The sequence below is a fragment of the Pantherophis guttatus genome, chromosome 3, assembly GCF_059756535.1.
Source record: "Pantherophis guttatus breed Tessera chromosome 3, ASM5975653v1, whole genome shotgun sequence".
Classification (NCBI taxonomy): domain Eukaryota; kingdom Metazoa; phylum Chordata; class Lepidosauria; order Squamata; family Colubridae; genus Pantherophis; species Pantherophis guttatus.
Window position 1 is genome coordinate 213,175,979 of NC_142065.1, and position 121,909 is coordinate 213,297,887.

Consider the following 121,909-nt stretch of genomic DNA (forward strand, 5'->3'; position numbering starts at 1 on the left):
AGTACGACTATAGGCAGATCCGAAATTGGATTGCACAGAGATTTAAGGACATAAGTGCCCAAGCAGATATTGCACAAGTGACAGCAGTAAAAGTTTGCCCCTGGTTATCAGCCAATAAACAAATTTTCAAAATAGAAAAATATTTAGCTGTGCCCTTGTTTCCCGTCCTGAGAAGATTCTTTACAAAATTGAGGTTGGACCAACTTGGAACAAATATGCTCTGGGGTAGATATAAGGGTATTCCTGTAAGGGAAAGGGTCTGTCTATGTAGGACGGGGGAAGTTGAAACAACGTCCCATGTAATTTTTGATTGCCCCCTATATTCAGACCTGAGGAAACACCAACTGGGCAGGATCTTTTATACCAGCACCCCTAAGTCTAAAGAGCACTTTTTGCAATATTGTTTGTTAGGTTCCAACTTGCAATTGGTAAAATGGATTGCTAAATTTGTGGTAAAGTTGTTGGGAAGGAGGACAAAGTTGGTGCAGCAAAATGCAATAGATTGTAAGAATGACCACTTGATCTAACAATGTAATTTTAATAGCAGTTAACACTGATTGGGTAGACAGAGGGGCGACATTATAATATAATTTTAATTATATGTAAACGGTATTTTAAACGATTGTATTTTATCCCGTATTTTATCCCGATTTTATTTTAGATCGTATTTTATTCTAATTGTATTTTAATTGCGAGTTATTCCAATCTCACTTAATTTGTTTTTACCAAACCTTTGTAATGATTTGTCTTTGGAATTCTGCACTTGATATGGCCCAATGGGCTAATCAATAAATAAAATTGAATTGAAATAAGCTTTGCATGAACTGAATAGGGCAATCACCACTACTAAGGAAACCTCAGGTATTTTTAGAGAAGCTGCAATCACAATAAGCTATGTTTCTTCAATAAGTGCAAATTTTCTTTGAATCAATAGATTGGCCTGTTTCCACTCCCAGGAGGCTGCAGGGAGGCCTACTAAACCCAAAACGGGGAACGGGGGGGCTGCGTGTCTCCCCCGCAGTGTGTGTGTGTGTGTGTGTGTGTGTGTGTGTGAATGTGACTACTTGAGGGCTCCTGGATTGGAGCTGAAAGGCGAAAGGGATGCAGTACACTCCCTCCCACATGCTGGGGTAGACCAGGTGTCTCGATAGGAAAACACTTAATTTCTCCCCTGGCTCAAGCTGATGAAGGGAGAAGAACTTGTGGCTCAGAGGTTAATACAACTGCCTAACATGCAGGCAGCCCAAGTTTGAATCCAAGTAAGGGTATGGCTAGCTGATGAGAGCTAAATAGCTTGAAATAGATATATACTAGTCTCCCTTTATTTCTTTATCAGCGAAATATAAATTTGATACCTTCATTCATTCATTTGTCATGCTTATGTAGTGTACATTGGAGGTGGTGACCCTTTAAAGCTGTATGCCATGAAATTTCATTTTAATGTATGCCGATTAGTATACATTTAAAGTGACAGTAATGTTATTCTAAAGTTCTAATCCAAAAACCTCTAAAAAACATGGTTGTGTTGCAACTGTGAATGTTTTTTTAACGAGGAACCAAATGAGAGAATGCCACGTCCCTGTTCACGGCTTATGCCTGGAGACACGCTAATGGGGACAATACGGACAGTACAATAATTTTGCATCGTGTGCAATGTTTGCCTTGCATAAGCAAAGCCAGGTGCACATCTCTCTTAAGCCCTGTTGTATTTGGAGGTACACGAAGACTTTTGGGGCAAGGGTTATTAGCTCAATCAGTCAACCCAAAGCATCAACATATGCATAGGGAGTTGGCAAGGAGCGAAACTGTGAGATCGGGGATACAATGGAATATTAGTTGGGGCAGAGATCATACAACTCTGTGCATGTCATCCTCATTTTGGGCACAACGAAAACCGTCAAAAATTGTTGTCTAAGAAGTGCAAAGTTTGCCTTCAATCAACAGCCGAAGCTCCTGTTTTAAGCTCCATTGAACTTGGTAGCAGAGAAAGTCTGAGAATTTTGTGGGTGACAAGAGCATTCTGTCCTGAACCCCACAGAGGCGTGAGCAGTTTGTGGTTTTAATGTCTTGAGTAAAAGATGTTTTCTTTTCACTGATTTTTTTTTTTAATTTGATTTATATGCTGCCCTTCTCCGGAGACTCAGGGCAGCTTACAGTGCGTTAAGCAATAACCTTCATACTTTTGTATATTTTATACAAAGTCAGCTTATTGCCCCCACAAACTGGGTCCTCAATTTACCTACCTTAGAAAGGATGGAAGGCTGAGTCAACCCTGAGCCTAGTGAGATTTGAACTTGCAGTAATTGCAGGCAGCTGATGTTAATAACAGTGCTTTAGTCTGCTGCGCCACCAGGGCTCCTGATGTATGTTTTTAGGCATCTCTCAACATTCTCTGTCCCGCTGTTCCTGATGGTCGTTTTGTTTCGGAAAACCTCCTGCCATATCTCACCAACCCTGCTGCCTCTTTTCTGTCCTCCTTATCCTGACTTTTGGATCGTGGGAATCCTTTAGTCCAGGGATCCACAGCCCCTGGTCCACAACCCAATGCCGGGCTGCAGCCTGTTTGAAACCAAGCCACAGAAGTGTGGGTGAGCATCTGTGTGCATGTGTGAGCAGCTGCACTGGTTGCCTTTTTTTTTGGAAAAGTTTTTCAGTTTTATTTCTTGTAAACATAATATAAAATGTACGTTTTCTTATATGTAATTAATCATACATATACATGTTTTCCTTAAAGAAAGCATTAAAATAAGGCATTTTATTTTATTTTTTTTAATAATTTTTATTAAACATTTTTTAATACGAACAAACAACAACAAAACACACAAACAAACAAAAATCCATCTTTACATCTTCTTTTCATCTTTTTTTCGCATCAGTAATCTATATTTATACATTTTCTCTTTCTTATCTTAATCTATCTCTTATACATATAATCCTAGTACATCATATGTACGCATTCTCTTAATCTAAATTATTTTATTTACATTTAACATAAACAGGTACCTAGTTTCCTTTCCACAATTTATATCTTCTCATTTGCTTCCATATCTTTTTTCCTTTTTCTCCTCCAACCATTTATACCATTTATCCCAAACTAAGTAATAATCTGTTTCATCTTTTTCTTGTATCTCCTTTGTGAGTTATCCGTTTCCGCACATTCCATAATTTTTCTAATCACCTTGTCTTCTGATGGTATGTCATTGTTTTTCCAGTTTTGAGTGAAAACTATTTGTGCTGCTGTCAATATGTGAATAATTAAATATCTTATTTCTTTTTCATACGGCCCGGTAATTATTCCCAGTAAGAACTTTTCTAGCCTCATTTGTATTTGTTGATTTATAATTTCTTCTATTTGTATTTTAATTGTTTGCCAAAATTGTTTTGCCTTCTGGCAGGACCACCACATGTGGTAATAATGCCAACTGTCCAGGTGCCCAAGCTTTGCACACGGAACGGTAGTGTTTGCCTTGAAGACAGGAACCAGTTGGTTCTTCACGTGGTGTGATCCAGTTTCCGTTTTGGTGTCGGGAGGGGGAAGCCAATACCCTCCCCCTGACCTTCCCCTTTCTCCCGAATCTCCCCTTTCTTCTCTCTTAATCCTAGATATCCAGCCCCCCAAGTACGATATCTCAGAGGGGTATAAATAAGTGTCTGCTTCCATCCTGGGCTACACTTTGCAGGCTGAAGATCGCAAGATGAAAACTCTGCTGCTGTCCTTGGTGGTAATGGTGGGATTTGTGTACCTGGTCTCAGGTAGGGCCACCAAGCTTTGATCTTAGGTGAAAATCAAACAAAAAAAGGGGGTGGAGGCAGTGGGAGGTATGGTATTTGAGACAGTTGTGCTCCGTTCTGGTGGTGGGACTTTCTCCCTGTTCTGCACTCCATAAGGAGGGTCCACAGGAGCCTTTGGCAGAGAAGAGGGGGGTCTCCATTTGGAGAGAAGCCCATAGCTGTGACAGCGGCTTGTTCCAGGCTGGCATTCTGGGGTAGACTGCCTCTGAAAGTGGATGTTCCTTTTGATGGTGGATTCTGTTATGGAATTACTCCTGGGAATAAAATAAAAAATGTTTCCTTTTCTTAGCCCTCCATCTGCCTCTGTCTGGTTTGTTGTTGTTGCTCGGTATTTTTTTTTTTTTTTAATTGAAAAAGTTTTCAAATACAAATTTTCCCCCCCTTTTTTTTCCCCTCTCCCTCCCCCTCCCTAACCCCCCCTCCCCACCCATCCCCCCCTGTGACTTCTTCATAACAAAAAAAAACCTAATTCATAACAGATTACTTACTCCCTCCTCTAGATATTGACCTTTACTTACTAAAAATATTATTAATATTATAACATCCCCCTTTATCCATACATATCAAAAAAGAGAAAAGAAAGGGGAAAAAAAAAGACATTATACTATATTGCTCGGTATTTTTGATTGTACGGCCAAAAGGGATGAATGAGCCTCCTTCAAGTCAAGCCTGCACATTCCTCAACACCAACCTTAGATTGTTTGTCACAGCTGAAGTTTCTGATATTTCAGAGTCTAGCCGACAGCCCCGGGTGTCTCCCATCCTAGAATTAACCAGCCCCAACCTGCTTAGCTTCCAAAAAGAGACCAGCTTCTGAGGTTGCCGTTTGCTTATATTTTATGGCTTGTTTCAAAACAGATGATTTTTTTCTATCCCAACTTTTTTAGTTTTATAATGACCCCAGGAAGCAAAGGAACATAATCCTCCTTCCTCCTAATTTCCCAGAGCAACAACCCTGTGAGGTAGGTTGGGCAGAGAGACATCACCCAGCTGGCTTGATGTCTAACTTGGGACTAGAACTCACCATATCTCCTGGTGATTGGACCAAAGTCACCCAACTAACTTTCACAGCCAAAGTGGGACTAGAATTCACCATCGTTGGGTGATTGGCCCAAGATCACCCAACTGCCTTTGTTGTCTAAATTGGGGCTAGAATTCAGAGTTTCCTGTTTCTAGACCATTCGATCTTTCTAGGGAAATTGTCACAGCTGACCTTACTACCGAAAGATCTACCATCTAATTTATTTATTTTTATTTATTTATTATCAAATTTATATACCGCCCTTCTCCCGAAGGACTCAGGGCGGTGTACAGCCAAAGTAAAAAACATAGATACAAACATTAAAATACAGTTTAAAAGATATATATACGTTTGGCCCCATAATTAAAAGAACAATAACAAACCTATTAAAAACATTTTAAAAAGTGTTAAGCCAGCCCGGCTTGCTGAAAAAGAAAGGTCTTCAGGGCACGGTGGAAGGCACCGAGGTCATGAATTCTTCGTATCACTGGGGGCAGCTGATTCCAGAGGGTAGGTGCCCCCACAGAGAAGGCCCTCCCCCTGGGGGCCACCAGCCTACATTGCTTGGCCGATGGCACCCTGAGGAGGCCCTCTCTGTGGGAGCACACAGGTCGGTGGGAGGCCATTGGTAGCAGCAGGCGGTCTCGAAGATAGCTAGGCCCTATGCCATGGAGCACTTTAAAGGTGATAACCAACACCTTGAAGCGCACCCGGAAGACCACTGGGAGCCAGTGCAGCTCACACAGGAGGGGTGTTATGTGGGAACGCCATGCAGCTCCCGTAATTACCTGCGCGGCCGCATTCTGGACCAGTTGGAGCCTCCGGGTGCTCTTCAAGGGGAGCCCCATGTAGAGAGCGTTGCAGTAGTCCAGGCGCGAGGTGAGGAGGGCATGAGTGATTGTGCACAAGGAATCCCAATCTAGGAAGGGCCGCAACTGGCGAATCAGGTGAACCTGACAAAAGGTCCCCCTGGTTACAGCTGTCAGATGTTCCTCCAAGGACAGCTGCATATCCAGGAGGAGTCCCAGATTGCGAGCCCTCTCTGTGGGGGCCAAAGACTCGCCCCCAATAGTCAGAGATGGAGTCAGCTGACTATATCGGGATGCCGAAACCACAGCCACTCAGTCTTGGATGGGTTGAGCCTGAGCCTGTTCCTCCCCATCCAGATCCACACAGCCTCCAGGCACCGGGACATCAGAGTGCAAGATCATAAAAATAAATACCAAACCAAGATTTCTGTTTTGTTTCTTTCATTCAGGATATGTTTTGAAGTGTCACAAATGCAATGAAACAGTTTGTGATCTCAAGGAGGCCTGTGAAGTAGGGAAGAACCTATGCTTCATATTGCAGAATAATAATGATACAATGGGTAAGCATAGTTCTTATCATTTATCGCAGCTTTTCTTCCTGAATCTAGATCTCCCAAATGCTGCCAAGAGTTGGTGGACATGTAGGGCCTGCCTGTGCTCCGTCTGGTTTCCCCCTGTTGCTGGACAGTTGAAGGACTCAAGGAAAGGGGGGCTTGGAATGGGGAGGCCCATCTGACCCAGAAGTAGCTCAGATTGGAGCGGGAAACCTTATTTAGAGAAAGGGGGAGAAAAAATCTGGGAGAGCTGCTGGTTTCTTCTGGAATTGACCGACTTTGGACTTGGCACATTAAGCCATGTAATTAATATCCAAAGGAGAAGGAATTGTCCCAAATCATGTCAAAACAAAGGATTTTCTCCAGAAATATCTCGTTTATTCATTTACTCCTGTGTATTTCCTAGAGGAGGAAAGAGGTCTGCCTTCCTACTGGGAGGGAACGCACAAATATGTTTACCATTTTGTTTAGCACCAGCCACAGATCTGTTCTTTGGTGTTTTTAAATTTTGGTCTGTGTTTCTTTCCCAGGAATGCAGGCTATCCAAGGATGTGCTGAAACCTGCCCTATCGCAGGACCAGATCAAGAAGTGAAGTGTTGCAACACAGACTATTGCAATAGTTACTTCTAAAACCGACGAATCCGTTTCATTTTTCTTTCATCCAACATGGAAAATCCTTGATGATTGATGCTTCTGGCCTTTACCACAAGGGGGTCCATAGTCCCCCTTCTGCTTTCTTGGACACCTCACCATCTTTCCTTTTTCTCTTGTTCTACAACTTCATTCTGCCAATTCTGTCGTGTGGTGATTGAATAAACCTTTGCATTCTATTCAGCTGTGTTGATTTTTTGAGTTTCCCCCCCCCTCCTCAAAACTGAACCTTCCTTTCACAAGTTAGAAAGTTTTCCTCCATGATCCAGCAGGCAGAGATGCTGGAATGAGGAAGATTAGGCCCAATCTGAAATTCAATGAACAAAGCGAGAATCCCCGACCTGAACAAGAAGACCACATCAAAATTAACACAATAAGGAGCAAACCGCTTCTTTAAAAAATGACCCCATATATGGCCCTAAAGAAGAAAACCAATACACCCAAATTAAACACAATAGGGAACAAACACCTTCCGTAAATATAACCCTATATATGACCCTAAAGAGAAATATGTCCCTATATATGAACCAGTGGAAACATGACACTTTTAGAAGAAAACAACAACCAAGAGCAAAGTCCCTACTATCTCCCCTAGCCCACTCTAATAAAACCTCTCTGGAACTCAAGAATCTCTTTCATAGCCTCTCCCAGAAGAATAGGAGCCTGGATAGCTCAACAGACTAAAAGCACTGTTATTAACATCAGTTGCCCGCAATTACTGCAAGTTCGAATCTCCCAGGCTCAAGGTTGACTCAGCCCTCCATCCTTTCTAAGGTAGGTGAAATGAGGACCCAGTTTGTGGGGGCAATAAGCTGACTTTGTATAAATATACAAAAAAGGATGAAGGCTATTGCTTAACGCATTGTAAGCCGCCCTGAGTCTTCGGAGAAGGGCGGCATATAAATCAAATTAAAAATTATATATACCTCTAAAAAAAGCAATCGTCAATTGTCAATCGTCACCTTCTTTTTAAAAAGGTGGCACAACCCAGCATTCCTGTGATAGGAAGAAAAGTATCCCAGATCTCCTTCAGGGGGGGAAAGGTGAATATTGGTGATAGGACATTCAGTACTCAAGGGAATAGAAACTATAGTCCGTAGACCGGACATCTAATCTAGGGAGGGAGGTTGTCCCCCTGGAGCAAAAATCAAAGATGTGGCTGAGAACCTTACTAAAATAATCAACTCCATGGATTACTAACCCTTTCTTCTCCTACATTTGGGGATCAATGACACTAAAAACAATAACAACAGATTATAAACAGCTAGGGAAGAAAGTTAAAGAATTAGGAGCATAAGTGGTCTTTTCATCTGTACTTCAAAAAATAAACCAACACCCACCACCACCAAGGCCAGCAGCAGAGTTTTCTTCTTGCAATCTTCTCTGCAGCATGCAAAGTGTAGCCCAGGATTGGAACAGGCACTTATTTATACCCCTCTGAGATATTGTTCTTGGGGGGTTGGGTGGATATCAAGGATTGAGAGAGAAGAATAGGGAGACCCAGAGAAGGAAGAAAGAATGGGAGGGGGGATTTGTGGTGTCTTTTTCCCTCTGCCACAAAACTGTTTGAGACCAAATGAAAAATCAACTGGCATTCAAGGCAAACATTACCATTCCATGAACAAAACTTGGGCACCTGGGAGTTGGCATCTATTCCTGAATGTCTAGAAGGTAGCACAATCTTTGCCTAATTCAAAATTAAATAAGATAATTTAATTATCTTATTTAAGATAATTAAGTAAGAGCCTGTAGTACAGTGGACTAAGCCCTGTTATTAACAACTGCTGCCTGCAATTACTGCAAGTTTGAATCTCACCAAGGCTCAAGGCTGACTCAGCCTTCCATCCTTTCTAAGGTAGGTAAAATGAGGACTCAGATTGTGGGGGCAATAAACTGACTTTGTATAAATATACAAAAGTATGAAGGCTATTGCTTAACGCATTGTAAGCCGCCCTGAGTCTCCGGAGAAGGGCGGCATATAAATTAAAGCAAAAAAAAAATAAATAGAACATACCTCTACAAATTTCAGCCCACCAGCCCACCGCTCTCACAAGTTGAGCTGCACATGTGCACACGATCTGGCCAGCCACTCGCATGGCCCAATTCCGAATTAGGCCAGAAATAGGCCACGACCACACATGAAGTGGGCTGCAGCCCAGGAGTTGGGGACCCCTGTGCTATGTTATTTGAGAGACCACTTCTTCCCAATTAAATCTGTTCCTTCCATCAGATCCCGCAAAAGGAGGCATGTGGTGGGTCCTGACTGCTTAGGAACGACTTCTGGTGGGACCCAGTTCAGGCCTGCCTTAAGGAACATCAGTTCCACTGAAGTAATGTCGGCTCCATCCCTGTTTTTAATATCACTTCTTTATAGGGTTTTTGCCACTCAGAGATGTATTTTGTGAGATGACGGGAACAGCTTTTAGTTGTGAAGCTAAGACTGAGACAACAAAGAGTAATTCAGATAGGGTTCAGTTGTGTATTTGCTTACACACAATACAGAGAACCTTGTCAGAATGAACCCTTCCTTCTCTCATCTTAACAGATATATCTTGGGAGATTCCAGAGAGGTGCTATCCTAAATCTCGTCCTCTGTCTTGTATTTTGTTGGGATGCCTCTTGTCTGCCTCTTGTGTGTCACACACACACACACACACACACACACACACACACACACATGAACATGTTGTGGAATGTCCTCTCTCCTTCCTGGGAAAGGAAGGACTACGTCATTGTGGTCCAACACACTAGCCCTACAGTCTCCATCCCTCACAGGTCACTCACCTCTGGCCAGTAGTGGGATTTAGCCAGTTTTCACCAGTTCAGTAGAATCAGTAGTTAATTTTTTGTGGAGTTTGGCAAACCGGCTGAATAGCGTGCCTCACCACGCCCGACCCCGCTTCACCCCTCCCTCCAAGATAGAGAGTGCTAGGGAAGCAAGGCAAGCAGTCGGGTGAGGCGAGGCATCCCTTGACATGAGTGATGTCAAGTTGGCCATGCTCACCCAGTCACATGATGACCCAGCCATGCCTACCCAGTTGGTCATTAGTGCAGAGAACTGGTTGAATCCTACCACTGCCTCTGGCACATCAATCCAAATTGGGGTGTCTATGTGTATTTTAGCATCATTATTGGGAAGGGGGCTTTATTGCATTCCTGAGATTGCTTTTTCTTTCTCCCACCCAACCTCATCCTGGCAGATGAACTTTCCCAGTGGTTTCATTGAGCTCATCAAAAAGAGGGAAGAGACTTGGCATTCATGGCATGAGACACTGGACATCCAGGTGGTTCTTACTCTGATGGTGATCTAGAAGTCCTTCAAGTCCTACCCTTCTCCCAAGCGTTGGGCAAGGGTGGCTGGAGCCCCTATACAAGAAAGACATTTGTGTGGTTGACCAAATTTGCCATTTCTAACTGTTATTCTTACCTTTTCTTTTTTCTCTCTCTCTAATGTGTATTTGTTGTTTTCTTTCTTATGCTATGTGGTGCTCCTAAATCAAATTAAATTATTATTTTTTAGAAAAATTCCCATTCAGCCCCAATGCCCAGCTAGGTGGTCTCTGTTGTCCCTTTTAACAGTCATACTCCAGGATTGAGGGAAGCTTGAGAGCAACCTTCAAGGCCAACTGTGGGAATCAAAATCCAGATTGTCTCAAGAAAGAATGATGGAGAAGAGGCCTGACATTCTTCACCCCAAATCCCTCCCTCTATTTCAAGGCATCTTCCTCTTCCTCTCAACTTGCCCCAGAGAGTAGAAAGGAAGGGGAAGAGCAGTGTAGGAGTCTGAGGTTTCACTGAGGAAGGACACAGTTGTGGGTTTCTCCAGATATCTGCAACACAGTCCTTTCAGCAATTCCAAGAAGGTTCCGCACCCATTTGCACCACTCAGGTTGCAACTGTGGATTTGCCTTCACTCAACAAATGGGCCCTCCTCTGAACAGGTCTCAGCAAGAGAGATTCCCTCTAAATCTAGCCTGTAGACTAAAGGAGTTCCAAGGTCCAAAAATATGGATGAAAAAGACAAAGGACAGTGAGAACAGAACGGAGGTGTTCAGACATGGCATGGTGGATGTGGTTGGTTGGTTGGTTGGTTGGTTGGTTGGTTGGTTGGTTGGTTGGTTAGTTGGTTGGTTTATTAAAGCCTTTGATGAAAAGAAGCAAAGAAAGTTGTTTGTTCAAAGAAAAAAGCAAAAAAGTCCAGTTGCTTTTTGGAAAAGCATCTTTGAGATAGATAGATAGATAGATAGATAGATAGATAGATAGATAGATAGATAGATAGATAGATACAGACAGACAGACAGACAGACAGACAGACAGACAGACGGGTGGGTGGATGGGTGGGTGTGTAAGTGGGTAGGTAGATAGATAGACAGATAGACAGATAGACAGACAGATAGATAGACAGATGATAAATAAAGGATAGATAGATAGATAGATAGATAGATAGATAGATAGATAGACAGATAGATAGATAATAGAGAGATAGAGAGATAGAGAGATAGAGAGATAGAGAGATACATACATACATACATACATACATGATAGATAGATAGATTATTGATAGATTGATTGATTGATGATAGATAGATAGATAGATAGATAGATAGATAGATAGATAGAGATAGATGATAGATAGATAGATAGATAGATTGATTGATTGATGATAGATAGATAGAGATAGATGATAGAGATAGATAGATAGATAGATAGATAGATTATTGATTGATTGATTGATTGATTGATGATAGAGATAGATAGATAGATAGATAGATAGATAGATATAGATAGATAGATAGATAGATAGATAGATAGATAGATAGATAGATAGATAAATTGATGATAGATAGATATAGATGACAGAGATAGATAGATAGCTTATTGATTGATTGATTGATGATAGAGATAGATAAATAGATAGATAGATAGATTGATTGATGATAGATAGATAGAGATAGATGATAGAGATAGATAGATAGATAGATAGATAGATAGATAGATAGATAGATTATTGATTCATTGATTGATTGATGATAGAGATAGATAGATAGATAGATAGATAGATTATTGATTCATTGATTGATTGATGATAGAGATAGATAGATAGATAGATAGATAGATAGATAGATAGATAGATAGATTATTGATTCATTGATAGATAGATAGATAGATAGATAGATAGATAGATAGATAGATAGGAGAACATCCCTTTGTAAATTGGGGTCTCTCTCAATATTCTTTGGAAGGAGTCCCTCCTGCATGTGCCATCTAACAAACATGGTTTCCTGCTTTGGATTCCACATTGCTCTTCCATAATCTTCCACTTGTAGAATTGAGCATAGAATTGAACACAGGTTCCTAAATTTCATCAGGGGACCAACTATCCCCTCTGAGTGGTGTGACATCCCAAGGGGATCAGGAAAGAGTTAGCCCATAACCCGTGGCTGCTTGTCAACTCACCGCTTGAAGATCAGGTACCACTTATGATTGCAAAAGTCTTTGCATGGTTTTAGCATGTCACAGCTTTTCCTGGGCCCAGAGGTCCTGCTTATGATCACTCATGTTTCACTCACCTTTTTCTGGACTACTGCAATGCACTTAATGTCTATTTCCACCTGAGAGGGCAGAGAGGACCTTCTCATTGGAGAAGGGCAGGGACAAATATAGCAGGAGGTCAAGGGGCAGGCTGGTCACAGGACACTGGTCCCACCAACAGAAAGCTGTCCCAATGTCTAGCTCTTGGCTTCTATCCTCAATCCTGGTTATCAGATCTTCGGTTGTCTTACCTGCTGCACTGCTCTTGATTGTCAAGTTTGTGCGTGATAAAACTTCCCCCACCTATGGTTTTAACAAGGACGAAGCTGCCAACTTGGCATGTCTTATGGAAACCTGGTTGTTAAGGGAACAGGCAGAGTTTGGCTCTCCTCATCACAGCCCCCCATCTTCATTTTGATGTGCCACATGCAAAATTTTGAATGACACCATTAAAGCCATCACCTTCACTCTTGAACCATATGCTGCAGATACCTCTGTTACCAGGAGTCAACATCAGTGGTGGGATTCAACATTTTTTACTACCAGTTTTGTGGGTGTGTTTTGGTGGGCGTGGCTGGGGAAGGATACTGTAAAATCTCCATTCCCACCCCACTCTAGGAGAAGGTTACTGCAAAATCCCCATTTCCTCCCGATCAGCTGGGACTCAAGAGGCAGAGAATAGATGGGGGTGGGGCCAGTCAGGATTTTTACTACCGGTTCTCCAAACTACTCAAAATTTCCGCTACCGGTTCTCTAGAACTGGTCAGAACCTGCTGAAACCCACCTCTGGTCAACATCAATGGTTAAATTAAAGCTAATGAAGAGGAGAACTGAGTTTTCCCCTGCTTGCACTGTGGATATGAGTTTGCAAACTGGGATATTAATGAACATCGACACAAAACTTTATTAATATACAGCCCAGATCACAGGACTGTAGCACCAAGATGAAGTTTCAAATTTCGATACCAGCTGCAAAACAGGGTGGATAAAAATCAATGATTTTTTTAAAAAAATCAAAAAAATCAGATTTTTTTTTATTTAAATTGGATTTTTTTGATTTAAATCGGATTTTTTTGATTTTTATCAAATTTATTTTAATAAAAAACTTTTGGGGTAAAAATCTATCGTAAGATAGTTTTCTATTTAAGATACATAAATAATTTACTTTATTCAGCATGAAATGGAGCTTAGTTATGTAGCATGAGGCTGTATATTCTGCAACACTGGGACTATCAGTGAGTCAACAGTGGGTCAAAGGAGTAGAGATGACAGTTGCTCTTTAAAAAATATGATTTAAATCGAGTTGATTTAAATCAAGCCTTTTTACTAGTGATTTAAATCATGATTTAAATTGTGATTTAAATCAACTCGATTTAAATCAAATCCACCCTGCTTCAAAATCATGGTCGCTGAAAAAAGAAATTGTCAGAAGAATAATTTGGGGGTCCCACTCGAATCAGTGTTGTGCAAGAAGAAATCAAAATAAAATCCAGACATCTGTGAGGAAAGGAGATTTATTGATTCCCCAAAGCAAAGAGGTTCATCTCTGAGGTTCATCTACAGAGAAAATGAGGCACAAAAGACTGATTTATAGGGGAGCTTGTCCTTGGTTTTAATTCAAATTAAACTAAATTAATAGTTTGATTTTAATCTATTTGTGTTTACAGACCTTCTTCTTTGATGTGTGGATTAGGTCTGGGTAACTTATTTGTGGGGTTTGTGGAAGTTTGAATCAAAGATTTTCCCCCATGTGCTATTTTTACTTTGTTAACTTAATTTCAGCTTGACTGTCAATTATCTAGCTGAGATGCCGATTCCATAGTCGATTGTGGATTCTGTTAATATTTAAGGGAAGATGGAGACAGTATAAGGAATAAAATATCGTTTGACTCAAACTTCCCACAACATCACAGCACACGGTAGCCTGTTAGACCCAGAGCCAACAAGACCCTGTTGTTCCGCCAGGCCGGGCTATCAATGTAATGATTTTTAAATTGGGTGTTTTAAATTTTGGGGGTTTTAAATTTGAGCCGAAATTATTTAATAATTTTAATTATTTTTAACTGATGTCTGTCTTTGTGCTTTTAATAGGCTGTACACCGCCCTGAGACCTTCGGGAGAAGAGCGGTATAGAAATAAAATTATTTATTTATTTATTTATTTTATTCTAGGTAGCCACAACCACATCCTCTCACATCCAAGCTTGCAATCCTGTTGCCGCTCACCTAGGGGTACCTTTTCCCTAATCTCTTGCAGTTGTGCCCTTTCCACATCGGGTGAATAGAATCATCATTAACTCATCTCAGAAAGTGTGGGGGAAGAAAACATTACCAAGAAGAAAATGAATGAAGGTTAATGATGTCCTTTGGGTGCGCCAAAATAGGAAGTTATTTTTAATTAAACCAGTTTTGCAAAATAATGTTATTGTGTGTCAAGAGGAAGAAGGATACTTAGGTAAGCCCACTGCCTGAGGGTTTGGCAATCTTTAATAAATGCTCTCACTATAAAGCTTCCCAGGATTATTATGATGAGGCAAAAAAAGGTTTGTGTTAGACTAGACTTAGATACAAGTGCATACTAAATAATAACAATACTTAAGACGAGGGTCTTCTCTATGTACAAAGGGAAATTTATATTCTGCAATATGCAAATAGAGACCAATTTTCCCGTAGGAGAACCAAGAATCTATTTTGTTGTTTTGATCTTAGGTTCAGGAGGAGAGCCTCCGAGATGCTTCAGGAGTCTGGATGAAATTTTCTCGTCTCTCTTTCTTGTAAGAATTATGAGCAATCCCTTATCTAGACTGGAAGATGTAGAAGAAACTGCCCAGGATTCCTAAAACCAGCACCATATTGCTCAGTTTCACACTGGCCGCCCCACTGAAGTTACAGAAGGTAAACTGGCAACAGTTCGTAGTGGTAGATGATAATCCTGTGGTCATGTAGCTTTCGTCACAAGTTGGAGTGCATCGCTTGCTGATCCGGTAGTCATCGGGCTCACCTTACGTGGCAAAATAAAAACAAGTAATTATATAAAATGCAAGAAATTAAAAGCCACCAAAAAAATGGGGATTTTAGCCCTATCTAGACTCAGCTTCCCTTTCAGGCTGGACCTTCTAATTGGGCGACTTGAAGATGGGTGGACTTCAACTCCCAGAATTCCCCAGCCAGCAGAGGTTGAAGTCCACCCAGTTTCAAATTGCTGGACCTGAGAAACTTTTCCTGGGTCCCAACTCTCTTGGCAGATATTTCCTCTACTTTCCAAGTGTCCCACTTTACAGCATATGGGAAGTACATTAAACACTCTTCATTTCCCTGGTACGTCCTTTCTTCCTCCAACTTTCTTAACAATGGTTGAACTTCTCTGGTCTAAAACATTGGGGTCAAGTCTATCTGAACCCACCATCCTCATGCCAGCTAACCCTTCCACTCAAACCTCTGGAGAACCAGTAACTTGGAAATTAGGTAAGTTCAAAAGAAACTTTCTTCTGTTCATTGTATAATTCAAGTCTGGGTCCAAATTTTTGAATATCTACATCATATGGCATCCCTGTTCCCAGAATTTAAGAGCAACGTTCAATATTTTTAAGATGAAAATAGTTTCAGTATTAGATCATCCCCATAAACCACTTTCTGGTTCATTCCAAATTATTAATTACAGAAATACAGTAATTATTTCTGCTTCCATGAACTAAAGGTGCTTTTTTTTTTTCAAGAGGCAACTGGACTTTCTGGTTTTTTCTTTGAAGACGTTTTGCTTCTCATCCAAGAAGCTTCTTCAGCTCTGACTGGATGGTGGGGAATGGAAGGATTGATATTCTTTGCAGACAGCTGGTCATTTGTGCTCTTTTAGAGAGTCATTGAAGCCACTTGAAGGTTTATTTGTGTCGTCAGGGTCACCTGAGTGGTGCAAATGAGTATAGAGCCTTCTTGGAACTGTTGACTGTGTTGTACACTGGAGATGGTCTTCAAAGAAAAACCAGTGTTGTGGTCCACCAGCCGCCTGTGGAGCTGGCAGCAGAGTCGGACAGTGAGGAGGTTGGGGAGGAACATGGGCCAGTCCTGGAGTTTGGGGAAGGCTCAGATGAGGGCCCTGCATCGGAGGCAGAGAAAGAGCCATCTGGGAGGTATGTGCTGCCTCCGAAGCCTCCAGAGTCAGACCTCAGCGAGGCAGAGGAACAGGGGGAGCCTGTTCCCAGTGCACGCATGCGCAGAGCTGCCAGAAGGCAAGAACAATTAAAACAAAAGGGACAACTCAGGAGTAAGGCTTGGAGATGATTGGCCCCTCCCATAAGACTTAAAAGAGGAGCAAAGGCACATGGGCCTTTGCAGGAAGCAACTTTGTTAATTCTGTGCAGTTTAAAGTCTGAAGCTCTGTTTGATTCTGGACTCCGTGTAGCTTTGCAAATTTGGTCCTTGGCAGTGTGTCAAGGGAGATAAAGGTGGGTGATTATTAGGCTTATCCCGAAGGACTCTTTACAATGATTTGGGACTCAGCTGTGAATGAACAGAATTCACAGCTGTTAAAATAAAATAGGCTTTTGGGACTACTCGTGTGTTTTACTGACTCAGGAAGCCTAGGTCAGAAGAACCAGAAAGTCCAGTTGCCTTTTGAAAAAGCACCTTTGGGACAACCATGACCTGGATGATGGAGAATTTCCATAGCGATTCTGCTTCAATAATACATACCGAGTCTGCCGCGGCTAACCGTTTTAACGGTAGTGCAGTATTTGTCTGTTTCCGCGCACTTCTTCATTGATATACAGTTCCAGTTGGAAGGTTCATTTTCACAGTAATAGCAGGAGAGGGAATGCACTGAATAAAAGACAGAAAAACACATTTTATACAAGAGTAGCCCGGCTAAACAACTCTCGTCCGTTGAGAAACTTTCCATGCTAAGGACCCAGTATTCCTGAACTTTGTAGTCCAACCTAGGAACGGCTGGGCATTTTAAATCCAAATACAGGTAGTCCTCACCTTACGACCACAGTTGAGCCAAAACTTTCTGTTGCTAAGCAAGGCAGTGTTTAAGTGACTTTCGCTCCATTTTAAGACCTTTCATGGCACAGTTGTTCAGCGAGTCACTGCAGTTGTTAAGTTAGCAACATGGTTGTTGAGTAAATCTGGCTTCCCTGTTGACTTTGGCTGTGCAAAAGGTGATCATGTGACCCCCTCCCCCTCCTGGGACACCGTCATAAATATGAGCAGTTGGCAAGGGTCTGAATTTTGATCATGTGACTGTGGGGATGCAGCAATGGCTGTGAATGTGGAAAACGGCTATAAATCACATTTTTTCAGTGCCGTTGTAAATTCAAACAGTCACTAAATGAACTGTTGTAAGGCGAGGACTACCTGTACAGGTTGAACCAAAATATATCAGCACCCTTTTTTTTTCAGACTTTGCTATAATTACAAGGAAGAGCAATTATTAAGTTATTAGACAGAATAATTGGACACTTTGAAAAGCATTTCAGGTTGATCCCAAATTCGGAACATTGCAATACAATTTTTTTTTGAAAAAAAAACAAGCTCTTTGGATTTTACAAAATCATCAATTCTTGGTCGATGGTAAATGAAAACTGTACAGGTAATCTTTATTTAGCAACTGCTTCATTTAGCAACCATTTGCAGTTATGATGGTAATGAAATAGTAGCTTTATAACCAGTTTATGACATTTGCCCGTCTATAAAGCAAAGAAAAGTTGAAGCTAGAACATAAGCACAGATGCGGTTTCACTTAGTGACTGCTTTAATTAACAACTGAGTTGCTATTCCCAGTCATGCTTGCTAAGCAGTTTATACCTGTAGCCCCATATATTATGTTCATGGAATTAAATTCCAATAAATACTATTTCCCGGTAGTCCTCAAATTATGACCACAATTGAGCCCAAAATTTCTGTTGCTAAGTGAAACTATTGTTAAATGAGTTTTGCCCCATTTTATGATCTTTTTGTCACAGTTGTTAAGTGAATCACTGCAGTTGCTAAATTAGTAACAAGGTTGTTAAGTGAATCGGGCTTCCCTATTGACTTGGCTTGTCGTTTGGTCATAAAAGGGGATCATGTGACCCAAGTGCATGGCATCCGTCATAAATATGAGTCAGTTGCCAAGTGCCAGAATTTTGATCACATGACGCTGGGGATACTACAAAAATCATAAGTGTGAAAAATGGTCATAAGTCACTTTTCTCAGTGCCATTGTAACTGGACCAAAATCCATAATATCCCTTTCTCATTCCAAGGTTCTCATCTCTAGGCAAAATTCCCAGTTTAATTAAAGGATATCTTTATAAACAGTCAGCTCAGCTCCATTTTCAATATAGATTCTGCTACAACCTAGCTGACCACCAGGTGGCAGCAGTAGGACAGATTTTTCTTCCTGAATCTCTGATGCCATCTAGTGTTGATCTGAATATTGGAAACTTAGATGTGTGAGAACCCTAGTAATTTAATACAGATATTATGATGCTCAGTTTTATGGGAAACACATAAGTAGTCCTTGGTTTACAATTAGTCCCTTAGTGAATTTCCTGCATCTCTCTGGGGATACTTACGACCCAATTCCAAAGTTCTGATAAATGGGCTCCCCGCAGTCACATGACCACATTTGGCAATTTGTCCGCATTTACAGCTATTTGCAATGTCCCACAGTCATGTAACTGCATTTCACAACAGTTTCGCTGAAAACCAGCATTCAGTTGCAATTTTCAGCAAAATTGACCCATATTGGTTTAACAACTGCAGCATTCACTTAATACAAGGCAAAACAGGTCATAAAATCAAGTCAGTCATGTGGGTGACTCAGTTTACGAGCATCAGTAATGACTGAGGGTCTCCTCAGGGTGCCATCGGCCAAGTTATGTCGGCTGGCGACACCCAGGGGGAGGGCCTTCTCTGTGGGAGCCCCAGCCCTGTGGAATGAACTGCCCCCGGAAATACGTAAGATCTCCGACCTCCGGGTGTTTCGTTGCGCATTGAAGACCCTGTTGTTCCGCCAGGCCGGGCTATCAACATAATGATTTTAAATTGGGGTATTTTAAATTTTGGGGGTTTTAAACCGGCCAAATCTATTTAATTATTTTAATTTTTAATCATTGTTGTGTCTTGTGTTTTTAAATTGGCTGTACACCGCCCTGAGTCCTTTGGGAGAAGGGTGGTATAGAAATAAAATTATTATTATTATTATTATTATTATTATTATTATTATTATTATTATTATTATTATTATTATTAATGACCATTACGGTCATAAATCAAGGACTATCTATAAATGGTTTTCCTTCTTTTTCTTTTTCTAGGCAACTTGAGATCTGTTCTCAATAGCCATGGAATCCTGCTTCTAAAAGATCACTATATATGGAGGGGAAAGGCCTAGATTAGATAAGATAAGATAATTTTATTTCTGTACCGCCCCTCTCCCAAAGGACTTGGGGCAGTGCACAGCCAAGTAAAAACACATTACAAACATCATCATTAAATTTAACAATTATTAAAATTCTTACATTTGTGGCCGAAATTTGTTAAAAACCCAAAAATTTAAAAACTCCAAATTTAAAACTCCATTACAAAGATAGCCCTGTCTGTCGGAAGAGCAGGATCTTGAGGACACAGCGAAAAACTCGGAGGTCAGAGATTGTGCGTATTTCCGGGGGCAGTTCGTTCCAAAGGGCAGGGGCTCCCACAAAGAAGGCCCTCCCCCTGGGTGTCGCCAGCCGACATAGTTTGGCCGACAGCACCCTGAGGAGTCCCTCTCTGTGGGAGCGAACTGGTCGGTGGGAGGCTATCGGTGGCAGAAGGCGGTCTCGTAGGTACTCAGGTCCTGAGCCATGGAGCGCTTTAAAGGTGGTGACCAACACCTTGAATCGCACCCGGAAGACCACTGGGAGCCAGTGCAGCTCGCGCAGGAGAGGTGTTACATGAGTGCAACGGGTTGCACCCATAATCACCCGCGCGGCCTCTGGCTAGGTGATCCTCTGGTCCACTTCAGCAACTCTTTTCTTGTATCTTCAAGTTACAGAATAATACTGTTGAAAGGGACCTTGAAGGTCATCTAATCCAACCCCTGCCCAAGCAGGAGATCCTATTCCATTCCACACAAATCACTGTCCAATCTCTTCTTAAAAACCTCCAGTGCCGGATGTCTATGGAGATTCTCAATCCTCCCGGTCATGGTTGTCCTAAAGATGCTTTTTCAAGGGGCAACTGAACTTTCTGGGTTTTTTTGAAGACATTTTGCTTTTCATCCAAGAAGTTTCTTCAGCTTGGATGAGAAGTGAAACGACTTCAAAGAAAAACCAGAAAGTCCAGTTGCCTCTTGAAAAAGCACTTTTGGGACTCCAGTGTTGGAGCACCCACAACTTCTGGAGACAAGTCATTCCACTGATTAATTGTTCTCACTGTGAAGAAATTTTCCTTAGGCCTAGATTGGTTCTTTCCTTGATTAGTTTCCATCCTTCCTTTCCTTCTTGTTCTTGTTCTTCAGGTACTTTGGAGAATAGCTTGACCCCCTCCTCTTTGTGGCAACCCCTCAAATATTGGAAGACTTCTATCATGTCACCCTAGTCCAGTGATGGCTAACCTTTTTGCCATCGCATGCCAGGAGAGGGGGGGCGGGGGAGGGTCACGCATGCACGTGCCCACGTGCATGTATGCGCAACCCCCTCCCCCCCCGCTCCTGGCACATGATGGCCTGGTAGGCCCGTTTTTCTTTCTTACCTGGTTCCAGATCCTCTCTGTGTATCTGGAACGGTGAAAACAGCCTTTCCCACTCCCTTGGAGGCCCTACGAGGCTGAAAGGGCCCATTTCCCAACTCTCACTGGGACAGGAAGTGACATTTTTTGCTGTCCCCAGCCTCCAGAACCTCTCTAGGAGTCTGTAGGAGCCTTTCTAGGAGTCTCTGGAGGCTGGGGACAGGAAAAAATGTCACTTCCTGTCCCACCGGGAGTCGGGAAATGGGCCCTTTCAGCCCCCGTAGGGCCTCCAAGGGGGTGGGAAAGGCTGTTTTCACCCTTCCCAGATAAATAGAGAGGATCTGGAGCCAGGTAAGAAAGAAAAACGGGCCTTCCCCACCCCGACCCCAGGCCCTCCAGAGGCAGGAAACAGCCTGTTTCCCTACTTCTGGTGGGCCCAGAAGGCCCGAAAATCAGCTGGCCGGTGTGCCCATGCACCCCAGAGCTGACCTGGCGTGCCCACTAATATGGCTCCACGTGCCACCTGTGGCATGCGTGCCATAGGTTCGCCATCACGGCCCTAGTCCTTCCTTTCATTAAACATTTCCAAGTTGATCAACTTCTTCTACTACATTCAGTCCCAAAGCATCAAGAGCCAACCAAGCTATTCTGGTTACGATCTTGAAGTCCACATCTAATTGCCAGTTTACCCTTAGATCTGCAGGCGGGACCTGATGAAATTCTAATGGAGATTTAGACATGTAAGATCCACTTGTTTGTTTTTCTGCCCTGCCTAGGTTGAAATAACTCATTAGACCCAAATAGCTGGGTGGAATTGCCACACCTTCTGGAAGGGGAATGACATCCAACGAAGAAGAATTCCCTGGGGTGGTTTCATTATAAGGTTGTAGTGATGGGACCGGCAACTGACATGTGGATGAAACCTGTTTGCATTACATCATTTCATCAAGCACCAGAGTTGGGAAGCATGGAAGACACAACGAGAAAGATTGGCACTCGTTCAAATCAGCCTCATGATTTTCCCAGGGCAGAAATTGGGTCATTAATAATGCTTCTCAAACTTTCCCAGCCAGTCTCTGAGAATCAGACACGACTGAACAAAAGAAACAAAAAATAAATATGAGATCAAACTTAGTGTAGCAGTTCAAAACTGAGAAGTCATAAATTCTAGTCCTGTCTTAGACTGGTTGACCTTGTGGGCCAGCCAGTCACTTTCTCTCAGCCCTGGGGAAGGAGGCAATGGCAAACCACTTCTGAAAAATTTCATCACGAACGTTGCAGGCAGTTGTCAAGGCAGCCTCCAAGAATCGGACACGAGTGAACAGAAGAAGAAAAAAGTTTTAATATTGGATCCTTGATATTTATGACTAAATTTGTTTGCAAGAGGAAAGGTTGGGTGTTGAAAGATCTCTGTGAAGAAGCTCTTCCCTTAACTTTGGAAGTTTTTAAGGAGAGTTTGGACAACCATTTGTCTGAAATGGTATAGGGTTTCCTGAACAGAAGATTTCCTGAGCAGAGAGTTGGACTAGAAGTCTTCCAAGGTCGCCTCCAACTCTGTTATTCTGTTAACTTGAAGATCTCAGCTGAATAGAGACTTTCTTTCTTTCTTTATTCATTTGTTTATTTATTTATTGAATTTATATTGCCGCCTATTCACACATGGCGACTCAAAGAGGCTTATAGAATATAAAACCTCATTTAAAACCATAAAACTAATAAAAAAGAATCAAATAAATTAATATAATAAAATAAAATAAAATAACCCCCCATCCCGATGACAACAGATCACATGAGAAGGGGAGGGAGAGAAGAAAGAGAAGGAGAAGGAGAAGGAGAAGGAGAAGGAGAAGGAGAAGGAGAAGGAGAAAGAGAAGGAGAAGGAGAAAACAAGAGTAGAAGTACACATTGATACCCAGGATAGTCAGGTTAAATCAATCAATCAGAGTAGAGCAGGAAGGGACCTTGGAGGTCTTCTAGTCCAGCCCCCTGCTCAAGCAAGAGACCCTATACCATTTGAGACAAGTGACTGTCCAGTCTCTTCTTAGAAGCCTCCAGTGATGGAGGCACCCACAACTTCTGCAATCATGCCATTCCACTGATTAATTAACAAAATAACAGAGTTAGAAGAGACCTTGGAGGTCTTCTAGTCCAACCCCCTGCTCAAGTAGGAGACCCTATACCACTTCAGACAAGTGACTGTCCAGTCTCTTCTTAGAAGCCTCCAGTGATGAAGCACCCACAACTTCTGAAGGCAAACTGTTAGAAAGCAGATGAACTCCTATCAGTGTTTTTCACACACGGTAAAGTTAAGATATATGGACTTCAACTGTGTGGCACATGCCACCAAGATCCACCTTCTTGGGTTTTCTCTTTTTTAACCTTCCTTGAGAATGTCCCTTCTTGAAAAGTAGCGAATGGCACTTGTAACCGTAATGCAGTTGGTTACAAGCAGGGGTGAAATGCTCCCGGTTCAGACCGGTTCTGCCGAACTGGTAGCGATTGCAGCCGGTGGTTCAGCAAACTGGTAGCAATGGTGGCACGAAGAACCGCCCACCTACCCGGTCATCGTTACTTCCTTTTTTAACCAGGAAGTAACCTGTTTTTTAACCCTCTGCACATGAGCAGAAGGGTTTGCGCATGAGCAGAGGGTCCAAGCGTGTATGTGACGCACACACGCGAGCAAAGTGAGTGCACACGGGCGGCGTGTGCACTTCCGAACCGGTTGGGAAGGTAAATAGATTTCACCCCTGGTTACAAGGCGTTGACCTTTTGCCTGTATCATCAGCGTGATTCCATCGTATCATTTATCATGTCTTTAATATGCAATCTGCATCAGCTTCCCCCACAGAAGAGGCTGGTTGGGAGAGATTCTTTCCTATCAGATCATAAATAATTGAGCAGAAGATCTAATTGGAAATTGTAGGCCAGGTCATCCACTCCCATAACTCTTGATTTCCTGTTTGGGTTGAGAGGTGACCTCCTCAGCAAATGTGTCATCCATCCAAAGCCACAAAGCACACTGAAAAGCATCCTCCTTTTGAGACAGGCCTGTACCAAACCTTCCAAGGGTATTTCAATTTGGCAATCATTTGGATAAAAATGATTTTCATCGATAGCCAAGGGAGTGTGTATATACTGTAGAAAGTTAGCACCTACCCACCCCTCTCCTAGAAGAATGAAATATTTGGGGGAATATTTAAAAAGGCAGAATATTATATTTCCCCTAAAAGAGAAATAAAAAAATTGTAAGGGAGACAGAAACTCAGAGCCCCAGCTCTCTGCCCCCAGCAGATATTTTGTCCCCATTGAGAAAGATTGGGCCAGCCTATCTAACAAAACAAAAGTCCTTCATCTGGATGATGGGATTAAGGCATGACCCTTCAAGAAATAAAAGGATTAACCCACTACCATCTAGCAGCAGAGCTCACTACATTGCGCAATCTCTTAAGGACATTGCATCACCCACCAAACTTAGCTCAGACAGCCTATAGAGCCAGCTATCATCCCTACAACAGCCAATAGAATATGTGTTCTTGCACAGGAACAGGAAGCTCAAGTGCAAAGCCCAAGAGAAAGTATAAAGACCCCTCACTCTCAACTCCATGTAATCAGCTACACCAGAACCACGTGCTTAGTGGTTCCGTTCATCATTAAACCATCTTTCCAATCAGCCTCCATGTTTCCAGTGTCTTTCTTCCGGCTTGGAACTGAACCAGGTGAATATTTCTTCCAACAATACTGTATATATTTATGTATGTATTTATCTAATTTCTTCCATGTCCAGATCATACTCAAGACTGCCAAAATGAAGCCACCTTCTTGACTTTGCTGTTAGCCAAAAATAAGTCATTGTCGGTACATGTTTCTGGTAGTAGCCAACATACCAACAGATGGGACAGGTTCTGCATCTCTCCGCATTCACACAGCCTGTTGTCATCTGCTAAAAGCTTCCACTTAGGCACTCCAACCGTCAGCCTATTCAGGATCCTCCAAGTAATATAAGGAAGGTTGGATCCTAGTCAGCCATATTTATCTGTATCCTAGCTTTATTTTTTTTTACAAATAACTCAACGCAGCTAACGTATCCAACACCCCTTTGTCTTCTATTTTCCCCGCAACAGCAACCCGGTGAAGTGAATAGGCTGAGAGAAGGTTACTAGTTCAAGGTCATCCAGCCAGCATTCATATCTAAAGCGGGACTAGAACTCACTGTCCCCTGGTGATTGGCCCAAAGTCATCGAGACAGCTTTCATGCCTAAGATAGGACTAGAATTCACCGTCTCTTGGTGATTGGCCCAAAGTCACTCAGCTGGCTTTCATTCCATATATATATATATATATATATATTCAGTATAGCACTGAAGGTGTTAAACCACGGGCGTCAAAATCACCGTGTCACATTGCCGTCATGTGACGTTTTGTGATGTTTTTCCCATTCGCAGAGCTGGGGTGGGTGTGACCTGTGCATGACACATGAAGTCCACAGGCCACCAGTTTGATAACCATGTGTTAAACCATGACTGGGGGCACCCAGGTTGAAGTCCACCTCACCTATGGAAGTTCACAGGGTGACTTTGAAATATTATATTATATATCCTTAAATAAATAAATAAATAAATAAATAAATAAATAAATAAATAAATAAATGTATGTATGTATGTATGTATGTATGTATGTATGTATGTATGTATGTATTAGCCTAGAGGCCAGTGATGGCGAACCTTTTTGGCCGGCACCGTGCCAAAAAGATTGCATGGAAACATCGTGTACACACGCACATATGCACGCTCGTTGGGATCGCACTCCGGAAAAGCTGAACATCCAGGTTCTAGTGAGCATGTGTGCCTGACAATCAGCTAGCCAGCATGCATGCACACTGGTTTTCGGCACTGCCACACACACGAAGGACAGCTGATTGTCGTGCACACATGCACGCCAGAAACCCAGAAGGCAAACAGACAAGGCCGCGCTTGCCGGGCAACATGGCTTCATGTGCCACTTTGGGCACGTGTGCCATAGGTTCGCCATCACGGCTGTAGGCCATATCAACGTACCGGTTCAAACACATATTACCAATAAAATTCCAAACAAACAATTTAAAATGAGAGCAGGGTAAAATACAATAGTTGTAGGATAAAATACAATAATTTAATACATCAATATGTAAAACAGAATAAAATGACATAAAATTATATTTCTGTATCTGTCCTTTGTCTTTCCTTTCTGTTCAATCGTGTCCGATTCTCAAAAGTTGTCTGGAAAAGCCCTTGCACTTTTCTTGCCAAGGGTTTTCCAAAGTGGTTCGCCATTGCCTCCTTCTTAGGGCTGAGAGGAAGTGACTGGCCCAAGGACACCCAGCTGACTTTGTGTCTAAGATGGCCACTAGAACTCCTGAGCTCCTGCTTTCTAACTTGATGCCTTCACCGTGACACCAAACTAGCTCTCACTTTACCTATCCTTTTGCCTATTTTTATTCTTAGATGGTAATTGCAGTTCCTACCTACAGTTACACTTTAGATCCATCCTCCTTACATAGCTGATACACCTACATGCAATTCAACGCCTACACATGCATTGCTGGGGCTTAATTCGACAGGGGACTTTCTTGACTACAAATGATGACAGGGTAGATGGACCGAGTGGGTGGATTGTGCATACAAACATTGTGGTACACAAGCACATCCGATGACAGAGCCCTACGTAGGGTGCGGTCCAAAATACTCAAGATGGTGACTACAAGTTTCTCCTCTTTGTTTATGTACAACACAAAGAAAAATGCAGGCGAAGCTTCAATTACACCTATGGTTGATTTAGATGCTAAGGATGGCCCCCACTTGCTGGCTTTATGGTTAACTGGCCAAGTATCTCAGCTGCTATGCATATTTATTTTGGATAAATACTTTATTTCATTCATTTTTATTGTTGCTTTAAAATAAAAACTATTTAAAATAAAATAAAATGGGGTTTTTTTTGTTTTAAATATAGCATGTGTATTTTGAATGAATGACTGTTGTATTGTGACTTTATTATGGAATGGGCAGTGGAAGGAAGGAAGGAAGGAAGGAAGGAAGGAAGGAAGGAAGGAAGGAAGGAAGGAAGGAAGGAAGGAGGAATTGTGATCCATTCTGGAATGGGCAGCACCCTGTTTAAAAAGATAAATGATAGATAGATAGATAGATAGATAGATAGATAGATAGATAGATAGATAGATAGATAGATAGATAGGTCGGTCAACCGCCTTACCTACCGACTAACTGACAGACAGACAGACAGACAGACAGACAGACAGACAGACAGACAGACAGACCATTCTGGAATAGAGAGCACCCCACTGAATGAATGAATGAATGAATGAATGAATGAATGAATGAATGAATACATGAATAAATACATAAATATATAAATACATAAATATGTGCATAAATAAATAAATACATGGATAAACACATGGATAGAGGAAGGAAGGAAGGAAGGAAGGAAGGAAGGAAGGAAGGAAGGAAGGAAGGAAGGAAGAAAGAAAGAAAGAAAGAAAGAAAGAAAGAAAGAAAGAAAGAAAGAAAGAAAGAAAGAAAGAAAGAAAGAATTGTGATCTATTCTGGAATGGGCAGCATCCTGTTGAAATAGATAGATAGAAAACAGAAACAGAATAACAGAGCTGGAAAGGACCTTGGAGGTCTTCTAGTCCAACCACTCCACAAATCCAACATCTTCTTAAAAATTTCCAGTGTTGGAACATTCACAACTTCTGAAGCAGTGGTGGGTTTCAACGAAGTTCACTTCGCGCACGCACTTCCAATCAAGACATGAAGTTGTGGTTGCCCCAACACTGGAGGTCTTTAAGAAGAAATTGGACAACCGTTTGTCTCAAATGGTATACATTCTCCTGCTTGAGCGACCATCAGAATTTCAGATCTGGATTGCAACTCCCCTTTTCCAAGTAGGTCTCTAATGTTGCAAGTGATCAGTCATAAGTTGAGGGCCACCTATACAGAGGTCTTCATTTAGGCTTTATGTCGATTTGTACTTTAAAAATTTATCCATCCCGCCCCCCAAAAAAGTTCCAATCATTCCATTTTTTAATGTCAACATAGTGCTATTTCTTAATAGCAAACCCCACAAAGAGAGGGAGGAAGGTTCAACCTTCTGTCTGGTAAAACTAAGAGATATTTTCTAAGAAAACCATCCTAACAGCTCACCAAAATCTCATGTTTTGCTATCTTGCACCCCTGTTTCATCAATACCGTGTCCAGTTCTGGTTAGCACACTACAAAAAAGATCTTGAGACTCTGGAAAGAGTGCAGAGAAGAGCAACCGAGAGGATTAGAAGACTGGAGGCTAAAACATATGAAGAACAGTTGCAGGAACCAGGCATGGCTAGTCTAGGGAAGAGAAGGACCTGGGGAGACAAGATAGCAGTCTTCCAAAAATGATTAGGAGACTAGAGGCTAAAATATATGACGAATGAGGGTGAGGTCATTGATGTTCTCTGAGCTTGATTGTTTTCTTGTAGATGACCCAAATTAGGCAACATCCAGGGGTGAAATGCTCTCGGATCGGACTGGATCGCCACCCAGGTATCATTACTTCCTGGTTTTAACTAGGAAGTAATGTTTCTTTTACCTTCTGCGCATGTATTCAGAGCGTGCACTTCCGAACCGGTAAGGAAGGTAAGTAGATTTCACCCCTGGTAACATCATCAGAGCTAGAAGGGAGTGGGGTGTGTGGAGAGGAGGAGGAGGAGGAGGAGGAGGAGGAGGAGGAGGAGGAGGAGGAGGAGGAGGAGGAGGAGGAGGAAGAGGAGGAGGAAGAGGAGGACTGTGGGGTCCTTGGTGCCTTCTGAGCTTGGCTGTTTTCTTGCAGACATTTCATTACCCGACTAAGTAACATTATCAGTGCTAGAAGGGAGTGGGGATTGCAGAATAGAGGAGGAGGAGGGAGGAGGACTGTGTGGTCCTTGGTGCTCTTGGTGGTTTTCTTGCAGACATTTCATTACTCGACTAGGTAACATCATCAGTGCTAGAAGAGAAGGGGGGTTGCAGAGTGGAGGAGGAGGACTGTAGAGTCCTTGGTGGTCTCTGAGCTTGGTGGTTTTCTTGCAGATGTTTCATTACCCTACTAACTAAACTAGGTAACATCATGAGTGCTACTGATGATCACTAGTTTAGGTTTCTGCAAGGAAACCACCAAGCTCAGAGACCACCAAGGACCCCACAGTCATTATCTCCCCCTCCTCCTCTTCCTCCTCCTCTCCACTAATCCCCTCCCTTCTAGCACTCATGATGTTCCTTAGTTAGGTCATGAAATGTCTCCAAGAAAACCAAGCTCAGAGAGCACCAAGGACCCCACAGTTTTTTTTTAATTTATTTTTTATTTTATTTCAAATTTATATACCGCACCTTCTCCCGAGGGACTCAGGGCGGTGTACAGCCAGATAAAAAACATGCAATACAAACATTAAAAACAATTAAAAAGATATATATTAATTTGGCCCCAATTTAAAATAACAAACCAATTAAAAATATTTTAAAAATATATTAAGCCAGCCCGGCTTGCTGAAAAAAGCAAGTTTTAAGGGCACGGCAGAAGGCACCGAGGTCTTGGATTCTCCTTATCTCAGGGGATAGCTGGTTCCAGAGGGTGGGTGCCCCCAGAATGAAGGCCCTCCCCCTGGGGGTCACCAGCCTGCGTTGTTTGGCTGATGGCACCCCGAGGAGGCCCTCTCTGTGGGAGCGCACAGGTCGGTGGGAGGTCATTGGTAGCAGCAGGCGGTCTCGAAAATAACTAGATCCTATGCCATGGAGTTTTTGTCCTCCTCCTCCTCCTCCTCTTCCTCCTCCTCCTCCTCCTCCTCCTCCAAGCCCCTCCCTTCTAGCACTGATGATATTATCTAATTAGGTCATGAAACATCTGCAAGAAAACCACCAAGCTCAGAGAGCACCAAGAATCCTGCATTTCAATCCTGAGCTACAAATATTCTCCTTTATTGATATCATGAACAGTTGCAGGAACTGGATATGTCCAGTCCCATGATGGCTAACCTATGACACGCATGCCCGAAGTTGCACGCGGAGCCATGTTGCCTGGCACACGTGGCATTGCCTGTTCCTCTTCCGGGTTTCTGGCGTGCATGTGCACACGATGATCAGCTGGCCTTTTCGTATGCGGCAGTGCTGGAAACTAGAAGAGCTGGTCTTCCGTTTTCGTGCATTAGCATGAGCACCAGCCAGCTGATTGTCATGTGCACATGTGCACCAAAAACCCGGAATTGTAGCTGGCTCAAACTGGAAGTTCAGTAGCTGAAACTGGGAGTTCATTTTTGGACGCGCACATGTGCCCTGGGCAGCTCCTCTTCTAGGTTGTGGCCCAGACGCGCGCATGCTCCCTTTTCGGCACTCGATGTCGAAAAGGTTCACCATCACTGGTCTAGTCTAACGAAGAGAAGTACTAGGGCTGACATGATAGCAGTTTGTTTTATGTTGTTGTTTTATTAAATTTATATACCGCCCTGCTCCCGAAGGACTCAGGGCGGTGAACAGGCACAGAATAAAATACATAAATACAAAAGTTAGAAACATAATTAAAAACAAATTAAATAATTTAGCCCAAGACAATTAAAAATCCCAATAATTTAAAACAAATTAAAATTCCAATTTAAAAATTTGAAAGAAAGGGGAGAAAATTAGGCCAGACCGGCTTGCTGGAATAGGAGGGTCTTAAGAGCACGGCGGAAAGTGTGCAGATCCGGGATCTTCCGTATCTCCGGGGGGAACTCATTCCAGATAGTGGATGCCCCCACAGAAAAGGCCCTCCCCCTGGGGGCCACCAGTCGACACTGTTTGGCTGACGGCACCCGGAGGAGCCCCTCTCTATGGGAGCGTACTGGCCGTACGTGAAACACCAGCAGTCTTCCAATATCTCAGGTGCTTCCACAAGGAAGAGGGAGTCAAGCTAGTCTCCAAAGCACCAGAAGGCAGGACAAGAAGCAACGGATGGAAACTAATCAAGGAGAGAAGCAACCTAGAACTAAGGAGAAATTTCCTGACAGTGAGAACAATCTATCAGTGGAACAACTTGCCTCCAGAAGTTGTGGATGCTCCATCACTGGAGGTTTTCAAGAAGAGATTGGACAGCCATTTATCTGGAATAGTATAAGGTCTCCTGCTTGAGCAGAGGGTTAGACTAGAAGACCTCCAAGATCCCTTCCAACCTATTGTCCTATGTTCTGTATTATAAACATAACCCAAAGAAACCCCTTCTTTGGCCTCCTGCATCTCACCCAGCCATGCATCCTGCACAGGGGTACCTTCTGTCTTGCTGGCCGCGATTCTAACCGTTTGGAGCTAGCACAATCCCCAAACTGATTTAAAATATCTGTCTAACCAAAAGCAAGAAAGAGAGAAGACAGAAAGGGGTTTGACTTCATTTTTCCTCCAGTGTTTTAATTTTAGTTTTTAAGGATTTCAGGAATGAGAATTCAGAAATATTCATGTCTCTTTGCATCATAATAGATTACAGTAGAAATTATTATTATTATTGGTTAATCTTTAGTGAGATTCACAGCCTTTGAGGCTGGTTAATAGCTCAGCAGCTCAAGTCCTAACCAAGGACCTAGGAACTGTTAAGGTATCGTCGGAGGATGTAAGCTGTTCCGAGCAAGGTGGTTTTTTGTAGAGTCAAAATGTTTAGAATTTCTAAATAGCGGGGTAGCCCTTTGGGTATTGCTCCGAGGGCTCCAATTACAATCGGGACAACACACGATTTCTTTTTCCACAGTCGCTCAACTTCAATTTGTAAGTCCCGGTACTTTGTGATTTTTTCTTGCTGCTTATCTTCAATCCGTGCATCACCAGGTATTGCAATGTCAATGAACCATCCTTTTTTCTTTTCAACTATTGTTATGTCAGGTGTGTTGTGGACCAAGTGCCTGTCAGTCTGAATCCTAAAGTCCCACAAGATCTTGAGTTTCTCATTCTCTAAAACTTTCTCAACCTGATGTTCCCAGTGGTTTTTGCTGTACTCAAATCCAAACTTCTGGCACAATTTCCAGTGAATGATCTTAGCAACACGGTCATGGCGTTGTAGGTAGTCAGTTTGTGAAAGTATTATTATTATTATTATTATTATTATTATTATTATTATTATTATTATTATTATTATTACTATTACCAGCCAGATGTTTAGACTGGATATTCATCTATCAAGTTCTTCTCAAAGACCTGGGATAGACAGATGTTGTCTGATGATCTAAGTATCATCACAGAATATAAGCTGCTGCTGCTGTTGTTATTATTTTCCTGATACTATCTGAATATTTCTTTTTTCTTTTTGTATTTATATCCTTTGACATTGCATCTTATTCACCTTCCGGCTATTGAACAGAATGTAAATAATACATATGTGATTTGTCATATGTATTTTAAGCGTGCTCAATTGTTTTTAATGTAAGCTGCCTCGAGACATTTGGAGCTGGGCAGCCTAAAAGAGTATTAAATAAACACATGAGTAAATTACCATAAATCCTACATCACCGTAGCCAAGATCAACAACAGAACGTACATTTTCTCACAGAAAAGTATAGTTGTGTGATAGAATTCACTATCTCGCTGGAGCTTCCAGTCTCAGGTGAAGTCTATCTCACAAGGTTACATGCAAGAGGGATGGATAAACAGTCAGACAAGAGCTACTCAGTTTGTTCCACAATGGAACAGTGGTGCAAACCTAGAAGAAGAAACTTTGATGTCTTATTAATTTGATTATTAATTTATTTTTATTTAGTTATTTGATTATGTGGCTACCCATCTGAAATAGATGACTCTGGGCATTTCTTATGTTGTTTTCCTTTTAGGTCACCCAGCTGGGATGCCTTCCTACACCCCAAAGGCCTTTAAGAACTGCCCCATCATTTTTTTTTAATTAATAAAAGCCATCAACACTTAATGAATAACATTCTGTTCATTTTGTAATGGGATAAAAAAAAAAATGCCATACCTTTCTCTGTGCAAACGATAGCCACCAAGAAGGCGACGAGCAGAGTTTTCATGTTTGCAAAGTTCTCCGGAGCTTCACCAGAAGTTCCTGCTAAGGGAAGGTTCCATTTATACCTTGGAGGTGTTGCCTTTTGTTGTTGTTGTTATGGTGTGGGTTGACTGAATTGCCATCACTACAAACTGCAGGGCAGAGCAATGCAAATCATCAAGGGAGGATCCCAAATCCAGTGAAGAACGCCTAATCTCCTAGCAAGATGACCCAGGCATTTAAATTCTTGCTCTGCCTACAGCCCAGGCAAGTGTCTAATTGTCGAGAGACAGCTAACACTGAGTTGGATGGAGAAACAGCCTGAGATGTCCCTTCGCTCCATTCCAAAGGAAATACTTGGCCAGGAGATGAGAAATTATGGCTGAAATTTGCCTGAGAAGTTTGGAAGTTTGGAAGGAAGGAAGGAAGGAATTGTGATCGATTCTGGAATGGGCAGCACCCTGTCTAAAAAGATAGATGATAGATAGATAGATAGATAGATAGATAGATAGATAGATAGATAGATAGATAGATAGATCAGTTGGTAGGGTGGGTTGGACTAGACCAGGGATGGGCAAATGTGACTCTTTTACAATCTGTGGACTTCAACTCCCAGAATTCCTGAGACTGGCTCAGGAATTCTGGGAGTTGAAGTCCACAGGTTGTAAAAGAGCCACATTTGCCCACCTCTGGACTAGACGATCTCCAAGGTTCCTTTCACCACTATTATTCCACGTTCTATCTTTAGGACACATGGTGGAAGGCAAGAGTCCTTTGAGAAGACCTTAACGCTTGGAGAAATTGAAGACCATCCATGGGTCTGGATGGCTACAAGAAGGAACATAACAAGAACTCAGAAAAACGAGAACAAAAAAACCCACACCTCTATTTCTCAGTTCAGTTACAGACAGACAATCCTGGTGAAATGTATTCACTGCATCTCAAAGAGTCAGAAGTCACTGTCCATGTCCAGAAGAAACCCAACAAGAAAAGCATCCTTCCCAGTGGTGGGTTCCTCCCGGTTCAGTCCAGTTCGGCCGAGCCGGTAGCGGTGACGATATGACGTCACTGAACCGGTTCTCCCCCCCCCCGCCCACCCACCCACGTTATTCTTACCTTTTATTTATTTATTTATTTATTTATTTATTTATTTATTATATTTCTATACCGCCTTTCCCCCGTAGGACTCAAGGCGGTGTACAGTCAAGAAAAATATAGATACACAAACATCATAAAATTGCTAATTAAAATTATTACTTAGTTTGGTCAATTAAATAAAACCCAGAATTAGATAACATTTAAAAAATCATTCACTTGTTCATATGTTTAGCCCATATGGTCTAAATATGAATAAATAAATAAATATTTATTTGGTCCCACCCCCAATCTATTGCTGCCTCCTGAGTCCCAGTTTAAAAAACTGTTTAAACTCTTGCTGCGGGGCTTCAAAGGGCCGCCCTACAGCTGATCAGTGTTAAAAGTAAACAAATGAGTCGGGTCGTAAGTGCGAGGACTGGTCGTAAGTGTGAGGACCTTCCAGAAATGACTCTAACCAGCTAGCCACGCCCACCTAGTCACATGACCTCCAAGCCACACCCACAAAATAAGCCACGCCCACAGAACTGGTAGTAAAAAAAATTAGAACCCACCCCTGATCCTTCCCCAAGAGTGCTCAGTAGGGATCGTATATTTGAAAAGCAGTCGTAAGCCACTGTTGTAACTTCAAACAGTCATATTGACCAGGCTGTAGAAAAATAGCATCCACCCCTCTTCTAGAAGAATGAAATATTTTAGGAGATATTAAAAAGGCAGAATATTATATTTCCCCTAAAAGAAAAATAAAAACATCTTAAGGGAGAAAGAAACTCAGAGCTCCATCTCCCTGCCCCCAGCAGATATTTTGTGCCCATTAAGAGAGATGGAGCCAGCCTATCTACAAAACAGAAGACCTTCAGCTTCAGGGTGATGGGATTAAGCCAGGAAGGGAGGGGCGGGGGGTCATGCGCACGCATGTCAATACCCATAATTCTATGCGACCCACCCACCCCCCGCTCACCCCGCTCCTGGCACACAATGGCCCGGAAGGCCCATTTTTCTTTCTCACCTAGCTCCAGGACCTCTCTAGGCATCTGGGGAGGGTGAAAACAACCTTCCCCACCCCTCCGGAGGCCCTCCGGAGGCCAAAAATGGCCCGTTTGACAACTTACAGTCCCATTGGAAGCTGAGCTCATGTGCCCACTGATATGGTTACGTTTGCAACCTGTGGCACGCATGCCATAGGTTCGCCATCACGGCCCTATACCATCGTGGTCTAAAGCAGTGTTTCTCAACCTTGAAGATGGGTGGACTTCAACTCCCAGAATCCCCCAGCCAGCAGCCAGCAGCCAGCAGCAGCTGGGGGATTCTGGAGTTGAAGTCCACCCATCTTCAAGCTTCTAAGGTTGAGAAACACTGCTCTAAAGGGTTCTCCAGATTCTTCTTGAAAACCTTCCGTGGTGGAGCATTGGAGCACCCACAATTTCCAGAGGTGGCTTTGATTTCGGCTTTAAATCACAGATTTCAGCTTTAGCTTTATTATTTCTCCTTCCTGTGAGCAATCTTCTGGTTTGGCTTTATCTAGAGTGGAATGAAGTTAAATTAGCAATTACCTCGTCTTTGTGGACAACTAATGATAATTTTGGTTTATCCCATACTTCTACGTTTATGATTTGACCCAGATCAACATCCAGAGCTGAAATTTAGACTTTGGCAAAGCTCCTTGTAAGAACCAACTAATTTTGACTTCTTCGTTCATTGTTCCCAGTATATTTTTTTAATTTTTTTTTTTTAATTTTTAATGAAATTGTTCAGCACAGAACATCAAGGTGTTCTAATGTACAATGCATTGTCAATGTGCAAACCATGTGTAGTATTGTTTGTTAAGGAGTTGTGACTTGTCATATACATGAAGAATATGATTGATGATTTTAAGGATACACATATACTCACCCAAAACCCACCTCTAACCCTGGGCATCGTTGCACTTGCAAATACCTCTTTGAATTTTTTTTTTTACACTTAAAAATCACTCCTTTTTTTTTTAATGGGAAGCTGTAAGCTTCAGCCTTGTTTTATATCCACGAATGCCTCTAGGATGCCAAGTAAAATTTTTCAGATGTTTTTCTTAGAAGAGTTAGAGTATGGTAAACTCCTCTTCTGATTAGAAGGAGGTTCAGTTCTCAGGAAAAGGCAAAGATAAGCAGAAGTGAGAGGAATGAGGATGATGATATTATCCATTCGGTCATGTCCAGTGGGATTCAGCTGGTTCGGGCTAGTTTGGGTGAACCAGTTGTTAAATTGCCGGCTGGCCGTATCCCTCCCTGCCCTGCCCCTTCCAGGAGTCCCCACTTGCCCCATTTTTGCTTCCAGGAGGCTGCAGAGAGGCCTACTAGGTCCAAAATGGGGTGCAGGAGGGCCGTGCGTTTCCCCCCACCCCCCCGCAACCTGTTTTTGCTCCCAGGCTGGTGCAGGAGGCCAAGTGCTGCCTGTCACACCCCCTGGCCACGCCCATTATGGCCACACCCTCCCAGCCAGTCATTGGGGCAAAGAACTGTGTCAGCGTCTCAGCACTGACGTAGAAAAGGGAGGAGAAGCCTGAACTTTTGCCTGCTAAATCCCTTTGAAGATTCTGTCCCCTCGGAGATGGGAGAGGGGGGAGACATTCCTGTGATCTGACGAAAAAGGAATCAGGCGAGTGACTTGGAAGATAGCCAATGAGAAGCAGAGAATTGGGGATCGGAAAGGGAGGGATTGGGGGGCAAAGGTCAGTACTGACCGCAAAGAGTCAGGATCAGATTGCTGTGCTCGAATAAAGAGAAAATTTCCTTAAAGATCGGCAGTTTGGAAGTTCATTTATTTTGAGATAGCATCAAAACCTGACAAACCGGTTGTTAAATTATTTAAATCCCATCACTTGCCTCCAGAAGTTGTGGCTGCTCCGATTCTGGAAGTTTTAAAGAAGAGATTGGATAACCATTTGTCTAAAATGGTATAGGGCAGGGGTCGGCAACCTTAAATACTCAAAGAGCCACAAAGGTCCTAATCGGAAGCCCCCCATTCAATTCTGGAGCCGACTGGAAGTCCTGTTCCCCCACCATAGAGTCTCCTCCTAGCACGGCGTCCTTTTTCCTCTACTTGTCCTAACCGAAAGCCCTATCAATTGTGGAGCCAACCTGCGACAAGGAGCCACAGCAGAGGGATGAAAGAGCCACATGCAGCTCCAGAGCTGCAGGTTGCTGACCCCCCGGTATAGGGTTTCCTGCTTGAGCAGGGGGTTGGATTAGAAGACCTCCAAGATGGCTTTCAATTCGGTTAATTCTGTTGTTCTTGGCAATTCTATGACCCAGATAGTCTGTCCAACATCTTCCAATCTTACACCACTTTATTTATTTATTTATTTATTGGTTCAATTTATATGCCACCCTTTTTTCCAGAGACTCAGGGCGGCTTCCAATGCGTTAAGCAATAGCCTTCATACTTTTGTATATACCTGCTTAGTAGGGCTTTCGGGCCCCCCCCAAGCGGTGTTCTTTTTTATACAAAGTCAGCTTATTGCCCCCACAAATCGGGTCCTCATTTTACCTACCTTGAAAGGATGGAAGGCTGAGTCAACCCTGAGCCTGGTGAGATTTGAACTTGCAGTAATTGCAGGCAGCTGGTGTTACTTAACAGTGCTTTAGTCTGCTGCGCCACCAAGGCTCTTTGAGTTGTTCCTCCAGAGAGAGGAAACTGGGATTCAGTACTCTTCAACTTGCAACAATTCATATGGTGACTCTTCAAGATTACAACAGCACTGAAAAAAGTTAGTTATGACCATTTTTCACCCTTACGTCCGTTGCAGTATCTCCATAGTGACGTAATGATAATTCAGACGCTTGGCAACTGGCTCATATTTATGACGGTGGCATGTTCTGGGGTTGTGAGATCCCAAGCAAAGTCAACGGGGAAGCCAGATTCACTTAACAACCATGTTACTAACTTCACAACTGCAGAGATTCGCTTAACAACGATGGCCAGAAAGGTTATAAAATGTGGCAAAACTCACTTAACCCTGTCTCACTTAGCAACTGACATTTTGGGCTCAATCATGGTCGTAAGTCAAGGACTATCCGTAACCACACTGAGAGAGGAAATTGGGGTTCAGTACTTTCTTTCTGTGCAGAAGGAAAGATGGACGCTTGAGAGGCCAATCCAAATTAAATCTCCCTGCTGATAATCAGAAAGCTGTTTTTTATACCGTGAAACCAGATAAACCCATCAGAATTTCCTGATATTTCGTCACTCGTTCCTGATTTATTGAAGATGTGCACAGTTTAGGCCCGTGATGGCGAACCTATGGCACGCGTGCCACAGGTGGCACACGGAGCCATATCAATGGGCACATGAGGGTTGTCCTAGTTCAACTCCGGTGTACATGTGTGCACCAGTCAGCTGATTTTCAGGTCTTCCAGACCCACAAGAGCCTTTCTAGGAGCTTGGGAAAGGCAAAAACGGCCTTCCCTACCACCCGGAGGCCCTCCAGAGGATGGAAACGGCCCATTTGCTGACTTCTGGTGGGTCTGGAAGTCCCAATTTTTGCTCTCCCCAGGCTCCAGAAGCTTTCTATGAGCCTAGAAAATGGGGAGGGTGAAAACAGCCTTTCCCACCCCCACCCCCGGAGGCCCTCTGGAGACCGGAAACGGCCCATTTGCCGACTTCAGAATGTGTGGGGGGGGCACTGAATTATGGGTGTGGGCACACGCATGTGTGACCCCCCGCTTTTGGCACACGACGGCAAAAAGGTTTTTTGAAGAAACGAAACCTAATCTCCGAAGTGGCTATCGTCAACCGTCATCGCGTTCCTGATGGATGACGATGCCAGACGTGCTTCCTGTCACTGCGTTATTTTATTTGCCAGCTGAACTCATCATTTCTGGACTATCAGACTTTCCGTACCTTGCCAAGAATTGTTATCAAAAGTTACTACGCATGTCTGCATTCTTTCACTTGCTTCACACACTCTTTCCTTTGTTCTCTTGCCAGCAAGGTCCGGCTGAAAAATAGCCGGCAAGAATTATTTCAAAAATGTAGCAATTACTTTTCTTAGTTAGTGAGGTGTTTTATTTTCTTTATAACAAATAAATGAGTTTTATTAGAAACTTTTCTTCGCGTTTCTTTTTCAGAATATTGCAACAAGGAATAAGCCTTGATCCATCCTCTAAACCAGGGTGATTTTTCCCAAAGCCAAACATGGGATTAATCAACGCCCTGACACTTCCACCTGACCTCTGGAAGACCTTTGGATTGGGTGATTGATGATGGACAGTGGGAGGGGATGCTTTCTATATGCAATCTTCGCGCCTATTACTTTAGTTTCAGCTTTTCCTTGGTTGCGTTCACTTCATTTTCTAGTAAAAGTACATTACTCTATAAATAATGGAGTTTGGCTTATTCTTTCCTGGACTTTGAAGGAAGCACACCTGACAATTGGTTTGAGACACAAAAGACTATTGATTTTGGATGGATATGATCTCCAATTGGGCTGGCATTCTTTTTTATGGTACGGAAAAAAAACAAAATATTTTTATTTATTTTTATTTTTTATTTACTTATTTCATCAAGCATGTATTTTATGACAGATACAAGTATAAACACATAAATACATGAAAAGGATATGAATAAAAGAAAACATTAGGACAGGGATGGTAGGCACGCTCGTGCGCTTATGCATGCCCCTTACAGACCTCTTAGGAATGGGGTGAGGTCTACAATAGACAGTCTAAGGTTACAGTTTTGGGGATTTGGGGAAGAAACCACAGAGTCAGGTAGTGCATTCCAGGCATTTACAACTCTGTTACTGAAGTCGTACATAGTTATTCCCAAAGACATTACATTAGAAATGCATTATTGCCCTCCCCAGACTCTAGAGGCTTTCCTCGAGCCTCTGAGAGAGCGAAAATGGCCTCCCATGGGCTCCGGGCCTGTTTCCAGACTTCCAGAACTTCCGGGAGGCCCTTTTTTTGCCCTCCCAGAGCCTCCACATGGGCCCTGCACTTACCAGGCATCCAAAACGGGCTGCGTGGAGACTCCTGGAAGGGGCAGGGTGGGGTGGGCATGGTCAGCCAGTCCTTGCAACAACTGGTTCGACGAACCAGATTAAGGAAAAGAAATTTGGTGGTCTTCCGGGTGCGCTTCAAGGTTTTGGTTACCACCTTTAGAGCGCTCCATGGCTTAGGACCTGGTTATTTACGGGACCGCCTGCTGCCACCAGTAGCCTCCCACCAGCCGGTACGCTGTCATAGAGAGGGGCTCCTCCGGGTGCCATTGGCCAAACAATGTCGACTGGCGGCCCCTAGGGGGAGAGCCTTCTCTGTGGGGGCACCTACTATCTGGAACGAGCTCCCCCCGGAGATACGGAGGATCCTGGATCTGCGCACCTTCTGCCGCGCTCTTAAGACCTTTTTATTCCACCAGGCGGGCCTGGTCTAATCTTTTCCTTCTTTTTAATTATGCAAATTTTAATCGGTTTTTAAATGATTGGGGTGTTTTAATCTGTCTGGGCCAAATTGTTTAATTCAATTTTACTTTGTTTTTAAATTTTGTATCTATGTATTTTTACTGTTTGGCTGTTCACCGCCCTGAGTCCTTCGGGAGTAGCGCGATATATAAATCAAATAAAGTAAGTAAGTAAGTAAGTAAATTTGCCATCTGGAGGCCGACAAGCCACACGCTGAAGACCAGCTGGCCAGCGGGAAGGCAGGGCAATTCTGGAGTCTCCCCAAAACTAGCACATCTCTTGTTGCTTGAAACTTGAAGACTCAAGGCAGCCCTCACCTCCCGCTGCTCAGGCTCGGAGCTGTAAACCACATCCAGAAAGCACTGCAATGGAGAGAAGCAGCTGGTGTCAACCTACCTTTGCTGTCCATTGCAGCTAGCAATCGGCCAGCTGGACCTCCATGCCACGTTGGATTGTCAAGGATGCCTCTCCATTAAAGTGGGCCCAGTCCGTCGCCGCCGTCCCCCTTCCCACTGGGCTGGTGAGGAGGAGGAAGAGAGGCACTCGCAGTGGGGAAGATGTTGCAAATGGGGAAGCTCGACACCCCTCAGGAGCCATGAAGCACTCGCCACCCCTCTGACATCCACCGAGCAGCGATCTCCTGAGGGCCACCCACCCACCCTCCCCTCCATTTTGGGACTCCATCGAGTCCGTAACTGGGGGATGTGCCACTTCCAGGCTAGTCCGGCCGGCAATCTCTCATGTGCTCCCCTCACAGGCCAGGCCAGCTTCAAGAAACACCCGGGAAGAGATCCAATGCTGCAATCTCCCACACCCTCCCCTCGTAGGCCAGGCCGGCTTTGCAAAAAACCTGGGAAGAGCTCTGATGTCATGATCTCCCGCACGCTCCCCTCATAGGCCAGGCCAGCTTTGGGAAATAGCCGGGAAGGCTCTGATACTGTGATCTTCCACATGCTCCACTTGCAGGCCGGCTTCGGGAAAAACCTGGGAAAAGCTCCGATGCTGCGGTCTCCCACATGCTCCACGCACATCAATCCACCCACTGCCAGTATCACCCCTTTGCCAGCTCACCCTCCCCCACCCACCTGCCAGCCTGCACCCTTCAGTGCCTGCACCTTTGCAAGCAGCAGTGAACAGAAGTCAGTGGGGGGGTTGCTACTGGTTCTCCCCGGTTCGGGAGAACCTGTAACGGTGGCGGCAGCTCTGCCCACCCACCCGGATGCTTCTGCACATGCGCAGAAGCAACACATGCATGCCCACAAACCGGTAGCAACGGGTTTTGAGACCCACCTCTGGCAGAAGTTCATGGACAGCAATGAGCAGAAGTACACATACATGCAGCTAGATTCTGCAATGTATATATAAGGCCGACGGCTGGAGGAGGGGTGATGAGAGTGGCGGGAAAAGCCAGCCACGCAAGGAGTGGCTGGGAGGTGAGGGACGGGGCTTAATCCCACCACTGCGTGGGCCAGATATATTGTTTCGGCAGGCCGTATCCGGCCCGCGGGCCGTAGTTTGAGGACCCCTGCTGTATGCAATGAAATTTCATTTTAATGTATGCCGATTGGTGTACGTTCAAAGTGGCAATAAAGTTATTGCTTGCTTTTTTTGCTTTGTTTTTTTAATTTATATGCCACCCTTCTCCGGAGACTCAGGGCGGCTTACAATGCGCTAAACAATAGCCTTCATACTTTTCTATATTTATACAAAGTCAGTTTATTGCCCTCACAATCTGGGTCCTCAATTTACCCACCTTAGAAAGGATGGAAGGCTGAGTCAACCTTGAGCCTGGTGAGATTCGAACTTGCAGTAATTGCAAGCAGCAGTTGTTAATAACAGTGCTTAGTCCACTGTACTACAGGCTCTGTAGTACAGTGGACTACAGTACATTGAAAGTCTACTTCTGATGGACTAACTCTGCTTGACACTACTCCATTAATCCACTTGCAATAGCCCCTTCATAGCTTGCTAGTAGATTAATAGGCCAGGCCCTCCCTTCACTGCTGAAAAGGTTGTGCAAGAGAAGCACACGGAGAACCCATATCTTCCTGAGTATTGTGTCACACAAAGAATCTGAAACTGTGTTCCACGCTGGAAACTCCCTGGGAAGCTATGCTTGGCATTAGTTGTTCGGCTCTATCAAGGTTTCTATGTTGTGAAAATATATTTAAGTGGATGCGAAAATGAAACTAAAAATAGATACACAACCAAGAGAGATGTGTAAAAAGGGTGTGTCGGTAGAAAAACCTGGTTCTGGCCCATCATTATGGTATCTGTCACATGGCCATAGAACAAAAGTCAAGTCAATTAATCAGAATACAGCTGGAAGGGACCTTGGAGGTCTTCTAGTCCAACCCTTTGCTCAAGCAGTAGATTATATACCATTTCAGACAGATGGTTGTCCAGTCTCTTCTTAAAAAACCTCCAGTGAGGGAGCACCCACAATTTCTGGCAGCAAGCTGTTCCACTGGTTAATTGTTATCAGATTAACAGAGTTGGAAGGGACCTTGTAGGTCATCTAGTCCAGTCCCTCTACTCAAGCAGGAGACCCTACACCATTTCTGACAGATGGCAGTCCAGTCTCTTCTTGAAAGCTTCCAGTGATGAAGCTCCCACAACTTCTGAAGGCAACTTCTGTTCCATGGGTTGATCGTTCTCACTGTCAGAAAATTCCTCCTTATTTCCAGGTTGAATCTCTCCTTGATCAGTTTCCATCCATTATTCCTTGTCTGGCCTTCGGGTGCTTTGGAAAATAGCTTGACCCCCTTCCTCCTCTCTGTGGCAGCCCCTCAAATATTGGAAGACTGCTATCATGTCTCCCCTGGTCCTTCTCTTCACTAGACTAGCCATGCCCAGTTCCTGCAACCGTTCTTCATATGTTTTAGTCTCCAGTCCCCTAATCCTCCTGGTTGCTCTTCTCTGCACTCTTTTTGGAGTCTCAACATCTTTTTTATAGTATGGTCTGTGGCTTCCAAAGCTGACAACCAAAACTGGATGTAGTATTCTAGGCGTGGTTTTACTAAGGCTTTATATTGGATTGCCATAAATTGGAGTGTATGTGTTTTAACGTTTTAATGTTTTCTTTTAACTTTTGTATGGGATATTGTTGCATTGTTTTATTCTCTGTTGTAAGCCGCCCAGAGTCCCTCGGGAGTTGGGCGGCATAGAAATGAGACAAAATAAAATAAATAAATAAATAAATAAATAAATAAATAAATAAATAAATAAATAGAGTGGTATTAGTATCTCACTTGATCACCGTTAGGAAGTTTCTCCTGAATTCCAGGTTGCTTCTCTCCTTGATTAGTTTCCATCCATTGTTTCTTGTCCTGCCTTCAGGTGCTTCGGAGAATAGGTTGACCCAGGGATGAAATCCGGCAGGTTCTGACAGGTTCTGGAGAACCGGTAGCAGAAATTTTGAGTAGTTCGGAGAACCAGCAAATACTACCTCTGGCTGGCCCCAGAGTGGGGTGGGAATGGAGATTTTGCAGTATCCTTTCCCTGCCATGCCTACCAAGCCACGCCCACCAAGCCACACCATGCCCACCAAGCCATGTCCATAGAACCGGTAGTAAAAAAAAAATGGATTTCATCACTGGGTTGACCCCCTCTTCTCTGTGACAGTCCCTCAAATATTGGAAGATGCTATCATGTCACCCCTAGTCCTTGTTTTCTGTAGACTAACCAAACCCAATTCTTCATATGTTTTTCATATGCTCTTCTTTGCACTTTTTCCTAAGTCTCAACATCTTTTTTTTTTTTTTGTAATGTGGTGACCAAATCTGGATGCAGGATTCCAGGTGTGGCCTTACTAAAGGCTTTATAAAGCAGTACTAATACTTCATGAAGTCTCCAGGGAGATTCTCCATCACTCAGGTCATGGTTATCCCAAAGGTGTCTTATTCCAAAGGCAATTGGACTGTTCTGGTGTTTTCTTTGAAAACAATTTTGCTTCTCATGCAAGAAACTGAGTTGGAACGGGAAACACCCCAAAAAGTCCAGTTGCCTTTTGAGGAAAAAACACACCTTTGGGCCGAGTCAAGCTGTCTGTCGCAGAGGCCATCCGGATGTGTCTGAACAGTGATCTAAAAGGGCTTTAATTCCCCAAACAGGAAATGTGTTGGATAGGAAAAAGCCACACCAGAAGAAAAATAATGGAGATCGAAGAAAAACAAGAAACGCAAGACCAAATGCAATGCTCTCTACATGGGGCTCCCCTTGAAAAGCACCCGGAGGCTCCAGCTGGTCCAGAATGCGGCCACGCGGGTGGTTATGGGCGCAACTTATTGTGCCCACGTGACACCCCTCCTGCGCGAGCTGCATTGGCTCCCAGTGGTCTTCCGGGTGCAATTCAAGGTGTTGGTTACCACCTTTAAAGCGCTCCATGGCATTGGACCTGGGTACCTTCGAGACCGCCTGCTGCCATCAGTAGCCTCCCACCGGCCAGTCCGCTCCCACAGAGAGGGTCTCCTCAGGGTGCCATCGGCCAAGTTATGTCGGCTGGCAACACCCAGGGGGAGGGCCTTCTCTGTGGGTGCCCCAGCCCTGTGGAACGAACTGCCCCCCGAAATTCGTAAAATCTCTGATCTCCGTGTGTTTCGCTGTGCCCTCAAAACCATGTTGTTCCGCCAGGCTGGGCTATCAATGTAAAGATTTTAATTGGTTTTAAATGGGATTTTAAATTTGGGCTTTTATAAATTGGGCCTATCCTTTAATAATTTTAATTATTTTTTTAAATTTTGTCTGTCTTTGTGTTTTTAATTAGGCTGTGTTTTAAATGAGTCCTTCGGGAGAAGGGCGGTATAGAAAGAAAATTAATAATAATAATAATAACCAAATGACAAGTATAAAGATGGTTGAAAGGCTTCACGATGCTCTCCATCACCAAGCATGGTGATGAATATTGAACAGAACCAATGATTCAACCATTTCTTTGTCCACCCACAGGATCTCACTTAGCTAGGCATGATGAGAATTGTAGTCAAACATTTTCACTCGGGACCAATGTTCCTGGATTCATTCAAGAACTCATCTATCAAGGGTTCTTGATCTTAAAAGCTCATATCATCTCTAGAACTGGTGGCCCGCCGGTCGGATGCCCCACCCACAGGCCACACCCCACCGCAACTCCGCGAATGGGGAAAATATTGCGAAACATCACATGACATCAATGTGACGCGGCGAGTTTGACACCCGTATTCTACAGCAATATTTCTCGACCTTACAACTTTAAGATATGTGGACTTTGATTCCCAGAATTCCCTAGATAGCAAGGTCACATATCTTAAAGTTGGCATGGCTGAGAAACACAGCTCTAGAGGTGGGGGGTCTCCAAACTTGGGAACTGTAAAACCTGTAGACTTCAACTCCCAAAATTCCTCAGAGAATAGAATAGAATAGAATAGAATAGAATAGAATAGAATAGAATAGAATAGAATAGAATAGAATAGAATAGAATAGAATAAGGAACGGAACGGAACGGAACAGAACAGAACAGAATAGAATAGAATAGAATAGAATAAGGAACGGAAAGGAACGGAACGGAACGGAACAGAACAGAACAGAACAGAACAGAACAGAATAGAATAGAATAGAACAGAATAGAATAGTATAGAATAGAATAACAGAGTTGGAAGGGACCTTGGAGGTCTTCTAGTCCAACCCCCTGCTCATTCCTATTTATGACGGTGACAGTATCCTGTGGTCACGTGATCTCCTTTTGTGACCTTCTGACCAACAAAATCAACTGGGAAACCAGATTCACCGAACAACCGTGTTCTTAATTTAACAACCGCAGCGATTTATTTAACAACTTTGGCAAGAAAAGTCGTGAAATGGGACAAACCTCACTGAACAAATTTCTCACTTAGCGACATCAAGTGTGAGGACTACCTGTACTGCATGACGTGAACCTTTGACCTGATTTAGAACACTCAGGTTGACATGCCTGAAGAAATTTTAAGCCGATAATTACCATGAACAAAGAACGTCACAAAGAATCTTCAATATTTTAAATAAGGAAAAAAGTGCATTACTTTGCCAAGTAGTAGAAAGTTCAGAGTTTAGCTGTTTTCCTTTACAATTGGTTTTTGTGAAGTTTCAACATTCAAGATCTCATGAAGTTGGCAGGTTGATTCTCACATTCCTGCAGTACAGGAAAACAACGTTAATGATCTGGGGAACTCGGGCATCTGGGAACAGGTATGGGAAGTCAGCATTCAAGTTTTTCCAGAAGCATTTATTGCAAATCTACTTAGGCAGGCAGGAGCTGGCAAGCAAGCAACACTTAACAGTTGTGTTGTAGGTAAAATGTTCCTAAAGTAATTGGATTAACGTATGTTCCTATGAGGGTTCCTTGGTGCTCTCTGAGCTTAGTGGTTTTCTTGCAGAGGTTTCGTAACCCAACTAGGTAACATCAACAGGATGTAAGAAGGAAGAGGGGTTTATGGAGAGGAGGAGGAGGAGGAGGAGGAGGAGGAGGAGGAGGAGGAGGAGGACTGTAGGTCCTTGGTGCTCTCTGAGCTTGGTGGTTTTCTTGCAGAGGTTTCATTACCCAACTAGGAAACATCATTAGTGCTAGGAGTGTGGTTTGCTCTCAATTTATTTTCTGGCGGCTTGTCCTATCAGTGTTGGTGGGTTAGAGTTCCTTATTAGCTACTGAGTAGTAACCATTCCCTAACAGCCTCTCACTATTAGCACTGATGATGTTATCTATTTTGGGTCATGAAACATCTGCAAGAAAACAACCAAGCTCAGAGAGCACACCAACGACCCCACAGACCACCGCCTCCTCCTCCTCCTCCATCTCCTCCTCCTCCTCCTCCTCCTCCTCCTCCTCCTCCTCCTCCTCCTCCTCCTCTTCACAAACCCACTTCTTTCTAGCACTGATGATGTTCCCTAGTTGGGTCATGAAACATCTGAAAACAAACAACCAAGCTCAGAGAGCACACCAACGACCCTACAGACCTCCTCCTCCTCTTCCTCCTCCACCACCTCCTCCTCCTCTTTCTCCTCCTCCTCTTCCTCCTCCTATCCACAAACCCCACTTTTTTCTAGCACAACAATTTTATCTAGCTTGGTAATATACTTGATACTTAATATACTTGATACTTCACGAGAAGAGTCCTCCACTCCTCTGCTCGCAACAGAATACCTAATGCCACCAGACTTGTAATTTTGGGCTTAGACAACTTAGAGCTATGCCGCCTTCGGTCCGACCTAAGCATAGTACATAAAATTATCTGCTATAATGTCCTACGTGTCAGTGACTACTTCAGCTTCAACCAGATAATACACGAGCACACAATAGATACAAACTCAAGGTAAACTGCTCCAAACTCGTTTGCAGAAAATACGACTTCAGCAACAGAGTGGTCAATGCCTGGAATGCACTACCTGACTCTGTGGTTTCTTCTCCAAACCCCCAAAACTTTAACCTTAAACTGTCTACTGTCGACCTCACCCCATTCCTCAGAGGTCTGTAAGGGGTGTGCATAAGTGCACCAATATGCCTACCGTCCCTGTCCTAATATTCCTTTTTACTCTTATCCATTTCATGCATTCATAATCATGCTTATACTTATATCTGTTATCTAATACATGCTTGACAAATAAATAAAATAAAATAAATAAAAAGAAACTTCTGCAAGAAAACAACCAAGGGCCTTGTCAGCACTTCAACCTGCATTTATTCTAGTGCTGACGTAAGAAGGAGAAGAGGGGGCAGCTGGCAAGAGGACGCTTGACTTCTCACCTACTTATTTTCCCTGAAGATAATATCCCCTAGGAGATGAGATGGGAGGGGGGACATTCCTGGGAGCTGAAATAGTAGATATGGGGAGAATGATTTGGAAGATGGCCAATGAGATGCAGAGAATTGGGGAACGGAAAGGGAAGGTTTGGGGTCAGGAAGTCAGTGTTGGCTACGCCACCATCGGGGACAGATTGTCATGCTTAATAAAATGAAAGATTTCGTCAAAGACTATTCGTTTGGAAATGCAATTTATTTTATTTGAGATGACATCGAAACCTGACAGGCCTCTCATTTGAACCCGGAGTTTCAAATATTCGCTTCTATCACTGTGTTCTTATCCTCTGGAGATTGTGGTAGCTTCAACATTGTAGATCCTCAAGCAACGATCAGAAAGCCATTTGTCTGTGATGGTCTGAGAATTCCTCCTTCTGGCAGAGGATTTGAACCAGAAGACTTTCCATGGCCCCTACCCTAGAATTCTATCACAGTTCTGTGAAATCCACAAAAGAGGAGAAATATAATCATAAGGGTGACCTCCTGACTTCTAATTGGCAGTTTGGGAACCAAATGAGGTTATTTCATCTACGCCCATCATCCTAATGACATTATTACATCTACACCCATCATCCTGAACACTTTGGTGGAGGAGGAGATGAATCACAGCTGTCTTAAAGCGTCCTTATTTAACTTCACACTTTCTAGTTTACACAACACATTTAACCAGGTTGCTTACAAAGTCACATGACTGAATTTACTGACCTTGGATGGATGGAAGGCTGAGTCAACATTAAATAACAGAATAACAAGAGTTGGAAGGAACCTTGTAGGTCATCTAGTCCAGTCCCTCTACTCAAGCAGGAGACCCTACACCATTTCTGACAAATGTCCACTCTCTTCTTGAAAGCCTCCAGTGATGAAGCTCCCACAACTTCTGAAGGCAACTTCTGTTCCATGGGTTGATGGTTCTGACTGTCAGAAAATTCCTCCTTATTTCCAGAATCTCTCCTTGATCAGTTTCCATCCATTATTCCTTGTCTGGCCTTTGGGTGCTTTGGAAAATAGCTTGACCCCTTCCTCCTCTCTGTGGCAGCCCCCCAAGTATTGGAAGATGCTATCATGTCTCCCCTGGTCCTTCTCTTCACTAGACTAGCCATGCCCAGTTCCTGCAACCATTCATCGTATGTTTTAGCCTCCAGGCCCATAATCATCTTAGTTGCTCTTCTCTGCCCTTTTTCTAGTCTCAACGTCTTTTTTATAGTGTGGTGACCAAAACTAGATGCAGTACTCTAGGTGTAGTCTTACTATAGCTTTATAGAGTGGTATTAGTACCTCACGTGATTGTGAGGGATCTCACGAAGAACGATGGTTCGTTGAGGGCGCTTCCAAGAAAAGGTCAGCACGCAAGGATGCAATCAAATTAAGTCTTTATTTAGAAGTAAAAGCAGAGTAAAATAAGGTCCCAGGCATGGAGGCATCCATGCCTGGATTGAGTCCATGGCTCAGTCCCATAGGAGAGTAGAACAAGAGCAGGGGAAAGGGGAAAAAGCAAAAGGCAAAAGGCAGAGAGCAGCCCCTGTGCAGGGGTGCTTATAGGGGCCCCTGGCCCCTCCCTTACAAGGTGTGTGAGGGGGCCGGAGGGCCATTAACTTTCCCCAATGGGGCTGCAGGGGCTGGAGCCCCTTGACCCACCAGTGGGATCAAAGGTGCCTCTTTGCCCCCATCTGGTGGCCTTTGAAGAGACTGCCATGGCTGGCACAAAACACCTAACAGTGATCTTGATTGGATCCCTCTGTTAATGCAATTTAAGATTGCATTGGCTTTTTTGGCTGCCGCTGCACACGGCTGGCACATATTTAACTGGTTGTCCACTAAGACTCCAAGATCCCTCTCACAGTCACTGCTATTAAGAAACCTGGTTTCACTCAGTCTATATGTGTATTTTTGGTTTTTGTTGCCTAAGTGCAAGACTTTACTTTTCTCTACATTGAATTTCATTTTGTTAGATAGGGCCCAGTGTTCAAGTCCATCAAGATTCATCTGGATCTTGAGCTAGAGTGTTGGCTCTTCCTGCCAGCTTAGTATCATCCACAAATTTAGCATAGTACATAAAATTATCTGCCACAATGTCCTTCCTGTCAAAGACTACTTCAGCTTCAACCACAACAATACACGAGCAAATAATAGATACAAACTCGCGGTAACTCACGCTCCAAACTCAATTGCAGAAAATACGACTTCATACTTTTACCTGTTATCTTATATATGCTTGACAAATAAACTTATGATTATGATTATGAAACTTGGTAAGTTCCCCTTCTATTCCCTCATCTAAGTCATTTATGAAGAGTCCTGGGCCTAAGACAGAACCTTGTGGTACCCCACTGCTGACTTCCCTCCATGTAGACGTAGTACCATTAAGGACTATCATTGGGTATGATTTCTCAGCCAGGTACAAATCCATCTGATGGAGATTGGTGATGGTGATTGAACTGATGAGGATCGAACACCTGGCAGTCAGCAGAATTAGCCTGCAATTCAGCATTCTAACCACCGCAACACCATGGCACAGATTGGCTTCACCTTGGCAAAAGAGTGAAATAAAGCTGTGTCTTCTTTCCTTATTCAATCAACCTATATGCTGAATATATATATATTTGTTTTCGTAGATTTTCACGGGTAGAGGTATGCAGGTTTTGGTGTATTCGGGTCTGTAAGATTGAGAGTATCTTGGCGACGTTTCAACGAGGTCTCACTCGTCATTTTATATATATTTGTTTTCTGAGGTTTTCGCGGGTATTTGTATGTAGGTCTTTGGTTATTCGGGTTTTCTCCCGCGTAAAATTGGAAGTACCTTGGCGACGTTTCGACAAAGTCTCATTCGTCATCTTCAGGTTGGTGTCTTCGGCCTTGTGCTTCTAGAAGTAGAAGGCCGAAGACACCAACCTGAAGATGACGAATGAGACTTCGTCGAAATGTCGCCAAGGTGCTTCCAATTTTACGCGGGAGAAAACCCGAATAACCAAAGACCTACATACAAATACCCGCGAAAACCTCAGAAAACAAATATATATAAAATGACGAGTGAGACCTCGTTGAAACGTCGCCAAGATACTCTCAATCTTACACGGGAAAAGACCCGAATACACCAAAACCTGCATACCTCTACCCGTGAAAATCTACGAAAACAATATATATATATTCAGCATATAGGTTGATTGAATAAGGAAAGAAGACACAGCTTTATTTCACTCTTTTGCTTCTAGAAGCACAAGGCCGAAGACACCAACCTGAAGATGACGAATGAGACTTTGTCGAAACGTCGCCAAGGTACTTCCAATTTTACGCGGGAGAAAACCCAAATAACCAAAGACCTACAGATATATATATATATATATATATATATATATGTAGGTCTTTGGTTATTCGGGTCTTCTCCCACGTAAAATTGGAAGTGTCTTGGCGACGTTTCGACGAAGTCTCATTCGTCATCTTCAGGCTGGTGTTCTCGGCTTCGTGCTTCCAGGAGCAATGTGAGATCGCAGCTGTCTCTTCCTTTTAACTGCTAGTGGGGGTGTGTGCTGATTGGGTGGGAACTTGGCTGTGTTCTGATTGGGTGGAGGTGTGTTCTGATTGGTTAGGGGCTTGGCTGTGCTCTGATTGGATGGGGGGTTGGTTGTGCTCTGATTGGCTGGGGATGTGTTCTGTTTGGGTGGGGGCTTGGTTGTGCTCATCTTAATCTGAGTTGCAGGGGGATTTGAGCTGGTGAGCTGCGTTGTTGTTGTTTGGCTTCGTGTTTGTGGCCGTGCGAGCTCTTCATGGTGGGTGTCAGTCTGCTTCATGTATGGATTGGAGGGGTTTAAAGTGGCTAATGATGCAGCTGCGGTCTGGCTTCTGGTCCTTGGTCGTGGCTCATTATCAGTGTGGGTTTGAGTCTGCTTTCTGCGTGGATGTGTGGTGGTGACATCAGGTGTGGCTCTCGTGAGTGTGGGTCTGGTGTCATTCGTCGTGTTAGGGACTCGTTTGTCAATAAGGGCGGGTTTCCAAATGGCTGGTAGGCGGGAGGTATTGTCTCGTTTGTTCATTCCAGTTCGTAGACATCATAAAGCAACAAAACTTACAGCCCAGTGACCTACTCATGAGCTTTGATGTCATATCCCTCTTCACCCAAGTACCAATCAAAGAAGCCTTGACAGTTATCCAAAACAAATATAACCCCCCCAAGCACATCTTAGATCTGACCAACCACTGCCTATCCAACACATACTTCATCTATAATGGACAGAAATACAAACAAACAGAAGGAGCACCCATGGGATCACCCCTCTCACCTGTCATTGCCAACCTCTATATGGAATACTTTGAAACCCAAGCTCTAGAAAAATCCGATCACAAACCCAAACTCTGGCTCAGATATGTGGACGACACCTTCATAATCTGGCCACATGGGAAAGAAAAACTGGACAACTTCCTCACACACCTCAACAGCCTACACCCCAAAATACAGTTCACCATGGAAACAGAAGTGAACAACCAACTTCCCTTCCTGGATGTCTTAGTCTACAGAAAATCCAATGGCTCCCTAGGACACACTATATACCAGAAGAAAACACACACAAACCGCTATCTGCACGCACTCTCACACCACCACCCTGCCCAGATCAACTCTGTAGCCAAGACACTCATTTCCAGAACAAAACGCTTAGCTGACGAACAACACCTAAAAACCGAACTACACACCCTCACTAACGTACTCACATCCAATGGATTCCAAAGAAATAAGATCAGCAACCTAATCCAAAAAGAAACCCCCACTAAAATCCAAGACAGAGAACAAGAAAACGGCAAGGCCCTCCTCCCATACATAAAAGGCACCACAGACAGAATAAGCAAAATCCTCCACAAACATAACATCAAGACAGCATTCTGCACAAACCGAAAAATATCCACCATCCTAAGGAACCCCAAAGACAAAATTGAGTTAGAAAATCAAGGAGTATATGAAATCCCATGCACCGCCTGCCCCACCACATACATCGGACAAACCAACAGACGAATAAGTGCACGCATAGAAGAACACAAGAACTCAGTCAGAAAAGAGGAACCAACTTCTTCCCTGGTCCAACACCTTAAAGCCACAGGACATGATATTGACTTTAAAAAGACCAGAACTATCGCCAAAACTGAACACTTTAACAACAGAATAATCAGAGAAGCCATCGAGATAGAAAAACGCCCACACAGCATGAACAAACGAGACGATACCTCCCGCCTACCAGCCATTTGGAAACCCGCCCTTATTGACAAACACGACGTCCCTAACACGACGAATGACACCAGACCCACACTCACGAGAGCCACACCTGATGTCACCACCACACATCCACGCAGAAAGCAGACTCAAACCCACACTGATAATGAGCCACGACCAAGGACCAGAAGCCAGACCGCAGCTGCATCATTAGCCACTTTAAACCCCTCCAATCCATACATGAAGCAGACTGACACCCACCATGAAGAGCTCGCACGGCCACAAACACGAAGCCAAACAACAACAATGCACCTCACCAGCTCAAATCCCCCTGCAACTCAGACTAAGCTGAGCACAACCAAGCCCCCACCCAAACAGAACACATCCCCAGCCAATCAGAGCACAACCAACCCCCCAGCCAATCAGAGCACAGCCAAGCCCCTAACCAATCAGAACACACCTCCACCCAATCAGAACACAGCCAAGTTCCCACCCAATCAGCACACACCCCCACTAGCAGTTAAAAGGAAGAGACAGCTGTGATCTCACATTGCTCCTGGAAGCACGAAGCCGAGAACACCAGCCTGAAGATGACGAATGAGACTTCGTCGAAACGTCGCCAAGACACTTCCAATTTTACGTGGGAGAAGACCCGAATAACCAAAGACCTACATACAAACACCCGCGAAAACCTGAGAAAACATATATATATATATATATATATATATATATATATATATATATATATATATATATATATATATATATTCTTACTTTTTTCTTACACACACACACACACTTATATATATAAAGAGAGAGAGGGAGGGATAGATTCTATAGATAGAGAGAGATGATGATGATAGATAGATAGATAGATAGATAGATGATAGATGAAAACAGGATTCAAAGATGATTGTGGCTTTAAAATTAGAAGACGATACAATAACCTATGCTAGGCTAGTGATACTGTTAGTGATCTGCAAGCTCTAGTAATGTCACAGAATACAGTGAAAAAAATAAGACTAAGGTTAAGTGAAAAGGTGACTGTCTAATGGCAAGAGAGCCAGTCTGGTGCTTTGGTTAACCTGGTTAGAAAAGGGAAGGTTCAAGTCCCAGTTCAAGTTCTGCCTTCGGCATAAAGCCAGATGGATGACTTTGTCATATTAGAAAGTAGACATTATATTTTAATCTGGAGGCTCTGAACTGAACAAAGAAGAAATTTCCTGAGAGTTAGAACAATTAATCAGTGGAACGACTTGCCTCTAGGAGTTGTTAATGCTCCCGCACTGGAAGTTTTTGAGAAGAGATTGGACAACCATTTCTCTGAGATGGTATATGGAATTTCATGCCTGAGCAGGGGGTTGGACTAGATGACCTCCAAGGTCCCTTCCAGCTCCTATTCTATTCTATTCTATTCTATTCTATTCTATTCCATTCCATTCCATTCCATTCCATTCCATTCCCTCTTCATTCTATTCTATTCTATTCTATTCTATTCTATTCTATTCTATTCTATTCTATTCTCTACTCTACTCTACTCTACTCTACTCTACTCTACTCTACTCTACTCTACTCTACTCTACTCCATTCCATTCCATTCCATTCCGTATTTTATTGTTCTGTTCTGTTCTGTTCTGCTCTGCTCTGTTCTATTATTATTATTATTATTATTATTATTATTATTATTATTATTTCTATTTCTATTATTTCTGTTTCTATTCTTTGTACAGCTTGGGTGTGAAAGCTGTGTTAAATCCTTCTGGGCTATCCAGTCCCTGGAATTTAACATTAAGAAAGGTGAATCTTATAGGTATGGGCACTTGAATTAATTTCTCTGATCTTGTAACTTTGAACGGTCACTAAAATGAACTGTTGTAAGTCAAGGACGGTCTGGAAACGGCTCCAGATTGCATATTTCGAGCTAAGAAGGAGCACAGAGCATGCTCAGAAGGCAAAAATGATCAGGTGTTCAGAAAGAGGTGAATTACTAATTACCAATTACGATCTTCAACAGGTCCATTCAGTCATGTCTTATCTGCACTCAGTTGTGCAAGCGGACCAAAGCTCCTTATTCCAACACTCCACCTAGTGGCTGCTTGTGACCTGAAAGTTGTCACCATTTGAAACCTCAACTTAGAGGGAAGTTCTTCAGGAAGTATTTAAACTTCCTAAAGGACCATTTATACAGATTAAGAGAGTTGGAAGGGACCTTGTACATCATCTAGTCCAATCCCCCACCCAAGCAGGAGACCCTACACCATTTCTGGCAGATGGCAGTCCAGTCTCTTCTTGAAAGCCTCCAGTGATGAAGCTCCCACAACTTCTGAAGGCAACTTCTGTTCCACCGGTTGATTGTTCTCACTGTCAGAAAAATTATCCTTAATTGTTTTTATTGGGTATAACTACGGATTGTACAGTATTAGAGACTAAATTGATTTTGAATCTAATATCAGCAGCTAGGCTGTTGATAGCGCAATACTGGAAGAAGGACTCTGCCTACTATTGAAGAGTGGATATTGAAAGTAACGAACCTAGCAGAAGTGGCGAAAATCTCAGTGTACTTGAAGGACTATACACAAGAAAGATACATATCGGAATGGAGAAGATGGATTGACTATATTCAAAATAAGTATCAGACAAGAAAATATCAAATAGCTTATGAATGAATGTTAAATTTTAGAAGTATTACATTATCTATAGTGGAGTTAAGGTTTCAGGGGGGGATTTGGTAGTTCAAGGATAGTTAGGTTAATTTAGCTTATGATTGTTAATTGAAATACTCTGTATTTTGCTCTGGGAAGTCTGGGGGGGAGGGTGGGATGGGGGGAAGAGGTGGAGGGGTGGGGGAGGGAAAAAGGGTGGGGGAAAACTGGGGGAAAAATTTTTATAAAACTTTTCAATAAAAAAATAAATAAATAAATTAGATTAAAAAGAAAGAAAGAAAAATTCTCCTTATTTCAGGGTGGATCTCTCCTTGATCAGTTTCCATCCATTATTCCTTGTCTGGCCTTCAGGGGCTTTGGAAAACAGGTTGACCCCCTTCCTTCTCTCTGGGGCAGCCCCTCAAGTATTGGAAGACTGCTATCATGTCTCCCCTAGTCCTTCTTTTCATTAAACTAGACATACCCAGTTCCTGCAACCACTCATTGTATGTTTTAGTCTCCAGTCCCCTAATCATCTTGGTAGCTCTTCTCTGTACTCTTTCTAGAATCTCAACATCTTTTTTACATCGTGGCAACCAAAACGATGCAGTATTCCAAGCGTGGTCTTACTAAGGCTTTATAGAGTGGTATCAGTACCTCCCTTGATCTTGATTGTTGTCAAGTTTCGAGGTCGTCTCAAATAAATTGCATTTCAAATAAAGTCTTTGATGAAAAACTCCCATTTATTAAGCACGACATTCTAACTCCGACTCCATCGTAGCCAACACTGACTTCCTGACCCAAAACCCTCCCTTTCTTTTCCCCACTCCTCTGCACTCATTGGCCATCTTCCAAGTCACTCTAATCTACTGCTCCAGCTCAAAGGAATTTCCCCCCTCCCATCCCATCTCCTAGGGGATATTATCTCCAGGGAAAATAAGTAGGTGAAAAGTCAAACGTCCCTTTCCAGACACCTCCGCTTCTCCTTCTTATGTCAGTCCTAGAGTAAATGCAGCTTGAAGTGCTGACAATTGTATCCCTCTGTTAATGCAATTTAGGATTGCCTTGGCTTTTTTGGCTGCCACTGCACATGGTTGTCTCATTCAGACCTCTTAAAGTTGTCAAGGTTGAGAAACACTGTTTAACTCCACAGCTTGGACCAATGATGTTGTTCACACATTGCCCCCAGGTGGCAAACCAGCCAGTTATTTAGAATCTGAATCAGAATAGAGGTGGAAGGGACCTTGGAGGTCTTCTAGTCCAGCCCCTTGCCCAAGCAGTAGATCCTATACCATTTCAGACTGATGGTTATCCAATCTCTTCTTTAACAATCCTCCAGTGATGAAGCACCCACAATTTCTGGTGGCAAGCTGTTCCACTGCTTAATTGTCCTCACTGTTAGGAAGTTTCTCCTTAATTCCAGGTTGCTTCTCTCCTTGATTAGTTTCCATCCATTGTTTCTTGTCCTGCCTGGAGGTTCTTTGGTAAATAAGTTGACCCCCTTCTTCTTTGTGGCAGCCCCTCAAATACTGGAAGACTGCTATCATGTCCCCCCTAGTCCTTCTTTTCTCTCAAGTAGCCAAACCCAAATCTGCAACAGTTCTTCCTATGTTTTAGTCACCAGGCCTTTAATATAGTCTATTAAATATAATTATAGTCTAACGTGGTGTGATGTAAATTCAATCCACACCATTCATTCATGGATCCGTGCATTTCGAAAACCTACACATTCTCCTTGATAAACTATAGATAACCATGGGCAAGTCAAGGCTGTATCTAGATTTCATCTGAAGACTTTCCAGTGAGAACATAGTAATATAACCATATTAACTGTACAAAATGCAATTTTTCACTGTTAAAAAAATTCGGAAGTTCTTTGAATGGGAGAAGTTATCCTAGATCATTTTTGACATTAGACCCTAAATTACATTCTTTGAATGAAAGTAGCTATGGTAGATCGTTGTTGTTGTTTTTTTATTTATATGCCGCCCTTCTCCAGAGACTCAGGGCGGCTTACAATGTGTTAAGCAATAGCCTTCATATTTTTGTATATTTTATACAAAGTCAGCTTATTGCCCCCACAAACTGGGTCCTCAATTTACCTACCTTAGAAAGGATGGAAGGCTGAGTCAACCTTGAGCCTGGTGAGATTCGAACTTTTTGACTTAAGACCCTACATTTCAGAGCTTCTTTGAGTGGGAGAAGCAATTGTGGATAATTTTGGATGTGAGACCCCAAATTTCAGATTTCTTGAATGGGAAAGGCTGAGGTAAATCATTTTTTGACTTGTGACCCTAAATTTCAGAGCTTCAGTGAGTAGGAGAAGCTACCGGGCTTCATTTTTGATGCCCTAAATTTCATAACTTCAAGTGGGAGAAGCAATGGTAGACCATCTTTGATGTGAGGTCCTAAATTTCAGAATTTCTTTGAGTGGGAGAAGCTATGGTAGATGATTTTTGACTTGAGACTCTAAATTTCAGCGCTTCTTTGTGTGGGGAAGCTATAGTAGACCATTTTGGACATGGGCATATCACAAAGTACCAGAGATTGAAAAGTAGAGCTGTCAGGCAAAGGATTTTGCTACTCAGTAAATCTTATAACATTTGCCTATTTATAAAAACACAAAATGAGGAGATGGGACTTGTTCTAAAGATGTTCTGGATAAGTGGATAAAATTTGGCTCCATCTCTTCCCCCTGCATCCCTCTTCTGGAACCCCTGCAAAGATATGAAAGCCAAGAAGCTCCTGTTTTTCTTTGGTAACTTCTTACTCTTCTTCAAGTTCCGTCATAAAAAGATCTGGTCAGGTCAATGGTTGGCCATTCCCATCCCTGAGTGGCATTCCTCTCCCCTAGAGATCCCCAAATATTACACCAGGATCGTTGGCAACAAGAGGTCCCAAACGAAGCAAATCCCAATGCCATCTGAAGATCTGGGCAAAAGGCTGAGCATCTCTTGGTGATTCTCTTTTTGAAGGTCATCATACCTGAAGGACACAAGGAAGAAAATGAAAGTGTGGTAAATTGATATATTTTGAGTACAAATGCATCAACATGACTACAAGGATTGAAGTCTGAGTTCATTGACAGCAATTCCACTCAATTTGAAGACAACAACAGAGTTAGAAGGGACCTTGTGCCAGAGAATTCATGACTGGCAGAGACATGGTAACACAGTCAGCCGATGAATAGAGCTTAGTAACAAGGTCAGCCAATAGGAGCTGAGACAGGAAGGAGCCTGGGTGTGGCTCTGTAGCTCTAAGTACTGTGCTGAGAATTGAAACTGAAACTCTTCTCTCCTCTGCCTGTGTCTGCTTGTACTCTCTACCACGTTGGAAGAACCTGATTTTGGTATTGTACATTTTCTTATGTGTTATACTATATATAAAGAGAAGTTAAGGAATCCTGCTGAATCAGTTACCTGTGTGTGCTTTCTGGATTTGATTGCTGCAACAAACTCTAACACCTTGGAGGTCTTCTAGTCCAACCCTCTACTCAAGCAGGAAACCCTATACCATTTCAGACAAAGAGTTGTCCAATCTCTTCTTAAAAACCTCCATTGTTGAAGCATCCACAACTTCTGGAGGCAACTTCTGTTCCACTGGTTAATTGTCCTCACAATTAGGAAGTTTCTCCTTAATTCCAAGTTGCTCCTCTCTTTGATTAGTTTCCATCCGTTGCTTCTTGTTCTTCCTTCAAGTGCTTTGGAGAATAGGTTGAAACTCCCCCCCTCCCTCTTCTTTGTGGCAGCCCCTCAAATATGGGAAGACCGCTATCATGTCACTCTTAGTCCTTCTTTTCATTAGGTTTTCTCATATTTGAGGGGCTGCCACAAAGAGGAGGACCAGGTGGTGACGGGTTTGGAGAACCCAACTATTCTATGAAGAATGGTGAAAATAACTGGGGTGTTTTAATTTAAAGAAGAGAAGACAGAAGTCCTCCAATACTTGAATACACCAGGGAACAGGGTGTAGATTTATTCTCCAGAGTACCTGGCCGTAGGAGAAGAACCAGGGGTGAAATGTTCCCGGTTCGGACCGGATCATCCAATCCGGTAGCAATGGCAGAGGGTGGTTTGGAGAACTGGTAGCAAAAAACCCTGCCCCCCCCCCCCACATGCCCAGCTGAGCTGCACGATCATCAGAGGCTGTTTTTTTATTTTTTAAAGCATTTTTTCTACAACCTCTTCAGCCGAAGAAATGCTTTTAAAATTTTTTAAAAAGCCTCCGATGATTGCACGGCTCAGCTGGGATCGTCAGAGGCTTTTAAAAGCATTTTTTCTACGACCTCTTCGGCCGAAGAGGTTGTAGAAAAAAATGTTTTTAAAAGTTAAAAAAAAGCCTCTGACGATCAGGCAACTCAGCTGGGATCGTCAGAGGCTTTTAAAAGAAAAAAAGCCTCTGAAGATCAGGCAACTCAGCTGGGATTGTCAGAAGCTTTTAAAAGCATTTTTTCTACAACCTCTTCGGCCAAAGACATTGTAGAAAAAATGTTTTTAAAAGTTAAAAAAAAGCCTCTGACGATCAGGCAACTCAGCTGGGATCATCAGAGGCTTTTAAAAGAAAAAAAGCCTCTGAAGATCAGGCAACTCAACTGGGATTGTCAGAGGCTTTTAAAAGCATTTTTTCTACAACCTCTTCGGCCAAAGACGTTGTAGAAAAAATGTTTTTAAAAGAAAAAAAGCCTCTGACGATCAGGCAACTCAGCTGGGATCATCAGAGGCTTTTAAAAGAAAAAAAGCCTCTGAAGATCAGGCAACTCAGCTGGGATTGTCAGAGGCTTTTAAAAGCATTTTTTCTACAACCTCTTCGGCCAAAGACGTTGTAGAAAAAATGTTTTTAAAAGAAAAAAAAGCCTCTGACAATCAGGCAACTCAGCTGGGATCATCAGAGGCTTTTAAAAGCATTTTTTTTACAACCTCTTCAGCCGAAGAGGTTGTAGAAAAAATGCTTTTAAAAGTAAAAAAAAAAAGTTGATTATGCCCACCCAGTCACATTACCCCCCACCACCACCACCAAGCCATGCCCACAGAACCAGTAGTAACAAATTTTACATTTCACCACTGAGAAGAACCAACATGGGAATCCTTATAAAAAGAGATCTAAACTCAAAATAAGGAGGAATTTCCTGCCCATGAAAGCTATTCACAAGTGGAAATCTCCTGAAGCCATTGCAATCCTACCATTGGAGAATTTTACATACTAGTAGTTTTAGACTTACAACAGTTCGTTTATTGACTGTCTGAAGTTACAAGAGCACTGAAAAAAAAGGGACTTATGCCTGTTTTTCACACTTACGACCATTGCAGCATCCCTGTGGTCACATGATCAAAATTCAGACGCTTGGCAACGGACTCATATTTACGATGGTTGCAGTGTCCCTTTGGCAGCCTGACAAGAAAAAGTCAGTGGGGAAGCCAGATTCACTTAACAACCGTGTTGCTCACTGAACTGCAGTGTTTCACTTAACAACTGCGGCAAGAAAGACCGTAAAACGGGGCAAAATTCACTTTAACAACTGCCTTGCTTAGCCACAGAACTTTTGGCCATAAGTCGAGGACTACCTCGTACAGGTTGAGTATCCATTCTTATCTTGGGTAGGACATAAGATCAATATGGTTCCTTCCAACTCTGTTGAACTTTGGACAACAGCTGTGTAAACATTGTGAAAAGATGCATCACAACGTCACAACAGATCCCGGATCTGCACACTTTCCACCGTGCTCTTAAGACCCTCCTATTCCAGCAAGCCGGCCTGGCGTAATTTTCTCCCCTTTCTTTTAAATTTTTAAATTGGAATTTTAATTTGTTTTAAATTATTGGGATTTTAATTGTCTTGGGCTAAATTATTTAATTTGGTTTTAATTATGTTTCTAACTTTTGTATTTATGTATTTTATTTTGTGCCTGTTCACCTCCCTGAGTCCTTCGGGAGTAGGGCGGTATATAAATTTAATAAAACAAGCAAACAAACAAACAAAACAAAACAATTTAGCTACATCCCTTGGAGCCAAAGGTTGCATTATCCAAACTGGTTGCACCAACGTAGATAAAGCCATAAGAACATAAGCCTGGAGCATTAATGTCTCTGCCCATCGGTGAATATCTGCCCATCAGTGGGTCAGTTAATTAAACTTACACAAGGAATTATCTATGATGGACTTCCTGTTTGCTGCTGGCTGCCGCCAGACGTTCCTTTGGGATCGTCAGCTTCCACTGCCTGTCAGAGCCGCCTTCACAACGGAACGGCGGCTCGAAAAAACTCCGTTCCCATGAGGAAACGGAGATAGAGCCGGCAGGGGTGGGTAGAACTCTCTGCAGAGTCCCAAAAGTTTTTCTTTTACTTTTGGGATGGAGCGGATGAGATGCCCCATATCCCCAGCCGCTGCTCCGGGCTTTGGGAGACCTCTGCTAATGCAGAGCCAGGCGTCAAAAGCAAGCCTGCGAATTTGACAGATTACTCAAAGAAAATGTGAGCTGGACCTGTAATACTGAAGCGCAAGTATTTTACTTATCTTTTAAAAATTACTTAAGAGAATAGAGGAAGAGAAAGAGGAAAAAAGTTTCTTTTTAAAATGGCGTCTGCCGCGGCTGGAGAAGAGTTTGAGAGGGAAAGTTCTTCCGTTTTTTATTATTACAATGTAGCGGAATAAATACCACTGGCTACATTTGTAGACAAAACTCCGCTCCTGTTTTTGTTTTTCTCTTTTTTCCCTGGAGGCTTGAGTGTTGCTGGCTGGAAGTCTTTTGTCTTGTTTTTTTTTTTTCTTCTTCTAACAAAGCCTGCTTAGGCGGAAACATGGCACTGAGGCTTGTGAAGTCAGACAAACAAATAGGTGGGGGGGATTCCCCCACTAAGAATTTAAAGGAACAAGTTTTAACTCTTCAGTCCCAGAAACCTGATTTTAATATAATAGAATTTCTCTTAGAGGAGATTGAAAGAAGGGATGAGATTGTAAATCAGCAACTTGAAAAATTTAAGCAGGAAACTAAGGAATTGGTGAAATCCAAGTTTGACTTTTTGCAGCAAAAAATTTTAAAATTGTCAGAATTCATGATTCGGTTGGATACAAATACTAATTTACTAGAGTCAAAAATGGATGAAATTCAAGATAAATTGGACAATAGAATTCAAAAAATTGAAAATGATTTGTTAAATATTCAGGATTATAGTTCAGAAGAAAAATTTAAAATGGATGCTGACCAAAAGTCTGGTAATGTAGAATATCTGGAACAGAGGATTCAAAAAGAGGTTCTAAAGATACAATATAATTTCACAGAATATGCAATAAGACTTAGAGGTTTGCAGGAAAATAACAGAGATGACTTAAGGAAAATATCTTCTGAATTTCTAGCTGGGATTTTAAAGATTCAACCTGAGGAAGTGTTTTGTAGGATTGACAGAGCTTATCGAATAAACTCCTGGACTGCCAAGCAAAGGCAATTGCCTAGAGATGTGGTAATTTATTTTTCAGATAAAGAAATTAGGAATAAAATTGTGCAAAATTCCTTCAATTCTAATTTGCAATTGTATGGAAGAAAGATTTGGATTTACAAGGAACTCCCACCTAAGATACTAATGGAAAGGAAGAAATTTGGCTTTCTGGTGTCTGAGTTAAAAAGGAGAAATATTCAATTCCGGTGGGACGTCCCAGTTGGTATTATATTGAGATATCAAGGAGAAAGATACCAGTTAAATACTGTTGAAAGGGCGGAAGAATTTTATCAAAATAGGTTGAAAATGAATTTAACGTCTTCAGATATAATACAGGATAAGCAGAAGGAGCTGGAACTAAAGACAGAGACTGTACCAGATAAATTGCCTTTGGATTTATCGGATACCCCAGCTGGATTATCTACAAATTTGAGAGAAGTGCCATCTGATTTTAATGTGATGACTTATCAAGGCAAGGACAAGCATGGAAACCAATTAGAGGATATACAAGGGATAAAAAAGAAATGCGAGACACAAAAAATTAGGATGGAGGTCAAACCCACAAAAAGAAAACAAAAAAAGAAATAGGTTGTACAAAAATAGAAATTTCTAACCCAAGCAACAGTGAAGCCAGTGATTTTAAAATATGAATGATTATGTGAAAACATAGAGGAGGCGACATATTGGTCAATATCATCCTGAGGATAGTGGCAGATCTCTGCATTGCCGTAATTTTGGGACATGGAAAGAGCCTCAAATTGATGGTTTTGAATTATCTACTTTGAAACTTCTTTTTGTGTTGATAAATATATTATAATTATCTTGAATTATAAGGCAAGAGAATCACATTGGGACATGCAGAAGATCGGGTTGTTACCCAATACGATGATGGAAATTAATAATCCTGATGAAACCCACAATTATTATTATATGGAATACAATTATAATGTCACTCGGGCGGTTGTTTTTACTTTTATATATATAAGAAGATGTTTACTACTGATGGGGGCAGATATGATTGGAGATCTTGAATAAACTGTTGCATCCGCAAGCTATGTCACCCTATTATGGATGTTGGTTTTAACAATCCAGTGGAAAGACTTCAAGAAGATATTATATGGACTATAAATTTAAAGTTATTGTCTTTTCTTTTTTTACTTAGATATAATGGAATATATATATATATATATTTTTAAGTAGTGTGGGCAGTGAATTAAAGATATCAAGAATTGTTGTGTATGGTAAATTTGTAAGACAGTGGGTGAATAAGCTAGCTTCAGACTGATTAGTTTAAGAAAAGGGATTTTTAAGTGATACATTTAGGGGAGTGGAGGAAATGGATAGAGTGGAATAAATGTTAAATTAGATTTTATGGGGAGCCCGCTTTGAAATGTTATTAAAGTAGGACTTATTGTATAGTTTTAAAGTGGAAGGTGGTTTTGAATTGTTGCAATAATGCATAGATATAAAACACTATTATGCTAAATTAGAGTTATTTTATAATAGTTATAGTATAATGTGTTTGGTTTTTTTTGTTTTTTTTTTTCTCTCTTCTTCTTTTCTGAAATGTATGGATAAAGGGGGATTTATAATACTTTTAGTAAGTAAAGGTCAGTATTTTGAGGAGGGAGTAAGTAATCTGTTATGAATTAGGGTTTTTTTTTGTTACGAAGAAGTCACAGGGGGGGAAGGGTGGGGAGGGGGGGTTAGGGAGGGGGGGGAGGGGGGGGAAAAGGGGGAAAAATTTGTATTTGAAAACCTTTTCAATAAAAAAAAAAAAAAAAGGAATTATCTATGATTTCTGAAATCCTCACTGAGGCCTGAGAAAAACATGATTCTTGCAGATGATTTAGATACACATCCAGGGGTGGGCTTCAAAAATTTTAGCAAGGGGTTCTCTGCCTGGGCATGGCCATCGTGGGCGTGGCCTAGTTAGCCTCCTGCACCACAGCGGGGCGGGGGGCATTTTTGCCCTCCCCAGGCTCCGGAGGCTTTTCTCGAGCCTCCGGGAAGGCAAAAACGGCCTCCCCAGGCTCCGGAGGCCCTCTAGAGGTGAGAAATGGGGCCTTTTCCCGAACTTCCAGTAGTTTTTTACCCTCCCCAAACCTCTGCGCGCACCCTGCACTTACCTGCATCCAAAACGGGCCACGGGGGACTCCTGGGAGGAGCAGGGCAGGGTGGGGGCAGGCCCAGTCAGGAGTGGGATTTGGGGGTTCTCCGAACTGCACAGAATCTTAGCTAGAGGTTCTCCTGAAACCCTGCGAACCCGCAGTTTTGACAGTGCCAAAAACCGGTGTGTGCATGCAGGCAGCCAGCTGTTTGTCAGGTGTGCATGCACGCAAGAATTCAAAAGTTTGGCTTTTCCGGAGCACAATCCCTTCGCATGCGCTGCAGGGCCGAAAACCGGCCTGCGCATGCACCAGCCAGCTGATCGTCCGGTGTGCATGCGTGCTAGAACCCGGAAGTTCAGCTTTTCCGGAGTGTGGCCCCAACGAATGCGCGTGCATGATGTTTCTGTGCCATCACTGGTATAGGGTCTCTTGCTTGAGAGGGAGTTGGACTAGAAGACCTCCAAGGTCCCTTCTGACTCTGTTATTCTGTTATTCTATTGGTTATTTTGTTATTCTATTGGTGCTCAACATAGAACTTAAGGATGGAAGGGACCTTAGAGTTTTTCCAATCTGTCTGGTATCTTCTTCTGCCTTGGATCCCTATAATCTCTCTCTCTTTCTCTCTCTCTCTCTGTCTCTCTCTCTCTCTCTTTCTCTCTCTCTCTCTCTTTCTCTCTTTCTCTCTCTATTTTTCTCTCTCTGTTTCTCTCTCTCTCTTTTCTCTCTGTTTCTCTTTGTATTTCTCTCTGTATGTTCTCTCCCTCCCTCCCTCCCTCTTTCTCTCTCTTTCTCTCCCTCCCTCTCCCTCCCCCTCTCTCTGTCTCTCTGTCTCTCTTTCTCTCTCTCTCTCTTTCTCTCTTTCTCTCTCTCTATTTTTCTCTCTCTCTTTTCTCTCTTTCTCTCTCTCTCTATTTTTCTCTGTTTCTCTCTCTCTCTTTTCTCTCTTTCTCTATTTTTCTCTCTCTGTTTCTCTCTCTTTTCTCTGTTTCTCTCTGTGTGTTCTCTCCCTCCCTCCCTCTCTCTCTTTCTCTCTTTCTCTCCCTCCCTCTCCCTCCCCCTCTCTCTCTCTGTCTCTCCGTCTCTCTCTTCCTCTCTCTCTTTCTCTTTCTCTCTCTTTATTTTTCTCTCTGTTTCTCTCTCCCTCTTTTTTCTCTTTCTCTCTCTCTCTATTTTTCTTCTCTGTTTCTCTCTCTGTCTTTTCTCTCTTTCTCTATTTTTCTCTCTCTGTTTCTCTCTCTTTTCTCTCTCTGTTTCTCTCTGTGTGTTCTCTCTCCCTCTCTCCCTCTCTTTCCCTCTCTTTCTCTCCCTCCCTTCCCCTCCCCCTCCCTCTCTCTCTCTCTCTCTCTGTCTCTCTCTCTATGCAGCTGCCCTGCCTTTGGGGTAGGGCAACCCTACTGATGCCAAACAACTGATGCCCAGATTATTTTCATCTCAACCGGTCAACAACCAGCTGCCTGAAGCGTACCAAATTCATATGAGGCCACAGCAGTTACGCAGAAGACTTCTTCCTCACTGCACTCTCGGAAACGGAGACACCGCAGGTTGGTGGGCTGGTTCTCACACATGAAGCAGGTCAGCGGGGAAACTGCAGAAGGCGAGAAGGAAGGAGGGGAATAAGGAAAGAGCATTTCAGCTCTGGAAAGCGACGTCTGGAAAATATCCTTTCCCAACATTTCCAGATGTGGTTTGACCTCTGAATCCCCAACTGATATAATAGCCTTATCTTGAACCTTTTCAGCTTTTGCTTGCTAGTCTAGGATCAAAATCAACAGTTTATACTGTTATTGTACTTTAAAGGAGGATCAGCAGTTAAAGATGTCGAGTTTGTCAGCTGGAAAGCTGAGAGGCTGTGTTTGAGACCTGAGTGCCATGAGACAGGGTGAGCTCCCGTTACTTGCCTCAACTCCTGCCCACCTAGCAGTTCAAAAGCATCCAAATGCGAGTAGATAAATAGGTACCAGTCCTAATAGTAGGTACCAATCCTAATAGTATACCTCCAGGATTTAATCTACCCTGACACATATGGGTGACATACAATAGAATTAGAACGACTCATGGTGCGTGTGCCGACTCCCTGTATAAATGGGGAAAGACACCTTCAGCACAATGCGATTGCGGGGGGCCCCGACAGACTATCCAACATATAGTGAGGGAATGCTCTAACAGAAGGTATCCAGGAGATTTTAGGGACTTCCTCTGCGTAACAACGACAGCTACTGACTGGATCTCCAAACTCGAGATTAAACTCTGAAATGTTATTTCTGTTTTCCTCTTGGGTTTTTTTACGGCTCTTTTTTTTAATGTTTTAATTGTTTTAACCTGTAAAAATGAAGTGTTTTAATATTGTGTGTGACCAGCCATACGCTAAATAAATAAGGTACCAGTTTGGTGGGAAAGTAGCAGCATTCTGTGCCTTCTGGTCTTGTTGGCCACATGACCACAGAAATTGATTTTGACAACGTTGTCTTCTTTGGTCAAGAAACAGAGATAAGCACCACCACTAGAGTTGGACAGGACAAATCTTCACCTCTTTTACTTTACAGTTTGTGACTTCTGGTGTGGACATGGTAAGCTACATGTCCCTGTAGGAGCAAGGATGGCATTACGGCTGAGATCAGCAGCCAGAGAGTGGATCCTGGGCGCTCTCCTCTCCATAGAAAGGAGATATCATGGGATTGCCCATATGTACTCCAGACAGCTATTCCTTAAAAGTAGACTGTAAGAATCAAGCTTTTTGCAGTCAACTGGTGAGCCAAGCAGTAGATTCAGGCTAAGCTCACGGTGGTAATATTTATTTATTTATTTATTTATTTATTTATTTATTTATTAATAAAATTATTATTTATTAATTTTATTTCTAATATAGCCTCTAAGGACATAAACAGGGAAATTAATGTTTTATATAAAACCACTTTTTTTCTTTGCAATATTGTTTCTGTATTATTTTTACCTTCTTTTACTTTGCATTAGCTCTCATATTTTTAATCATAATACTTAATAAAGCTTTTTATCTCTGTCAAAGTTTTTGAGAATTTTAGATCCTTACATGAAGAAAGAGGGTGAACTTTGCTTTCCTATGAATGGCTTCCTCCAATTATATGGTTTTAGCGTTTGAGAAGATTCTTGAGAGTCTTCAACTTGGACTGCAAGGAGGTCCAATCAATCGATCCTAAAATAAACCAGCCCTGACTGTTCCTTGGAAGGACAGAAACGGAAGCTCAAATCCTTTGGCCACCAAATGGGAAGAGAGGACTCCTCGGAGAAGACTCTGATGTCGGGAAAGATGGAAGGCCAAAGGAGCAGGGAGATAGCAGAGGGTTAGATAGTGTCAGAAATGGTGGAAGACATGAGGTCCTGGTGTTCTAAGCTCCATCCAGTTGCAAAGAGTTGGATATGACTTAGCAACTGAACAACTGGTAGAACCGGAACCCTTGAAATGTTCTACCTCTCCCAACACATAATACTTCCAAATAGAAATAGGTCAATGGACAGATCAAAACTAGAGTTGGGTAACTTTATCACTGCCCGAAGCTAACTTTGGCAGTCAATTGTGTTGGTCTAGTTAGTATTGTGGGCTTACCTTCATTTTTAAGCAGAAACAGCAGACCAAGAACGACAAGGTAGGTCTTCATGGTCGGAGGTTCTCCTTCTTCCTTGACACCCTCGAGTGAACCCTGGAGGACCTGATGAAGCAGTCGACTTACCTTATCCAAAAGAACTGGAACATTTGTGAACAATGATATATATGCCTATGGTTGAGTCGTCTTGCCTTCCCCTTTGGGAGGTACAACTGAGAAGATCGATGGTTGCCTCCAGAAAATAGGTGTGGTAAACCATCTCGCTAATACTTTATCCACCATCAAAAGCTCCTCCCCTTTACCTTGCCACTTCTCTACCTAGGGAAAGTCACTGGCTGGCTGAAGATCACCTGAAGATCACTGGATTTGCAAGACACTTGGATCGGAGGTGCTCACGTTCCTGCCAGCATGACTGCTACTCATGATGTAGGATCTACTGAACTGTTTATCCAGAAAGTCTGGTCCAAATGTATGGAATCCATCTGATTTACGTGTAAGTGTTGAGGACACAGAAACGATGCTCTGGTCCTCCACATTATCTCCTGTTCATCAAGGATCTTTTGAAGTAACTAAGAAGGATTATCTGGATGGATCCAGGGAACCATGAATACAGGTAGTCCTCAACTTGTAACCATTCGTTTAGTAACAATCCATTCCTTGGAACGCACCATCAAGAATGGTGACTCTTTACAGCAGGGGTGTCAAACTCGAGGCCCAGGAGCCGGATCTGGCCCACTGGGTGCTTAGATCTGGCCTGCAGGGCCACCCTAGAAACAGCAAAGGATCAGTCCATGTTGTCTCTGCCAGCAAAAATGGAGCTCAGGAAGGTCGCCTCCATTTTTTCTGGCAGAGGGTTGAAGGAAGCCGTTGCAGTCAAAAACGGAGCTCAGGAACCTGTTTTTCTGGCAGAACACTCAGGCTACCACAGGTGCCCCCCCGACATGGATGATGTCAAGCTGGCCACCCCACCCTGGCCACATGCACCCTGCCCCCCCCCAAGGTCAAACACAACCCTGATGCAGACCTCAATGAAATCAAGTTTGACACCCCTGCTTTACAGGCATGGACGGTTGCTTTTAAAAGAATTATACAACTCCAGAAAGACTGTTTGACATCTGATTTGCCTCAGTGGCTACATAATGATTGCCGACTTTTGGAATTAAAAGAGGTGTGTGTTTGTTTGTTTTCAACCACAAGGCAGAGGAGAAAACTTTTGAACACTACAGGTAGTTCTTGACTTACAACCGCTCCTTTAGTGACCGCTTGATGTTACAGTAGCATTGGAAAAAGCAACTTATGACCATTTTTCACCACTAGGTGACCATAGGGATGCTGTAAATTCAGGTGCTTTCTTGAAATTCTGGGAGTTGAAGTCCACACGTCTTTAAGGGGCCATTGTTTCCCACCTCTGCTCTAGAGTCAGCCGGACAAAATCTCTCCCCAAGATTGTAGAGATTCTCAGTCATCAAGGTCATGGTTGTCCCAAATCCCTTTTAGCAATTTTACAATTTGGGATGAACAGCCTTTGAATGGTGTGGGAGCAGAAATGGATTTCCAGAAGAAAACAATTGCAGACTACAGAATCCATTTGCACCACTCAGTTGACCCTGAGGACACAGATAAACCTCCAAGTGGCCTCAACGACTCTCTAAAAAGAGGCAAAGGACCAGCTGTGTCTGCAAGGAGTATCAATCCTTCCATTCCCCACTATCCTGTGAGAGCTGAAGAAGCTTCTTGGATGAGAAGCAAAACGTCTTCCAAAAAAACAACCAAGAAAGACCAGTTGCCTCCTGAAAAAGCACCTTTGGGCTCTCCCCAAGTTGTTATACCTTTTCCCTGTACCAAATTGGACATCTTCTTTCTTGCACCAAGCCTTAGCCTTAATTCTGCTTCTTAAAATAAACAAACCAGAAATATGATGGTAGAAAAATGGTGGTAGAAAGACGTTTCCAAATACCTCACCAACGTGTTGGAAATGCAAACAGCAAAAGGGAACCTATTACCACATGTGGTGGTCCTGCCACAAAGCAAAACAATATTGGAGTAGAATCAGATCACAATTAGAAGAAATAACCAAACAAAAGATAGAGATGAGGCCAGAAACGTATTTATTAGGAATACTTCCAGGGTCATACGAAAAAGAAATACAATATTTAATCATCCATATTACCACAGCAGCAAGAATAATTTATGCTCAGAATTGGAAAAATGACAATATACCATCTGAAGAAAATCCGATTAGAAAAGTTTTGGAATGTGCGGAGATGGATAAATTAACAAAGGAGATACAAGAAAAAGAGGAAACAGAATATTACTTAGTGTGGGAGAAATGGTATGAATGGTTGCCCCCCACAGAGAGGGCTCGCAATCTGGGTGTCCTGGATGCACGGCTGTCTTTAGAAGAACATATGACGGCCGTGGCCAGGGGGGCCTTTTATCAGGTCCGCCTGATTCGCCAGTTGCAGCCCTTTCTGGATCGGGACAGCCTGCGCACAGTCACTCACGCCCTTGTTACCTCCCGGTTGGACTATTGCAATGCTCTCTACATGGGGCTCCCCTTGAAGAGCACTCGGAGGCTCCAACTGGTCCAGAATGCGGCCGTGCGGGTGGTTATGGGTGCAACCCGTTGCGCCCACGTGACACCCCTCCTGCGCGAGCTGCACTGGCTCCCAGTGGTCTTCCGGGTGCGATTCAAGGCGTTGGTTATCACCTTCAAAGCGCTCCATGGCATAGGACTCGGGTACCTTCGAGACCGTCTTCTGCCACCAATAGCCTCCCACCGGCCAGTCCGCTCCCACAGAGAGGGTCTCCTCAGGGTGCCATCGGCCAAGTCATGTCGGCTGGCGACACCCAGGGGGAGGGCCTTCTCTGTGGGAGCTCCAGCCCTGTGGAATGAACTGCCCCCGGAAGTGCGTAAGATCTCCGACCTCCGGGTATTTCGCTGCGCACTCAAGACCCTATTGTTCCGCCAGGCTGGGTTAGCAATATAATTTTAAATTGGATGTTTTAAATTTTTGGGGTTTTAAATTAAGCCAAATTTATTTAATATTTTTAAATTATTTTAAATTGATGTTTATTCTGTTTTTAATTAGGCTGTACACCGCCCTGAGTCCTTCGGGAGAAGGGCGGTATAGAAATAAAATTATTATTATTATTAAAAAAGGAGAGAGATAAAAGGAAGGGAAAAATTAAATAACGGTAGAAATAGGAGTTGAAGTATAATTGTTAATATGAGAAAACAAAAATCATAGAAATGAAAGTGGGTACAATGGTATTGTTATGTATATATGTAAATAAAGATTAGAAGTATATGTATAAATGATATAGTAGAAATAAAGGAGGGAAATAATGTATAACTATGAAATAGTTGTCGGATGCCAAACTGTTGAAACAGAAAAAGTGTTAAAGCTTTCCTTTTGTTTGTTTTTTAAAAAATGTTTAATAAAAATATATTATTTTTAAAAAAGAAAAGAAATATGGCGGTAGCAACAGGACACTCGATGGGTGAAGTCCTCTAGATCGAAGTGTTGTGTTGCTTCAGAGGCTTTCCGTTCAATGTCTCCCTATCCAAATTTTAGTTATGGGCGAGTCACCTTCTGTTCTTTTTTTTTTTATAATAACACAGAACAACATAAACATAATATAGATTTTCAATTTGTATCGGATGTGCAGTGTTTTAACTATTTACATAGATAATACTTGGTGACATTTTAACTCACTTTTAACCATTATTTAACACACCTTTAGATCTTTCTTTCATTCTATCATGCAACCACTTGTACCACCTTTCCCACACCATATAGTAAACTGACTTTTCATCATTTAATTCATAGGTTAATTTAGTCATCTCTGCGCACTCGAGTATTTTCTTAATTGTAAGCTCTTCTGGTGGTTGAATTTTCTCTTTCCAATACTGTGCGTATGCCAATCTAGCAGCTGTAATTATATGGATCATTAAATGTGTCGTTTCCTTTCTATATGGCTTCTTTATTATTCCCAGGAGGAAAATCTCTGGTGTTAATTCAATATCTTCATCAGTTATTTCATATAACCATCTCCTAATTTTATTCCAGTATCCTTTTGCTTCCGGGCATGTCCACCACATGTGAAAGAAGGTGCCTTGACCGTGGCCACATTTCCAACAATTGGGATGTATATTGGGATATATCTTCGCTAGTCTGGCCGGGGCTAGGTACCATCTCAACAGAGTCACCTTCTGTTCTTTGTTAGCCTCCAGTCCCCTAATTGTGTTTGTTGCTCTTCCCTACACTCGTTCTAAGATCTTTTTTGTACTGTGGCAACCAGAATTGGATGCAATATTCCAAGTGTGGCCTTACCAAGGCATTATCAAGTAGCATTAACACTTCACATGATCTTGATTCTATCCCTTTGTTGATGGGGCCTATAACTGTGTTGGCTATTTTGAGAAGAATCTCATTGGAAAGATCTCCAATGGGATCAGGGTCGGGATGGGGAATCTACAGAGGGTCAGAAAAGGTTCAAATTGTATTGAGTTGGTAGAACCACATTCCCTCCGGATAAGGAGCAGCTCACACCCTGGAAGGATGCAATTCATCCCCTCCTTATAATTGCACAGTGACACGGAGGAAGAAATGACGGCGTGACAGACTTCTGAGAAGATTAAATCAACCATACAATTAAGAATTGCAGCATGTGCTGAACTCATTCTGGAGAGCATTGCCATTGGAGTGGAATTTCTACTCCTTGACATTTGGGCAAGGAGAATGTGAAATTGTGGGAATTACCTTACCATCACCAAAATTACTCTACCATAAATAGATGCTGGTTGCCAAGCACCTGAAGGCTGATTGTGCAACTGTGGAATTGCTGGGACAGTTGTTAAGTGCGAGGAATGTTTTTTCTTTTCTTTTCTTTTTAATTTGATTTATATGCCGCCCTTCTCCGGAGACTCAGGGCGGCTTACAATGTGTTAAGCAATAGCCTTCATCCTTTTGTATATTTATACAAAGTCAGCTTATTGCCCCCACAAACTGGGTCCTCATTTTTACCTACCTTAGAAAGGATGGAAGGCTGAGTCAACCTTGAGCCTGGTGAGATTCGAACTTGCAGTAATTGCAGGCAGCTGACTGTTAATAACAGGCTATTAGTCTGCTGCGCCACCAGGCCCCTTATAAGTTGTAACTTCAGTCATGAAATGAATGGTTGTAAATCAAGAGTTGGTACTTTTCATAACATTATATACCGTCTATTTGGTTATTTGAGTAGTTTTCATTCTTCTTTCCCCTTCCTTTGTTCCTTTTCTTCCTTCCTTCTTCCTTTCTTCCCCTCCCTCCCTTCCTCTTAAGTTCGACTTCCTTCCCTTTCTTCTCTTCCTTTCTCTTAAATTCCAGACCTCACCCTTCCTTCCCTTTCTTTTGCTTCCATTCTTCCTTTCTCCCTTCCTCTCCCTTTCTTCCTGTTGTTCCCTTTCCCTCACTTATCCTTCCTTCCCTCCCTTCTTCCCTTCCTTCCACCCTTCTTCCTATTTTCCTTCCTTCCTCAAACTCGACCTCCCTTCCTCCTTTTCCTTCCCTTTCCTCCCTTCCTTTTCTCCCCCCTTAAATTCCAGACCTCCCTCATCCTTCCTTTGCTTCCTTCCTTCCTCCGTCCCTCTTCCTGTTGTTCCTTCCCTTCTCTTCCTTTCACCCTCACCATTTATCCTTCCTTCCTTTCCTTCTTCCTTCCCTCCCACTTTTCTTTTGTCCCTTCCCTTTCCTTTTCTCTCACCATTTATCCTTCCTTCCCTCCCATCTTCCTCCCTCCCCATCTTCTTCCTTCCCTTTCCTTCCACCCTTCTTCCTATTTTCCTTCCTTCCTCACTCGACCTCCCTCCCTCCCTTTCCTTCCCTTTCCTCCCTTCCTTTTCTCCCCCCTTAAATTCGACCTCCTTCATCCTTCCTTCGCTTCCTTCCTCCCTTCCTCTTCCTGTTCCTTCCCTTCCCTTCACCCTCACCATTTATCCTTCCTTTCCTTCTTCCTTCCCTCCCACTTCTTTCTTTTGTCCCTTCCCTTCCCTTTTCTCTCACCATTTATCCTTCCTTCCCTTATAATTATAATCGTAAGTTTATTTGTCAAGCATATATAAGATAACAGGTAAAAGTATAAACGTAATTTGAATACAGGAAAACATGAAAAATGAAAAACCATTTCTCCTTCCTTCCTTCCGTTTTCTTGCATTCTTGCCACCATATTGGGCAAGTTCACACAATCAGGTGGCTGACAGGCAGAGCATGAGAGTCCCTTCGCAGGCTCTGATAAAAGAATCACAGATTTTTATTTTCCACATCTGTGCATCTTTGTCCGTGAATGTGACCGAACAACCTCAGACGCTGCAAAGACGCACGCCCTCGTGTGGCGAGAGGCTGCATCACATCAAGAAGAAACTAAGAAACCACCCGAATCTTTTCAAACACCATTTTAATTGGTCGCAAAAAAATTAGAAAAACGGGGCAATCCAAGGAAAAACTCTTTCTCCTGCGATCGAGCTCAGAAAATACATTTCTAGATAGATCCTCTGTTGAACAAGCCAAAAGAAAGACACAGTCTAAAAAAACTGTCCAGGGACAGTGTACATTTCTTTAAAAACCAAAATAAATAAAAAAAATAAAAATAAAGGCCCTAGAATTGGGATCGAGTAAAACCACCTGAACAGAGTTTCTGGGAAAATAGCAGCAGCAAAGAGTTATTATTGCAACATGTTTCTGTCAACTTACATGAATGCGTGACGTATATTAGAACAGAAATCAATCTTCTCTTCTTTTTTTTTTCTTTTTTTTTTGTTATTCCCGTTGTATCAAGAACAGAAATCAATATACATGATGATGAAATTATTGTAGTGGCAATTTCATATGAAAATATTCCGACATATTAGTTCTATGGGCAAAAGCGCAAATTCCGTGGTCTGAAACATTTCACACTGCTTGCTTCACAGAGTGATAGAAAGAAGATATTCAAATATTGAACTGTGCAAAATTTTATTTTAATGAGCAAACCTCTTAGCCGATTCCTTTACTGGAGTCTGGTGCATTCAGCCAAAATCCCAAACAAAGCTGGCACTTAAAACTCTTAACTATGCTATTCCCAAAGTGACACCCCCTCCTGTCTTGGATACAAGTGCCCATCATCCACAAATAGCAGCATTCATTCCTATGATGGCTTGGACAGCCACTGAACTAGAAAAGGTTGATATTTTTCCCCTTACGCTTTACCAGGTAAACAAATTGATTCTGTATCGAATTCTTTCCATTTTTATTATCAGCCCATTTCTTACAGAACAAATACCGTGTTTCCCCGAAAATAAGACCCTGTCTTATATTTTTTTAAAATTCTGAAATAAGCACTTGGCCTTATTGCCATGCGCTCAAAAGCCCAATTGGGCTTATTATCAGGGGATGTTTTATTTTGGGGGAAACAGGATATTATTTTAATGAATGCCAATTAACTTGTTCTCAGGAAAAACATCTAATAAACCTGAAGGTGACTCTAGAAATGATTAGATCTAAGAATACTCTTCCTCACTGGTGGCACCAACCTCAAGGGCTGAGTTGTTTAAGGAAATAGAATTGAAATAGGGTTTGTGTGTGCCCACGAGTAAAACCGATGAATGTTTAGTCTGTGGCATTGAAACAAACATTTTAACCCTAGAATTACCTCTGCCATCATTTTGGGGGGGGGAAGATTAGCAACCTGCACTCATTAGATGATCCAGAATATTAATTTCTGCAAGGAACTGAGGTTCTTCCATCTATTAATGGCTCCAGAAAAACACTCTGGAATTAATCACTCAATATGTTGGCAGTCTAGACCACGGGTGAGCAATTATGGCCCCTTTATGATTTGTGGACTTCAACTCCCAGAATTCCTGAGCCATGCTGAGGTAAAAGGGTCGTAGTTGCCTAACCCTGGTGTAAACGTTGCGTCCCTCATTGGTTTTGAAGTCTAGCATTTGCTCCATTGTTTACTAAACCAAACCATCATAAACTGGCTATGGATTGTAGATGTTTACCGCCAAGACGTTCTTCGCGGTAACATCTGCAGATCTTTCTTGACTGGGATAACTTTTGCACAATTACTACGACAAATACTTGGTGACAAATTCAACTTCTCATTAGCGAGTGTGTCAAAACCGTGTGCAGGAACAGTCTTGAGTTACCCATTTCTTCTGATCCAGATTTTTGAAGGCACCTCTGACGACATCTTGACCACAGTCCAGTTAAGGATGAAGGGATCTCCATCTGTGTCTTCTCTCCCAAAGGAAGGCACTCGCCTGGTTCTACCTAATGTTTGAAATTCCTCCATAAAGGGTGAGGAATTCAGGTGGTGAGGAGCATCCAAGAAGGAGAAAAGTTAGAAAATGCACCAAATGGCATATGAAAGTCTCTTTTCTTCCTTGGTTCCATATATCTCCTCAAAGTATTAGAAGACAACATTGAATGGGCCAAGGGAACATGATGGTGACACATTTTCCCTGAACTGGAGATCCCCTAGATATAACAAATTGTTCCAAGGATCTTTAGCTCCTGTCTTTTGCGTTGGTGGTCCACCATATCTCAAGGGCATCAAGAACTTGGCCTTCATTGAACAACAGTGAAGAAGAACTCAAGAAGTCGAGTTTTGCAACACGACATTATCCAACCTAGCTTTCCATTCAGAAGTAGCTTTTCCTAAAAGTCTTGGAGAAAGAAACTGAAGGGTTCAGTTCAAGACAATTGGATCTCCTCATACTACAACCATCCCTGAGAAACCTAGATGAGAAGGCCAGGAGAACTCTGCCCAATCCTGTTCCAGAACTGTTCTTCTTCTAAGTCATCCAGCATCCTCAGACCAAGATGGAGAATACTACTCATAAATAAATAGAACAGGGTGGCCTCCCATTTTACACAAAAAGAGAAACAATAGGCTCTCCATTCTCCTTTAGGTGTGTATTTTGTGTGCAAAACGGCCCTCCGTGCTAGCAAAGGCACACAAAACATGCCAACGAGTGACCCACAACAAGCCGGGAGTAGCCTAGATCTCTTTAGAATACAAAATCTTCATCCGCCATCGCAATGGCCCACGCAAACTTCTCGCGCTGAGTTTTGCTGTAAACCTTCTCGATGGGCACGTCAAACCGTTTGCACCTAGTCAAGGAATGCAGAAAGAGAAGGAAGGACACACATCAGCATCAAAGCAGAACTGGAGGCAGCAACTAAAGGACCATTAACGGGATCAACGGCAAGACGGGCACTTCTATTTTAAGCAGGACTCCAGTTCGGTCAGGATTGGTAGGATTTAGATAAGGTTTAACTGAATTCAAGGGAGGTTGGATTTTGTTTGTGGCTACATAGGGATTCTAGGCTGATTCCCCTTTTGACTCCACCCCTGGATGCTGCCACTCATTCTCCTATGTAGATAGACCAAATCCCACAAATCTTTTGCACTTGTCCCACCATTTCTTAGGTTATATCAGGGGTGTCAAACTCAATTTCATTGAGGGCTGCATCAGGGTTGTGTTTGACCTTGGGGGGGGCAGGGGGTGCTGGCCAGGGGGGGCGTGGCCAACTCAACATCACTCATGTTGGGGCGACTGTGGTGGCTTGAGTACTCTGCCAGTGAAAACGGGCTCCCAAGCTCCGTTTTTGGCTGTGACGACCACCTGAAACCCTCTGCCAGCAAAAACAGAGCTTGGGAGAGCTGCTTGTGGCCCTGGCAGGCTCCGTTTTTGGCTGCGACGGCCTCCATTTTCACTGACAGAGGCATCACAGGCCAGTCCTTTGCTGTTTCCAGGGCAGCCCCGCAGGACAGATGTAAGCGCCCCGCAGGACAGATCCAGCCTCCAGACCTCGAGTCTGACATCCCTGGATTATATAGTAACCAAGAAATGTTATGGTAGCTAATTCTCTCTAGCAGAAAGCTGTGTCTTATCAAAACGTGTTAGATAACATCATCTGCAGCCTCCAAAAGTTGAGAGTATATGAAGCTTAGGGTTGAACTTCTTGGTGGCGCAGTGATTAAGACTGCAGTACTGCAGGCTACTTCTGCTGACTGCCGGCTGACTGCAATTTGCCAGTTCAAATCCCACCAGGCTCAAGGTTGACTCAGCCTTCCATCCTTCCAAGGTTGGTAAAATGAGAACCCAGATTGTTGGGGTGACTCTGTAAACCGCTTAGAGAGGGCTGTAAAAGCACTGTGAAGCGGTATATAAGTCTAAGTGCTATTGCTATTCTTGATGTTCTTCAAACTTCATTGTTTTTGTTGAGATGTTTCATTAGTAGACCAACTAACGTCATCAATGCAGGAGACTGAAACTAAATCTACTGCTTTGATGAGGTTACCTAGCCTGGTATAAAGGAATTCAAGGGAGATTGGACTTCGTTTGTGACTATGTAGGGATTCCAGGCTGAATCCTATCTTGACTCTGCCCCCAGATTCTGCCATTCCTTCTCCTACAAATTCCTGTCCTTCATCCTCCCTCTAAAACCCCCGTCTAGCTGCCCGTCACCCACCAGGCCACGGTGATGCGGGGGTCCAGGTAATTCAACTTAGAGGTGCCCAAAGCGATCTCCTTGTTTTCCTCCTTGTCGGTAGCCTGGAATTTCAGCTTCACCAGCTGTTCTTCGATCTTCTTCACCAGTTTCTTTTTCTTTTCTACGGCCCTGTTTCAAAACAGAGACGTCGCCTATAAAAGTGTTTTTTGGCCGCTTCAAGGTGGATGGGTTTCAAGCTCCAGCATTCCGCAGCCAACATGGGGAATTATTTTATAATTATATTTTAATACTTTGAGGCTCAAAGTCAGCATTCCCACAAATACATGCATATACATCTATTTTTCCCCCTATCCTTTCCCCCCACTATTGCAGTCAGGGTGGATTTGATTTAAATCGAGTCGATTTAAATCATGATTTAAATCACTCGTAAAAAGACTTGATTTAAATCAACTCGATTTAAATCGTAATTTTTAAAGAGCAACTGTCATCTCTGCTACTCCTTTGACCCACTGTTGACTCACCGGTAGTCCCAGTGTTGCAGAATATACAGCCTCCTGCTACACAACTAAGCTCCATTTCATGCTGAATAAACTAAATTATTTATGTATCTTAAACAGAAAACTATCTTACAATAGATTTTTACCCCAAAAGTTTTTTATTAAAATAAATTCAATAAAAATCAAAAAAATCTGATTTAAATAAAAAAATCCGATTTAAATAAAAAAAATCTGATTTTTTTGATTTTTTAAAAAAAATCATTGATTTTTATCCACCCTGATTGCAGTGTTTGCTTTTTGTTGGATCAAAGGAGTATTGATCCACTTATGATTGTGACAAGAATTGACTGACTGGCTTGTTGCTCGAGTTGGACTCTGTCGGCTAAGAGAGAATGACTGGCTCAAAGTTATGCAGCCAGATTTTATGTCTAAGGTGGAACAAGAACTCACCATCTTCTGGTGATTGGCCCAAAGTCACCCAGTCAGCTTTCATGCCTAAGGTGGGACTAGAACTCACTGCCTCCCGGTGATTGGTCCAAAGTCACCCAGTCAGCTTTCATGCCTAAGGTGGGACTAGAACTCACTGCCTCCCGGTGATTGGTCCAAAGTCACCCAGTCAGCTTTCATGCCTAAGGTGGGACTAGAACTCACTGCCTCCCGGTGATTGGTCCAAAGTCACCCAGTCAGCTTTCATGCCTAAGGTGGGACTAGAACTCACTGCCTCCCGGTGATTGGTCCAAAGTCACCCAGTCAGCTTTCATGCCTAAGGTGGGACTAGAACTCACTGCCTCCCGGTGATTGGTCCAAAGTCACCCAGTCAGCTTTCATGCCTAAGGTGGGACTAGAACTCACTGCCTCCCGGTGATTGGTCCAAAGTCACCCAGTCAGCTTTTATGCCTAAGGTGGGACTAGAACTCACTGCCTCCCGGTGATTGGTCCAAAGTCACCCAGTCAGCTTTCATGCCTAAAGCAGGACTAGAACTCACTGCCTCCCAGTGATTGGTCCAAAGTCACCCAGTCAGCTTTCATGCCTAAAGTGGGATTAGAACTCATTGCCTCCTGGTGATTGGTCCAAAATCACCCAGCCAGTTTTCATGCCTAAAGCAGGACTAGAACTCACCATCTCCTGGTGACTGTGTCATCCAGCCGGTTTTCATGCCTAAGGCAGGACTAGAACCCCCTCTCTCCTGGTGATTAGTCCAGAGTCACCCACCTGCCTTTCATGGCTAAGGTGAAACTAGAACTCACTGTCTCCTGGTGATTGGCCCAAAGTCATCCAGCCATCTTTCATGCCTAAGGCAGGACTAGAACTCACATCTCCTGGTTTCTAGCCTAGTGCTTTCACCACTAGACTGAACCAGCTCACACGGGACGTATATCTACATGCCTTTCAATGAGAATAAAGCGGGACGGCCATCGCTGAGATTAAACACCCCAGGCCTAAAAAAGAACCAAGATTTTCACTCACGCTTTTGATTTCGCCTCCTTCTTGCATTTGTGTTCCGTCCTGGCCTTTCTCAGCCCCACTTTTGCATCGGCCAGCTGATCCTTTCTGGCGCCTATCTGGAAACACAAGATGAGTAAGTCCAAACGGAGCCCTCTTCTCCTACTCCGAGGATTACGGCGTCATCGGATAGTGCAGAGAAGTGCAACACAGACAGTGAGAGGCTAGGACACTTCAAGGAACCAGGTGCCTTTTTATATACCAAAAGCAAAATCTAAGGAGAAACTTGTAAACAGCCTTCCTAAAACTTTTTTTCTTAATTTTTAATTTTATTTTAATACAAACAATCCATCTTCCATTAAACAGTGTGTCATCTGGTTACAAATGTCTTGTGCAATAACAATTAAAATTTACAGCCATATTCATTATTCGTCTACTCTAAATACCGATACACATAGCATATCTAATACTATAACAATTCTCTACTTATTTAATTCTATTAATACATTTTCTATATTTCACTAATCTACTTTTATTTCTTAATTTTCATATTTATTCTCTAGCCATCGGTAAAATAGTTCCCATACATTATAATATTCAGTTTGTTCCTTCTCTTTTATTGCAAGTGTTAACCTATTCACTTCTGCACATTCTAATATTTTCCTAATCACATTCTCATCCGTAGGAATCTCTTCACTTTTCCAATTTTCTGCAAATACAATTCTAGCTGCATTATTACCTGGATAATCAAATATACATTCTCTTTACTATAAGTTTCTGATAAAATCCCCAACAAAAATATTTCGGGTTACAAATCAGTATGTTGTTGTATCATCTTCTCCAACCAAGTATGTATTTTTGTCCAGTATTTTTTGGCTTCTGTGCACTTCCACCACACATGATAATACGACCCAGGTGTCTTCCTAATACGTGAAGGGCTACTCCAGGGAAGAGTGTGAGGATTTATTCTCCTAATAATCAACAGAAGAGACAATTCAACCTTCTGTAGCTCAGGGTTGAATGGTAGCGTCCTTGGTGCTCTCTGAACTTGTTGGTTTTCTTGCAGACGTTTCATGACCCAGCTAGGGAACATCATCAGGGTTAATGATGGTGTCCGTAGCACTGATGATGTTCCCCAGTTGGGTAAATGAAGTATCTGCAAGCAAAGAACCAAACTCAGAGAGTATCAAAGACCCCAAGTTGTCGTCCTTATTGTCATCATCATCCTCCTCTTCACAAACCTCCTTCCCTTCTAGCACTGACAATGTTACCTAGTTTGGTAATGAAACATCTGCAGGAAAACAACCAAGCTTAGAAAGCACCAAAGACTTCACAAGTCTCCTCCTCCTCCTCCTCCCTGCAACCCCCCTTCCTCCTAGCACTGATGATGTTACCTAGTTTGGTAACAAAACACCTGCAAGAAAATCAACCAAGCTCAGGAAGGACCCCACTCATCTCCTAATGCCCAAGGGCAGGAGAAGAACCAGTGAGTAGAAATATCTCAGAGGGAGTTTTGAACTGAAAGTAAGGAATTTCCTGACCTCAACGGCTATACATCATTGGCTCGGCCTGCCTGGTGGAGATGCGAGGTCTCCATTCCTGGTACATTCCTAGTCCTTGACTTATGACCACAATTGGGGCCAGAATTCGACCATCTGTATTTTTCGAGCAAAGATTGTGTAGGATGGTCTGAAGATTCCTGCCCAGGCAGATGTTTGGACAAGAACAGTGATGGTGAACCTTTTCGGCACTGAGTGTGGAAATGTCGAACGTACGCGCACACACTCATCAGGGCCACGCTCCATTAGCGCACATGCACGCCCGACGATCAGCTGGCCAGCATGCATGCGTAGGCCGGTTTTCGGCACTGCCACACACACGAAGGGATCGCGCTCCGGAAAAGCTGAACTTCCGGATTCTGGCATGTATGTGCACCCGACAATCAGCTGGCCGGTGTGCATTCACACACCTGTTTTCAGCACTGTCGCGTGAGCTCATAGTCACCTGCACATGCACGCCAGAAACCCAGAAGACAAACAGGCAAGGCCGTGCGAGCTGGGCAACATGGCTTCGTGTGCCACTATGGGCACACGTGCCATGGATTCGCCATCACGGGACTAGAAGATCTCCATGGATCCTTCTCACCTTCAGATTCAAGAAAATTCTATGCAGGAAATCAAGGTGGTCCCTTCGTTCCTGCTGTCAAGTTCTTGTCTTCTCTTCATTCCTGCTGTCCAACACTGGATCAGCTCCAAAACCCTCTCCTAGAAGGCCATGATCCCAACACTGCAGGTTGCCAGCAATTGTAAGTTAGCAAAGAAATCTTTTCTTTCTTAACACCGGCCACAAAATTAATCACCCGGAAGTCTCCAGCAAAATGCACGCGTGTCTCCATCTCCTCTTTTATTACTGTCTCACCTTTGCCTGGAGGTTCTTCATGGACTTCTCGTAGGTCTTTGGAGTTGCCCGCTGATGGTTGCACAAAACGGCCACTGCTCGGTTGGCTCGGTTGTAGGAGAGGAGCTTAGCAGCCAGGCTGTCCTTCTCTGTGGGTGCAATATGTGGGAAATTAGCTCAAGATCATCAGAATAACAGAGTTGAAGGGACCTTGGAGATCTTCTAGTCCAACCCCCAGCTCAAGCAGGAGGACCTATACCATCCTGGACAAATGCATGACCAATCTCTTCTTAAAAGTCTCCAGTGATGGAGCTCCCACAACTTCTGGAGGCAACCCGTGATTAATTGTAATCAGTGTCATCAAACTGACAGTGTCCTTCACAAGAGAAAGTTTCATGTCTCTCCCAATCCCCTTCCTCTTAGCATCAGAGGAAGACCAAGTGCCAATGAACTGATTAGGATGTAGCTGAAATTTCTACAAGTCTACGTCCCTTACTGCGCCACAGGTAGGCAAGCTGGCTTCGCACCAGAAAGACAAGTGGCTCTTCCCGTAACATTATCCTAGGCCACCGCCCTCCACCGGAACCACCTCAAAAATGGGCGTCGCAACCGGGAAGGTTCAGAGCTGGTATGTGAATCTGACTGCCTGCACAGAGCACCAACTGGTCTTCCCACCGAAGTGGTACCTATTTATCTATTCGCATAGAACATGCTCTCGAACTGCTAGGTGGAGAGAAGCTGAAGCTGAGTGATGGGAGTTCACCTCATCACGCAGTGCTAGGCCTCAAACGGCTGGAGCAGAGAAGATCTCCAGCATCATTAAGCCACTGAGCCACCTCGTTACCACTTGGATGTGAGTCCATTTGTCTGCTCCATCCCCAAAATATGCCCCATCAAAAGTTCTCCAGAGGTGCTGAAAAATTCTGCTAGGATTAACAGACGCCCCAAAGCTGAACGGTTTAGAAGGTGGTGTGTCAATTTGATTTACCATTGGTCAGCGCTTCGAGCTGTTCCTGCAGCGTGATGGATGCATTGTAAGTCCGGAAGACTTTCGCTGTCAACCCATCCATCAGGTCCTGGAGATGTTTGTTCAGCATTGTTGTCTGGAAAGGCAAGTGGGGAGTAAAGTTAGAGAAGAGGAGCAGGAAAAATAGTGGGCCAGGTAAGAGCTCTCAGTTCTTCAATTTCAGGAAGGCACAGGTAGGAATTTAACTCAGGAATACCCCTATCTTTCATGCAACTCAAAAATAAATCCTTTCTCCCTAAAAGGTAGCTGTGGGATTGGCATTAATCCACTTCCCATCATTTTTAACCCAAGAGAAAGCTTACTAAAGAGTTTTGTGGTGGTAATGTAAGCTACTTCTGCCATATGGACTAGGACAGGGGGTCTCCAAACTTGGCAACATTAAGACTTGGAATGGCTGGCTGGGGAATTCTAGGAGTTAAAGTCCAGAAGTCTTAAAGTTTGGAGACCCCTGGACTAGGAGATTATGAGACTTGGAATTGAAATGCAAATGGACGATATTCAAAAAAAAAAAAAAAACCTATTCAAATAGTTATGTTGAATCTTTATCTTCTTCCACTGCAGAACCCCAAACTATATACACTACATCCCCATTAATCTCCAGTCTCCACCATCCAGTCAGAGCTGAAGAAGCTTCTTGGGTCAACAGCGAAATGTCTTCAAAGAAAAAAACAAGGAAGTCCACTTGCCTCTTGGAAAAAAAAAAAAAACTTTTGTGACTCTGAGTTAGATCCCCACTTGCTTAAGCAAACTGAGCCATCAAATAATTTCACGTCATCATGTCTTGGATTCCCTCTCCCTCAAACCTAATGAAGTAAGAGAATACAAATGTACTCTCAGTAGGAAAATAAGGAAGCCAGCCAGCAGTGCAAAATTCAAGAAAGGCATGTCAGAGTGTGAATATTCATAGACTGGAATAGGCAACAGGTCAGCCAATGGGGACTGTTTGGAAACTGAAACAGAGTATTTGTTTGTATGGGGCCATAAGAGACAGTCTGGAGCCTGGGCGTGGCTTAAGACTTGCTGAACTGTATGTAAGAGTTGGTTTGGCCTCTGTAATGGCGGCCTCTGTATAATATATTAGCCTCTGTGTATCTCTCTCTACTCTGTAACGACTTGCTTCTATGAATATTGCTCCTGTGTTCCTGATTTTGTATGCTGAATATTGTATATAAAGAAGTTTCTTATATGTAAAATTTGAATCCTGCTGAAGTTCGTTTAGTGTGCTGGTCGGATGTGCTGCAACAATTCTGACAAGTCAACATGCACTTACAGAAAGCTTATCGAAGAGGTTGTCTCCGGGTTCTTTCTCCTCCATGAACAACTGCAAGTTCTTGAAGACCTACAGCAAAGACAGATCTCACAGTAAGGCCCTCAAAGAATTCACAGCATCTAAAACACCACTGTGGACATTGTGGACACAGTGACACTGTGTCACTGTGGAGAGAGACTTGGGGTAAGAGGGAAGGAGATCCAAGATCATCGACTGTTGGAGGCCACCTGGCTGAAAGTCAAACCAAGGGCAGATGTTGGAACAGTGAATTCAGAAAATGGACGAAGTGCAGATCAGTTCCATCTTGCGGCAACCACAAGATGGAGGCCCCAGAAGAAACAGGCATGTATCTTCTGGGGAAGAGATCTTCAACTTTGGAGTCTAGATATTGTAGAGCAGTGTTTCTCAACCTTGGCAACTTGAAGATGAGTGGACTTCAACTCTCAGAATTCCCCAGCCAGCATAGCTGGCTGGGGAATTCTGGGAGTTGAAGTCCACTCATCTTCAAGTTGCCAAGGTTGAGAAACACTGTTGTAGAGGAAAGCTGCAATATCGAGTAAGGTGGAAAGGATACTCTCTTACGGAGGCACAATGCGTAGCTACGAATAAGGTTAGAGCAGCTAAGCGGATAAAGAAATTCCATTCCAGATACCCTGAACAACCAAGGAGAGGGAGAGGGGGGAAACAGATAATTAAAATCCTAATTATGAAACGGCGTGCATGCGCGGGGGGGCGGGGGGAGCACGGGGACTCACGCACGCATGCGCAGGAGGAGAGCGGGGAGTCGCATGTGCATTGCATTACCGGTTCGCACACACACACACGCTTTCGGCACACAACAACAAAAAGATTAGCCATCACTGCCCTACACCATTCCTGTTGTGGCCCGCCAGCTCGAGTCAGACAACAAGGAGGCTGAAGTGGATGTGGTGCCAGAGGCAGAGACTCAGCCAGGGCCTTCAGAACCTCCAGAGGCTCCTTCAAGTGAAGAGAGTGAAGTGGAGGAGCCTCTCCTCAATGCTCGGGCACGCAGGGCTGCTAAAAGGCAGGAGTGGCTACTCAGGAGGAGGAGGTCTCCTCGAGAGTAGGGCTTGAGGATAATTGGCCACTCCCTTAGCCTATTTAAGTTCACACACAGATAGCAAACGTTGCTGGAAACAACGTTTAATTACTATGCAGAGCATTTTGAGAGTGAGTTTCTTGTTACATCGTGGTTTCTGGGCTGGTTGCCAATCCTTGTTGGACTTTGTTTATTCTCTGTAATTCATAGCAGGCTGATAAGGACATTTGCACTGAAAGCCTGCATTTTGAAAGGGGTCTGTTTGTATTAAACAGAGTTTTTGGAGCTGTGTGTGTATCACACTCCTTTGGATCCGGAACTGGGGCAGAACAATTCCAGGTAAGTAGCGGCCTATCCCTTTTTAAAAAACTTCCAGTAATGGAGCACCCACAACTTCTGAAGACAAGTCCTTCCACTGATGGGCTGATCCTGCTGGCGATTTTCCCAGAGAATGGGGTTCTTCCAGGTATTTTGGAACTACAATTTCCATATTACCAGATCCCAGACTGGCAAAGGTCAGCCTAAGCTCTAGGGAAGCTATGCTCTTTGGAAGCGCTCAGTTGGATCGGGCCCCCTCCTGGCTCACCTGCTTCTCCACGGACACCTCGTTGTAGTAACGGATGCAGTCTTTGCCCAGGAAGTCAAACTCCACCACGTTCTCCTTGCCTCCCCGCCGTGAGTGCAGAGCGATGTGTTCTACTCGCAAAGAGCAACAGCCCACCGTGTCGGCCGTCTCCCCTTCCTCCTTCTCGTTCCCCGTCCTCAGGGCCAGCTGGAAAGAGACGAAGAAGGGGGATCTTTACTTTATTGTCACTGCACCTCGTACAACGAAATTAAATGCCGTTTTCAGTGTACATTACTGTTGTGGCCCCGCCCTCCGAGCCTATCTCATCGGAGGAAGAAGGCTCCGAACATGAAGAAGAGGAGTCGGCCATGCCTCCCTCTCCAGGCCCCTCCTCTCTGGCACTGCCTCAAGTGCCGGCTGAGGAAGAGGAGATTAGCCAGGAGCCAGGTGTCTCCGATGAGAGCGAGGGAGGCGATCTGTCGTTCCTGGATCCACGCCAACGAAGGCGTGATAAACAGTTGCAGCAGTTAAGGAGGCATGCCAGGGATTATAACTGAGTCACTGGACCACACCCCAGAGACTATATAAGAGAGGGTGGTGGCCGTTTAAGACTCTGTGGCGGACAAAAAACTAACTCTGGGTAGTCACTTGAACAACACCTAAATCTGCCAAAGGTTCCTTGTTTTGAACTGGACTATTTGCAATTTGTATGTATTTTCTGTTTATCTGATGAAGTAAAGCCCTTGGCAGTCGATGCTCGTATAGCTGCCAAGTTTTAGATAACAACTTGTGTGCGTGCCAAGTGCTTTCTTAACCCTCGGCTGGCTGTGTTTGTGTGTGTGGAGACGGGGACAGAACACATTACACTTAAAAAAATAAAACCAAAAACACACATCCTTCACATTCTATGCAATTGAATTAAAAACCTCTGATATTGCATTAATATTGCACTATACCAGGGGTTGGCAACCTAGCATGGCATGGCATGGCATGGCATAGAATTTTTTATTGGCAAAGTGTGATTGGACGCACAAGGAATTTGTCTTGGTGCATATGCTCTCAAAGAGCCTCAAAGAGCCACAAAGGTCCTAACCGGAAGCCCCCCGCTCAATTCTGGAACCGACCGGAAGTCCGGTTCCCCCACCATAGAGTCTCCTCCTAGCGCGGCGTCCTTTTTCCTCTACCAATCCTAACCGGAAGCCCAGAGCTGACCAGAAAACCCGCCCATGTTTTCTTGCAGATATTTCACTACCCAACATCCTAGCACTAATGACCCCCACAATCCTCCTCCTCCTCCTCCCCACAAACCCAACTCCCTTCTAGCACTGAAGATGTACCCTAGCTGGGTCATGAAACGTCTGCAAGAAAGCAACTAAACTCGGAGAGGACCAAGGACTTCATCGTTCAAACCCGAGTGACAAATATTCTCTTCGGTGGGTTTCAAGTCCACCTCTACATGATCTTTGGGAAGAGATGCCAGGAAGGATGCCAACCATTTGGGCAGTGATAAACTCGGTGCTGAAATGCCCTTATCCTTACCTTATCGATGAAATAGAGCGCCACGGATATCTGCCGCTTCTTCAGCTCCTTGGATTTCCAGTCTGCCCGGTACTGACGTCGGATCCGATGAACCAGCTTCTTCAACCGACGAGCCACTTCGTATTTTTGCCAGTCTTTTTCGCCCTGCAAGAAAAGAGGAAGGTTGTGAGGCTAGTGGTTCTGAAAAGGCCCATCTGTGTGTGTGTGTGTGTGACACAGAGAAAGGGAGAGAGGGAGAGGGAAGGAAAGAAACAGAGACAGAAAAGGGAAGAGAGAGAGAAAAAGAGAGAAAGAGGGAGAGAGACAAAGAGAGAGAGAAAAAGAGGGGCATAGAGAGAAAGAAAGAAAGACAGAGAAAGAGAGAGGAGAGAAAGAGAGGGAGAGAAACTGTGACAGAAAGAGAGACAGAAAGTGAAAGACAGAAAGAGAGAGAAAGGGGGGAAAGACAGAAAGAAAGAGGAAGAGAGAGGAAAGAGAAAAAGAGGGAGAGAGTGACAGAAAGAGAAAAAGAAAAAAGAGAGAGAGAGAAAGACAGAAAGAGAAAGGAAGACAGAAAGAGAGATGCAGAGAGAAAGAAAGACAGAAACAAACAGAGGAGAGAAAGAGAAAAAGAGGGAGAGAAACAGTGACAGAAAGGGAGAGACAGAAAGAGAAAGACAGAAAGAGAGAGGAGGGGAGAGACAGAGAGAAAGAGGAAGACAGAAAGAGGAAGAGAGAGGAAAGAGAAAAAGAGGGAGAGAAACAGTGACAGAAAGAGAGAAAGAAAAAGACAGAAAGAAAGACAGAAAGAGAGATGCAGAGAGAAAGAAAGACAGAAACAAACAGAGGAGAGAAAGAGAAAAAGAGAGGGAGAGAAACAGTGACAGAAAGGGAGAGACAGAAAGAGAAAGACAGAGAGAGAGAAAGGGAGGGGACACAGAGAGAAGGAGGAAGACAGAAAGAGGAAGAGAGAGGAAAGAGAAAAAGAGGGAGAGAAACAGTGACAGAAAGAGAGAAAGAAAAAAGAGAGAGAGAGAGAGAGAGAAAGACAGAAAGAGAAACAGAGAGGAAAGCAAGAAAGGTAGAGAGACAGAGAGACAGAAAGAAAGAAAGACAGAAACAAACAGAGTGGAGAGAAAGAGGGAGAGAAACAGTGACAGAAAGGGAGAGACAGAAAGAGAAAGACAGAAAGAGAGAAGGGGGAGAGAGAGAGAAAGACAGAGAGAGAAAAAAGTCAAATGATGCTCTCACATGCATGACTAAAGCCCCTCCCCCTTTTCATGTGTGTTGACCTCAATTAGTCCTTAATTTACAACCATTCATTTAGAGCCCATTCCGTTACAACGGCACTGGGAAAAAAAGTGAATTATGACCGATTTCATACTTAACAACCGTTGCAGCATTTCCATGATCAAGTGATCAAAATTGGGACACTTGGCAATATTTATGACGGTTGCAGCATCCCAGGGGGGGAGGGGTGTGTGTCACGTGATCCCCTTTTCCGACCGTCTGACAAGCCAAATCAATGGGGAAGCCCCTCAAATTTCTGTTGTTAAGTGAGACCATTGTGAAGTGAGCCTTGCCCCATTTTACGACCTTTCCTGCCACCGCCGTTAAGCGAATCATAGCAGCTGTTAAGAACTTCGGTTGTTAAGTGAATCTGGTTTCCTGTCGGAAGGTCCCCGGGACATTGTGCCCGTCATAAATATGAGTCAGTTGTGCCGAGGGTCCGAATTTCGATCACGTGACCACGGGTATGGCTGCGACGGTCGTAAGTGTGAAAAACGGTCATAAAGAGTCACTTTTTTCACTGCTGTCGTAACTTCGAAGAGTCACTAAGCGAACTGTGGTAAGTCGAGGTCTACCTGTACCTAACAGGCACCTGGCATTTGGAGTAACCAACTCCAAAGGTAGGTAATGATGGGCCTCACCTTCAGCTTGGAACTCGGGTTCAACATGATATACTTGATGGACCCCTGGATGTTCTCGGTCCAAGATGCCAACCAGGTGACTGTATTGTCACACCTGACTTCCCTCCACTTGTGACCACGCGGAGGCCGGGGGACCTTTGAATCTCTGGCAGGGAGAAGGAAAAAGGGGAGGAAAAACACAGGGAGGATTTAGAAGTTTAAAAAGTAAGCAGGAGAGCAAGAGGACAATTCAAGCATGGTGGAGACCCTCTTCCATAAAAATCTCTCCACACTCTATGTTAGGAATTGGGTCACCCATGCCTAAGGCAGGACTAGAACTCACCGTCTCCTATTGATAGGCCCAAGGTCACCCAGATGGCTTTCATGCTTAAGGCAGGACTAGAATTCCCGGTCTCCTGGTGATCATCCTAAAGTCACCCAGTTGGCTTCCATGACTTAGGCAGGACTAGAACTCATCATCTCCTGGTGACTGGCCAAAGTCACCCAGCCAGCTTCCATGCCTAAAGTTGGACTAGAACTCACCATCTCCTATTGATAGGCCCAAGGTCACCCAGCTGGCTTTCATGCTTAAGGCAGAACTAGAACTCCCAGTCTCCTGGTGATTGGCCTAAAGTCACCCAGCCAACTTCCATGCCTAAAGTTGGACTAGAACTCACCGTCTCCTATTGATAGGCTCAAGGTCACCCAGCTGGCTTTCATGCTTAAGGCAGGTCTAGAACTCACAGTCTCCTGGTGATTGGCCTAAAGTCACCCAGTTGGCTTCCATGCCTAAGGCAGGACTAGAACTCACCGTCTCCTGGTGATTGGCCTAAAGTCACCCAGCCAACTTCCATGCCTAAAGTTGGACTAGAACTCACCATCTCCTATTGATAGGCCCAAGGTCACCCAGCTAACTTTCATGCCTAAGGCAGGACTAGAACTCACCGTCTCCTGGTGATCGGACCAACTTCACGCCTAAGGCAGAACTAAACATACTGTCTCCTATTGATAGGCCCAAGATCTGGCTTTCATACCTAAGACAAGACTAGAACTCACAGTCTTCTAGGGATTGGCCCAAAGTCACCCAGCCAGCTTCCATGCCTAAAGTTTGGACTAGAACTCACCGTCTCCTGGTGATTGACTTAAAGTCACCCAGCCAGCTTTCAAACTTAAGACAGGACTAGAACTCACAATCTTCCAGAGATTGGCCAAAAGTCACCCAGCCAGCTTTCAGGCCTAAGGCAAGACTAGAACTCACCGTCTCCTATTGATAGGCCCAAAGTCACCCAGCTGGCTTTCATGCTTAAGGCAGGTCTAGAACTCACAGTCTCCTGGTGACTGGCTAAAGTCACCCAGCCAGCTTCCATGCCTAAAGTTGGACTAGAACTCACCATCTCCTGGTGATCGGACCAACTTCACGCCTAAGGCAGAACTAAACATACTGTCTCCTATTGATAGGCCCAAGGTCACCCAGCTTTCATACCTAAGATAAGACTAGAACTCCCAGTCTTCTAGGGATTGGCCCAAAGTCACCCAGCCAGCTTCCATGCCTGAAGTTTGGACTAGAACTCACCGTCTCCTGGTGATTGACTTAAAGTCACCCAGCCAGCTTTCAAACTTAAGACAGGACTAGAACTCACAATCTTCCAGAGATTGGCCAAAAGTCACCCAGCCAGCTTTCAGGCCTAAGGCAAGACTAGAACTCACCGTCTCCTAGCCTGGTGTCTTCACTACTACGGCAAACTGGCTCTCTTTCAATTAACAAAACAGAACCAGAACAGAATTTTTAAATAAGGAGGGGAGAGGAAGGGAGAACATTAAGTCCTTCGCTGTCAATCTTAAAGCATGCTGACTGGGGAATTCTGGGAGTTGAAGTTCACCCATCCTAAAAAATTGCCAAGCTGCAGAAACGTTGCCATGGAAAACAATGCCAGACTCACTTGCTACAGTTGATGATGACGTCTTCTGGCATTATCCTCTTCTTCAGCATCCCCATTTTGGGGTGATTCCCACGGCCCCGGAATAAACCCGGAGGCTCGATCTTGAAGTTCCCGATCTTCTCCCGATGCCCATCAATTACGCAGTAGCCGTATTTCTCTTGGATTCTTTCTGCCTCCTCTTTCAACCTCTATTAAAAGGATGGACAAAAATAAGTAATTACAGATAGTCCTCGACTTACAACCAAGCGAGCCCAAAACTTCTGTTGCTAAATGAAACATTGGTTAAATGAGTTTGCTCCATTTTATAACCTTTCTTGCCACAACTGAAGACCTTTTTATTCCATCAAGCGGGCTTGGCCTGATCTCTTCCCTTTTTAAATATGTAAATTTTAATCTGTTTTTAAATTATTGGGGTATTTTAATTTGTCTGGGCCAAAAAGTTTAATTTGATTTTATCGGGTTTTTAAATTTTGTGTATTTATGTATTTTATTGTTGGCTGTTCACCGCCCTGAGTCCTTCGGGAATAGGGCGGTATACAAATCAAATAAATAAAATAATAAATAAAAATAAACTGTTCAGTGAATCATCTATTATCATCTTTTAACAACCCCATAATCCCTTGCGGGGTGGAATCTGGGCAACTGAATGGAGCCAAGTGTTTTAAGGGCCGGTTGCCTTTCCTGTTCGCCAATGCGGAGTTATATTCAGCAGATATATTCTCACGGCTTAGGTCCAGGATATTTGGCGGACCACCTACAGCCAGCAACGATATCCCATTGTCCTGTTCGCGCCCATAGAGGGCCTGCTCAGGGTGCCATCGGCTAGATTATGCCGGCTGGCGGCCCCCAGAGATAGAGCCTTCTCGGTGGGTGCGCCCACCCTCTGGAATCAACTTCCCTTGGAGCTCCGATTAGCGCCTAACCTTCGCACCTTCCGTCGTGAATTAAAAACTTGGCTTTTTAAATCTCTTGACCTGGTCTAATGGGGGGTTTTAAGGGTTAAATTTTAATTTTGTTTAGATTTTAGATTTTATTTTGTATTGTGGGTTGTGTTTTTATTATTGTGAGCCACTCTGAGTCCATTGGGAGATAGGGCGGCATATAAGTCGAATAAAATAAATAAATAAATAAAATTTGTGCCCAGAGAGAGAGAAATATCTGCCTCTACCTAGGATCGAACTCACAGCCTCCTGGTTATGAGGCAAGAGCTCCACCTCTAAGCCACCGCACCACTCCTGCTAAGTGAATCACTGCAATTATTAAATCAGTCAAACTGTTGTTAAGTGAATCTAGCTTCCCTCTTGACTTTGCTTGGCAGAAGGTCACAAAAAGGAAAAAACGTGACCCCAGGGCACTGTGACGGTCATAAATACGAGTCAGTTGCCAAGTGTCTGAATTTTGATCATGTGACCACGGGGATGCCGCAAAGGTCGTATGTGTGAGGTCGTATGTGTGAGAAATGGTCATAAGTCACTCTTTTCAGTGCCGCCGTAACTTTGAACGGTCACTAAACGAACTGTTGTTAAGTCGAGGACTAGTCTGTACTTCCCAGGATGAAAGGAAAACATACCTCTGATCTAGATGAAGATGAAAGGGAATTAAGTTTTGGATTGTACAAATGAGAGATAATGCTGTGAAATTTTAGTCATTTCAAGACGCTTTTGAAGAACGGGGACAGAGAGTTGTGGGTACAATGGCAGAAATGATGTTTTGCTTACATTAATGTATTACCGTATTTTTTTGGAGTATAAGACGCACCATTTTCCCCCCTAAAAGGGGGTGAAAATTTGGGTGCGTCTTATACACCGAATGTAGCCCCGCCCACCCACTGGCCCCCACCCTTTGGCCTCTGCCTCCCAGCCATTTACCTCCTTGCAGCAAGCAGCAAGAAGGAACAGCCCGTTTCAGCTTCAGCACAGCCTAATTAGTACAAGTTGATTGTCCTTTGGATCGGCCTCCCGACTCTCAGCTGTTTCTGGCTGCAGGGATTGCCTATTGCTGCGCGGGCCTCTGCTTGCTTGCTGCAAAGAGGTAAATTGTTGGAGCAGATTTTTTTTTTTTCCTTGTGCTAATCAAGCTATGTTGAAAACGAAAATGAAAGTAAAGCAGGCTGTTTGCTGCAACGAGGCAAAATTGCTGGGAGGCAGAGGCGGATTTCTTTATTCTTGTTTTCCTCACCAAAAAAGGTAGGTGCGTCTTATACTCCGAAAAATACGGTACTTACAAAAGGTGAAAAGAAAGTTAAGGGAAGAATACAGGTTCAAAGACTTACAGGATGAAGAGGGGAAACAAGTTTAATACAGATTTACTAGAAAAATACTATTCGAAACAATGTCGACTGGTGGCCCCCAGGGGGAGAGCCTTCTCTGTGGGGGCATCTGCCATCTGGAACGGGCTCCCCCCGGAGTTACGAAGGATCCAAGACTTACGCATCTTCCGCCATGCCCTGAAAACGTTTCTATTCCAACAGGCTGGTCTGGCCTAACTCTCCCTTTTAAATTGGCTTTTAAATTGGCTTTTAAATCGGGTTTTAGATCTCTTTTAGATAAATTTGGATGTCTTAATTTTTGAGCCTAAATTATTTAATCTGTTTTTTAATAGTTTTTAACTTTTATATGTCTTTGTATTTATTTATGGCTGTTCACCGCCCTGAGTCCTTCGGGAGTAGGGCGGTATACAAACATGAAAAATAAATAAATAAATAAATAAATAAATAAATAAATAAATAAATAAATAAATAAATAACTCTCTCTCTCTGCATTACTAAGACAGAAAAGGGCAGCTGAAGTGGAAATACAAATGAATAGCTAAGATAATAACCAGGATAACAGTTTCTTGATGAATTTACAAAAGAGGATTGCTAAAGCCTTGTTAACAGCTGACAGAAGGGAATATCTGTAGCTCACGGTTGAACAGAGGGAGCCTTGATGCTCTCTGAGCTTGGCTGTTTTCTTCCAGACGTTTCATGACCCAACTAGGTAACATCATCAGTGTTACATGGGAGAGGAGGGGGAAGATGACTGTGGGGATCCTTGATGTTCTCTGAGCTTGGTTGTTTTCTTGAAGACTTTTTATGACCCAACTAGATAACATCATCAGTGCTAGAAGGGAGTGAGTTTACTCTCTGTTTCTATACATGTGGCTTGCCCTCTCAGTGTTTCTGGATCTTTCGTGCACATAAACAAGAGAGCAGAATCAAAACTAGACTTCCTTCAGAGTTTCAACGAGGAGTGAAAAAGCGGTTCGAATCCCTAGTACAGGTCTCCTGCGTGAGCAGGGGGTTGGACTAGATGACCTCCAAGGTCCCTTCCAACTCTGTTACTGTTACCTCAGCTTGTACCAACCGTCAATCATGTCTGTACCTGTTTCTCTTCCTTGGGCAAAGCCTTCTGGGCTTCTTGCTTTTCCAGAAAATAGCTATGGATGTCGCTGAAATCGCACCTCTTCAGGTCTTTGATTTTCTTCCTTTCCTGAGGAGTCATCACCTACACAGGAAAAGGAGGAGGCCATCTAAGTGCTAAAGCTGTACATGACTTAGAAAACAAGTTATCCTCAATAAGATACCTTCTAAACCATGATTTCTCAATCTTGGCGACGTAAGAAGTATGTACTTCAACTCCCAGGATCCCTCAGCCAGCATGGCAACTTTAAGTATGGACTTCAATTCCCAGAATTCCCTGTGCAACATAGCCACTTTAAGCAACGTGGACTTCAACTCCCAGAATTCCCCAGACAGCATGCCTTACTTTAAGAAGTATGGACTTTGATTCCCACAATTGGCCTAGCTAGCATGACTACTTTGAGAAGTGTGGACTTCAATTCCCAGAATCCCCTAGCCAGTATAACCACTTGAAGAAGCAGATATAAAAAACAGAATTACCAAGAGGGATTTCCTATGCCAGGGCTCTCCAAACTTTGCAACTTTAAGACTTGTGGACTTCAAATCCCAGAATTCCCCAGCTGGCTGGCTGGGGAATTCTGGGAATTGAAGTCCACAAATCTTAAAGTTGAATTCTGGGAGTTTTTAATCATGGGGCCAAATTTATATATATCTTTTTAATTGTATTTTAATGTTTGTAGTTTATGTTTTTATTTGGCTGTTCACCGCCCTGAGTCCTCAGGTATACAAATTTAAAAACAAATAAATAAATAAATAAAGTCTTAAAGATGAATTCTGGGAGTTGAAGATCACAAGTCTTAAAGATGAATTCTGGGAGTTGAAGTCCACATTAAAGTTGCCAAGTTTGGACACTCTGTCCTAAGCAGTCTCATCTTCCTACCTGTCAGTTCCACCTTTCCATCATTCTGCTTTTTTGGGGGGGGAGGGGAATTTCCCCTATAATAATCTCCCAAATAGCTGCCAAAACCACCCCTGGTGGATACCTGCATCCAGTCACAGAAAAAGTTGTCCCGGAAAATCTTCTTGCGTGCGTAATCATCATCCAGCATCTTGGCGAAAAACGTGGCCACTTCCTCGGTGGCCCGGCTGAGTTTCATAGGCCTGCCTACAACAGAAGGGGGTGACCATGCAGTGATCAGGTGGGGGTATGGCTAACCTCCCATCCCAGTAAGGGCCAACTCTTCTCTCCACCCGTCTACAAAGCTCAAGAGATGCCATCACACCCAGTTTCTCCTCCACCTCGGATGTCTGTAGAGATTCTCAGTCATCCAGGTCATGGTTGTCCCAAAGGTGCTTCCCCAAAAAAACACCTCTGGGACTCCACCTTGGATGCAAATCCAGAGAAGACCACCTACCATTGTAGTAGAACTTGACGGAGTTTGGCAGAGGCTCGTAGGGTGCAGCAAAGTAGGGTCCTTTGTGGTGCAACTTATGCCATTTGACCCCATCGTCTCGTTTATCCTCTTCCCACCTGGAGAGAAGAAATTTAGAAAGTGTTAATGTCATCCGAGAAGACCAAGAACCTGATAAACGATTTTATACAAGCTAACTGTGACTCTCAAAGAGAGAGCTGCAGAAAACAAAACAGTTTTAACTTGCATCGAGAAAAGCATGCAGGATTTCAATCAGCTTACCACATTCCTGGGAAGCAGTATTTTTTTAAAAAAAATAAAATAAAAGTACTGAGGACTAGTGCCTTGGGCAAGGGTTGGACTAGAAGACCTCCAAAGTCCCTTCCAGCCCTTATGATTCCACAATTTCCAAAATTAAGCCATAGTTCCACTAAGAATAATTGGCTAGAATAGATAATAGAATTCGTTATTGGCCAAGTGTGATTGGACGCACAAGGAATTTGTCTTCGGTGCATACATAAAAGTTGGAGTACATAATAGTTGTAAGTGATCAATCATGATCATATAGTCATCATAAAAATACATTCATCATAGTCATAAGATACAACACTTAGTGATAGTCATAAATCATACTAGGAAACTAAATAAACCAATATAAATCGTACAGCTACAAAGCAACAAAGTTATAGTCATAAGTAGAGAAGGAGATAGGTAATAGGAAAGATGAGACGAATAGTAATACAGCCTTACTAAATAGTTGTAACAGTATTGTGGAAACTGGTTGTTTAGCAGAGTGATGGCATGGGGCAGGGGTCAGCAACCTGCAGCTCTGGAACCGTATGTGGCTCTTTCACCCCTCTGCTGCAGCTCCCCATCACTCAAAATATGCGTCGCAACCGCCAATGTGCGATACCCACCAGCACATGATTTATTGAGCTTTTCAATCTCCGGTAGGCCAACCATGGATAAATCCAAGAAAAGAAAAGTTTCAGAAGAAAATGTGACACCTCTCCTGCGCGAGCTGCACTGGCTCCCGGTGGTCTTCCGGGTGCGCTTCAAGGTGTTGGTGACCACCTTTAAAGCGCTCCATGGCTTAGGGCCGGGGTATTTACGAGACCGCCTTCTGCCACCAATAGCCTCCCACCGGCCAGTACGCTCGCACAGAGTGGGCCTCCTCAGGGTGCCATCCGCCAGACAATGTCGGCTGGCGACCCCCAGGGGGAGAGCCTTCTCTGTGGTGGCGCCCACCCTCTGGAACAACCTCCCCCCAGAGATACGTACAATAACAGACCTCCGGATTTTTCGTCGGGCCCTGAAAACTTATTTATTTCAACTAGCTGGGCTGGCTTGAGTTTAATTTTAAATTGATTTTAAATTGGGCTGTTTTAATTTACGGCCAAAATATTTAATTATTTTAATACTGTTTTTAAATTCTGTATGCTCTGTTTTTACTTTGGCTGTGCACCGCCCTGAGTCCTTTTTGGAGAAGGGCGGTATAGAAATTTAATTAATAATAATAATAATAAAAAAAAAAACCAGAATGTAGTTTCATTCAATTACATAGGCTAGTTTTGTGGCCACTCAAGAAATAAGTCAGGCACGGGAAGGGTTTTGTGGCTCCCGGTGTTTTCTTTTCTGTGGGAAACGGATCCAAGTGGCTCTTTGAGTGTTTAAGGTTGCAGACCCCTGGCATGGGGTAAAAACCTCACCTCACCTCCTACAATAGTGGCCAAAATTGTGGAAACCTTTTGGGAAAAGTGTATTTTTGAGGTTTGATGGCTAATAACACCACTTTTGGGGGGAGTTGTACCATAAAATAAGAAGGTAAGAGCGTTCCGTGCGCCTTTGGTGTTTAGTCATGCCGGCCACATGACCACGGAGACGTCTTCGGACAGCGCTGGCTCTTCGGCTTTGAAACGGAGATGAGCACTGCCCCCTAGAGTCGGGAACGACTAGCACATATGGGCGAGGGGAACCTTTACCTTTACCTTTTACCATAAAATTATATATCAATGGAAAGATAATTGAATCAAGAATGTAATGCAATAACTTTTAGGAAGGATTTGCTACTAGAATAGCAGTTACGGTATAAAGAAGGAAAGTGAAACACGTAGAAAAAACGAGATATACAAAAATGATCACCATAAAAAAAACGAGATGTACAAAAATTATCACCATAGAAAAAATGAGATGTACAAAAATTATCACCATAGAAAAAAGAGATATACAAAAATTATCACCATAGAAAAAACGAGATGTACAAAAATGATCACCATAGAAAAAAATGAGATATACAAAAATGATCCCCATGTCAGTTAATCCTTAGTTGGGTAACCTTTAGCATGAATTACGGCCTTACAACGTCTTCCCATGGAGTGAACCAAGACTTTGAGTTCTGCAGCTGTTCTAATGTGAAACCAAGATTGAATGATGGCTTCTATGAATTGGGTTTTATCGCTGGGTCGCAAGTTCTGACTAACAAGTTTCTTTAGCCGGCTCCCTAGATTTTTTTTTTTTTGCAATTTTTTTTTAATTTTTTAAAACACACAAATAAACATACAATACATCTTTTCGGAACAGAGCATTGATAAATTTGTTCAACTTTTTGTTCATCTTTTAACAAAATTTTATATATTCTATTTTTGCCTTGACACTTATCACATATCTCAACTATTACCGTCTGAGCCAAACTATTTAATTTGATTTTATCTCTGCTTTTTAAATTTTGTATATATGTATTTTATTGTTGGCTGTTCACCGCCCTGAGTCCTTCGGGAGTAGGGCAGTATATAAATCAAATAAAAGTAAAGTAAAGTTATAGAAAGCTAACTCATATTAACTTGATCAAAACAATTACCCTTCTATTAATCCACCTTAGATCTTAATTCAATTAATACCAATTACAATACCATCGATTTCCAATTGGGTTAAGAAGGTCTGGGCTATTCCCAGGCTGTTCCAGGAGTGGAATAGGATTATCTTGAAATTCCAAAAAAAAAAAAAGTTGTAGTTATTAACCATCAAACTTCCAAAAGAGCCTTGGTAGTACAGTGGTTTAATGCACCCTGTTATTAATACAGCTGCCTGCAATTTCTGCAGGTTCGAATCTTACCAGGCTCAAGGTTGACTCAGCCTTCCATCCTTTCTAAGGTAGGTTAAATGAGGACCCAGTTTGTGAGGGCAATAAGCTGACTTTGTATAAATATACAAAAGTATATTTTGTATAAAGAATAAAGAGCCTGTAGTACAGTGGACTAAAGTACTGTTATTAACATCTGCTGCTTGCAATTGCTGCAAGTTCGAATCTCCCCAGGCTCAAGGTTGACTCAGCCTTCCATCCTTTCTAAGGTAGGTGAAATGAGGACCCGGTTTGTGGGGGCAATAAGCTGAGTTTGTAAAAATATACAAAAGGATGAAGGCTATTGCTTAACGCCTTGTAAGCCGCCCTGAGTCTCCGGAGAAGGGCGGCATATAAATCAAATTAAAAAAAAAAAATACAACTTTTCCCAAAAGGTTCCCACAATTTTGGCCACTACTGTATACTCTTTCCAGTTCTAGCACCCCACTTGGGAAAAAAAATGCAGCAAAATCCAAAGAAAATGATTACACAGAGCTTCAAAGCAGCCTCCTCTTTCATGCTTTATGCCCAGCAACGCTGGAGACCCTCCCCAGCTCATGCCCGCCCCATGCACACCGGCAAAACACGTGTCTCCTCTGGCCAACCTTGAATACGCAGTACCTGGTTTTGGGGACCAGCACTCTGATGCAGGCTGCACAAATCCGGGTGAGAGTCAGAGGGGCAACCTGGCGAGGGGAGCGTGCCCACTGTGCCAGGCTGTGCCCATGCTTGAGCATGCCTTGCCAGCCCAGTCATGTGCAGCTGGCCACATGGAGGGATTGGGCGATGCTTTAGCAATCCCTATTTTTGCAAAATATATAGAGATATATTTAATTTTGCAAAATGAAACAGGGTTGGCGGGATGCCTTTTCCTGCACGAGGCATGGTGCAAAAAGGAGGTAGCCCACCGTGGGTCTTTTTGCTGGGAGGCTCTGGTGCAAATGCCCCACCCACTCACTCAATGGCCATGTCCCGAGGCATCTGGGAAATGTAGTCCTGTTAAGGATTTGCTGGCTTAGGGGTAAGTAATAGATCCCAGAGCAATGGAGCTCGCTTAAAGAGACAGGCGTCTTTCCTAGTCAGGAAGTTGAGCTGTGATCCAGTGTTTCTCAACCTTGCTCGCTTTAATAAGGGGGGTGGGTTTGGAACTCCCAGAATTCCCCAGCCAGCATGCTTTAAGGGGGGTGGGCTTTAAGGTGGGTGGGTGGGTTTGGAACTCCCAGAATTCCCCCGCCAGCATACTTTAAGGGGGGTGGGCTTTAAGGTGGGTGGGTGGGTTTGGAACTCCCAGAATTCCCCCGCCAGCATACTTTAAGGGGGGTGGGCTTTAAAGTGGGTGGGTGGGTTTGGAACTCCCAGAATTCCCCCGCCAGCATACTTTAAGGGGGGTGGGCTTTAAGGTGGGTGGGTGGGTTTCGAACTCCCAGAATTCCCCAGCCAGCATGCTTTAAGGGAGGTGGGCTTCAAATCCCAGAATTCCCCAGCCAGCATGCTTTAAGGTGGGTGGACTTTAAAGTGGGTGGGTGGGTTTGGAACTCCCAGAATTCCCCAGCCAGCATACTTTAAGGGGGGTGGGCTTTAAAGTGGGTGGGTGGGTTTGGAACTCCCAGAATTCCCCCGCCAGCATACTTTAAGGGGGGTGGGCTTTAAAGTGGGTGGGTGGGTTTGGAACTCCCAGAATTCCCCCGCCAGCATACTTTAAGGGGGGTGGGCTTTAAGGTGGGTGGGTGGGTTTCGAACTCCCAGAATTCCCCAGCCAGCATGCTTTAAGGGAGGTGGGCTTCAAATCCCAGAATTCCCCAGCCAGCATGCTTTAAGGTGGGTGGACTTTAAAGTGGGTGGGTGGGTTTGGAACTCCCAGAATTCCCCAGCCAGCATGCTTTAAGGGGGGTGGGCTTTAAGGTGGGTGGGTGGGTTTGGAACTCCCAGAATTCCCCCGCCAGCATACTTTAAGGGGGGTGGGCTTTAAAGTGGGTGGGTGGGTTTGGAACTCCCAGAATTCCCCAGCCAGCATGCTTTAAGGGGGGTGGGCTTTAAGGTGGGTGGGTGGGTTTGGAACTCCCAGAATTCCCCCGCCAGCATACTTTAAGGGGGGTGGGCTTTAAAGTGGGTGGGTGGGTTTGGAACTCCCAGAATTCCCCAGCCAGCATACTTTAAGGGGGGTGGGCTTTAACTCCTAGAATTACCCAGCCAGGAAATATGTGTAAATATGCGTGGACTCCAAATCCCAGAATGCTGGCTGAGGAATTCTGGGAGTCCACCCATTTTAAAGGAGCTGAAAATGAGAAACTTTGCAGTTATATACCCCATTTTCTGACACATTGGCTCAGAAGGCAGCAAATAGGCTCAGATGGGATTACTCAGGAGTAAAAGTCTACAGGATGGCTGTTCCAACTGATTGCAAACGGAGGAGGAGGAGGAGGAGGAGAACCATGTTCGTCAAGAAGGGGACACCTTTACTCAGCTGTAGTTCTCTTGATCAGATGCACAGAGATGATGGCTGGGGGATTCTGGGAGTTGAAATCCACCCATCTTAAAGTTTTAAGAAACTTTGCACTAGATTGAGGTGGGATTTAAACCGGGATCAGCTGAACTCTAAGCGATCCCCAAAGCTTTCATCCTGCAATAAAATTTGTCAGTTGGAAAAGGTGCTTCCCTCTGATCTTTAATTGCAATTCAAAATTGCAATTTTAATGCAGCCAGTAATTCTGTTGGAAGGTGATCCTCACTATTTTAAGGAGCGATGCATATGTCTAACAGTTTGCCCCAACTCTGTGCTCTCTAGATGGGCTGTTCCACAGAATCCAACGTGGCAGCACCTTCTGGGAGTTGTAGTCCAGACACCAATGCATTCTGAGAGTTGTAGTCCAAGGCACCAGACTGAAAGAACTACCAGAAACTCAAAACACAACTCTTAGATGACATCTGGTGGATAAATAGAAGAATAGCAGGAATAAAGCAGCATAATAATTATGAAACTTTTTGTAAATATTCTAGGAGAGTCTACAACAACCAAAAAAAAGAAAGAAAGAAAGAAATCAGAAGCAACAACAAACAAATTCAGAAAAAGTCTGGTAGCACCTAGGTAAGATAAACTCATTGCATTGTAAGGCTTACAACTTTTTTTATACTTGACTTATAACTTACTGATCATTCAGTGAGTTTGGTGGTTTGCTTCTGCAATCCAACAAGACAGACGCAGACTTCAAAGGATAATTAGAACTGCAGAAAAAACAATGGCTACCAACCTGCCTTCCATGGAGGACCTGTATACTGCACGAGTCAAAAAGAGGGCTGGGAAAATATTTACAGACCCCCTCACATCCTGGACATCAACTGTTTCAACCCCTACCCTCAAAACGATGCTGTAGAGCACTGCACACCAGAACAACTAGACACAAGGACAGTTTTTTCCTGAATGCCATCCCTCTGCTAAACAAATAATTCCCTCAACACTGTCAAACTATTTACTAAGTCTGCATTACTATTACTATTGGTCTTCTCATTGTTCCTATCACCCATCTCCTCCCACTTATGACTGTATGTCTGTAACCTTGTTGCTGGTATCCTTACAATTTATATTGACTGTTTCCTAATATGATTTGATTGCTTATTTGTTCCCTATGACTATCATTAAGTGTTGTACCTTATGATTCTTGACAAATATATCTTTTCTTTTATGTACACTGAAAGTATATGCACCAAAGACAAATTCCTTGTATGTCCAATCACACTTGGCCAATAAAGAATTCTATTATTCTATTCTGTTCTCTTTCTGTTCTGTTCTATTCTTATTACCCAGCTCATTGCTTTTCAATGCTTTTTCAAATAAATGTAGAAACCCTTGCAAATTCAATACATCAATCTTAACCTAACTAACTCAAACTAACTTAATTTGTAATTGGTTTTAATCCGGGTTGTTTTAAATGAATAGCCAAAATTATTTAATGTTTTTTAAATTGCTTTTAAATTTTATATGTTATGTTTTACCATGGCTGTTCACCGCCCTGAGTCCTGTTGGAGAAGGGCGGTATACAAATTAAATAAATAAAATAAATAAATAAATAAAACTCCCCCAAAATGTTGGGGGGCGGTGGCACTTTGATGTTGAAAAAGTAACAGCAGTCCTGTTTTTCTCTAACTATTAGTTTACTTCCAGAAATTGTGGGTGCTCCATCACTGGAGGTTTTTAAGAAGAGATTAGACAACCACTTATCTGAAATAGTATAGGACGTTCTTCTGCTTGAACAGGGGGCTAGACTAGAAGACCTCCAAGGTCCCTTCCATCTACTCTATCTGTATAAAATCAGGTGGGGGGACTTCAACAGCAGAGATTTAACATCGAAAACGTTTGCCATCAAAATCACAAATCACTTAAACCAGCAACGTACCATCTCCACTTGTCCTCCTCGGCTTTTGATCTTCTCCCACAGTTTCCTTCATCCTTCTTCTTTTTCTTCTTCTTCAAAGTCTTGTCCACTTCCTCATTTTTCCTTTTCCGGGATCCCCTGAGAAATTCTACATTTCGAACGCCTCTTTTGCTTCTGCTTCTCTTGGTCTTTTTCTCAACTCCATCTTGTAGGGTTCCTTGGTCTCCTGCCCCTTCTTCTTCTTCAGAGTCACCTTCCAGCTTGATCTCAAATGGTGACCTAAGTCCAGACTCATCTTCTGTCCTTTCTTCCATCTCTTTTCCCAATTGAGGGATTTCCTCACCTGTCCATTCTCTATCCACCTCTCTCTCGCCTTCCCACTCCTTCTCCGTCTTGACCTCAATGTTCTGCTCAGATCTTCTCCTGTCCACCCCATCTTCTCCCTCTCCTGGTCCAACGTTCTGCTCCAACTGCTTGTCATTATTCCTCTCTTCTTCTGTTCCTCTGAAATCCTCCTGGTCCAGACCTTCTGTGGTTCTGCTTCCTCTTTTCTCCTCCTGCGTGGAATGACCTTCTTCCTCTACTTTTCCAGCACAAATTCTCCCTTTCTTTCTTCCCCTCTCCTCCTCCTCCGGTCCATCTGCAGCTTCAGTCGCCTGTTAAAGAAAATGTGAATGGGTTTACAGGCAATCCTTGACTTACAACAGTTCATTTAGTGACCGTTTGAAATTACGGCACAGAAAAAAAGTAACTTAGAAGTATTTTTCCCACTTACAACCATTCCTGCATCTCCCATAGTCACGTGATTAAAATTCAGCCACTTGGCCACTGACTCATATTTATGATAGTTGCTATGTCCCGGAATAACGTGATTCCTTTTTGCGACCTTTTGACGAGCAATGGGGAAAGCCAGTTTCATTTAACAACCCTGTGACTAAGTTAACAACTTGCAGGGATTCACTTAACAACGGTGGCAGGAAAGGTCGTAAAATGGAAAACCAAGCTCACTTAGCAAATGTCTCACTCAGCAACAGTGGTTATAAGTCGAGGATTACCTCGACCATACACTAGATTGGGGGGTCCCCCAAAGGTGTTTTTCCGAAAGGTGATTTGACTTTCTTGGGTTGTGTTTTTTTTCCCTCTGAAAACGTTTCACTTCTCATCTCAGAAGCTTCTTTAGTTCTGAAGAACTGGAAATGCAGGAATGTAATGTAACATATACAGGTAATCCTCGACTTGCGACCTTAGCGACTGTTCAAAATTACCACAGATCACCCTCCCCCACAAAAAAAGCTATTTATGACCGAGTTCCAAAATGTCTGTAGTTCCCGCTGAAGTCACAAGACTGCATTTTGAATGCTCAGCAACCGCCCTGTGAGGATATGGTTTGAGCCTAAACAAGTTGTCCAGGCAATATATGTGTTCTGTGACTTTAACATGAATATGTATTGTGTGACTTTAAAGTTTTACTGCTGATTCATTGTAATGCTGAGTCATGCTGTAATTAGATAATCACTAGTTGTAACCGTATTTAAGAAAGGTACTGTAACATATTTAGTTGATGATATGCTACCATTGTGTGTGGAGTTGCTACCATTGTGCTATCATCGGTGGATGGATCTGCTACCATCGCGGTTTGTTACCAGAGTGAACTTGTTATTCTAACCAGCTATTGTTTGTGTGGTAAGAAAATTTTTGTATCACTGGACTGATTTAACTGGCAAAGACTTGGATTGATTTAAAGACTATGAGATTGTTTTTTCACTATAAAGTAAACTTTTGATAAACCAGTTTGCACATCTCTTATTCATTGCTCTCAGCAACGTTTCTCTGTGTTCTACACTCTGCTGGTTGGTAACACAACAATATCCTTAACACGCCCACATAGATAGCCATTTGCTCTGTCCGTAGTCATGTGACCACAATTTATGACGTATTGGCCGGACAAAAAATGTCCCTGAACAAACAATGATATCGCTTAACAACCCCAGCATTCATTTAACGACTGCTGCAAAAAAAGGTTATAAATTCACATCTGGTCAGGGGATTACCTCTTTAGAACTGTCATGATTTACGGCCGTAATTGCAGGGTTCAATTGCGGCCTTACCTTGAGGACTACATGCATAAGCCTCATGAGAGGAGAGGAGAGGAGGAGAAGAGAGGAGAGGAGAGGAGAGGAGAGGAGAGGAGAGGAGAGGAGAGGAGAGGAGAGGAGAGGAGAGAAAAGAGAGAAGGGAGTAGAGTAGGGTAGGGTAGGGTAGGGTAGGGTAGGGTAGGGTAGGGTAGAGTAGAGTAGAGTAGAGTAGAGTAGAGTAGAGTAGAGTAGAGAGAATGGAATGGAATAGGAATAAAATAGTTGGAAGAGATCTTGGAGGTCTTCTAGTCCAACCTTCTGCTCAGGCATGAAACTCTGTACCATTTCAGACAAATGGTTGTCCAGTCTCTTCTTAAAAACCTCCAGTCATGGAGTACCCACAACTCCTGGAGGCAAGTCTTTCCACAGTTTGATTGTTCTAACTATCAGGAAATTTCTCCTTAATTCTAGGTTGCTTCTCTCCTCGATTAGTTTCCATCTATTGCATCTTGTCCTGCCCTCTGATGCTCTGGAGAATAGCTAGACCCCCTCCAGGAACCATTCTTTGTACGTTTTAGCCTCCAGTCCCCTAATCATCTTTGAAAGATAGTACAGTAGTGGCCAAAATTATGGAAACCTTTTGGGAAAAGTATTTTGGAGGTTTGATAACACCACTTTTTTTTTGGAGTTCAAGATAATCCTATTCCACTGTTGGCATGGCCTGGGATTAGCCCAGACCTTAACCCAATTAAAAATCTATGGAGCCAACCGACTAAATAAACTGGTTAGTCAGAAGCGACCCAGCAATAAAACCCAGTTCATAGAAGCCATCATTCAATCCTGGTTTCACATGATAACAGCTGCAGAATTCAAAGACTTGGTTCACTCCGTGGGAAGACATTGTAAGGCCGTCATTCATGCTAAAGGTTACCCAACTAAGTATTAACTGACATGGTGATAATTTTTGTATATCTCATTTTTTCTATGGTGATCATTTTTGTATATCTTGTTTTTTCTACGTGTTTCCCTTTTCTTCTTTATACTGTAACTGCTATTCTGAGAGCAAATCCAACTTAAAAGTTATTGCATTACATTCTTGATTCAATTATCTTTCCATTGATATATAATTTTATGGTACTACTCCAAAAAAAAGTGGTGTTATTAGCTAGTTTTAGAAAATACACTTTTCCCAAAAGGTTTCCACAATTTTGGCCACTACTGTACTTGCTCTATCTCTATTATAAAGTTAAATATTTTGCAAGACTGAAAACATTTCTCACCCCCTCCTTTTTTACTCTATAGAAAACTAGGGAGGGTCCCTTCTGAGCCCTTCCCACACCCCTTTTCCTACTGTGGGCTGAGACATCCTTTATGTGCCTGTTGTCCAGTCTGCAGCTCTTCTTCTGTCTCCCAAGGCCATTCCCACTAAACAACTACCGTATTTTTCAAAGTATGAGATGCACCTTAGTTTTTGGGGAGGAAAATAAGAAAAAAGCTGATTGGCGGTTAGATCAGCCTCCCGGAATACTCCCAATCAGCTGTTCCCAGAGGTGAATTTTATCAATAGGTTCGTTGGTTGTGAGCTCTGCGCCTTGCTTTTTTTTCCAGCCTCTGAAACTTCTGAAACTTTGTTTCAGAAAAAACTTTTTTTTTGCCTCTGAAAGCCTCTGAAACAGAGCTTCAGAACTTTTTTTTCTGAAGCTCTGTTTCAGAGGCTTTTTTTCTGAAGTTTCCTTTCAGAGGCTTTTTTTTCTGAAGCTTCATTTCTGAGGCTTTTTTTTCTGAAGCTCTGTTTGGAGGCTTTTTTTTCTGAAGCTGTTTGGAGGCTTTTTTTCTGAAGCTTCATTTCCGAGGCTTTTTTCAGCCTCTGAAACCTCCGTTTGAGAGGCTGGGCGGGGCTATATTTGGAGTATAAGACGCACCCAGATTTTCACCCTCTTTTTTGGGGGGGAAAGGTGCGTCTTATACTCCCAAAAATACGGTAAATGCAATTGCTACACAAAATTCCACCGTGCTTACTGCCTTATTCCCACGTGCGGCCACACGTGCCCCATCTTCTGACTGAAGCCTGGTCTTCTTTAACGCCGGCTCTTCTCTGAAATGCAAACACAGCAGAAGGAGTCTTCAGACAGGTGCGTAAAACTCAGCTGCACCTTTCCCAAACAATACTCCGGGATTTCAACTTTCAAGAAACCCAAAAACTGTTAAGGGTCCCAGGACACCACAGACACACACACACACACACTGCCTCCAACAGCACAATTCCCATCACATCCAAATGACGGGCTATCTGTTAAAATCAAGCAAGGTTACGGCATACACTTGAAAGGAGTCTATAATTGTGGAGATTGTCTGGCAAGAACAACAAATCCTTACTCACAAGGAATATGCACGTGTAAAGCTTGTAGGATTTAGTTTATTGATTAGCCCATAGGCCATATCAAAGTGCAGAGTTCCAAACACAGATTACTAGTAAAATCCTATACAAACAATTTAAAGTGAAGTTGGAATAAAATACAATTTAGAATGAAATTGGAATAAAATACAATTTAAAATGAAATTGGAATAAAATACAATAACTGAATATATGGACAAATAAAATAAAATAAAATTATATTTCAGTATCACCCCTACAATCTAGCCCAATCAGTCCCACAGTAAAGCTTGTAACAATTCTGGGTTGTTAAAAGTAACCAAGAGTTACCGAATTTTTTGGAGTATAAGACGCACCGGAGTATAAGACGCACCTTAGTTTTTGGGGAGGAAAATAGGGGGGGGAAATCTGCCTACCAGGTATTCATCTGGCTAGCATCCTTAGTCTGGTAAATTTCAGCACATTATTTTTGCTGGTTTTGAGCGCACGCATGCTCGCACTTGCGTGGTTAGGGATAAAAATCAGCTTGTAAAGCACAGCTGATCTTCGGAGAGAGAAGCACTGAGAAAAGCAGGCGAAGTACGGAAGATCACTTCACTCCCTAGCGCCTCGTTAGGGCTGGAAAAAAGCTTATAAAGCACAGCTGATCTTCGGAGAGACAAGCACTGAGAAAAGCAAGTGAAGCGCGGAAGATTGCTTCACTTCCTAGCGCTTCATTAGGGCTGGAAAAAAGCTTCTAAAGCACAGCTGACCTTTGGAGAGAGAAGCATTGAAAAAAGCAGGCAAAGCTCGGAAGATCAGATCACTTCACTCACTAGCGCCTCATTAGGGTTGGAAAAAAGCTTCAAAAAACTACATTCAGAGTATAAAACGCACCCAAATTTTCACCCTCTTTTGGGGGAGGGGGGGTGGAGTGTGTCTTATAGTCCAAAAAATATGGTAGGCATCTTGCAGACCTCAGCTAGAAATCAGGAATTCAGATGGCGTGGAGCAAATAGAATGTGTGTTAGACAACTCCTGAAGCATTTATTAGCCAAGGCTTAGGAATAGGGACAGTTAGAGACCAATAAAATAATTGTTAGATCATTACTGAAATGTTTATTAGATGATATTTTTTATAAATCCCGCTTTATTCTGCTTTCTGCTTTAGTGAAAATTTATAAAGCTTTCTTAATTCTATTGTTCGGGGTTCCTTGGCATTTTGGCCAGGACACTTTTTCTTGGAGCGCTTCAATAAAAGGGGGGAAAAAACCTGCACCTCATGTCTGGTACCCTTCATTGGCCACAGCACCAGGTTCAGACTCGAATTGAGGACCACACAGCCTATCCTCCATGCCAGGGATGGGCACCTATGACAAACTCCCAATCTGTGGACTTCAACTCCCAGAATTCCTGAGCCAGCATGGGAATTAGTTTGCAATGGAAACTCTGCTTCCCATCATAGTCGTAAGCCAAGGACTATCCTCACTGACTCAATCCTGGTGGTGGTGGAGGGGATTAACTTTCCTGCAAACATCTCTCGAAACTGTTTGTCTGTCCAGACCCAAAGATCAGCCAACTGGCGGGAGGTATGCGCGCATGCACGGCAGAGCTGAGCTGGGGCAACGGCTCACGTGTCCACAGAGAGGGCGCTGCGTGCCACCTCTGGCACGCGTGCCATAGGTTCGCCATCACAAGTATAGGGTTTCCTGCTTGAGCAGGGAATTGGACTAGAAGACCTTCAAAGTCCCTTCTGGCTCTATTCTGTCTGATTGCATTTTCAAGTACAGAGCCATCAACCATAATGTGGACTTGTCTTTTTCTCACTCTACTTATCCATGCACAGGACTTTTCAAAAACTTGGCAATTTCTAAAAAACAGTATCTAAGAGAACTTTGGGGCCACCATGTTCTCAAGAAGTTCACATCATCACAAGTGCATTTGCACAAAGCTTCACTTTCCAATACTAGGAATAGAACAGAATAACAGAGTTGGAAGGGACCTTGGAGATCTTCTAGTCCATCCACATGCTCAAGTAGGAAACCCTATACCACTTCAGCAAATGGTTGTCCATTCTCTCCTTAAAAACCTTTAGTGTTGGAGCACCACGACTTCTGGTGTCACGTTGTTCCACTGGTTAATTGTTCCCACTGTTAAGAAATCTCTCCTTAGTTCTAGGTTGCTTCTCTCCTTGGTTAGTTTCCATCCATTGCTTCTTGTCCTGCCTGGAGTTGCTTTGGAGAATAGGTAGACCCCCTCTTTTTGGGGGCAGCCCCTCAAATACTGAAACACTGCTAACATGTCATCCCTTGTCCTTCTTTTCATTAAACTAGACATATCCAATTCCTGCAACCGTTCTTCGTAGCCTCCAGTCCCTTAATCATCTTTGTTGCTCTTCTCTGCACTCTTTCCAGAATCTCAACATTTTTTTTTATATCGTGGCATCCAAAACTGGACGCAATTCCCAAGTGTGGCCTTATCAAGGCCTTATAAAGTGATATTAACACTTCACGTGATCTTGATTCTATCCCTCTGTTTATGCAGCCAAGAACTGTGTTGGCTTTTTTGGCAGCTGCTGCACACGGCTGGCTCAGATTTAATTTACCTCAGATAAGGAACAGCATGTCCGTTACAGAGGGTGGAATCCATGACATCTCAAGAGTTCTGGAAGAAAAAAAGAATTTAAGACGAACACATCAAAAAACTCCTTTTTTCCTTTCTCCGTTTTCCCAACATTTTCATTTGTATTTATATTTTGAACTTCCATAAGTTTAATAAAATTATTTTTTTTAAAAAAAATTGCAGGTAAAAATCTTATGAACTTTTTACGGGGAAAAAATAATGTTTGTAATTTATGAGTTTGAAGATTACAAAGGTGACCTTATGGAAAACTTATGAGTTAATTCTAGAGAGAGGATAAAATATAAATGCATTTTATAATCACTTTTAAGATCAGAAACTTTTTCTTTTCTTTTTTTATTTCATTTCTTATTTATTTATTTTTCTTCACTTCTTTTCTAATATTTGCATTGTTTTTGCTAAAAACTTCAAGAAAATTATATTTTAAAAAATATAAAACCCAAGGGATGAAATATAACCCAAATAGAAAGTTTTTGAGACAGATTCGATTCTATGCTATGATAAACCAATTCTGTTGAAAGCTCTGGATCATTGTTAGACTTCAACTCCACCCTGTGAACAGAGTTTTTGGACGGATGAAAAAATAATGGATTAATTTCCTGCTTGTACAGGCAGTCCACTGAGTCTGTCTGCCACTGGAATTGGCTAAACAAGCTTCCATTCATAGTCTGTTCAACATCAAACCAGCATTCCATGCTTCCTTCCCCTAATAAGCTAAGAGTTGAATTTCAACATTCCACTGAGCCATAATTTGCTTCACTCTGATCTGAACCAAGTCTGAGTTCATGAACCACAATAAAGCCAAAATCATGGCTATATCATATCCATAACCTATAAAAAAAGGGGTTTTTTAATGCCCCCATTTGACTTCATCTATGGTACATTCAGGGCTCCATGTTTGAGAAGACAACAGTCATGAGTTCAGAATACAAGCCATGAAGAGGAATGTAGTATAATTTTTACCTAGAGAAATGTAGACGGAGGGGATGAAGGAAGGACTCGTTTCCTGCTGCCCAGAAATCCAGATTAAAAAAAAAATAAGGAAGGTTGATTGAGGTTCAATGTCAAGAGAGATGGACTTGGATGAATCATGAGTCATGGAAGATCTCTCTTTTGCTGAAGATCCTCAAGTCAAGGTGAGCAGAGACTTAGCTGCATCAGCTACGTGATGGTCTACAAGACCAGCTTCAAGTGTCTATGAGGTCACAAATCACATTAAACTTTGATTTGCTCAACAGTGATTGGTTGAATAAGCTTCAGGTGACTTAGCTGAGATATCACGCTCAACGAAAACCCATAAATCTACATTATGGCTTAGTGAAATGAGTGAACGGATCATGTGGTCCCTAGAAACCCCAACTCCCTTCATAAGCAAGGGCCTGCATGAGATCCAGCTTCTAGGTTTGCTTAATGAATTCTTAAGAAACAGTATTAAAGAAGTATTTAAGTACATTTATTTATTTATTTATTTATTTATTTATTATCAAATTTATAGACCGCCCTTCTCCCGAAGGACTCAGGGCGGTGTACAGCCAAAGTAAAAAACATAGATACAAACATTAAAAGCAATTTAAAAAGATATATATAAATTTGGCCCCAAAGTTAAAAAACAATAACAAAACATATTAAAAACATTTTTTTTAAAAAAGTCTTAATTTTACTTAATTTAACTTAAGTGTCAAAGCAGAGGTGTCCAGCCATAGCAACTTTAAGACCAATCAATTTCAATCATGCTGACTGGGTTATTGTGGGTGCTGAAGTCCAGAAGTTTTAAAGTTGCCAAGGTTGGACACCCCGTGTTAAAGAAAGGCAAGACTTGAGTGCAATCCCATGCAGGAGATCTCGGGGCTCCCTTCTTCTAAAACCAAGGAGAAGTTCACCTTGGGAAGCCGAGATCTCTTGCAATGGCCTCTCCTTTGACAGAAAACTCTGGTCTGGATACTTCAGAAGACAAGACTATAAGAGGAAGACACAATTATAACACTAATATGTTTACAAACAAGAGTTAAGAGTCTTTCTTGGGCTCTGCACCCCTCAAATGACAACCTACACCCATCCCAATCCAATCCTGGCTTCCTAGTCCTCTCACCCAAATGTAGCGGGAGATAAACCAAGGTCCAACTCATTCTTGGCGTCCCTCAGAAGCACAGTTGTCAGACGGGTGACACAGCTTCCTGCCACTCTGTGACGCTAGACAGAAAAAAAGAAGACATCCACCCTACCGTAAGCATTCATTTTGAGAGGAGAGGAGAGGAGAGGAGAGGAGAAGAAAAGGAGAAGGAGAAGGAGAAGGAGAAGGAGAAGGAGAAGGAGAAGAGAAGAGAAGAGAAGAGAAGAGAAGAGAAGAGAAGAGAAGAGAAGAGATGGAAGGGACCTTAGAGGTCTTCTAGTCCAGCCCACTGCTCAGGGTTGAAATCCAGCAGGTTTTGACAGGTTCTGGAGAACCAGTAGTGGAAATTTTGAGTAGTTCAGAGAACCGGCAAATGCCACCTCTGGCTGGCCCCAGAGTGGGATGATAATGGAGATTTTGCAATATCCTTCCCCCAGGAGTGGGGATTTTGCAGTATCCTTCCCCTGGGAGTGGGGGGGGGGCGATTGAGATTTTGTAGTATCCTTTCCCTGGAGTGGGGTGGGAATGGAGATTTTGCAGTATCTTTACTTTTAAAACCATTTTTTCTATAACCTCTTCAGCAAAGAGGTTGCAAAAAACATGCTTTCAAAAGGCTCTGACGATCCCAGCTGAGTTGCCTGATCGGCAGAAGCTTTTTTTCTTTTAAATGCCTCTGACGATCAGGCAACTCAGCTTGGATCGTCAGAGGCTTTTAAAAGAAAAAAAAGCCTCTGACGATCGGGCAGCTCAGTTGGTGTCACAAGTAAATGCCTTCTTCTCCAATATGTAAATAGTATATAACCGGGGTATTAGGGGTTAACTTATTCTTCATCATTTAATATATTCATATTTAACCACTCCCATATCTTGCTCCGCCTTGTGTATATAAAAGGAGCTGTATGCACCTCCTCCTTGCTTCTATCTGTGATTATTCAGTGAATATAGAATGCCTACTGTAAATAAACAGTGTTTTGTTTGAATACTTTATTCTTAAATCAATTATTGAGTCTGATCCTCAAAATCTTGCAACAATCTGGTAGCAGAGGATGGTTAAATTGACTCAATAAAACTTTAAATATGTCTAAGAGAGAAAACTCCAGAAACAAAAGAGAAAGACCCAACACCAGGGCATACAGTAAAGAAATGGAAGCAGATCAAGAAATGATCGATGAATCCACAACTGCAATATCGAGAGAATCTGAAGACTGCACTACAGACAACGAAGAAATAATGGATGAAACTGATGACCAAGAAGAAAACGAGATAGAAAACAACGAACTCAGGTCAGAGATACTGAGACTCTTAAAAAGTCAAAAGAATGACGAAAATCTCATCGCGAACCTCCAAGACATAATAAAAAACAACGGAGCAGCGAGAGAGAAACACATCGTAACAGATGAACCTAAAGATTCAAAAATGGTGAGCGAACTGCCTGCAGATAAGAATATAACAAAAAAGAAGACTAACAGTCCCACGCAAAATTTTGAATGGCAGCCATCTTGGTTCCAACAGACCACTAAGATGAGCGAAGCAGAGCCAATCAGAAAGCAGAATTCAAAATATCTGGCGCGAAAAGCCTTACACGATGCAAAAAACAAAAGGGAGAAAATTTACTCTTCAGAAGAATCAGACACAGACATCGAAGAAACTTCAATAGAAATGCAAATAGAATCAGCAATGAAAACGCTTTTTGCAGCATTCGGTCCAAAATTGAAAATCACAAAAGAATCGACAAAAGATAGCAGTCGAAAAATAAAGAAAAGACAAACAAGTAAGCAAACGTCTCAGAATCTACCCGCTTCTATCCAAACGACGAGAGCACTGACGCCTGAACCCAGAGAGCCCTGCAGATACCACCCCACACCACAGACGATCCCAGGAACCAGCGATCTCAACGAAAGAAAGCGAGCGCCTGCTGTCACCTGGACTCCCAAGATCGAGCCGGAGACCAATTCGTCAGAAGAGGAACGCTACGAGGGAGCTGCAGCAGCGAGAACCTCTCCCTACAGCTCCAGGAGCAAAATGAACAACGCGCATGTGCAGAACTACGCAGACAGCTTCAGAGGACATGAAGAACAGAGAGAGCCATTCAGACTCGTTGCGAGCATACCCACACCATTCTGCAACTATCAACACTTGCAAGATCACGGACTACCCCCAGTTGTAAGTAATGGATCTAACAACATTGGGAATTTACCCAATGATTTCCCAAAACTGAGAATAGATGGTATTAATTTGCAGGAATGGTGTCAACAACTTCAGGTTGTTTTTCTAAAAGAAAACTTATTATTTTTTATTACTAACCCCCCAAAAAGACCTTGGACTCTAAAATTGGACTGCTTACACCACAGAGCATTTTTCTTATTAATTTCCAGTATATCTCCTGCTATGTACCATAGTATTAAGCAAAATCTGACTGTCTCAGAAATTATTCAATGCATGTTTAAATTGTTTCACAGTGAAAGTGTAGCCACTACAACAAGAATGTCTAAAGATTTCTTCTCAGCTAGGATAAAGCCAGGGGTTACTATAAGTGAACATTTAATATCTTTAAACAAAATCAGAGCAGAGCTGCATTTAAGGGGAGAGATAATTTCAGATCAAACAATGAAGAGTGTTATCATTAACTCACTAGACCCATCATGGGATAACTATATATCACATTTAGACACAATCAATTTAGGGTATTTATCCATAGAAAATTTATCAAATAAGCTAATAGCTGAAGATAATTCAAGAAGGAGTCGTTGTAACAAACACATAGAACATAAACAATATAAGAGGGTAGCATTCCAAGAAAGATATCGTGAATCAATTGAATGCCACAACTGTGGATCCAAAGAACATAATAGGAGAGATTGTCCTAAATTCCTTAGAGAAAGACAAAAAACTGACTATAGAAATAGATACCATAACAGACAATCATCCATTGATAGACATAGATATAGAAGTCCACCCAAGTATAGAGAACATAGAGGGGGCAGGGATAATTCAAAGGATAGAAGATCTGGTTCACTAAATGGATTAAACAAACATAACACAACTAGCATACAACAGTCAGAGGACAATGGTTGGCTCATTGATTCTGGGGCAACTAATCACACTACACATAACAAAAGTATATTATCTTCATTTATAGAAGATAAATTTGTAATTAAAGTAGCTAATCAAGAAAAGGTCCAAGTCATTGGTAGAGGGAATGTAAACTTACCCGGTCTAGGAAAAATAGAGGGGGTATTGCTAATACCAGAAATACCTCATAACATACTTAGTGCAATAAAACTAAGTAGAGATTCTGATATAAATATAGTATTCTCAAAAGGAAAAGCAACACTAGAGAAAAACAAAACAAGCTTAGGTAGTGTGGTTATCAAAGGAGGTCTACCATATTTAATCACAAAAGAAAGATGGTTACACAATATTGATTCCAACATGGAAGAAAACAATGACATAGATAATGGAGACAATAGCAATAGTGATAATGAAGAACATGAGACAATTCATAGTCACAAAGATACATCTATTAATGACACATCCAATGACAAAAAACCTAAAATTGGAAAACCAATTCATGATGAATGTGCAGATATTTTACATAGGAAATTAGGACATGCTAGTTTTCCTGTAGTACAAAAGATGATTGAACATGCTGAAGGTGTTAAAATAAAAAATTGTAAAAACTATTTGGAATGCTCAGTATGTAAGTCCACAAAACTCAGAACTAGTCCCAAACCAAGAAAGGCAACAAGATCAACTAATCAAATTTTTGATTTGGTACACATGGATTTAGTTGGTCCATTAACACCATCAATCACATATAGAAAACGTTATTTTCTGACTATTGTAGATGACTATAGTCGTAATGGGTTTGTCTATACTTTAAAGCACAAAGATGAAACCTTTCAGAAATTTAAAGAGTTTTACAAACGTGTAGAAACGCAACATAATATTAAAATAAAACAAATTATGATAGATAGGGGATCTGAATTCATGTCAAAGGAATTCTCCCAATGGCTAAAAAACAAAGGGATGCTACATTTCACGTCTAGCCCTTTCTCTGCATTCCAAAATGGAGTGGCAGAGAGAAAGAACTCAACATTACAAACCATGATTAGATGCACATTAGAAGATGCTGGCTTAGGTAAACAATTCTGGTCAGAAGCATTACAATATTCCAATTATACACAAAATAGAACTTGGTCCAGCATTATAAACAAGACACCATATGAACTAATGTACAATAGAAAACCCAAGATAGCACACATGCACATATTTGGGGTCACTGCGGATGTACACATACCAAAGCAATTGAGGCGTAAAGGAGAGAACGTATCCAGAAGACTTAGGTTCATGGGATATGAAACAGGCACAAAAGGATACAGATTTATTGATAATAATAACAAATTTATAATTTCTAGAACAGCAGTATTTCATGAACAGGCCAACTGGTCTAAAATACATCTTAATGAAATATTCCCAATCACAAATCCAGACACTGAACATCAGGATAAAATAACCAGAGAAGAATGTAATCACAACACACATAAAAACAAAATTAAAACATGGACAAACAGTCAACACAAAATAAAGACAGATTCGCTAACAAAAAAGGAGGCAAGATATTTACATGATAACGATAGTAAACCAGAAAAAACAATCAGATGTAACAGAAACCAAGTGCCAAACAAATACAAAGATTACGTAATGTACATGGATAGCGAAACATCAACACCAAACACATACGAGGAAGTATTAAAACTTCCCCCCGAAGAAAGAAGAAAATGGGAATCAGCCATGGCCAAGGAGATGGATAGTTTACGAGAGTTAAATGTATTCACACCTACACCTGCACCTAAGGATAAAACTATTATAGGCACCAGGTGGATATACAAAATTAAAAATCTAGAAGAAGGCAACACTTTATACAAAGCTAGGTTAGTTGCACAGGGTTATGCTCAAAAATATCCTGAGGATTACACAGACACATACTCTCCCACAGTAAGAACTGAGAGTGTCAAAACAGCTTTAGTTATAGCATCAGCACTTGACCTTGATGTATTCCAATATGACATACAGACTGCATATCTACACGCAAAACTTGATAAAGAGATATATGTAAGAGCACCTCATAGTCAATACACAAACAAAATGAAACGTGGTTACTAAATAAAAGTTTGTACGGATTGAAACAATCTGGCAAACGATGGTATGAATGTTTAGTCAAAGTACTCAGAACTATGAATTTCAATGCTACTACTGCTGACAACTGTTTCTTTGTCAAAAAGGAGGGTGACTCATTAGAATTTGTGTTAATTTATGTGGATGATATTTTGTATATAGGTAAACATAAGGAGAGGAGAGAGACATTTGTAACAAAACTAAATGAACATTTTTCTTTAAAATCATTAGGGAAGGTAAATAAGTATCTTGGAGTTCAAATCAGTAAAACCAAAAAAGGATTCAAATTTTCTCAGAAAGATAAGATTATAGAACTCCTAAACAAGTGTAATTTAAACAATGCTAAGCCCTGTGACACTCCTATGCAAACTGACTTCTTGAGGAACATAGATGAATCATCCCCGAATTTAAGGATAATACACTCTACAGATCAGTTATTGGTTCCCTTCTATACATTTCTAATTGGACTAGACCTGATATTGCTTTGCCCCTCAATTTGTTATCCAGGTACGTCAGCAAACCCTTACTGTATCATTGGGAAGCCGTTAAAAGAATATTAAGATACTTAAAGAATAGCTTAGACTTCTGTTTATTATTGGAACCTAATAATGTCAAAGAGCCCATCCTCACATGTTACGCCGATGCGGATTGGGCAGGTGATACTATATGTAGAAAAAGCACATCTGGTTATATATTTTTTCTTAACGATTGTCCAGTTTACTGGTACACTGGAAAACAAGATTTAGTAGCCACCTCAACGACTGAAGCAGAATATGTTTGTTTGTCTAAAGCCTCCAACAATCTTGTATGGTTTAATGATTTATTGTCAAATACTTGGAAGAAACCTTCATTACCATTTATCATACACGAAGATAACAAGGCTGCTATTGAAATATCTAGATCTGATGCTATTGGTCAAAGATCCAGACATATAGATATAAAATTCAAGCACGTGAGACAATTATCTCAGGATGGATTTATTAAAGCAGTCCATTGCGAAACATCAGAGCAAATAGCTGACATATTGACAAAGCCTTTGCCTTCTAAACAGCACAAATACTTGACTTCAAAATTGCAAGTTTTATACTGCTCTGAATCTGAATGTAATTATTGTTGTATATCGAATCGGCATTTAGAGGGGGATTTGTCACAAGTAAATGCCTTATTCTCCAATATGTAAATAGTATATAACCGGGGTATTAGGGGTTAACTTATTCTTCATCATTTAATATATTTATATTTAACCACTCCCATATCTTGCTCCGCCTTGTGTATATAAAAGGAGCTGTATGCACCTCCTCCTTGCTTCTATCTGTGATTATTCAGTGAATATAGAATGCCTACTGTAAATAAACAGTGTTTTGTTTGAATACTTTATTCTTAAATCAATTATTGAGTCTGATCCTCAAAATCTTGCAACAGTTGGGATCTTTGATGATACCAGCTGAGCCACACGATCATCAGAGGCTTTTTTTTTTTAAAGCATTTTTTTGGCCGAAGAGGTTGTAGAAAAAATGCTTTTAAAAGTTAAAAAAAAAGCCTCTGATGATTGTGCGGCTCAGCTGGGCAATGGGGGGGGGGCAGGGATTTTTGCTACCGGTTCTCCGAACCACCCATCTCCATCGCTACCGGATCGGGCGATCCGGTCTGAACCGGGAGTCTGTAAAAGGTTAGCCATCATTGGTATAGGGTCTCCAGATCGAGCCGGAGGTTGGACTAGAAGACCTCCAAGGTCCCTTCCAACTCTGTGAATTCTGCAAACAACCCACCCATCCTTGAATCAGCAGAAACCCTACACCACGATACCGATTGCACCACTGCTGGTCCCTAGCGTCT

At 42.8% G+C, this 121,909-nt stretch overlaps 5 protein-coding genes across 6 annotated transcripts in view; 1 reads left to right on the forward strand and 4 right to left on the reverse strand.

Moving 5' to 3' along the window:
• The window catches only part of LOC148114985 (uncharacterized), a 451,234-nt gene extending 444,350 nt beyond the window's left edge, over positions 1-6,884 (reverse strand). The window contains exon 1 of the mRNA XM_087888855.1: positions 6,783-6,884. The gene's annotated coding sequence lies outside the window, so the exon portion shown is untranslated. The remainder of the gene's footprint in view (positions 1-6,782) is intronic.
• On the forward strand, positions 3,541-7,007 carry LOC132710147 (putative weak neurotoxin 3FTx-Lio1). Its single transcript, XM_060685645.2, has 3 exons — positions 3,541-3,753; positions 6,072-6,182; positions 6,707-7,007. Exons 1-3 carry the CDS (start codon positions 3,696-3,698, stop codon positions 6,805-6,807), a joined length of 270 nt encoding a protein of 89 aa, XP_060541628.1. The 5' UTR covers positions 3,541-3,695; the 3' UTR covers positions 6,808-7,007.
• A 6,851-nt stretch (positions 7,008-13,858) lies between these two features.
• On the reverse strand, positions 13,859-33,241 carry LOC117666906 (lymphocyte antigen 6E). The gene is made up of 3 exons (XM_034419928.3): positions 33,039-33,241; positions 17,049-17,174; positions 13,859-15,360 (listed from the first exon to the last, which is right to left on the reverse strand). The coding sequence occupies exons 1-3, from the start codon at positions 33,088-33,090 to the stop codon at positions 15,155-15,157; spliced, it is 384 nt and encodes a 127-aa protein (XP_034275819.1). The 5' UTR covers positions 33,091-33,241; the 3' UTR covers positions 13,859-15,154.
• A 25,589-nt stretch (positions 33,242-58,830) lies between these two features.
• On the reverse strand, positions 58,831-69,674 carry LOC117666907 (lymphocyte antigen 6E-like). Its single transcript, XM_034419930.2, has 3 exons — positions 69,365-69,674; positions 67,250-67,369; positions 58,831-59,227 (listed from the first exon to the last, which is right to left on the reverse strand). The coding sequence occupies exons 1-3, from the start codon at positions 69,414-69,416 to the stop codon at positions 59,019-59,021; spliced, it is 381 nt and encodes a 126-aa protein (XP_034275821.2). The 5' UTR covers positions 69,417-69,674; the 3' UTR covers positions 58,831-59,018.
• Positions 69,675-78,289: 8,615 nt separating this feature from the next.
• TOP1MT (DNA topoisomerase I mitochondrial) lies at positions 78,290-113,984 on the reverse strand. 2 transcript variants are annotated; one of them, XM_060681789.2, is made up of 17 exons: positions 113,749-113,984; positions 112,751-112,809; positions 109,812-109,887; positions 105,739-106,373; positions 98,233-98,348; positions 97,861-97,982; positions 96,840-96,962; positions 93,478-93,665; positions 91,559-91,703; positions 89,649-89,792; positions 88,131-88,316; positions 86,485-86,553; positions 85,176-85,290; positions 84,209-84,336; positions 81,815-81,909; positions 79,868-80,017; positions 78,290-78,502 (listed from the first exon to the last, which is right to left on the reverse strand). In XM_060681789.2, the coding sequence occupies exons 2-17, from the start codon at positions 112,792-112,794 to the stop codon at positions 78,400-78,402; spliced, it is 2,439 nt and encodes an 812-aa protein (XP_060537772.2). In that variant the 5' UTR covers positions 112,795-112,809; positions 113,749-113,984; the 3' UTR covers positions 78,290-78,399. The 2 variants fall into 2 exon arrangements, with proteins under 2 accessions (XP_060537772.2, XP_060537773.2); XM_060681790.2 differs by lacking the exons at positions 105,739-106,373; positions 109,812-109,887; positions 112,751-112,809; positions 113,749-113,984 and adding an exon at positions 101,969-102,321.
• Between the last annotated feature and the right edge of the window lie 7,925 nt (positions 113,985-121,909).

Excerpts from the sequence above, each read along its gene's own strand:
- LOC117666907 (XM_034419930.2), bottom strand. The coding sequence starts at position 69,416 with ATGAAGACCTACCTTGTCGTTCTTGGTCTGCTGTTTCTGCTTAAAAAT. Across the intron at positions 67,370-69,364 it reads GTTTCTGCTTAAAAATGAAG|TTTCCCCGCTGACCTGCTTC; the intron begins GTAAGCCCACAA and ends CGCCTTCTGCAG. Across the intron at positions 59,228-67,249 it reads TGTGGCCTCATATGAATTTG|GTATGATGACCTTCAAAAAG; the intron begins GTACGCTTCAGG and ends TGTGTCCTTCAG.
- LOC132710147 (XM_060685645.2), top strand. The coding sequence starts at position 3,696 with ATGAAAACTCTGCTGCTGTCCTTGGTGGTAATGGTGGGATTTGTGTAC. Across the intron at positions 3,754-6,071 it reads ATTTGTGTACCTGGTCTCAG|GATATGTTTTGAAGTGTCAC; the intron begins GTAGGGCCACCA and ends TCTTTCATTCAG. Across the intron at positions 6,183-6,706 it reads GAATAATAATGATACAATGG|GAATGCAGGCTATCCAAGGA; the intron begins GTAAGCATAGTT and ends TTTCTTTCCCAG.
- LOC117666906 (XM_034419928.3), bottom strand. The coding sequence starts at position 33,090 with ATGAAAACTCTGCTCGTCGCCTTCTTGGTGGCTATCGTTTGCACAGAG. Across the intron at positions 17,175-33,038 it reads TATCGTTTGCACAGAGAAAG|TGCATTCCCTCTCCTGCTAT; the intron begins GTATGGCATTTT and ends TCTTTTATTCAG. Across the intron at positions 15,361-17,048 it reads GGTTAGCCGCGGCAGACTCG|GTGAGCCCGATGACTACCGG; the intron begins GTATGTATTATT and ends TTGCCACGTAAG.
- TOP1MT (XM_060681789.2), bottom strand. The coding sequence starts at position 112,794 with ATGGATTCCACCCTCTGTAACGGACATGCTGTTCCTTATCTGAG. Across the intron at positions 88,317-89,648 it reads CGCTCTATTTCATCGATAAG|CTGGCCCTGAGGACGGGGAA; the intron begins GTAAGGATAAGG and ends GTCTCTTTCCAG. Across the intron at positions 78,503-79,867 it reads CCCCGCATCACCGTGGCCTG|GTGCAAACGGTTTGACGTGC; the intron begins GTGGGTGACGGG and ends TTCCTTGACTAG.